The 118,577-nt window shown below is 36.8% G+C and overlaps 23 protein-coding genes, 3 long non-coding RNA genes and 5 pseudogenes across 86 annotated transcripts; 11 read left to right on the top strand and 20 right to left on the bottom strand.

The window, feature by feature from the left end:
* The first annotated feature begins 4,634 nt into the window (after nucleotides 1-4,634).
* LOC147933532 (transcription factor MYB73 pseudogene) lies at nucleotides 4,635-6,070 on the top strand (annotated as a pseudogene). Its single transcript, XR_015572959.1, has one exon. The product of XR_015572959.1 is annotated as a transcription factor MYB73 pseudogene (transcript).
* A 75-nt stretch (nucleotides 6,071-6,145) lies between these two features.
* LOC147933531 (putative cadmium/zinc-transporting ATPase HMA1, chloroplastic) lies at nucleotides 6,146-10,829 on the bottom strand. 3 transcript variants are annotated; one of them, XR_015572958.1, is made up of 13 exons: nucleotides 9,999-10,637; nucleotides 9,753-9,903; nucleotides 9,484-9,668; nucleotides 9,203-9,349; nucleotides 8,920-9,115; nucleotides 8,681-8,793; nucleotides 8,083-8,347; nucleotides 7,632-7,737; nucleotides 7,354-7,518; nucleotides 6,995-7,211; nucleotides 6,725-6,912; nucleotides 6,555-6,641; nucleotides 6,146-6,472 (listed from the first exon to the last, which is right to left on the bottom strand). XR_015572958.1 is itself a non-coding variant. In XM_087476104.1 (13 exons), the coding sequence occupies exons 1-13, from the start codon at nucleotides 10,485-10,487 to the stop codon at nucleotides 6,305-6,307; spliced, it is 2,451 nt and encodes an 816-aa protein (XP_087332230.1). In that variant the 5' UTR covers nucleotides 10,488-10,829; the 3' UTR covers nucleotides 6,146-6,304. The 3 variants fall into 3 exon arrangements, 2 of the variants coding, with proteins under 2 accessions (XP_087332230.1, XP_087332231.1); XM_087476104.1 differs by having other exon boundaries at nucleotides 8,109-8,347; nucleotides 9,999-10,829; XM_087476105.1 differs by having other exon boundaries at nucleotides 8,109-8,347; nucleotides 9,489-9,668; nucleotides 9,999-10,640.
* LOC104721035 (protein MRG1) lies at nucleotides 10,741-13,842 on the bottom strand. Of its 3 annotated transcripts, none has more exons than XM_087476106.1 (11): nucleotides 13,562-13,793; nucleotides 12,966-13,019; nucleotides 12,850-12,863; nucleotides 12,614-12,759; nucleotides 12,314-12,349; nucleotides 12,117-12,157; nucleotides 11,801-11,902; nucleotides 11,554-11,633; nucleotides 11,290-11,459; nucleotides 11,096-11,180; nucleotides 10,741-10,999 (listed from the first exon to the last, which is right to left on the bottom strand). In XM_087476106.1, exons 1-11 carry the CDS (start codon nucleotides 13,700-13,702, stop codon nucleotides 10,906-10,908), a joined length of 963 nt encoding a protein of 320 aa, XP_087332232.1. In that variant the 5' UTR covers nucleotides 13,703-13,793; the 3' UTR covers nucleotides 10,741-10,905. The 3 variants fall into 3 exon arrangements, with proteins under 3 accessions (XP_087332232.1, XP_087332234.1, XP_087332233.1); XM_087476108.1 differs by having other exon boundaries at nucleotides 12,850-12,895; nucleotides 13,562-13,755; XM_087476107.1 differs by lacking the exon at nucleotides 12,850-12,863 and having other exon boundaries at nucleotides 13,562-13,842.
* Nucleotides 13,843-14,022: 180 nt separating this feature from the next.
* Nucleotides 14,023-14,574, bottom strand: LOC104721034 (PAMP-induced secreted peptide 2-like). Its single transcript, XM_087476445.1, has one exon. The coding sequence runs from the start codon at nucleotides 14,546-14,548 to the stop codon at nucleotides 14,297-14,299; it is 252 nt and encodes an 83-aa protein (XP_087332571.1). The 5' UTR covers nucleotides 14,549-14,574; the 3' UTR covers nucleotides 14,023-14,296.
* A 2,323-nt stretch (nucleotides 14,575-16,897) lies between these two features.
* Nucleotides 16,898-17,863, top strand: LOC147933530 (uncharacterized). The gene has a single exon (XM_087470816.1). It carries the CDS (start codon nucleotides 16,898-16,900, stop codon nucleotides 17,861-17,863), a length of 966 nt encoding a protein of 321 aa, XP_087326942.1.
* A 6,497-nt stretch (nucleotides 17,864-24,360) lies between these two features.
* Nucleotides 24,361-24,915, top strand: LOC109127532 (uncharacterized). The gene has a single exon (XM_019232451.2). It carries the CDS (start codon nucleotides 24,432-24,434, stop codon nucleotides 24,693-24,695), a length of 264 nt encoding a protein of 87 aa, XP_019087996.1. The 5' UTR covers nucleotides 24,361-24,431; the 3' UTR covers nucleotides 24,696-24,915.
* Nucleotides 24,916-25,465: 550 nt separating this feature from the next.
* LOC104721032 (uncharacterized) lies at nucleotides 25,466-26,675 on the top strand. Its single transcript, XM_010438938.3, has 3 exons — nucleotides 25,466-26,023; nucleotides 26,107-26,208; nucleotides 26,320-26,675. Exons 1-3 carry the CDS (start codon nucleotides 25,811-25,813, stop codon nucleotides 26,521-26,523), a joined length of 519 nt encoding a protein of 172 aa, XP_010437240.1. The 5' UTR covers nucleotides 25,466-25,810; the 3' UTR covers nucleotides 26,524-26,675.
* A 744-nt stretch (nucleotides 26,676-27,419) lies between these two features.
* LOC104721031 (cytochrome P450 81D11) lies at nucleotides 27,420-29,795 on the bottom strand. Its single transcript, XM_010438937.3, has 3 exons — nucleotides 29,144-29,795; nucleotides 28,223-28,606; nucleotides 27,420-28,140 (listed from the first exon to the last, which is right to left on the bottom strand). The coding sequence occupies exons 1-3, from the start codon at nucleotides 29,642-29,644 to the stop codon at nucleotides 27,538-27,540; spliced, it is 1,488 nt and encodes a 495-aa protein (XP_010437239.1). The 5' UTR covers nucleotides 29,645-29,795; the 3' UTR covers nucleotides 27,420-27,537.
* A 1,449-nt stretch (nucleotides 29,796-31,244) lies between these two features.
* LOC104727533 (cytochrome P450 81D11 pseudogene) lies at nucleotides 31,245-32,884 on the bottom strand (annotated as a pseudogene).
* Nucleotides 32,885-33,606: 722 nt separating this feature from the next.
* LOC104721030 (cytochrome P450 81D11-like) lies at nucleotides 33,607-35,650 on the bottom strand (annotated as a pseudogene). The gene is made up of 3 exons (XR_015572957.1): nucleotides 35,102-35,650; nucleotides 34,425-34,808; nucleotides 33,607-34,329 (listed from the first exon to the last, which is right to left on the bottom strand). The product of XR_015572957.1 is annotated as a cytochrome P450 81D11-like (transcript).
* Nucleotides 35,651-36,948: 1,298 nt separating this feature from the next.
* On the bottom strand, nucleotides 36,949-38,986 carry LOC104727531 (cytochrome P450 81D11-like). Its single transcript, XM_087476103.1, has 3 exons — nucleotides 38,370-38,986; nucleotides 37,847-38,233; nucleotides 36,949-37,734 (listed from the first exon to the last, which is right to left on the bottom strand). The coding sequence occupies exons 1-3, from the start codon at nucleotides 38,679-38,681 to the stop codon at nucleotides 37,111-37,113; spliced, it is 1,323 nt and encodes a 440-aa protein (XP_087332229.1). The 5' UTR covers nucleotides 38,682-38,986; the 3' UTR covers nucleotides 36,949-37,110.
* Nucleotides 38,987-39,409: 423 nt separating this feature from the next.
* On the bottom strand, nucleotides 39,410-40,611 carry LOC147933529 (cytochrome P450 81D11 pseudogene; annotated as a pseudogene).
* Nucleotides 40,612-40,679: 68 nt separating this feature from the next.
* On the bottom strand, nucleotides 40,680-42,816 carry LOC104721029 (cytochrome P450 81D11). The gene is made up of 3 exons (XM_010438935.3): nucleotides 42,260-42,816; nucleotides 41,724-42,107; nucleotides 40,680-41,626 (listed from the first exon to the last, which is right to left on the bottom strand). The coding sequence occupies exons 1-3, from the start codon at nucleotides 42,755-42,757 to the stop codon at nucleotides 41,012-41,014; spliced, it is 1,497 nt and encodes a 498-aa protein (XP_010437237.1). The 5' UTR covers nucleotides 42,758-42,816; the 3' UTR covers nucleotides 40,680-41,011.
* A 193-nt stretch (nucleotides 42,817-43,009) lies between these two features.
* On the bottom strand, nucleotides 43,010-45,562 carry LOC104721028 (pentatricopeptide repeat-containing protein ELI1, chloroplastic pseudogene; annotated as a pseudogene). Its single transcript, XR_015572956.1, has one exon. The product of XR_015572956.1 is annotated as a pentatricopeptide repeat-containing protein ELI1, chloroplastic pseudogene (transcript).
* A 3,760-nt stretch (nucleotides 45,563-49,322) lies between these two features.
* Nucleotides 49,323-49,766, top strand: LOC147933528 (uncharacterized). The gene is made up of 2 exons (XR_015571148.1): nucleotides 49,323-49,460; nucleotides 49,531-49,766. It is a non-coding gene; the product is annotated as an uncharacterized LOC147933528 (long non-coding RNA).
* Nucleotides 49,767-50,543: 777 nt separating this feature from the next.
* On the bottom strand, nucleotides 50,544-51,591 carry LOC104721026 (uncharacterized). The gene is made up of 2 exons (XR_756888.3): nucleotides 51,455-51,591; nucleotides 50,544-50,978 (listed from the first exon to the last, which is right to left on the bottom strand). It is a non-coding gene; the product is annotated as an uncharacterized LOC104721026 (long non-coding RNA).
* A 352-nt stretch (nucleotides 51,592-51,943) lies between these two features.
* Nucleotides 51,944-54,211, top strand: LOC104721025 (indole-3-acetic acid-amido synthetase GH3.2). Its single transcript, XM_087471696.1, has 3 exons — nucleotides 51,944-52,355; nucleotides 52,490-52,591; nucleotides 52,678-54,211. The coding sequence occupies exons 1-3, from the start codon at nucleotides 52,033-52,035 to the stop codon at nucleotides 54,062-54,064; spliced, it is 1,812 nt and encodes a 603-aa protein (XP_087327822.1). The 5' UTR covers nucleotides 51,944-52,032; the 3' UTR covers nucleotides 54,065-54,211.
* Nucleotides 54,212-57,352: 3,141 nt separating this feature from the next.
* On the top strand, nucleotides 57,353-59,485 carry LOC104721024 (cytochrome P450 81F3-like). Its single transcript, XM_010438931.3, has 2 exons — nucleotides 57,353-58,328; nucleotides 58,682-59,485. The coding sequence occupies exons 1-2, from the start codon at nucleotides 57,462-57,464 to the stop codon at nucleotides 59,300-59,302; spliced, it is 1,488 nt and encodes a 495-aa protein (XP_010437233.1). The 5' UTR covers nucleotides 57,353-57,461; the 3' UTR covers nucleotides 59,303-59,485.
* A 937-nt stretch (nucleotides 59,486-60,422) lies between these two features.
* Nucleotides 60,423-62,392, bottom strand: LOC104721023 (cytochrome P450 81F1). Its single transcript, XM_010438930.3, is given in 3 exon segments — nucleotides 60,423-61,268; nucleotides 61,271-61,340; nucleotides 61,496-62,392. Coding segments are annotated over 3 exon segments (1,536 nt in total). The 3' UTR covers nucleotides 60,423-60,699.
* Nucleotides 62,393-63,665: 1,273 nt separating this feature from the next.
* On the top strand, nucleotides 63,666-65,782 carry LOC104721021 (glycosyltransferase family 92 protein At1g27200-like). The gene has a single exon (XM_010438929.3). It carries the CDS (start codon nucleotides 63,864-63,866, stop codon nucleotides 65,631-65,633), a length of 1,770 nt encoding a protein of 589 aa, XP_010437231.2. The 5' UTR covers nucleotides 63,666-63,863; the 3' UTR covers nucleotides 65,634-65,782.
* Nucleotides 65,783-65,823: 41 nt separating this feature from the next.
* Nucleotides 65,824-67,769, bottom strand: LOC147933527 (agamous-like MADS-box protein AGL66). Of its 2 annotated transcripts, XM_087471802.1 has the most exons (8): nucleotides 67,417-67,762; nucleotides 67,257-67,310; nucleotides 67,046-67,061; nucleotides 66,880-66,941; nucleotides 66,715-66,757; nucleotides 66,530-66,591; nucleotides 66,331-66,430; nucleotides 65,824-65,971 (listed from the first exon to the last, which is right to left on the bottom strand). In XM_087471802.1, the coding sequence occupies exons 1-8, from the start codon at nucleotides 67,599-67,601 to the stop codon at nucleotides 65,909-65,911; spliced, it is 585 nt and encodes a 194-aa protein (XP_087327928.1). In that variant the 5' UTR covers nucleotides 67,602-67,762; the 3' UTR covers nucleotides 65,824-65,908. The 2 variants fall into 2 exon arrangements, with proteins under 2 accessions (XP_087327928.1, XP_087327929.1); XM_087471803.1 differs by lacking the exon at nucleotides 67,046-67,061 and having other exon boundaries at nucleotides 67,241-67,310; nucleotides 67,417-67,769.
* Nucleotides 67,770-68,117: 348 nt separating this feature from the next.
* On the top strand, nucleotides 68,118-70,938 carry LOC104721020 (uncharacterized). The gene is made up of 6 exons (XM_087474939.1): nucleotides 68,118-68,475; nucleotides 68,691-69,134; nucleotides 69,344-69,657; nucleotides 69,766-69,819; nucleotides 69,937-70,424; nucleotides 70,501-70,938. Exons 1-6 carry the CDS (start codon nucleotides 68,465-68,467, stop codon nucleotides 70,687-70,689), a joined length of 1,500 nt encoding a protein of 499 aa, XP_087331065.1. The 5' UTR covers nucleotides 68,118-68,464; the 3' UTR covers nucleotides 70,690-70,938.
* A 342-nt stretch (nucleotides 70,939-71,280) lies between these two features.
* Nucleotides 71,281-72,289, bottom strand: LOC104721019 (uncharacterized). The gene is made up of 4 exons (XM_010438927.3): nucleotides 72,140-72,289; nucleotides 71,907-72,021; nucleotides 71,690-71,750; nucleotides 71,281-71,583 (listed from the first exon to the last, which is right to left on the bottom strand). Exons 1-4 carry the CDS (start codon nucleotides 72,168-72,170, stop codon nucleotides 71,305-71,307), a joined length of 486 nt encoding a protein of 161 aa, XP_010437229.1. The 5' UTR covers nucleotides 72,171-72,289; the 3' UTR covers nucleotides 71,281-71,304.
* Nucleotides 72,290-73,509: 1,220 nt separating this feature from the next.
* On the bottom strand, nucleotides 73,510-74,825 carry LOC104721018 (lysine-rich arabinogalactan protein 18-like). The gene is made up of 2 exons (XM_010438926.2): nucleotides 74,003-74,825; nucleotides 73,510-73,769 (listed from the first exon to the last, which is right to left on the bottom strand). The coding sequence occupies exons 1-2, from the start codon at nucleotides 74,576-74,578 to the stop codon at nucleotides 73,683-73,685; spliced, it is 663 nt and encodes a 220-aa protein (XP_010437228.1). The 5' UTR covers nucleotides 74,579-74,825; the 3' UTR covers nucleotides 73,510-73,682.
* Nucleotides 74,826-76,302: 1,477 nt separating this feature from the next.
* LOC104721014 (suppressor of RPS4-RLD 1) lies at nucleotides 76,303-83,607 on the bottom strand. The gene is made up of 23 exons (XM_087471863.1): nucleotides 83,049-83,607; nucleotides 82,843-82,952; nucleotides 81,783-82,549; nucleotides 81,635-81,679; nucleotides 81,386-81,487; nucleotides 81,227-81,307; nucleotides 80,931-80,997; nucleotides 80,704-80,804; nucleotides 80,508-80,615; nucleotides 80,073-80,143; nucleotides 79,930-79,986; nucleotides 79,566-79,671; nucleotides 79,404-79,484; nucleotides 79,085-79,171; nucleotides 78,446-78,652; nucleotides 77,883-78,205; nucleotides 77,686-77,772; nucleotides 77,495-77,594; nucleotides 77,328-77,419; nucleotides 77,184-77,225; nucleotides 77,010-77,100; nucleotides 76,831-76,928; nucleotides 76,303-76,754 (listed from the first exon to the last, which is right to left on the bottom strand). The coding sequence occupies exons 1-23, from the start codon at nucleotides 83,177-83,179 to the stop codon at nucleotides 76,466-76,468; spliced, it is 3,243 nt and encodes a 1,080-aa protein (XP_087327989.1). The 5' UTR covers nucleotides 83,180-83,607; the 3' UTR covers nucleotides 76,303-76,465.
* A 1,022-nt stretch (nucleotides 83,608-84,629) lies between these two features.
* On the bottom strand, nucleotides 84,630-86,426 carry LOC104721015 (putative esterase KAI2). The gene is made up of 2 exons (XM_010438920.3): nucleotides 85,768-86,426; nucleotides 84,630-85,266 (listed from the first exon to the last, which is right to left on the bottom strand). The coding sequence occupies exons 1-2, from the start codon at nucleotides 86,136-86,138 to the stop codon at nucleotides 84,822-84,824; spliced, it is 816 nt and encodes a 271-aa protein (XP_010437222.1). The 5' UTR covers nucleotides 86,139-86,426; the 3' UTR covers nucleotides 84,630-84,821.
* Nucleotides 86,427-87,098: 672 nt separating this feature from the next.
* On the top strand, nucleotides 87,099-90,097 carry LOC104727528 (uncharacterized). Of its 3 annotated transcripts, none has more exons than XM_087476554.1 (5): nucleotides 87,099-87,580; nucleotides 87,673-88,560; nucleotides 88,723-88,808; nucleotides 89,065-89,205; nucleotides 89,485-90,097. In XM_087476554.1, exons 1-5 carry the CDS (start codon nucleotides 87,272-87,274, stop codon nucleotides 89,648-89,650), a joined length of 1,590 nt encoding a protein of 529 aa, XP_087332680.1. In that variant the 5' UTR covers nucleotides 87,099-87,271; the 3' UTR covers nucleotides 89,651-90,097. The 3 variants fall into 3 exon arrangements, 2 of the variants coding, with proteins under 2 accessions (XP_087332680.1, XP_087332681.1); XR_015573163.1 differs by having other exon boundaries at nucleotides 87,135-87,580; nucleotides 89,065-89,287; XM_087476555.1 differs by having other exon boundaries at nucleotides 87,164-87,580; nucleotides 87,683-88,560.
* On the bottom strand, nucleotides 89,965-102,378 carry LOC104721017 (cyclin-B1-1-like). Of its 50 annotated transcripts, none has more exons than XM_087476589.1 (44): nucleotides 102,198-102,378; nucleotides 102,003-102,085; nucleotides 101,363-101,441; nucleotides 101,198-101,267; nucleotides 101,022-101,074; nucleotides 100,860-100,932; nucleotides 100,636-100,689; nucleotides 100,521-100,560; nucleotides 100,343-100,409; nucleotides 99,943-100,055; nucleotides 99,789-99,853; nucleotides 99,603-99,688; nucleotides 99,433-99,511; nucleotides 99,260-99,330; nucleotides 99,128-99,180; nucleotides 98,994-99,044; nucleotides 98,825-98,878; nucleotides 98,427-98,542; nucleotides 98,150-98,214; nucleotides 97,967-98,050; nucleotides 97,710-97,875; nucleotides 97,348-97,629; nucleotides 97,230-97,253; nucleotides 97,004-97,127; nucleotides 96,833-96,894; nucleotides 96,679-96,740; nucleotides 95,886-96,072; nucleotides 95,742-95,812; nucleotides 95,494-95,538; nucleotides 95,298-95,380; nucleotides 95,165-95,214; nucleotides 94,981-95,056; nucleotides 94,595-94,737; nucleotides 94,397-94,510; nucleotides 94,168-94,248; nucleotides 94,010-94,069; nucleotides 92,237-92,383; nucleotides 91,779-91,963; nucleotides 91,493-91,678; nucleotides 91,261-91,386; nucleotides 90,919-91,167; nucleotides 90,666-90,824; nucleotides 90,397-90,578; nucleotides 89,965-90,318 (listed from the first exon to the last, which is right to left on the bottom strand). In XM_087476589.1, the coding sequence occupies exons 37-44, from the start codon at nucleotides 92,274-92,276 to the stop codon at nucleotides 90,159-90,161; spliced, it is 1,287 nt and encodes a 428-aa protein (XP_087332715.1). In that variant the 5' UTR covers nucleotides 92,277-92,383; nucleotides 94,010-94,069; nucleotides 94,168-94,248; nucleotides 94,397-94,510; nucleotides 94,595-94,737; nucleotides 94,981-95,056; nucleotides 95,165-95,214; nucleotides 95,298-95,380; nucleotides 95,494-95,538; nucleotides 95,742-95,812; nucleotides 95,886-96,072; nucleotides 96,679-96,740; nucleotides 96,833-96,894; nucleotides 97,004-97,127; nucleotides 97,230-97,253; nucleotides 97,348-97,629; nucleotides 97,710-97,875; nucleotides 97,967-98,050; nucleotides 98,150-98,214; nucleotides 98,427-98,542; nucleotides 98,825-98,878; nucleotides 98,994-99,044; nucleotides 99,128-99,180; nucleotides 99,260-99,330; nucleotides 99,433-99,511; nucleotides 99,603-99,688; nucleotides 99,789-99,853; nucleotides 99,943-100,055; nucleotides 100,343-100,409; nucleotides 100,521-100,560; nucleotides 100,636-100,689; nucleotides 100,860-100,932; nucleotides 101,022-101,074; nucleotides 101,198-101,267; nucleotides 101,363-101,441; nucleotides 102,003-102,085; nucleotides 102,198-102,378; the 3' UTR covers nucleotides 89,965-90,158. The 50 variants fall into 50 exon arrangements, with proteins under 50 accessions (XP_087332715.1, XP_087332686.1, XP_087332711.1 ...); XM_087476560.1 differs by having other exon boundaries at nucleotides 92,237-92,330; XM_087476585.1 differs by having other exon boundaries at nucleotides 92,237-92,330; nucleotides 95,886-96,079; nucleotides 97,004-97,123.
* A 1,032-nt stretch (nucleotides 102,379-103,410) lies between these two features.
* On the bottom strand, nucleotides 103,411-109,520 carry LOC104721013 (uncharacterized). Of its 2 annotated transcripts, XR_015573167.1 has the most exons (21): nucleotides 109,291-109,423; nucleotides 109,025-109,090; nucleotides 108,859-108,918; nucleotides 108,695-108,771; nucleotides 108,550-108,616; nucleotides 108,329-108,407; nucleotides 108,054-108,118; nucleotides 107,872-107,954; nucleotides 107,696-107,780; nucleotides 107,555-107,593; nucleotides 107,241-107,461; nucleotides 106,773-106,950; nucleotides 106,523-106,622; nucleotides 106,291-106,388; nucleotides 105,839-105,971; nucleotides 105,612-105,706; nucleotides 105,219-105,521; nucleotides 105,054-105,115; nucleotides 103,891-104,008; nucleotides 103,733-103,819; nucleotides 103,411-103,654 (listed from the first exon to the last, which is right to left on the bottom strand). It is a non-coding gene; the product is annotated as an uncharacterized LOC104721013 (long non-coding RNA). The 2 variants fall into 2 exon arrangements; XR_015573166.1 differs by having other exon boundaries at nucleotides 105,612-105,971; nucleotides 107,241-107,468; nucleotides 109,291-109,520.
* Nucleotides 109,521-110,109: 589 nt separating this feature from the next.
* LOC104721011 (ribonuclease III domain-containing protein RNC1, chloroplastic) lies at nucleotides 110,110-112,899 on the bottom strand. The gene is made up of 5 exons (XM_010438918.2): nucleotides 111,933-112,899; nucleotides 111,132-111,336; nucleotides 110,838-111,038; nucleotides 110,665-110,751; nucleotides 110,110-110,570 (listed from the first exon to the last, which is right to left on the bottom strand). The coding sequence occupies exons 1-5, from the start codon at nucleotides 112,739-112,741 to the stop codon at nucleotides 110,253-110,255; spliced, it is 1,620 nt and encodes a 539-aa protein (XP_010437220.1). The 5' UTR covers nucleotides 112,742-112,899; the 3' UTR covers nucleotides 110,110-110,252.
* Nucleotides 112,900-115,603: 2,704 nt separating this feature from the next.
* LOC104721010 (peroxidase 50) lies at nucleotides 115,604-117,376 on the top strand. The gene is made up of 4 exons (XM_010438917.3): nucleotides 115,604-116,043; nucleotides 116,149-116,349; nucleotides 116,442-116,607; nucleotides 116,795-117,376. Exons 1-4 carry the CDS (start codon nucleotides 115,828-115,830, stop codon nucleotides 117,199-117,201), a joined length of 990 nt encoding a protein of 329 aa, XP_010437219.1. The 5' UTR covers nucleotides 115,604-115,827; the 3' UTR covers nucleotides 117,202-117,376.
* The last annotated feature ends 1,201 nt before the right edge of the window (nucleotides 117,377-118,577 follow it).

Raw genomic sequence — 118,577 nt, 5'->3', positions numbered from 1 at the left:
TATAAACGGTCACCTAAATAATATTCCATCTCTTGGAAGAAGAAGAACTCGTGGATCGGTATTGGTTAGGTCCTCATTACAAGATATTCCAGACAGTATCGTTGCAACAAATCTCTGATTTTTGGATTACTAGATTTCCGAATATTAATTATGGAACTAATAATATATGCATTGAACATTCATATGATTGGTCTCACTCAAAACATACGTTGAACCTAGAACAAAGTTGTACTAAAAGATTATAAGCTATTTTGGGAAAATTTTCATTCCATTCCAAGGAACCATCTTATACGAGTCACATGCGTTTTCTTCCCCGAAAAAGTAGAGACTACGTTTCAGTGGATGGAACAGTATTTCTATATCCCTGGCCTTGTTTGGCATTTTTACGTTAGCTAGTTGTAAATAGTAAATACATTTCCGTTATGGATACTGATTGGATATGAGTAATTTGCTTCGTGTTTTTTTTTTTTTTTTTTTTAACTTCAAATTGTTATTTTCATGTGATATATACCTATACTATGTACTCTTCTTTACACTTTGAAGCTATATAGTTTTTAATACAGTATGCCGTGCTACGGTGCTTGAATATATTATTTAGCGCACTAATTAATTAACTCTTTCGTGAACCACAACCATCAGTTTTATTTGTTAACACTTTGTCAATATCGAAATAAATTGCTTTCAGTTATCTCAACTAAAACCCACGCAAAAAGGATGTTTCTTATCATTAAGAAACTTTGAGTTGAATTGGTTTGGTTATAAACTAGTCACCATTACATTTTGTAACCTTTTTGTCTACGATTGGATTAGTAGTATGTTAGAGCTATAAATTATTCAACAAATTAAGTGATTGATAGGAAGAGCTAAAACTAATGTACGTAATAGAATAAAATTAGGTAACAGGTACGATGTACCTAAAAGGGAAGATCTCTTATTACGTACCCGTATCTCCATTAATTACACAGTTTTGTCCATCGGTCTCCCTTGGTTCACTCAATGAATTATATCGGCCTAATACTATATAGTTAACACTAATTAAACAATTAATTGTGTGACCGAATCTTATCCTTCTTTTTTTTTTTTTTTTTTCTTTCCTCTTTCCGCTTTCTCAATGCTAGCTTGAATCATTAAAAATAAAAAATACGAGAGTGACAAGAAGAGTAGGAAGGTCGCAAGAAACTTCCCTTGGCATCGGAGCATGTGCCTCGTGCTCTGCAGTACACGGCTGGATTAGTTGTTTACCGGTGCCGTACACCTTGACAGATCCGATCCGACCCCCCCCCCCCCCAGTTTTAATTATTATTCTAAAGTTTCTAACATTCACTGTAGATTTGTTTATTCCCTGCGGTTCAAACGTAACTTTGGTCATTTTTTGGCTGAAACAAATGCGATGGATTTGGAATTGGTTAAAAGTTATCTACATAAATCATTGGCTAATGTATAAGAGATCTCGATTAGTTGACATCTCGAATAATTTAACGCAAAATAGCATTAAACTGTTTTATTTTTACACTGCATGAAAGATCATATTCAATATATATATATACATATATAGGCGTGTATTTAATATTTACAGTTTTTTTATACGGTGGTGGTTGGTTGATATGTATTCGTTGAATGCATATCATATCAAATTGGCGACAACATAAATAAAATAAATCTGATGGTTAAAAATTGACTTGTGAAGTGTGAACCGTTGGTTGGTTACATAATCCATTTTGGAGAAAACTAAAAAATAATAAGTGAGAATGCAATTAATATCTTTATTCGAATACAATTCTTTGGCTCTCAAATAAACCAACATAGTTGACTACGATTTATTCAACTCAACACGACCCTCCTATCCTATGTACTTATATAAGTTTCCTCACATATATGATATTATTGAACATACTAAACTACTATACACATCTTTTACGTTTATTATTTTTAAAGTACCGAAACGTAAGTAAAATTTTGTTATTTATTCCAAGTTTTTAACACAAGTTTTAAAAAGAATGGTAGTAATTACTAAAATAGCGAAGTAATTAATTTTTTTAAAAAAAAAAAAAAAAAAAAGAGAGAGAGGGGGTGGGTGACCGGCAGGTGGGGGAGTGGCCGTTAAAGGGAGGCACAGAGATTTACAGCCTGTCTTCTTTTTTTTATTGATTAAACAAAAAATATATATATTTAAAAAAGTGGTAACGATCAGCACTTCCGATCTATCTTTGTCGTTTTCCGCCACGTATGCAAACTGTCTCTTTTTATTTTATTTTTTCTTTTAAGAGATCGGCAAAATATCCAAAAAATAAATGATAACTATTTTTTATTTGACAAAAAAAAAAACTATTTTTTATTTGTTGAAAAGAAAAGAAATATGAATGAATGGCAAACAGGCTGGCTTCCTCAGTCAAAAAAGTCACCCCGAATCGAACCAAAAAAAAAAAAAAAACCTCATACCTAACCGTTGTTTACTTCATCCTTATCTTCTTCTCCTTCTTGATTCTTTTTTCTTCTTTCTTTTCGTTTTAAATATTATACTATGGTAACTACACACACATTCTTCTTTTTTACCATTTTACTTCAATTTTTGTTGTTTAGATCCACGAGTTTATCAAACGGCTTTGCCAATAGGGTTGAGTTTTAAAAAAAAATATTATTTACGAAAACAAAAAAACATTGAAGGCAAGTTAGATATTTTGCATGTTCGTTTCTTATCTTCGTGAAAAAAATAATCTACGAATCTCATCTCATGTGTACATAGGCAAATTAGATATTTGCATAAAGAGGGCTTGTTTTTTTAGATATTTTTGAATCTTTTTAGATATTTCTTCGTATCTTTATCTCAGTTTGTTAGTGTTTTTTTTACTTTCTCTGCCAATTACACTTTTGTGTAAGTGAAAAAAAAGTTACTACACTACAAAATCACATATCCTGAAAAAGTATTTATTATCCCATCCCACACGCTCAAATTCAATTACCTACCTAGGCGTACCATTTTGATTTCTGGTTTAATGAGCTCAACCCGTTTTTTTTTTAATATCTTGTTCGTTTCCTGTAAATGGATCATGACATTAGGTTTTTAAACTTTAACACCATTGTAAAACTATCACATATTCACTTGTGATTTCTAGTTACATGTATGTTGTAGGTAGAGCTAGAAGCCTAGAAGCTTTGCTGTCTACGACTACAACGTCTAACATTATTTTCACCGACACATTTTACATCTTAAGCAAAATTTTGGATATTTGGAACATCGTTTATATATATAACCACACACAAAGAGATAGACAATGACATGTAACAAACAGTGTGCGTAAAATATTGAAAAATACATATCAAAAAGACTTCTATTCTGTCCATAAACTAAAAAACTTTCGGCTATTTTTTATTGACTTCTTTGTAGTCTTTTTTTTTTTGGTTGTACTTACTATTTTTATTTTAAAAGCAATATTTTTATTTTAAAGCAATATTTTTATTTTTACTTTTTTGGTATCAAGCAATTTGAAGCTGTTGGATTACAACACTTACAAGCTTTCCCTTGGTTTGGTTTTATGTTTCCAGGAATTTATGTTTGTTGGTCGATTTAGTATTCTTCTTTTAGGTTTTAGACTCCGTGGATATTTTATTTTCTGCCGGCTAAGTTATAATTCACGTTGTATCCTTTTTAAAATTTATAATATCAGTTGACAAAAAAAAAATTACAACACTTACAAGCTTTTCACCAAATTTTGTATTTGATATATACAAAAAAAAAAACATTTCGTATACAATGCCATTCTTGAATTCACTTTTTCTACTATAATAGTAACAATGTTTTACAAAATAAATTTTTGTCATAAACGTATGAAAATTGCAAACTTTCATAAAAGTTAAGAATTAATATAAAAAAAGGAAATATGATTTTTTTTTTTTTTTCCTAAACGTAGAAGTTAACTACTTTGTGAGTGTCACTGATTTTGCTTTTAAGAAGGAAAATGAAATGATTGGGTTAAAAACGCTCCACCTGTTAAACGGAGAGTGGAACTAACGCTCCTTTTGTACAATTCAAGCGTACTCTCTTATTTTTATTACTATTATAAACAAAAAAAGCAAATCTCACAAACTCAATTTGACACGTGTCAATATACAGCTGTATCCCAAGTCCCCAACCGTTTTTCCTGGAAGATTCTCTCTCTCCTCTGCTCTCGACCCCTCACACAATCAATCATAAACGCTGATCGCCCTAAACGCTTTTTCTAATCGCCGATAAAATAAAATATCTTCTGTTTATGATGATGATAAAAAACGCAACAAACGTTCATTTAAAACTTTGTAGACCGCTGCTTATTAGGGTAGGGTGTGTAAGACCAATTTATGACTATTCTATAAACACAGAAAATTGTTTTTTTTTTTTCTTCTTGGAATATTTGACTTAGGAAAACAAGTATATATGGATATATAAGATAACTGCCTTATAAAAATTGAATTATTCAACGTTTTTAAATCAATAACTCCTAACAATATATTTTTTTTTGACTGAATTAGTCAAAATCGTTAATGAGTAACGACCATAGTTATTCGTTTAACACTGATCAAATCTCTTTTATATTTATAGTCAAAACGTTTTTTTTGTTTTAATTTTTTTTCCTAACAAACAAATTATAAAATTCGTTTCCAAGAACATTTATGCAGTTAAGAAATAGTTACAGAGTGCAGAGTTTTCTCAACTAAAATAACTTAAAAAATATAGTTTCTGTTTAAAAAGCAAATAAGAAAGATTAACCGGTTGAACCGGTGACCCTTTTTGCCCACTCCCTTGTCGTATAAATACTCTCTCTTCTTGCTCTTATCCTCTTAAAAACCTTTTCTTTCCAACACATTAAAAAAGAAAAAAAAAAACTCCTAACGACCAAAAAAAAAAAAAAAACAGAACAGAACAGTCCGATAAAAAAGATCCGGCGGCGATGTCAAACCCGACGACCCGAAAGAATATGGAGAGGATTAAAGGTCCATGGAGTCCAGAAGAAGACGATCTGTTGCAGAGGCTGGTTCAAAAGCACGGTCCGAGGAACTGGTCTTTGATTAGCAAATCAATCCCTGGACGTTCCGGCAAATCTTGTCGTCTCCGTTGGTGTAACCAGCTTTCTCCCGAGGTTGAGCACCGTGCTTTCTCTCAGGAAGAAGACGATACCATTATTCGAGCTCACGCTCGGTTCGGTAACAAGTGGGCTACCATCTCTCGTCTCCTCAATGGACGAACCGACAACGCGATCAAGAACCATTGGAACTCGACGCTGAAGCGAAAATGCAGTGGAGGGTACGATGGTAATTTAGGAGAGGAACAGCCGTTGAAACGTACGGCGAGTGGTGGTGTGTCCACTGGGCTGTACATGAGTCCCGGGAGTCCATCGGGATCTGACGTCAGCGAGCAATCTAGTGGCCAAGGCCAACAACACGTGTTTAATAAACCGACGGTTAGATCTGAGGTGACTGCGTCATCGTCCGGTGAAGATCCGCCGACATATCTTAGCTTGTCTCTCCCTTGGACTGAGGAGACGGTTCGAGTCAACGAGGCACCGCAACTAAACCAGAATACGGTTATGGACGGTGGTTACACGGCGGAGCTGTTCCCCGTTAGAAAGGAAGAGGATGTAGAAGTAGAAGAAGATCCCAAAGGGATATCTGGTGGATTTGGTGGTGAATTCATGACGGTGGTTCAAGATATGATCAGGACGGAGGTCAGGAGTTACATGGCGGATTTACAGCGAGGGAACATCGGTGGTTCCGGCGGAGGAAGTAGTGGTGGTGGCGGTGGCTCGTGTATGCCGCAAAGTGTAAACAGCCGTCGTGTCGGGTTTAGAGAGTTTATAGTGAACCAAATCGGGATTGGGAAGATGGAGTAGTAGTACTAGTGAGTGATAAAAGAACCAAGTTTGAAGTTTTTTTTCCCTCTGTTTCTCGGGAAAATAAAAAAAAAAAGTTTCAAGCTTTTCAATGTATAGAGAGCCAGCCAGTAGTAGAGACGAAAGAAGGAAAGCGAATCAAAAAATCTTTTGTATGGGTCTTTCGTGATTCAATTGAAACCAAAGCAAAGATCATTTAACAACAATATTGCCAGTTTTTTTTTTCTTACAAAACAAAAGTCAAACTTATTCTATGGGTTTGTTACTAGGAGACAAACACAAACCAAAAGAAGTAAATTTTATTCACGTGACATAAAATCACCTGAAGAAACCAGTCGAAACGTAACATATATATACGAATGATGATGTTTCATATAAGCGGATCATACAATACAGTTTCTTGCTTCTGCATAATTAGACAAAAGGACAACAAGTTACCCCTAATGTGAAGGCTCTGCAGAGCTTAAACTGTTGCTACTGGTAGGATCTTGTGAGCTTAACTTGCTGATTAGATGAGATATGTCTTGTTTCCACGACCATGATGGATCGTTCAGACCTCGTACTGAGTTTAGGCACACCAAAAGAGTCCCGCCTTCATGTAGAAGTACCTATGATCAAAATCCCGCAGGTTATATAGGTCTCAGGTAAATGATGGAATACAAAGCTTTTAGTGGGTATTAATTTGCTTACCGTCAACCACAACGGAACAAACCCTAAAACTGAGGGGAGAGCGGCTAAGAATATCGATGTTAACGCAAGAGCTACGTTTTGCTTGACCTGCAACATGATAAACACTTGATAAATTTGACAAACTTACATCTGATATTGGTTACGAACAAAGAATTTTTTCTTTCATCTACCAATGATGTTGTCTGGCGGGATTTAGCGACACAGAACGGAACACCGGTGATGTTGTCCCGAAGAAGTAAGATGTCGGCAACAGCAATCGCAGTGGCACTTGCACGTTGAGCAAGAACAATCCCGACGGTTGCAGCAGCTAGAGCTGGAGCATCATTAATCCCTTCTCCTACCATAATTAAACCTCCACCTAACAAAAATCATAACACTCTGAATTCTCAGCTTATTGATAGATGTTTTTGATTGGTGACTACGGCGAGAGTAATGATTACCTGCTTCCCGAGCGAAATTCTTTATGTGATTTAGCTTATCCTCTGGCTTTAGGTTGCAGTAGACTTCGGTAATACCAACTGTGTTTGCAACTCTCCAAGCACTTGAATCATGATCCCCAGTTAACATCATTACTCGGAGTCTGGCCCAGCTTTTAAGTTCTGCTATAACTCCTGACACCCCTGGACGAGGCTGATCTTCGAGGTGAATCAATGTTACCTGGATAAATTTAGTTGCAAGGCTCATAAATTTCAGTGATACAGAGTCATATGTGGACAAATACATGGTCAGATTTTGAAATTACTGACTGTGATGTAGGAAAGTGTTTTTTGGACCACCAAACCTTTTTGTCGTAACATACCTTTTGATCAACAGAAAGAGCGGCATGAACAAAGTCTTTTCCATACAAAGAGGCGTTTACAGCATCCTTGATCTGTTTAGACTCATCTTCAGATTTGAAAAGCGAGGTAATGAACTCTATAGAACCAAGTGATGCTTGTTGTAATCTACTCTCTTCAGCTACTGACTATTACAAAGCCAAAAATGCAATGAGAGACGACATCAGATACTTGAGAATAAAAGCCAGAAATATACACACATCACACATACTATAAAAACTAGTAAATAACTGTCTTGCACCTTAACACCATTTACAGTAGCAGTAAGGCCTCTGCCAGGAAAATATTCGAAGCTTTCAACAAAAACAGAAGGAAGGTCTTTACCTACACTGTGGTTTACCACAGCTCTGCAGTAAGATCAAATGTGTCAGAAACACCAGAAAATAGCTACAGTACTCATAGGTCTCTAACTCATACCAGACCCAACATCATTTATTTCAACGAACCAGTCTAAAAACCACAGAGAGAGAGAGCTTCATAGCGTTAAAAGTTACTTCATGCCCCTTCTGTTCGTGGTGATCGAATAGAAATAAGAAAACGTTCTAGATGTAGGACTAAATTTTTTAACATCAACATATTACCCAAAATGAGTGTACCATCCAAAAATGAGATCTAGAACTTTGCAATGTGAATGATAGGAGGACAAGTAAAACTTGAATAGTTCTAGAGTTTGAGATAAATAAGTTGCATACTAGCAATTGATGTCTAACAAGCAAACCTTCCAATAGGATGCGTGGTTCCCTTTTCCATGGCAGCCGCTACTGCAAGAGCTTCTTTTTCACAAGTTGGAACACAGCAACTTGTTACACTTGAATTATTTCTTCCTTGGTGCCCATAAATGGGTTCAATTGCTTTGCAAGTAAGGCCGCCAGTTGTTAAGGTCCCTGTTTTGTCAAAAGCAACAGTATGACAAGACGCGAGGGCATCTAGAACCTGTGCACCTTTCAGCAATATTCCCTATAAAAGTTACACACAGTAGGGTTACACACTTACAATAAGATTTGGAAAAAAGGAACTAAATACTAATGATATCAAACAGTTGGTTGAACTAAAAGAAATATAGTAGTCTACACTGATGAGACGATGTTATTGCCTATGTACCATTAGGCACCATTCAGTCCTAACTATCGTCAGATCACATAAGATTCTTTGGCTTATATAGCTTAATCTGCTACAAGAGAGCATATACAAACCACTCAAAATTGCATTTCTGCACAGTGCAAGAAAGCTAAGATACACATTATACGTTCAGTAACTAAGCAGTGGTCACATAGAGTACTTGAACAATACCTTTCTTGCACAGGAACTAATAGCAGTAGCGTAAGCCAATGGAGCTACGGCCAGGGCACATGGTGATGCGGCTACCATAAGTCCCAATGCTCTGTAAACAGATCCTCTGCACGCTGTATAATGAAAGTGATATATCTTATTAAATAATAAGAATAGTTTGTTAATCAACGAAGATTCAGTTTGTGATTCACCAAGGAATTGGTTATGTTAAAAAGGGTGAACATGACCCTGACATCTACCTGCAGTGCTGAGAAAAGGCCACTTGAACAAAAATGGACCAAGGAAGGCTATAGCAAGTGACAAAACAACCACCACCTTGCTGTAATTCTCGCCAAATTCATCTAGCCATCTTTGAAGTTTGGGTTTGTTAGAATGTGCTTCCTCGGTCAACTGTACAATCTTGTAAAGCGTCGAATCATTCCATGCTTTCGTAGCCTGATTTAGAAATTTCATGGAATAAGTAAAGATTGAGGTTTCCACATAAGAGGCATGCCAAAGCAATGAGAATATGATTAAAAATACCTTCACAATCATTCTGCCATCCAAATTTCTTGTACCACCAGGCACTCTATCTCCAGCTTTTGCCTCCAACGGCTTGACTTCCCCAGTCAAGTGCTCAATTGTTATGGTAGCACTACCTTGATAGACTTCGCAATCTACAGGCACAATCTACATAAGAAAAAAATTCCATTACTTAACAGCCGTGATTATAACACCAGTAAACATATCTATAGCAATGATATTAAAGTTCACATATCTAAAATATTTAAAGTAATGAAAGCAAATAGAAAAGTTTCACAGACCTCACCAGTTCCAACCAAAATATAAGATCCAACTTCTACACTGTGCACAGGAACGCTTTTGTAGGAAAAATCAGAAATATTTGGAACATTGCCATTTTTCACTTCGATCAACAGTGCAGAATCCGGATTACTCTCCTTCAACTCTTTAACATCCACCATAGACCGACTTGTGAAGAACTCCTCGGCTGAAGAAAAACAACAAGACAAAGGCTCAAAAATCTCTGGCGTCATGATAACATTAACAATGGAAAAATCCCTACAGTTCTGACCAATGTGAGCAAGATTAAACATGGCTAGAAGCAATCCTCCTTCCAAAGCGTTCCCCATAAACACAGATGCAAAAGCCGCAAGTGCCATCAAGACATGGATGTTCACTTTTCCTCCTGCTATATCCATAAGTGCGTCGAGAGATGCTGAAACCTAAGAAAACCATTAAACCAAAAATTGCTTAAATCGTCTGGGTAAACTAAAAGATCTAACGACAAGCTTCATAGTAGAGAGAGGGTAACCCTTACTCCAACAAGAGGGAAACCAACAATCATGAATGCGTTCTGAAGAGATTTAATGTAAGGTTTAGGAACAAGGTAAGGACACGCGGCAGCAGCTAGGAACATTACGGCGGAGGAGCAACAAAGATGAAGATGCTCCCTGAGGAAATTGGCCAATCGAACCCATCCGATTGCTTTAGCGAATCCGAACAACACCTTCTGTGGTTTGCTCTCCGCTTTCAATTCCACAGAACAGCATCCGTGTTGATTGTGATGGTGGTGATGATTTTGCTCGTCGTCGTGATGATGATGATCGTGATGGTAGTCTTCGACAGCACGTAGACGAATCGACCGTGGTGGAAGACTAAGGGAGGCAGAGATACGAAGAGGGAGAGGTTTTTGACGGAGAAGAGGAATTGAGAACGAGTTCACTTGAGCGAGTCGGAGAGTAGATAAACCGCGACGATAAGGGAATCTTGTAAGAGAAGAAGAACGAGTAAGAGCAACAGGTTCCATAGTCGACAAAAATTTGAGCTCAACCGTCTTTGTTCATGCCACCATTGATACTGATCTCGCCAGCTCCGTATTAGAGTCGTCTTTTGGTGAAAAGGAAGAAAGAAGTATAACAGAGAAAGTAGGGAACCAATATATATAATTTATTCCGATAATATTAGCCACATAAATAATCTCTCATCTTATACATTTTTTTTTTTTTTTTTTTTTTTCATGTATTATTGAATAGTACTAGTACAAAAAAAAAATACTAGGATTAAAAAAAAACGAATCAAATTGTTCACTTGAACGGCCTATAAAGATGTTCATATTCGGCAACAAATCTCCGAAAAATGTTACAATTGTGGTTTCATCAGAAAAATGTAGGTATTTATAACAATTACAACATCTCCATACAGACATTATTTTCTTCCTGCAGCTCTCACTCGTCTTTTCCTTTGCCTTTACTATCTACCACCTTATCAGAATCATATGCTGTTGGTAGCAAGAAAGTACTATGATTCTTCTGAACGAACCTGTAATCGTTTTTATAGAGCAATTCTATATTACACCGCCGTTGAAAAAGAGAGATATCAAAATGGTGGTGAAAAGGAAAGACTAAGTAGGCTTACTTGAGGAAGTCTGATAATGTTTGTTGCATACGACTCCATGTTTCTTCTTCCATGTTTACATATGAAAGAAGCTCCGGCAATTTCACTGCAGTTTTTTTTTTTTTTTTTTTTTTTTTGGTTAAAAGCTAAAAGTAAAGATTCAGAAGAACATCAGATTTTACTATCAGAAATACAACTTTCTGGGACATTATTACCAAAGAGACGAAGCAAATGCTCGGCGCCATACACAGTTGAAGGTGAAATATCATCCACAATTACTTCTTGGTATTGCCGTCGCTCTTTCTTATATAAGAGCATCACTGGTAAGGCCTTATCGAAGTAACTCCTTATGCCTTTCAAAATTTCAGCGACTGAATCTGTTATCCTGCACCAAAACAGACACACACAATTTGCTACATTGCTTTCTGAAGGTTACTAATTAATATCTATCAAACTATGAGTACGACTAGAAGACTCACATTCCTTCCTTCTTGATTCTGAATTCAAGATACTTGGACAATATCTCATCAACATTAGGTGCGCGCGGAAGTTTCACAACCTATATAATTATTAAAAGACATGGTATCAAACATAAGTCTAGTCACTTTTTATTTGTTTAAACGTGCATTCGACTACAACATACACACTTCTGTCTCTTAACTCTCAGGTATGGCATTTTCAATAACGTTTATAACCGTGCCACAAATTAGATTTAATTGATGATACCTTGTCCTTCTGCGCAATATACTCCCAGTCGTCAGTGAGCAGCTTTTTAAGTGTTGCGGGCATTTGGATCTTCATTAACTTCTCTGACGATGCGTTTTCCTTCTTTAGAAAACAAAATCATACAAAACCAACCTTGTCAATTTTAGATGATCTGAAAAATTGACCCTGTTTGTATATATCTTCATATGCATAACAACTCTTAACAAATACCTAATAGGTATGCAAAAGCATTTATTGGTTTTATCAATATGTGGCATTTTTAGCACAAAATCTAGAGATAAGTACAAATGCAATCTAGTACATATATAAGCCTAACCTCATTGCCTGCCTCGTTCTTTCGCTTCTTTCCTCTTGCAGCTGCAACAGAAAATGTAATCATCTAAACACCGGCTTATCTCAGTTGAAAGCAATCTCATTTTTCCCCCGCGATTAACTGATATCAAACCTTTTTCCTTGGAAATTGTTGGGGGAACCTTCAAATAAAAGGGAGGAAAAAACTAATCTGTTGCTTACCATTGGTCTTGGTATCATCTTTATCAGCCTTTGTGTCTGCAACATAAGAAAAAACATGATTGAAAGAAAAGTTAGTTTCATAGCATGGATGACCAAATATGCATCATGTTTCATGAACCCTCAACAGGATTAATGTGGGCAAAATATCAACTCAGTTATCTACATACAATCAATCCTCTGACTCAGAAATTATAATATCAACCAACCATCTGGAAAAGAACTCTTCTATAAGCATTAACAAATTCACGCCATTGTTTCCCCAACTTAAAAAGCATTATAATACCATAGGTTAAGACTCACCCGCAGAGCTTCTAGTTCTAGTCTGAGCCGAACGCCCAGACTTGGTACCCTTTTCTGCTACTCGCTTCTTCTCTAGAGCTTTCTGTTTCACAAGATTCTCCTCCGTATGTTTCAACAATCTATCGGTACTAACCCATTCATCCCAACTGTTGGCAAGACATTCATGTCATGGGGTTCCAATCTACTGAATTTGCTACATAAACCAGAATAGACATTGAGAGCATAGAGATACTCACTTTTTGTTCCAACCCTGCAGACAAAGATCCGCTGTATCACTTATTACTGCAAACCAAAAGCTCTGAAATCAAACAAGATAATGAAACTATAGATGCTCAGAAGAAGGAAGCCTCACAAGATAATGAACGAAGTACTTCCACTCCTTTTTGCGAAGCTCCACTTTTTGAATCTGTAAAAGAATGTAAACAATAATGAATGACATCTCACGTCTATCCACACTGAAACACAATGCAATAACACTCAGTGCATAAGAAGACCCAATCCAGTGCCAGTGGGCATGTTGCTATCGTAGATGTATTAATTAATCATGAAAAATTAGCTTTGCCCTATTTCCCCAAATTTTACTGAATTCAATGTTACAACGAAAGTAAATTGACCTTTCAAGAACACATTCCAATTCCAAATCTTAAATAAAAGCCACATGAATGAATCCACCAATTACGCCAAACAATTAAATTTTGAAATCCACCAAGAAATCATAAAACCCTAACCCGACCAAATCTAGCAGAGATATATCCCAATTCCAATCCCGATAAATCCGAACAGTAAATTCCACTACCACGTGAAAAATACAAGAATTGCAAAATCAACGGGGAAGGAACAAGTTAATCTCCAGAATTCAAATTATGCAAACAACCCAAGGCGCTCAATGAGAGAGAGAGAGAGAGAGAGAGAGAGAGAGAGAGAGAGAGGGAGAGTTTTGGAATTTGCCTTGGCACCGTAGACGCGAGGACCATGGTAGGCGAGAACACGCTCGCCCTCCGAGAAGAGACTGCCGTCGTTAGTCGGTGAGGCGCCACCGCTCGCCGTATCTCCATCACTCGCTGTCCCTTCCTTCGACGAGCTTCCCATTGTCACCGAGAGCGAGAGGCAGAGATCTTCTCATCATCTCACAAAGGTGTGTCATCTTTTAATATGAATCTATACGACGCATACTGCCGCCGGTTCGACGAGATTAAGGCTAATGTTATAATTTTAATACAATAAAGGCTAATGTTGTAATAAAATATGTTTTCAATTGAACCCTTCAACTTTCACAATAGTTCCGTTAATCCTATTTTAACTTTTTCTTTATCTATTCGTCGTCCATTTAGAAAGTATTGTCCTTTATGCTTTATCGTTGGGCTGAGCAATTGAACTCGTTTCTCTGACTACTATAAGAAGTTTGTACATTGATGTTAATAGTTAGTTATATTCAAATAATTAAATAACTTTTTATTCATTACATTGTGTGTACTTTTAAATAACTTTATTTAACTAACAAAACTATAATCGTAAATATAGATGAAAAAAATAACATGAGAAACGAACGCTTGATTTTTCGCATTCTTCTTCCTATGTCTTTTTTGACTAATATAACTGAAAAAAAAAAAATGAAATAATTTGTTCGACCTAAAAAAGGTGTGGGAGCTTGAACCGGTCCAGTTTGATCTAAAGATTGAAACATTAGTGGCCCGGACCGCTTGGGCTTGGACCAGAGTGCTTATCAAATCGAAACGTATCTTTCCGGTCCACGAACTTATGACCCTCGCCTGGGCTAGGACCTGAGTCTTTGATCGAACCAAGTGCTAAGGCATCGAAGAAACCAGCCATGAACTTCTCCTCGGTCTTTGTTAGACCAAGCGGACGACTCTCAACAAGAACCAAACCGATCATCATGAAGACCAAAATTGAACTCACAACGGCTTTGTTCATCATTATATTTGAGATATAGCAACTGAACTCTCTGTCTATACAAAAATAATATATATATATATATATATATATTTTTTTTTTCTTTTACTCTTGAAGAGATAATGAAATTTGTTGTGGGTGTTATGTGGATTGGGTATATGATTATATATAGTAGTGTTCGAGGAGATGCAAAGTTTGAATTGTTATACTTGACTAAGTTTGAATTTCAAAAGAATGTGATCATTGGAATTGCTTATGCGCTGCTTCCTGGGAAGATACCCAATTTGTCTCCTAAGCGTTCAATTTTGTGTGTATTTATTGAACAAAATAATAATGAAAGCCATCAATGAGGAAAGGATAAGTTACAAATAAAAGAATTTTACTTTATCATCATTTTAACATTGTAGACCAAAAACAAAGTTTGATTGTTTGGAGCAGAGGGCAGCTAAAAAATAAAAGTAGATTTTTTAGTTGTAGACCAAAAATAATGTTTGAACTTCAAACTCGTCAAAGTCACACATATGATAGGTAGCCGGTTTAGTTTTTGGTTTTAGTAGATTTATCAACCGAATGAAGTTTGGTTCGATATATACTCGGTTTTAATATTGTTTTTCTTAGACACAAAATACACAAAAAGAAAAAGCTCCCAGACACGTTTCCCGAGATAACCTTATTTTCTCATTTCTTTTTCTCTCCGCCGCTGTTCCTCTCCCTCCTTTTTCGTCGGTGCCTCGCCGACCCGTAGCTTTCTCTAATGGGGAAGCGGAAGAAGCCTCGTCCTCTAGTCCCCTCTCTCCAGCAAGCTCGTCGCTCGGTTGCCAGCACCTCTTCTTTGAAATTGGCTAGGATTCTGTCTGTGCCAGTTAAAAAGACTTCGACCTCTCTCGGCTATCCGGTCATCAAAAGCTCCCCCCCTCTCCCTGCAGTTCCGGATCTTAGACCAGAGGCTCAGGAGGCTGTCTCTCCGCAGAAGAGTCATTCGAAACCTCTCTCTGGGTCTGGTTCTCCGGCTCAGGCCCTTGCCCCGTCTTCAGGAGCCTGGGAAGGCCCTGGACCTTCTTCCGCGGAGTCGAAGTCTAGCGCAGCGGCTTCTGCACCGTTACCAGTGGTGAAAGATCCGAATCTCCAATCGCAGGCTGGATCTCCTTCCTCCGAGTCGATGGCCAGTGCAGCGGCTTCTTCGCCTTTGCCAGTTGAGCGAGATCCGATTGCCAAATCTCAGGCTGGTCTAACTTCCGGGTTGCCGACTTCCCAGTATGTTGTGCCGCCTAGGTCTTATGCCAGTATCGCTAAGCCCAAGGGAGGACTGGAGCGCATTGGTAATCCTACAACTCATGCCTCTAGTGTTCCTTTCATCTTGATTCCGGATGAGAGCATAGCAACTGCTAAGGAGGAATTTAAGGATTTCGTCTATGCCCAGTTTCATGGTCCTCCGCCAGATATGGGCCGTATTATTGGTGTGGTGAATGCACTTTGGGCTCGCTCTGGTCCCCGGATATTCGTTCACCGTATTGGACATGGCACCTTCCTTCTCCATGTCTCAAGCCCCGATCTCGAGAAATCCTCCTTAGTCGCAACTTATGGAATATTGCTGGACATCCTATGTTTGTGGCTCCTTGGTCTCCGGAGTTCACGCCCGAGAAACCTCCTCTTTCGAAAGCTCAGGTGCTAGTTGAGTTTCGTGGTATCCCCTACTACTTGTTCAATGATGAGAGTCTTGCAAGAATTGCCTCTGGTGTTGGGGAACCAAAATCGCTTCACCCTGAAACTGCACGGAAGGAATCGTTTGAGGTTGCCAAGATAGTAGTTGAAGTTAATTTACTTGAGGAGTTGCCTTCCAAATTAGTTTCTGGCTTTAGAGATGGCAGGGAGTTTGTAGTCGATGTCTCCTATCCCTGGCTTCCCCCTAAGTGTTCCTCCTGCAAGGAGTTTGGTCATGTTGACTCTCGATGCCCTAAGGCACCACCACCAGAGGCTCTAATGCCTGTATCTCAATCGCAGGAGTCTAATGGGGAGGACCATACCTCTGCGTCTAGTCAAGCTGGGCTTTCTTTACGCTCAAAGAGTCCTGTAAAGAAACACTTTGTCTTCAAGAATAAGTCTGATAGGACCCAGCCTGACCTACAGGTGACTGCAGGATCTCCTATGGATACTGGTCATGATAGTCATATCTTGATCCCACCCCTTTCGGCTCAGGATGGGGTAGCTCTTTGCGGTGCTGACACGAGAGGTGACATTGGTGAACGTGAGGTGCCTTTTATTCCAGTTCGGCGTAAGAAGAGCAGCCGCAAGGCTGCGAGTAACTAATTAACTATAGTATATATGTTTTTTGGGTGGAACACGAGAGGCCTAAATAGCCATAGAAGGCAATCAATGACAAAATCATGGATTAATATCCATAAGCCTCTTTTTGGAGCTTTTTTGGAAACTAAGATACAACTAAGGAATGCAAGGAGAGTGTTGAATGCAATTCCCCGAGGTTGGAGATGTTTTGGTAACTTTGATACTTATAACACGGCAAGGATTGTGGTGGTGTGGGATCCTCGAGTTAGAATGGTGGTGTATAAGGTGTCTGCTCAAGTGATCACCTGTGGGTTCTTTCTTCCTGCGGAGAATATTAATATCACTGTCTCATTCGTTTATGGGTTTAATCTGCCTTCGGAGAGATTGGCCTTATGGGAGGAGCTTGCTTTTCTTTATTCTTCTACGCCTTTGGCTCGCAGTCCTTGGGCGGTTATTGGTGACTTCAACCAGATACTTCGTAGTGAGCACCATTCTGCTTTTCCATCTGGAGACATTGATCTTACTGGCATAGGGGACTTTCAGTTAGCACTCCAGGATGCTAATTTGTTCGAAGCCCCGTCTAAGGGTCTTCCTTTTACCTGGTGGAACAGGCAGGACACCAACCCAGTAGCTAAGCGAATCGATCATGCGCTCATCAACGACCACTGGGCTAGGCTCTATCCGGCGGCCTTCTCGGAGTTCCTAGATCCTGCCCAATCTGATCATTCTACGTGTCTCTTCTCCATGCCACTCTCTCAACGGGTGGTCAACAGGCCATTTAAGTTTTTCTCTCATGTAGTAGAGCACCCTGACTTTTCCCCAATGATTGCTGAACAATGGTCCACTAGCTCTATTATTGGGTCTTGCCAATACAAGCTAGTGCGTGCGTTGAAGCTCCTTAAGCCATGTCTCCGTGAGCTGAACAGAACTCATTTTAGTGGCATCTCGATGCGGGTCAAGGAGAAAGCAGAGGAGGTGGCAGAGATCCAAGCTCGCCTTTTAACCTCTCCTTCTCAGGATCTTGCTAGGGAGGCTAAACTAGCGTCTGAGGCCTAGCACCTTCTGATGGCGGCAGAGGAGAGGTTCTACTTACAAAAGTCTCGAGTCCAATGGCTCTCTCTAGGTGATAAGAACACAGCATTTTTTCATAAGATGGTTTTACAGAGGAACTCCCAAAACCACATACATTTCTTCGTGGACGAGGCTGGGAACCGCATTACCTCCCCGGAGGAAATGAACAGACACGCGGTTGACTACTTCAAGTCGATACTTGGACATACTGATCTCCACTCCTCTCCTATCCCTATTGAAAAGCTTCAAGAGTTAATCCCTTTCAGATGCACGGATGAGCAGTCTCGGGGGCTGGTAAAGGATGTCTCTGCTGAGGAGATCAGGAGTATTCTTTTTGCAATGCCTTCAAACAAGTCTCCCGGGCCTGATGGCTATCCGGTGGAGTTTTATAAGTCATCCTGGTCGACAGTTGGTCCTGATCTAGTAAATGCCATTCAAGAGTTCTTTCGTAATGGTCGTCTCCTCAAGGACATGAACACTACGATCATTTGCCTCATTCCAAAAACGCCTGAGGCATCTGCTCTCTCAGACTTCAGACCAATCAGTTGCTGTAATCTAGCCTACAAGGTTATCTCAAAGATTCTAGCTAACCGCTTGAAGCCTTTGCTTTTGGATTTTATTTCTCCAAACCAGGCAGCTTTTCTGAGTGGAAGAGGTCTGGGGGAAAATGTTCTCTTGGCGTCTGAGCTTATCCGCAATTATGAAGGGATCTCTTGTCAAAAAAGCTCGATGCTGAAGGTGGATATCAAGAAGGCATTTGACTCTGTATGCTGGGACTTTGTGTTTAAGGTCCTAGAAGCGCTTAATTTCCCTCCTCTGTTCAGGTCATGGATTCGGGAATGTGTCTCAACTCCTAGGTTCTCCATAGCCATTAATGGGGAGCTGGCGGGTTTCTTTGAAGGGAAGAAAGGGTTAAGGCAAGGAGACTGTCTCTCGCCATACCTGTTTATTCTGGCCATGGAGGTTCTCTCGCGTATGCTAAATAAAGGGTTGAATGACAGGGTTTTTGCTCTGCATCCACGGTGTAATTCTCCTCAGCTCACTCATCTGGCCTTTGCGGATGACTTATTGGTTTTCTCGGATGGCTCCTCCAGCTCGCTGCTTGGCATAACAAGGATTCTTCACCAATTTCGATCGTTCTCTGGCCTGGACATGAACCCGGCAAAGTCAGACCTTTTCCTAGGAGGCTTTGATGACCAGGAAGCCTTAGACTTGTCTTCGCTTATTGGTGTCAGACTTGGCGCATTCCCCACTCGTTATTTGGGGCTCCCTCTAAGCCCGACTAAGCTCACAATGGCATCTCTCCAGCCATTCCTTCAGAAAATTACAGATCATCTTCACTCCTGGACTTCGAAGTATCTTTCGTATGCTGGGAAAGTTCAACTTATTATCTCGGTCATCTATGGGAAAGTCAACTTTTGGAGCCAAGTTTTTGTCCTTCCAAAAGGTTTCTACAGGAAAGTCGATTCTCTATGTTCTGCATTTTTGTGGAAGAATGCTACTGACTCAGCAAAAGGGACTAGAGTGGCTTGGAAGGATATATGCCAACCAAAGCAGGAAGGCGGTCTTGGAATCCGATCTCTTGAGGACTTTGCTATGGTGTTCAGGTTGAAGCAGGTCTGGTTGCTCTTCTCTAAACCAAGCTCTCTTTGGGTTCAGTGGTTGGATCATAATGTCTTTGGCAGGAGGAATTATTGGCTAATGGATAGCTCCCCTAGGCTATCTTGGACCATTAGGAAGATGCTTGAGCTTAAGCACTTTGTCAAGAGATTCATGAGATGCAGGTTGGGTAATGGTTTAAAGGCCTTGTTTTGGTATGATTCTTGGTCCCCGCTTGGGCCATTAATCGATCTCTTTGGTGAGGTAGGCCCCCGTGAGTTGCGAATTAGCAAAGGGGCAACTGTCGCAGAAGCAACCAGGGAAGGTCTTTGGTTTTTTCCCAATGCACGATCAGCGCAAGCCGAGCAGCTTCAGACCTGTCTGTCGGCTATCTCTCCTCCTTCCTCTGTAAGTGGGTCAGATGGGTTCCAATGGAGGCTGCCTTCGGGCATTTGGTCAGACAAGTTCTCCTCCAAAGCTACATGGCTTCAAATCCGCCAACCCTCGCCCGCTGTGCCATGGTTTAGATCAGTATGGTTTAAGAAAGCGGTTCCACGGTACTCCTTCATTCACTGGCTAACTGTTCGAGGTCGTCTCCTCACTCGGGATAGGCTACGTCGATGGGGACTGACGGTTCCAGAGGCTTGCGTACTTTGTGCAAAAGGTCTCGATACACACTCTCATCTGTTCTTTGAATGTGAGTTCTCCCGTTCTATCTGGTCCCACATGGCCAGTAAAATCTCGCAGAACCCCCTGGCTTCACTCCAGTTAGCGTCGGACTGGGCTTTAACGCTCCAATCGTCTCCTGCTCACTATGCAAGCAAGGTCGCAAAGCTTCTCCTTCAGGTGTCAGTCTACATGATATGGAGGGAGAGGAATCATCGGATATTCTCTGGGCAAGTATCAACCCCTTCAGCTATACGAACTCTCATCGATCGGATCCTGCATAATCGCCTCATCTCCATCTCGCGGGAAGATCCTTCAACACTCTCTCTCCTTGGATTTTATTTTGGATGTTTCTCAGAGCCACTTTTATAGTGGCTAAAGCTCATTACCTATTGTATTTGTTCCACTGCTCTCTCTGTTTTGAGCTGGGTATTTGTTTTTTTTTGGGTTTCATTGTAAAAATGTGAACCTTTTTTTATTGGTATAAATTTAACATTTCACCAAAAAAAAAAAAATATTGTTTTTCTTTTTTTTGCTTTATTTATAATGTACATATATTTAGCTTTGGTTTCGTTTCAACTACATTTTTTTAAAAAATAAATTTTAAACAAATATCTGAAATTTAAACAAAAATCGAATAGGGTTTTTCGGTTTTGTGAAACCAGCTGATTTGGAAACTAAGGAGTGACATAAGCTAGGTCTGACTTATAAACGGATCCTGTGTAGTAGTGTTAGTTTAAAAGTTTAAATGATGTTTTATACTCCCTCTGTCTCACATAGTTTGATGTTTTAGAGAATAATTTTTGTCTTTCAAAGATTGATGTTCTGAATATTTTTAATATATTTTTGTTTTAATAATTACTGATGTTGTAGAGTATATGGAGTGGGAAAGTGGGAAAGTGAACAAGTATCAGAAAAATAAATCATGAAAAGTCATAAATAAAATAAAAAAATTATGAGAAAATAAAATTAATCATATATTTCCTCTGTTTTAATATGTGTGTAAAATCCTAAACATCTAACTATGTGAGATAGAGGGTGTATTAATATTGTTGATAGATACACCAACCTAATAATAATCAATGCTTCAAAAGTTCAAACACTTTGGTGTTTATATTTTTCTTGCACGACCAAAAATAGTTCTTCTCACGTGGTTATTATTTCAAAAACATTGAACAACCACATTTTACAATAAAATTCAACATCCATAATTTGATTTCGGTTAGGTAAAGATTTATCCTATGAAAAGACAAAACCATTGGTCTTTCTGTCAACTCTTTCTGCTATATGGTGTTGAATTATGACCACTTTTCCCATCTTTACTACATATTCAACGGAGTTGTGATGTGTTTTTTTTTCCAAAAGAAATGAAATAGTTTTAGAGTAAAAACTATTAATGGCAGCCAATTTTTTTGTAGGGATAAATTGTGTTCATTAAAACAAATCGGTTCCCTTTCATATAAAACAATGTTCCTTTATTTCCGCAGGGGTTAAGAGTAAGACAAAGAAACCATATTGCATAGCATCAGGCAACTCTTTCTCACATTAATATAAAGGTGAAATCACTATCATTCAAATTATTATAACTTTTTAACCAATTATTTAATCAACTTATTACAAGCAAATTACTTAAAACCTGGTCCACTGTTTCATTTCTTGGAATACGGTGAAAACAATTAAATCTTATTTTTTTTCGTGAATTTAAAAAAAAAAATTTGTTTGGCCAAAACGATATAGTTTATTAATTAGTGGCGTAAGACCACACCAGAATATAATAGGTAGAAAAAATGTTAACTATATACATATAGTTCGGACATGGTAGTCCATTAATATTGGAATCAAATTCTGCCTTAATAAATTCATTATCTAGATTCCAGTCTTTTCTATTCCATCCAATTACTTGAAATATATGTAGTTCTTTAAACAATATATTTGACAAAAGAATTCCAAGTAGCATCTTGATTTACTTAAATCCATACCCCAAAAAAAGTAAATCTTCGCTTAGCATCTTGATTTACATAAATCCATTCAAATAGCAAATTAATAATAACATACATATGTATATAGTAGCAACACACAAATTTCTTATGTTGATGCACATTTATAAGAGATAAACTGTATTTGGTTAGGCTAACTACATTATCACCCATTCCAAACGTCTATATCTGAATCCTACCGCCGTGACGTACGCTTTAAATTGCATACTCGCATGCCTAAGAAGATATTATGAGAAAATATTGGGATATTTCATGAAACTGTAGCGGTGGTTAGATAAGGGATTTCGATCATAAAAGAGTAACAGTAATAAGAATATGTTGAAATGATGATATGTGTCTTGATGTATAATTAAATTATAAACGATTTATGTATTTTTTGTTCTAATTAATCAAGTGTAAATAAAATTATACCTGTATATATAACTCTAAGAATTAAGGTAAATATATAGTACAGCTATAACATCTCAAAAGAATCAAACTGTGAATGAACAATAAAAGATCATAATTAGTATATCGAAAATATGTCATGTTTCACATGGTTCGTCCATGAATACTATATTCATACGTGACCACTATAATACTCACATAATGACTACAAGAAGTTAAAATAAAATATGGATTTTAGTTCTGCAACTCGATTATATAAAAAGAAAGAAAAAGAAACAAAAAAAATTAAAAATTAAAAATAGATTCGAAGATGCAAGATTGATAACGAAATAAAATGGAGGGTACATGTGGGGAAGTGACGTTTAAAAACAAAAAGGGAAAAAGAGGAAGAAGATAGATAGATGCTTATATTGTTATCATGACAACTATGAAGCAAAGTTAGAGTCCGTCCATACAAGTATTTTGTGTGTGTACCACCGAATTTGTCTGTCTATGTTAATCGTCTCCCTTCTTTTTTCTCAATCCCCACGAGCCACGATGACAATTATGTTTTGTTCGTTTTTTTTTATTTCTAGAGTTATCATCGAGTTATAATTATGATTCACATTTTTAGTGAACTAATGATTCAAACAGTAGGTGAACAATAATTAATATCTAATTTTGGTGAAAACAGTTTAACAGGGAAAAAAAAAGATATGGCACGAACTCATTAGTTTTTTTTGGATGTTTTGCTAGACAATTATTCTATCAATCAAACAATTTATGACCGTTAATTGGATCATGCATTATAAATAAATCATTAATATTTGTCTTACAAAACGAAACAATTATAAAACTGAATTTTGGGGCTATACAAGGAAAACGTCCTGCACAGCAGAACAACTCTCGAGGATTCGTATAGTCAAATTTATTCCGATCAAATTATTCGCGAAAGTGTGTGATAAAATACGTATTTTCATCTCTCTCTTGCCTCCTCCTACGTCACATCCACGCATTGGTGCCCTAGCTTCATCAGTACTCTTCCAATTTCTAAAGTTTAAAACCGAGTCGATGGATCCACGGCCGTAGATTTTATATCAAGTAATTAACTTATAAAGCCATTGTAATAACTGGATCCTTCGCTCAAATTTTATCGACAATATTAGCTCAATATAAAATTTTAAAATAATAAAATATGTAATATTCCAATAGTTGTGGCAGTAGTCTAGTACGTCCACTTAGTTCACTCTGCTATCGCTAAACTTGCATGGTGATCACTAGCCTTCCTGTCGGTATAAATGTTTTTAGATCATGTAACCCAAAATATTGATATTGTATAGTTTTCTGGCCTAACTCCACTACAAAAATATTATAATATTTTAATTACCAACGACAACTTGAATTGTCATTCGGGAGATCGATTCATAATCGTGTGTGTCTTTAGCACTAATTAAACAAATACCATTGAAAAAAAAAAATTCTGGACAAGAAATCCCATAACTTAATATTCTACCCTAATTTCATATTCATATATATTAAGCACAAAAAAAGAAATAATAATTAAAATTAGCTGGTCAAAAAAAACAATTTACACTTTTTGAAAGGTCCATTTCCAAGGAAGCTAGAGACCGTCCTTTTTAACTAATTCGCCTACACCATCCCCTTATATCGAGGGTCTAATACTACACCTTATTCCATTTTATATTCCCTAACAAATTTTTTTTCAAGTTTTTTGTATTATTTTATTTCATGAAAACTCCTATCTTCCTTCCTCTCCATCCTTTTTCCATCTACCTTTGAATCTTTTGACACTTGTATATAAAGCTTTACTTCCTCCTTTGTTACTCCTTTTCTATCAATCACCAAAACGCATTCATTGTCTTAAACCCTAAACCCCCAAGAACCGAACTACCACACCAAAAAAAATGAGACCCTTTGGCTTGATCTTTACGGTCATGTTCTTGGTCTCGGCCTTTTCGGAATCAAGAACAGCCGATTGCAGAGTTCTCCTTGGTGGTTCGAAGACTGAGGCAATCGTTCAATCTAAAAATCATGGGGTCGATTTGCGAAGCGAAGACTTATTTGGGGTCGTGATACATGGTTATAGGAAGTTAAGGTGGCTCTCTTCGGCTGGAGAGAGGATGCATACAATGGCTTCAGGACCGAGCAGGAGAGGTGCTGGTCACTAAAACACTAACACAGAACAATACATTATTCAATATTTATTTAGCTCAGGTTATACGACTATATTTTCATTTGTTATAGATCATTATATTTATTCAGTCGTTAAAGATCAATGTAAAGTTTAGAAGGGAAATATTCTTTGATCATCATACAGTCGTCTGGTTTCCTTCTCATAAACACCCATGTATAGTATACGCGTCAATAAATTGATTTTTATCCCGGAAACTTAAAAGTAATTAATTTTGAGATCTACGTCAAGCCATCAACACCATGTTTATTGGACATGAATCACTTATATGGATTCAGGAACGTTATCGGCCATTCTGGTGCAACACAAATAATGCAACGTTATCTTATAAGGAACACACTGGCTGGTTGATGTCATTCAAAAAAATAAAAATAATAATTCAGGTGTTCCTACTACATATGTTTGGAATTGGAATAAACGTTGGTCGCAAATTATATATTGTGATTCGATTTTATGAGATGCAAACGTTTTTTTTTTGGAGTACCTTTTAATTCTTTTTTTTTTCTTGTGTTGGTTCGAAGTGTTGGCCTTTGGGGAATTAAAAGGACATTTTTAAAAATAATATATTGTCCTTCCATAGGAGCCGGAAATGGAAACTGGAAAAGCTTCAAGCTTCATGTACACTACGTGTTCTGAGTGGGGGCTCAATTTCGACAATTACCATATTGCCATCCAGCTTTCGAAGGATCGAATCCTAAAAAGTCCGGTTATTACAAAAATAAATAAGATACAATTGATCGAATCTACAACGATAAAATAATAATGTAAAAATTCATTTGACATATCAAAAAAAATACATAATTAAATCACCAAGTGTATGCAAAACAAAAATCATATATACCTATACCTCGATTGTTTTTTTTTTTTTTTTTTTTTTGATAACTATACCTCGATTGTTATTGCCATGTAATGCGCAAATTCACGTCTATAATATAAAGTAAATATGAAATTAAGTAAACAAAAAGCCCACCAAAGGCCCATTTCATTGTCTTTAATTAGTTAGTAGTACACAACAAAAAAGACAGTGAGCAAATAATATCCATTCTCTCGTTTGCATGTAAAAGCAGTGGACAGAGAGTGAGAGAGACGACGATGAAGCCAAGCCGGAGCGAAGAAGTATCCGACCCGGAACAGCAGATCAAGAACTGTAACCAGATCAGAGCTGATTTCGATTCCTTAGCCCCAAAACGACCCACTAAACCCACTCGTAGCGAACCTGGATCTCCTGGATCTTTCACTACCTCAGACGAAGCCACGGACCATCCTGAAGCTGACAAATTCCGATCTCTCCAGTCACAAACTCATGTTCGGTTCTCACTAAAACTCACTCTTTTCTCTTCACATAAAAAAACTATAATATTGTCGTTAAATTTGAGTTTCTGGTACAGGGTAAAGTACTAGGTGAGGGAGATTCATCTGCAGTTCAAGATGAGTTCTTGGAAACAGAGTATTACACAAATCTCACCGCCACTGATAAGCAACATCACACGGTTCTCATTCTCTCATTCTCTCTCTATCTCTCTATATCTTTTTTTTTTTTTTTTAAAGTCCCATCAGAAGAAGTCTCTTATATAAATATTGTGTTCTGTTTTCTGATTTAGACTGGAAGTGGGTTTATCAATGTGGTGAAGGAAGACGGTGGTGGAGAGACAACCGAGGCCGTTACCGCCGTCGCAATCGGAGACGGAGGAGAAAAAGCTGTTTACAGAAGCAATCCGGCAACGAACGAATGGATCCCTGCGGCGGCGGAGGAAGATCTCGTTTCTGAATTTTCATCTAAACCGACACGGAGCGAGAGTTCTTGAATGGATCTTTGAAACAATGTGTTATCTACTTGTTCTCCAGATGTTCTGTTTCTTGAAATTATGGTGAATCAAATTTTAATTATTAATTAATATATATATTTGTTTGTATTCAGTATTCAATAATCAGAAACAATAATTTTTATTTGTGATAAGAACAACAACTCTTTTAACTTTCAAAGTATCCATATGATAAGAACAAATTTATGTGGACTGTATTGTAGCAACGGTTGAGACATCAGATATTTTTCTTCTCCTACTCATAACTTTGTTTTCTTTCTTTTTGGTTAAAGATAAAATGTCAATAAATGGTTATCTCAATTCTCAACCAACAAAAATGCATATAGTTGACGTTACAATAATAACCACATGAGCCCCATGCATGCCTGTTGTTTGGCCAAAAAAAAAAAAAAAACCAAAGTGTCCCCAGCCATTTTTTTCCTGTAAAACAAATTAATCAGATGCATACAATGTATCAACTTAAAATTTACTAAAATCCAATCTAGACACTCTAATTTCATGACTCCGATCCAAAGAACCAAAAATTCATGCCTGTTGTTGGCCAAAACAAAAACAAAGTGTCCCCAGCCAAACAAGAACAACAATTCAGAAGCCATCTCACGCGGTCTGCACGTGATAACCAATGGTTTAGGCACACTTAAAAGTCCCGGACCTTCAGTCATATCAACCGAGCCGTTTCCCCATTCAAAACACAGAATCATCAAAACCAATAACAAACCCACAACCTGATTAGCCATAGGTTTAGCGAGTAGCAGAACATTCTTGGTGATGAGGATTGTAATAAGAATGGTGAGAAGAAGTAAAATAATTAATCTAATCCTTGACTCTTTTACTTTTGTGTAATTTGTTTTTTTCCTCCGTATACGCCATGAATGAAGTAGTACAAAACACTGGTTTATTCATTTCATGATTTATAACACTCATATTTCTAAGAATCGACACGTGGCATGTAAAAGACTTTATTTCACGTGTTTGAACAAAACATCTATTTTATTTTTATATCATTTTACTGACAGCGACACGTGTCTTGCACATAGCTCGCAGCGGAATAGCTTTAGGCATAGTGATGCCTTCGGCTTCAGTCATGTCCAAGAGTTCTTCACCGACTCTCTCCCACTCAAAACACTGAATCAAACTCCCAAGAGCAAGGGTTACTAACCGCTTCCCAAGCTCGGCTCCAGGACAAGCTCGTCGTCCCATCCCAAATGGGATTAGCTTTTGAGCCTCTCCTTCTTTCTCGAATCTCTCCGGCTTAAACCTTTCTGGCTCTTCCCATAGACCTGGATCTCTGTGCATAGCCCATGCGTTTGTTAATAAAATCGTGTCACGTGGCATATCATATCCCGCCACTTTACATTCATCCGATGAGAGATGAGGGAGTAGTAGCGGAACCGCAGGATATAAACGTAACGTTTCCGACACAGTGTTTTGCAGATAAGGAAGATTCACAATGTCTGATTCCTCGATTAACCGGTCCGAACCGATCTTATCATTGATCTCCGCTCTCACTTTCTCGAGTATCTCTGGATGGTTCAACAAATTTGACATTGCCCATTCTAGCGTCACTTCTGACGTCTCTGTCCCTGCAACTACAAGAGCCTGTGCGGTACATCTCTAATTATTTAGTAAACACTCTCCAAATACATATGTAGAATAGTATTACTAGTTAATCTGAACTTACGAGTATGATTCCTTTGATGATGACATCAGTGTAATACTCAGGTTGGGTTTCTTGGAAAGAAAGCAAGTGATTGATCAAAGTTTGACCCTTTTCTTTCTCCGCACGTTTCTCATCAACCAATTTTTGCAGAAACTTATCGAGTCGATTCCCCAAACTTATGGTTCGTTGCTCAAACTTTGTGACCCAATTTATGATCGGAAGATAATCAGCCAAATTTCCAGCACTGGCCCCGGCCACAATCTCCGATAAAAGTTCCCTCACGAGCTTGGCTTCATCGTTGTCTTCTGTACCGCTCCCATAATATCGCTTCCCTGCTACCATCATGATGATGCTGTTGAATACCAAGTTGGCTAATAATGATTTCAACTCCACTTCAACAAACCCCTGTGAAATTGACACTTATCAAATTGTATATTAGATTATCTAATTATTTGAATATGTATATACAAAAAGCTACCTATATCAGCAAATAATATTCAACCGAACCGCATATTTATTGTACTTTTATCGTCTTCATTTTACAATTACAGTTTCATATCCTTTTACTTATAAGTTTTAACACTAAGTAATACTTATTCCTTTATAAGTAAATCATTAATTCAGTAATATGAATTAGTTTTCTCTGCTTTTGGAAAAATAAATAAATATTTATAACTAAGTACAGTTGACATCTATGTACTTTACTATAAAAAGGATATAGTTTCGTTCCATCCATACGACTGAAAATTTTATGTCGGTCCATAACGGAATATAATTAAATATACGTATTTGATATGTAGGATGATATATTAAATAAGAACGGCCGGAAAATTACTCCTATGGACAAATTCAACCGCATTAGTAGTACGTCAATAATTTGCTTTACTTACGCCAAGAAAATAAAAGATGAATAGCGAATTTAATAAATAATAGAAACGTTACGTGTAAGGAGACTCTAGAGAGAAGTGTAATGAGCCGTCCGATCTCGTCTTTACGGATAGACATAAACGTACTGATCCTATGAGAAGAAAATATCTCGACGGCGGCGATGCGGCGGAGATTCCTCCAGTGGTCCCCGTAAGGAGCTGCAATCATATTGGTGGAGTTGTAACCGACGTGTTTGGACATGATTATTTCAGGACGGTTTGCAAGAACGATGTCGTTTCTGGTGAAGCATTCTTCAGCGACAGAACGTGAGGAGATGACGTAAACGAGGCGGTTTCCGAGGCGGAGGTGGAAGATAGGAGCATTTCCAAGAGACTGAGAGATGGATAGGAATGTTCGGTGGACAGGTTGCTTGAGGAGGTGGAGGTGGCCAATAACCGGTAGAGGATAAGCCGGAGAACGAGGAAGATTAAGGTTCCGGTTTGATTTTATGAGCAAGAGTTTGATAGAGATAACGAGAAAGAGAAAGGAGAGAAGTAGGCTTTGCGTGATATCCATTTTCTTGTTGATTGATTCTTTGTGTTTGTTCTTTGTATGTATATAGTTGTGTTGTCGTGTGTGGAAGAGGGACCAGATGTTACTTTTGTGGTCTTGAAAGCAAGAAAATTAAATAGACAGTGGTATATATAATTATAGCTGTCAATTCGGCGGCAGTCCATGGACATGCCCGTGTTTATATACATATGGACTGACCATGGTCAGACCAAAAAATAAATGGTCTATTTGGGCATTTGACCATTTTTGTCCATTGACCATATGGGCTTAACCAAATGGACAATGAGTTGCCCACTTACCAAAATGAGAAATTCCATTTATAACTAAATAATTTTAAATTATTATATTTTACATTTATAAATTTTTATTTTCATAAAATACATTTATAATTTTTTTTTTATAAAACAGATAAATTATTGTATTTACGGAAAAGTGATTTTACGATTTTAGCGGGAAAACACAGTTTTACGGTTTTGGCAGGAAAACGTAATTTTACGGTTTTGGCGGGAATACACAGTTTTACGGTTTTGGCGGGAAAACGTAATTTTACGGTTTTGGCGGAAAAACGTAATTTTACGGTTTTGGCGGAAAAACACAATTTTACGATTTTGGCGGGAAAACACAATTTTACGATTTTGGCGGGAAAACGTAATTTTACGGTTTTGGCGGGAAAACGTAATTTTACGGTTTTGGCGGAAAAACACAATTTTACGATTTTGGCGGGAAAACACAATTTTACGATTTTGGCGGGAAAACGTAATTTTACGGTTTTGGCGGAAAAATACAGTTTTACGGTTTTGGCGGGAAAACGTAATTTTACGGTTTTGGCGGAAAAACATAATTTTACGGTTTTGACGGGAAAACGTAATTTTACGTTTTTGGCGTTTTGGCGGGAAAACGTAATTTTACGGTTTTAGCGGGAAAACACAGTTTTACGGTTTTGGCAAAAAATGTGGATACTCTAATTTTGGGTTTGAGGAGAAACTGTAATTACGTAATTTTCCACCAAACTCATAATTTTAGAAGAGAAATAACAAAAAATAATTAGATTTTATAAAAGAAACAACAAAATAAAATTCAGATTTTATAAAAGAAAATAACAAAAATAATACTCAGATTTTATAAGTGAATAACAACAAAAATAAATTCAGATTTTATAAAAGAAAATAACAAAAATAAAACTCAGATTTTATAAGTGAATAGCAAAAAAAAATAACAAAAATAAAATTCAGATTTTATAAGTGAATGACAATAGAAAAAAAAATGGGCTGTCCATGGTCATGACCATTTGGAAATGGTCTTAATAGGCATGAACACTTTATGGACCATTGTCCATTTGGGACTGTCCAACTTTAGCCCATGCAAAAGAACGTCGAGATGGACTCGTCCAAATGGTCCATGGACGGACCATTTGACAGCTCTTTATATAATGCCTAATGCCTAGTAGTTTGTGTTATTATCGTTATTGACTTAAGAGTATTGTATTACACACAGCTGTGACGATCCAAATATCTTTGACTGGCGAGAATATATAATTACAGGCTTACAACACTCAGTGGACTATTATTGGAGTAATTAGAAAATAAGTAACAAATAGGAAACATTACAGAGAATAATTTTCATTCGCCACAAGAAGTTTACTAGCGAGAAAGCGTGTTTTGCACATGGCTCGCAATGGCTTCTGTTTGGGCATAGAACTCCTTTCCCTTCCTTCATATCAATAAGTTCGACACCAACTCTCTCCCACTCGAAACATTGGACCAACGACCCAAGAGCCAAGCCCACAAACCGATGAGCAAGTCCAACTCCAGGACAAGCCCGTCGTCCGAGCCCAAACGCCATAACCTTTTGAGCTTCCCCTTCCTTGTCAAACCTCTCCGGCTTGAACTGCTTTGGATCTTTCCATAACTCCGGATCTCTGTGCATTGCCCACACAATCATCAATAGCATTGTACCACGTGGCATATCGTAGCCTCCTACTTCACAGTCTTCCGATGACAAGTGAGGGAGTAGCAACGGAGCTGGAGGATACAAACGGAGTGTTTCGAACATAATGTTTTGGAGATAGGGGAGATTCACAATATCCGGTTCATCCACTAACCGGTCTAAACCGATTTTATCATCAATTTCCATTCTTGCTTTCATTAGTACCTCTTGTTGATGGTTCAACATATTAGACAATGCCCATTCTAACGTTATCGATATCGTGTCCGTTCCCGCAACTATCAAGTCCTGCACATAATTAATGATATTACGATATTCATCTATATATAGATATTTTAAAATATATGCTTACCAGGATGATTTGTTTGATGATAACATCCGTGTAGTGACTAGGTTGAGTTTCTTGGAGAGAAAACAAGTGATGAATCATCGTCTGACTTGTTTCTTTCTCTGCACGTTTCTCATCTATCAGTTTCTGCAAGAACACGTCGAAACGATGAGCAACGTCTTTGATCCGTGGTTCGGTATCTGTGAACCAACCCAAAAACGAGAGATAATCACCGTAGTTTCTTCCACCATCGCCGGCCACAACCTCAGACACCAACTGCCTCGTGAGTTTTGCTTCCTCGTCGTCCTCTGTATAATCGCCGTAGTATTGCTTCCCAGCTATTATCCTGATGATGTTGTTGAAGACCAAGTTTGTAAATAGTGATTTCATCTCCACCTCCACAAAGCCCTGATTTTGTAACTTTATAGTTTTCTGATTTTCTAACATTACAGAACCTGATTGAAAAAGGTATATAGTGAGTTATAGACATACGTGTAATGAGTCTTGGGAGAGACGTAATATAAGCCGTCGGATCTCGTCTTTACGGATATGCAAAAACGTAGAGAGCCTATGGGACGAAAATAGCTCAGAGGCGGTGATTCTGCGGAGGTTCCGCCAGTGGTCGCCGTAAGATGCTCCGATCATATGTTTAGCATTATACCCTAAATGCTTGTTCATCATCATCACTGGCCGGTTCGCCAAAACGATGTCGTTTTTGGTGAAACATTCCTCGGCAACGGTACGTGACGGTGTCCGAGACGGAGATGGATGATTGGAGCATTTCCCAAGGACTGAGAGAATGAAAGAAATTTCCGATGGAACGGTCGCTTCATGAGGTGAAGGTGGCCGATCACCGGCAATGAGTTTGCCGGAGTCGGTGGAAATTTCTGCTTAGCCTTTGATGTTGTGTATAAAAATGTGATAGAGAAAAAAAGAAATATTGATAGAAGTGAAACTTGGAGATAGTCCATTCTTTTTTCGTTTGTTGTTGTTGAATGCTTGAATTTGTTACATCGTATCTCTTATATATTGTGGCCTACGCAACGCGTGTGTGAGAGTCTGAGAGATGTCACATGGAGTCCAGATGTGTGAAACGTGTTTGCGAGGTAATTATATATATTATGTTTGAATATGATCTTGCTTAGGAAAAAAAAAACTATATGATTTGTAATCTTTTACAACTTTGTTCTTCTTATTAAGGTTACTGATTAAGCTGACAATAATATCAATTTGGTAGTACTTAACTGGTAAAATTGGCATGAAAATGAATTAATGAGAAGATAATAAAAAAAAAAAAAAAAAAAACCGCGTTTGTGCTCCTGTATTTCTCAAAGGTTTGCTTGAAACGATGTTAATTTAGAGTGGTTAATTATGTGGCTTCATGATGAATCTTTGATTTTTTTTTTCTTCCCGTTATTATGATGAAAGATGATCAAAAACAGGACAGATGATTCTAATAAACGAGAATATATAACGTAATAGTTTCAATCTACGTAAAAAACATGTGCATATTTCGTTTACACACAACTCTCTGTATAGGCTCGCAATATTGCTCGAAAGCAAAACGATGAAAGCCGAAGCCCACTATGGCACTATCTATGTTTCCGTGGGATTTGCGAACCCGGGACCCCAAAATATATATTTGATTTTATAACCAATATATATTTGATGTTGATATAAAATTACAACTAAATGTAAAACCATATATTTTATTTTTAATAAAAACACAACAGAGATTATTATTATTTTACTTGATACTTATAGATTAAACAAGCTTCAAATACTTGACGAAACACGACAAGATAGATTTAAGATTTCACATCACTTTACTGTTTACTCACAATGTTACGGGCTCTGCACATAGCTCGTAACAGAAGCATTTTAGGCAACGTAACTCCATCATCTTCGGTCATGTCCACAAGCTCCTCACCAACCCTTTCCCACGAAACACTGAACTAAAGCTCCGAGAGTCAGTCCCACCAACCGCTGAGCAAGCCCGGCTCCAGGGCAAGCTCGTCTTCCTATCCCAAACGGCATCATCAGCTTATGAATGTCCCCTTCCTTTTCAAATCTCTCTGGCTTAAACCTCTCAGGTTCCTCCCATAACTTCGAATCTCTCTGCATTGACCAACAATATCGTGCCACATGGCATATCGTATCCCGCAACTTTACAATCATCCGACGACATGTGAGGGAGTAGTAACGGGACGGCTGGATACAAACGTAGTGTTTCCGAGACTGTGTTTTGAAGATGAGGAAGATTCACAATGTCCGATTCGTCTATTAACCGATCTAAACCGACTTTTTCATCGATTTCAGATCTCACTTTCATGAGTATCTCTGGATGGTTCAACAAACTTGACATTGCCCATTCTAGTGTTGTTGATGACGTGTCTGTCCCTGCACTTATCATAGACTGTACATTTTTCTTATTAAAAAACTTTCTTATATCTATAAAAAAAATTACAAAATAATATTTGCTTATACTAATTATCAATTATTGATACTTACGAGGATCATCCCTTTGATGGTGACATCGCTGTAGTACTCAGGTTGGGTTTCTTGGAGAGAAAGCAAATGATCGATCATAGTATGACCTCTCTCTTTCTCTGCACGTTTCTCATCAACTAATCCCTGTAAAAACGCATCAAATTGTTTCCCTAGATTTTTGATATTTTTCTCGAAATTTGTTACCCATTGTACGATTGAAATGTAGTCAGCTGGATTCCCGGCACTAGCACCACCGGTCAACCCTGACACAAGTTTTCTCACACGCTTGGCTTCATCGTTGTCCTCGGTGCCGTCGTCATAGTATCGCTTTCCGGCCACCATTCTGATGATATTGTTGGATGCCAAATTCCCTAATAATGATTTCATTTCCACCTCCACAAATTTCTGGAAGACAATTACCGATCAAAATTTTAGACTTAGGACGTAGATAAAAAAAAAATGGTTATATCTTTTAGCATTTATGTTTGTTTTAAACTTTTAATGTTCACAATTCGTAAATTGGTCTTTTAGTTTATTTTATTTTTCTGGTCAAAATGGAAAAATTATTGCATGCATGGATGGTTTCAGCCTTCAGGGTCAAACTAGACGTTACGAGAATTATTAAAATTAAGAAAAATGTACATGCATGGCACGAGTAAATGAATATAAAGAAAATAATTGAGGAGATCGTATAGTACGTGTAAGGAGTCGCGGGAGAGACGTGAGATGAGCCGTCGGATCTAGTCCTTACGGATATACAGAAACGTATTGAGTCTCTGAGACGAAAATATCTCGACTGCGGCGATTCTGCGGAGGTTCTTCCAGTGCTCGCCGTAGGGTGCTGCTACCATATGAGTGGCGTTATAGCCGATGTGCTTGCTGACGGTGAACACGGGTCTGTCCGCGAGAACGACATCGTTTTTGGTGAAGCACTCTTCGGCGATGGAACGTGAGGAAACGACGTAAACGAGGCGGTTTCCGAGGCGGAGGTGGAAGATAGGAGCATTTTCGAGGGACTGGGAGAAGGAAAGTAATAGCCGGTGGAGCCGTGGCTTGAGGAGATGGAGGTGGCCGATCACAGGCAAAGATGTAGCTGGAGACGGTGGAAGGTTAAGCTTTCGATTTGATCTTGTGAGCCAGAATGTAATAGTGATAAAGATGAAGAGCAAATAGACAAGTGAAATCGGAGTAAATTCCATATTTTCTTAATATTTTTCTCGACTCATTCTGTTCTCTCGCTTGTGTAGGGTAAAGAGATATATATAGATTATTAATATATTAACAAAAAAGGAAAAAAATAAAATATGTTGTGATTTTTTTTTCTCTGTATATGACATATATAAAAAATTGTTGGGTGTGGAAGATTTCACACATCGATCTCTTCACTCATCCTTGCAACTATATTATGTTTGTCATACCGAGAATAAATTTTGTTTACAACCAAAAATCACAAAAATTGATAGCAAGCTTGTGGAGACCAAAAAGCTATAACCCTGAAATATTTATCGAACTTAGATTTTTTTTTTTGGATCAAAGAACAATTTTTGATCAATTCCTAATTTTATTAAAATTTGATATAATTTCTTTTTCAATCAACGACCAACACCGGTAAAACAAATCGCGGAAAATTAGCAAAAGTTCCGTTGCAACTACTTTTACAGATGTTGTCGGAATCGTTTTTGTCGTTAGAACAAATAGCAACCGTTATAATTGTCTCTATATACTTAACACACAAATATTTCATCCGTTTTTAAATTTGTTGTCGTTTAATATTTTTCACACATATTAAAAAAATAACTAAATTCTTTATTTTAGCCTTTTTATATACATTTTTTAATTTTTTTTATTGGTCAAGACATTAAAACAGTTAAAATAAAATTGGTATTTTTTATCAAACATATTTATTGAAAATCTAAAACAACAACTATTATAAAACAAAAATATTATTCTAGAAGACAACTAAAAAACGAGAGGGACTAAGTTATAATTTTGTGTAGCTGATTGTTGATGGAGCAATCACAAAAAAAAAAAAGAGCTTTTTGACACAAAAAATCTAAAATAAAAAATAAAGAAAATTAAAGATATGAATAATCTTTTGAACATAAGAATCATATTTGATACATCAAGTCTCTTCTATTTTTACGATGAGAGAATGTAATAGTGTGACACATGCTTTAGCTAAATTTGGTCGTATTGATAAATTATTGAAGCCTGTTTGGCTCCTTGACACTCTTTGTAACGATGTTCTTTAATCAGTATATTTCATCTGTGGAAGAAAAAAATCATATTTGATACGTAAACCCCTAATTAAAACCGCAACAATTTCTGAAACACAAAAGTCTAAAGATGTTTGACATAGCAAAAGCCTTTTCAAATTTGATTGTTGGACTCTAATCAGATTTCACTAAAAACAGATAAAATAAAATTCTAGATTTTCTAAAAATTGATAAATGGTTTTATAATTCAAGATTTTCACTCCAAGTGTCTTTTTTAAAAATTAAAATTATAGTATTGTATTACTCTTAAAAAGATCCCCTTGTCTCTATCGTCATGACTCACTCGTACGTTACATAATACCAATAACCAAAGTTTCTATCGTCATGACTCGTACGTTACATAATACCAATTACCAAAGTAGCAATAACTCCAATCAACATACCGACATAACCGTCGCCTAAACACATAAATTAGCATTTAGTACAAAAGTCTAAACCCAAGCGGACTCCTCGAGGAGTTTACCAACAAAGGCACGTGCTCTACACATGGCTACCAACGGTATAGCTTTAGGCATTATGACTCCTCCTCCACCTTCAGTCATATCCACCTCTTCTTCTCCTATCCTCTCCCACTCAAAACATTGAATTAAAGACCCGATAGCCAAGCTTGCTAACCGTTGAGCCAGACCGGACCCAGGACACGCCCTTCTTCCTAGCCCAAACCCCATTAGCTTATGAGCCTCTCCTTCTTTCTCGAACCTCTCTGGTTTGAAGCTTGTTGGATCATCCCATATCTGAGGATCCCTATGTATAGCCCATACATTAGTCAACAGCATGGTACCACGCGGCATATCGCAATCCCCTACTTTGCAGTCTTCTGATGCGACGTGAGGGACCAACAAGGGACTTGCAGGATACAAGCGCAACGACTCAGACACAATGTTCTGAAGATAAGGAAGATGTGAGAGGTTTGATTCATCCAAAAGCCTGTTGAAGCCAACCTTATTGTCGATTTCATCTCTAGCCTTGCTCAATATCTCTGGATGGTTCAACAAACTTGACAACGTCCATTCTAATGTTACTGCCGATGTGTCAGTCCCCGCCAGTATAAGAGACTACAACACATTGGACACATACACCAAAATAACTGAACTAATTATTTCCGTATATACCAAATGTGACAATTGAAAAAAAATAGACTAATCATGAACTTAAAATGTTACTTACGAGCATGATTCCTTTGATGATAATGTCCGTGTAGTACGCAGGTTGGGTTTCTTGCAAACCAAGCAAGTGATCAACCATAGTGTTCTCCCTCTGCTCCTTCCTTGCTCGTTTCTCATCGACCAATCCCTGCAAGAACTCATCAAGCCTACATGCGATATTCTTTATCCGTTTCTCGGAATCTGTGATCCAATTCAGGATCGGTAAATAATCAGCAGTGTTTCCAGCACCAAAACACCCCATCCCCTCTGCGATAAGCTCTCGCACACGTTTAGCCTCGGGGTCATCCTCTGCACCGTCTCCGTAGTAACATTTTCCAGCCAACATTCTAATGATGTTGTTGAATGTTAAGTTAGAAAACATTGATTTCATCTCAACCTTGGCATATTCCTGCAAAATTTATTATATACCCTATGTTAAATCATTAACTAGAGACTAAAGATGATCATATATTTATCCTAAATATTAGTAATTGAGATATTATAATCTAGTTCAAATATGGTAATTTTGGTGGAGAAAAACTTACGAGTGAAGAAGAGTTCCGTGAGAGACAAGCTATAAGCCGCCTGATCTCGTCTCGGCGGATAGAGGAAAAGCTATTGAGCCGGTGAGCCGAGAATATCTCGACGGCACCAATGCGGCGGAGATTTCTCCAGTGGTCACTGTACGAAGCTGTAACCACGGTTGTGCAGCCATATGAGATGTGTTTTGAAGCAAGGGAGTTAAATCTGTTCGCGAGTACGACGTCGTTCTTCGTAAAGCATTTCTCAGCGATCGACTGAGAAGAGACAACGAAAACGAGTCGGTTGCCGAGTACGGAGGGAGATGATCGGAGCATCTCCTAGGGATTGAGAGACGGAGAGGAAAACTCTGTGGAGCGGCGGTTTGAGAAGGCGGAGGTGACCGATCACCGGTAACGACCATGCCGGACTCGGAGGAAGGTTAGGCTTTCGCTTGATTCTTCCGATGATGAGTGTGAGAGATAGAATTAGGAAAAGGAATGTGAAAATTAGGGTTTGACCTTCCATATCTGATTTCTTCTTCCTCAAGGATTTAGGATTTGTAACAGAGGATAGAGTCTGCTTGAACTACTCGATAGACGTTGACTTAGAAAACATCATACAATTTGAAAACGGAATCTTTATTATCTGTATAATTAAATCGTCTCAGCCCCAAAGAGGCAAAATTACATGTGCCCATTAATCATCTTTTATACCTAATCATTATTCTAATACTCAGTGGCTATTTCAATCGTCAATCTTTATTTTTGATACCTAATCATAATTCTAACACTAGGTGGCTATTTCAATCGTCAATCTTTATTTAGTATATACGCTACTAAATATCCAAATATACTAAACGATTTTTTGTTTTGGAGAAAATACTTTGTGTCATGTTTAAAGGGTTTTAAGGGAAGCGTTTTTCTGATGACTGATCGATGTATATATGGTTGAAAATGTTTTATGGATTTTTTTTTTTTTTTTTTTTTTTGTTTGAAAAGGGTTTAATTCCTTATGTATTACATAATATTGAACATTGGACCATTTGTTCAAAAAAAAAAAAACATTGGACCATAACAAAATTTTCGTTTAAAAAAAAAAAAAAAATACATTAGTACGAATAACACAAGACACTCATAACACAAATATAACCGTTGCTTAAGCATGTTTGCAATTTACACGAGTCTTCACTGAAGTGGACTCGGGTAGGATTTTAACAACAACGGCACGTGCCTGCACATGGCCACCAACGGTCTAGCTTTAGGCATTGTGAGTCCTGGACCTTCATCGACCAATCCCTGCAAGAACTCATCAAGTCAACGTGTTCTTCCTCTTCTCTTTTCCTTCTCGTCTCTCATCGACCAATCCCTGCAAGAACTCATCAAGTCTATTGGCGAACTTCTTTATCCGTTTCTCGGAAATATGTGATCCAACTCAGGATAGGTATATAATCAGCAATGTTTCCAGGACCAGAAGAACTCATCGCATCTGCGATAAGCTGCCGCACGCGCTTGGCCTGGGGGCCATCTTCTACACCGTCACCGTAGTAAGATTTTCCAGCCAGCATTCTAATGATGTTGCTGAATGTTAAGTCAGAGACGAACTATAAGCCGTCACCTCACTTACGTATGAAGAGTTCCGTAAGAGACGAACTATAAGCCGCCTGATCTCATCACGGCGAATAACAGAAAATCTATTGAGTCTATGAGCCGAGAATATCTCTAAGGCGCCGATGCGGCGGAGATTTCTTCAGTGCTCGCTGTACGAAGCTGAGACCAAGGTTGAGTTGCCGTACGAGATGTGTTTTGTGGAAATTGTGGTTTGTCGGTTCGCGAGTATGACGTCGTTCTTCGTGAAGCATTCCTCGGCGTCTGAACGTGAAGAGACAACGAAAATGAGTCGGTTGCCGAGACGTAGGGAAAAGATGGGAGCGTCGCCTAGAGATTGAGAGACGGAGAGGAAAACACGGTGGAGCGGGGGCTTGAGAAGGCGGAGGTGACCGATCACGGGTAACGCCCATGCAGGACTAGGAGGAAGGTTAGGCTTTCGCTTGATTCTTCCGAAGAGGAAATGAGAGAGAGAGAATTAAGAAAAGAACGTGAAAATTAGAGTTACAGCTTCCATATTTGATCTTCTTCTTCCCGATGGATTTTGGTGAGTGACGATGTTACGTTAGTTGACATATTAGTAGCCTTAAATAGAGTGAGTGGTGGTGAGTGTTTTAACAGATAACCAAATTGATTCTAACAAATGGACTCATTTGATGTAGCCGTTACATGAATTTCATGAGTCAAATTAATTGTTAGTAGATATGTTAATTTGACTATTTTACTCAATGCAAAGTAAAACGTTAGTAGATTTCTAGAGTTTTCTAGAGCTTTCTAGAGAAAGCAAATCTAGCAACACTTTTTTTTTGGTAAGAACACGGGGAAATCCCCATATTATTAAAAGAAAAATAAAAACATTACACAGAAACTAAACTAGCAACACTTTTTATACAATGTTAGACTTAAACAAACATTTTATTTTAAATTAAATACAGTAAGTGTTGATTTATCACTGACTTTATGTATATGTGTTCCCATTTAACATACAGACATAATAAACTAGTAATAATCTTTTAAGTATGCGTAGACATTACTAATGGCATTACCTAAAAGTCTAGAAGTCAAGCGGACTCGTGGAAGAATTTACCAACAAAGGCACGTGATCTGCACATGGCTTCCAGAGGTTTGGCTTTAGGCATTGTGCCTCCTTTGCTTTCACTCATATCCACTTCTTCTTCTCCAATCCTCTTCCATTCCAAACACTGAATCAGTGTTCCAAGAGTCAGGCTTACTAGCCGAAGAGCCAGTACGGAACCAGGGCACGCCCTTCTTCCTAACCCAAACGGCATTAGCTTATGAGCCTCTCCTTCTTTCTCGAACCTCTCTGGCTTGAAGCTTGTAGGATCATCCCATAGCTGAGGATCTCTGTGTATAGCCCACGCATTGGTCAATAGTATCGTACCCTGCGGCATATCGTATCCCCCAACTTTACAGTCTTCTGACGCAACGTGAGGAAGCAGCATCGGGACAGCAGGGTAAAGGCGTAACGTTTCAGACACAATGTTCTGAAGATAAGGCAGATTTGAGATGTCTGATTCGTCCATAAGCCTGTCTAAACCGATCGTTCTATCGATTTCATCTCTCGCCTTGTTCAATACCTCAGGATGGTTCAACAGGTTCGACAACGCCCATTCCAACGTAACCGCTGATGTGTCGGTCCCTGCCAGTATCAAGGCCTGCAGAGTTGAACACATACACGAAACTAAACCAACACGTTCCACACCAAAATGTAACCAAACTAAGCTAACACGTTCCAAGATTTCGGCTACTTACAAGCATGTTTCCTTTGATGATACGATCAGTGAAGTAATCGGGTTGAGATTCTTGCAGAGTTAGCAAATGATCGATCATGGTATTGCCCTTCTCTTTAGCTGCTCGTTTCTCATCAACCAATCCTTGCAAGAACTCATCTAGCCTACCCGCCAACTTCTTCACCCGCGTCTCGTAGTCGGAAACGAACCGCAAAACCGGTAAATAATCAACAGCGTTTCCAGCACCAGCACATGCCACCACATCCGCAATAAGTTGCCGAACTCGCTTAGCCTCCGCATCGTCCTCTACACCGTCTCCATAGTAACGTTTTCCAGCAACCATTCTGATGATGTTGTTGAATGTTAAGTCAGATAACATCGACTTCATCTCCACCTTGGCAAACTCCTACAGATGATGTCATGATTAACACAAAACAGAGTCCACAAAACAGAGTATAGTTAGAGAAACAATAAACAAAATCATATCATTTAATTAACCACTAATTAAATCCAAATTCGTGAGCAAGATCTAATTAATTAAGTTTAAAGCTCTCTTACTTGTGAAAAGTTCTTGGAGAGACGTAACACAAGTCGCTTGATCTCGTCTTTACGAATAGACAAAAAGCTGTTAATACGGTGATTGGAGAATAACTCGATGGAGGCGATACGGCGGAGGTTTCGCCAGTGGTCACCATAAGAAGCTGCGATCATGGTTGTGTAATCGTACGCGATGTGTTTAGCGAGGATGAATTTTGGCCTGCTCGCGAGAACGACGTCGTTCTTGGTGAAGCACTCTTCTGCGATCGAGTGTGACGAGTTCACGAAAACGAGTCGGTTTCCGAGTCGGAGGGAGAAGATCGGAGCATTGTTTAGGGATTGAGAGAGTGAGAGGAAAGTTCGATGAATCGGTGGTTTGAGGAGACGAAGGTGACCTATCACCGGTAACGACCATGCCGGACTCGGAGGAAGGTTTGGCTTTCGCTTGAGTTTCCCGATCAAGAACTTGAGCGTGAGGAGAATGAAGAGGATTGATAAAATTAGGGTTTTGGTTTCCATATTTAGATCTTCTTCTGTTATTTGGGTTAGTGATGAAAGCAATTTTGTGGAGTTAAATAGATTTGGACAAATATTATAAAAACAAAAACCAATTTTGATTTTAGTATTGACTATGTGACTTCATTGTCTTTGACCCGTATATATTTCTTCAATGTTCTAGAAAAACAAAACACAGTAACGGGGAGAATTAAAAAAGTCAAATTATTGGATTGTCAAAAAAAAAAAAAAAAAAAAAAGTCATTCTTCAAGAAATTTTGAAAAGTTATTACTCGTAAATTTGTTCACTAAAAAATCAGTTTTCATGTACAAAGTATAATGTGTAAGCGGTTTGGTTCGTTTTTACCAGAAATCGCCACAAGAACAGGAACCATCCGTGAAATGGTGAAACCTATTCCGATCTCTCATGACGATTTTACGTCCCGTGATTTTGGATATCAGTTTCGTCACTGTATGACAATCTGAACACACTCGTAGGTTCTTGAATATCTTTAAGGGACTTCCCGGTTTGGTACAGATCAGACCATAAGCAATCGCGAGCCTCTCGCTATGAACTTGTAGAGATTGCTCTTTCTCTATTTCTCCAAGATCCTGCAAGACCGTGTTTGTATTTGGAACGTAACCATGAGACTTGATCCGCTCGCTCATCTTTCTTAGCATTGTGTAGATTTCCTTGCTTTCCATGTGTTCTCTGTCTCCAGCTCGGAATTCATGAACTTTGTTATCGATTTCTATTGTGCTTATACCAGGCTCCTTCACGATTCCTTTCTCCTTCATCAAGTTTCTCACTTTTGCAACACCTTCGTAATCACCCGCTGATGCATATATGTTTGAAAGCAGAACATAGATTCCTGAGTTTGTGATGTTTTGTCCAATGAGATACTCTGCAATTTCCTTGCCTACCACAAAATCTCCATGAAGTTTACAGCTTCCAAGAACAGAACTCCATAAGACAGAATCAGCTTCAATTTTCATGTTTTTAATGATTTCGTAAGCTCGTTTCAGCTGACCAGCACGACCAAGCAGACTGATCAAGCATCCGTAATGCTCGATCTTGGGTTTAATCCCATACTCTTGTCCCATTGACTCAAACAGTCTCACCCCTTCGTTTACTAATCCACCATGAGCACAAGCCTGAAGTGTTCCGATGAAAGTTATATCAGTTGGCTGCAACCCTGTAACAAACCGCATCTCATCAAACAATTTCAACGCTTCTTGGCTATAACCGTGCATTGCATAACCAGCAATCATCGCATTCCACGCCACGATATCCTTCCTCGGAGTCTCCTTAAACACTAAACTTGCTTCTTCCAAGCTCCCACATTTGCTATACATATCAATCAGAGCCGTGGATACTTTAACATTGAGCCTAATACGATTGTTCTTGATAAAAACATGGATCCAACGCCCAGTTTCAAGCGCTCCAATCTGCGAACAAGCCGAGAGAGTAGCTACAACGGTTATTTCATCAGGCTTCGATGTTCCATCCGCCAACAGTTTCTGAAAAAGCATCAGAGCGTCACTAGGGAACCCATGTTGAGCGTATCCATCAATCATCACGTTCCAAGAAACAATGTCTCTCTCACACATTCTATCGAACAAAGCTCTCGCAGCCTCAACGTTCCCCTGCTTTACGTAGCAAGTGATCATAGCTGTAGACGAAACAAGACTTCTCTCAGGCATTCTATCGAACATTTTCTGGGCAGATGTTACATCTCCTCCTTTCGCATAAACGTCGATGAGACCAGTCGACACGTACGGATCCATCCACAACCCGAGTTTAAGAACATGGGTATGGATAGCTTTTCCGGACTCAGTGGAGCATGATTTCAAAATCGACGAGAAAGTGAACTCATTGGGGGCAATTTCAGAAGAAAGCAATCGAATATAAAGCGAGAAAGCTTGATCATGGAGGCCGTTAACAGAGGCAGTGTTGATTGCGGCGGTGAAGATGAACAAATCTGGATCGATCGTCTGGTGAAATAAAGCCAACGCGTGGCGAATTTTGCCGTGAGAAGCGTATCCACGGTGGAGCTTGAGGTTTAAAACCGGGTAACGAGGGTGGAGGAGGAGGTTATGACGGAGAATAGCTGCGTGGATTTGGAGCAATTCATCTACTGATTTCGATTTTTCGATTAGAACTGCAAGTTTCTCTGGCGGCGGAAGGCGGTATCTACCGGCGGTTACGGTGGCGGTGGTGGTTAACTGATTATGCGGTAGTGACGTGGCGAGAAGTGGTGACGAAGCCATCGGTTCGGCGATGGATATTTCTTTGAATAAAATAATGAATGTTACCTTGAGGAAATTTAGGCCCATATGTAAATGGAATAGGCCCATTACGTTTTTGATATGTACTATGAGCCCAGCCTGTTATGAAAAATGAAGCCTACAAGTTACATCATCACAGATAGCATACAGTAAACTAAAGGGATTAAAAGATTTTGGTTGGGGCAAAGAGATCAAGGAAAGATTTTTGGTCGAACAAAGAGATCAAATAAAATTTACTATACATGAATGTTCCTACAATTAAAGTAATGGTCAAGAAATTTAAATTTGAATTGTGATTAAAAGAAAGAAAAAGTCGAAGAGAGACTAAACCTAGAGGGAAGTGAAAAGAGGGGAAAGAGACAAAAGGTGTTAGAAGAAGAAACATATTAATTGTGTCTACAGAAACTAAAGCTATGTTCTGTTCCGACCTTGGTCATGTGACGTTCCCGTCAACTTCTGTTTTAAATTCTTTATATAATTGCTATAAATTACGTGAAGAAATTAGGAACAAGGGAAATTTCCATAAGAAACTATATATTCGGGTGCAATTTCAAATATTAATGTTCGAATCTAGTATATAAAACTACACGGTCTAGAAATTAAAACGTATGGTTTTGTTATAACCATACATTTTATTTATAACACGAGTGTAAAAAGACAACGACCAAGACTATAACAAATTTTGTTATAGGTTATTTAGATTTTTTTTTTAAGTAGAGAATATAAGAAAGAAATGAACACTGAAACTGGACGTGTCCCGGACACGAAAGCGACTCATGAATAGAAACTGTTCGGTAGTTGGATTGCTACGGCGTAGTTTGTCATAATACTATACCATACTCGGTCCATTCTTTCTTGGTGGTATAATAAACGTATATGTTACGTATACGTTTATTATTTAAGTTTTAATATCTCACAAGCCCTCTGACCTCGAAACCTATACAATTGTTTTTAGCTTTATTATACATATTGGCGAACCCATCACCTAGATATATTTATAACAAACTACGCATGTAAACTAGTCACTTATATATAAATACTTTTCTGCGTGGCCGTTTTGAATAAAAAAACATGCATGTCACGGACTGATATTAATCTCTCTCCTTGTTTGAAAAATTAAATCGTGGATTATTTGATAGATCATAGATAGATAGATTTGTTAAATTGGAGGCGGTTTCGTATACGAGTAACATTTCCTGATCATAGTCAACTGGAATATTTTGAAATAACTTGTTTTGTTTTTCTTTCTTTCTTTTGGTCAGAAAGTATATAAGTTTATTCAAACATTTTGAAGTTTATAAAAACGGATTAAAGTATCATTGTTTTAATTGGCCTGTATTTCAACGTCTTTGATAAACCGATGCTATAGAAAGGTTGGTTTCTTATATATAGACGATTTGTTTTTCTTTTGTGAGCAAAAGACGAATTTATTTTGGAACATATATAATAATGTATGATTTGCACTATATATTTAACTTTACAGCAAAAAATTATCCAAAAATGTAAGAAAGAAAAGAAAAATAAAAACAGAAATGACAGGACAATTGTAAAGATTAAACAACGACAGTGTTTGCCCATAAACTTATGCTTTTGTCCTTACGATATCTTTGATCCCGACCCGAAACATGTACAATTGTCGAAAGAAAAGAAGAAGAAAAAACTCATGCTTTTGCCTTTTTAAAATGCATTGTATGTTCGCTCATTGAAAGCTCGATCATTATGGTTTAGAAAGAAAGAAAGAAAAAAAAAATCAAATTATTTCAAAACAATATTATTCCTAGATGGTGAAAATAATAGTGACATATCAACGTAAAGTGTGTCTACTTCTTTAAACAGGGATATGTACACATCCATGCAGTAAAGATATATACATATATATAGACAGATTGAATTAATGGGACCTAAGTATGGCGACGTGCATGCATGTGCCTATTTATCTTTTCACAATGCACCAATTATTTTCAGGATTAGCACTTCTGTTAAGCTATGATTATGGCATATAACTAAATATAAGGATAGAGTCGTGTTTGATTCAAAAGCAATCTCAATTGCATGTAATTAATAATACAAATACCCTTACTCCTTTAGATTCGTCAAGTATTTCTCTTGTTCTACCTAGTTGTTGGCTTCTTTCTTTCCACGATCATGTGCATTACGTAAACATGTAAAAGACTTGGGTTGTTATAACATTGTAAATAATTGGTGAGTTTCGTATCATCTCACCTCGCGTGCGGTATATTTTGTTTGTGTGTTGATAAGTTTGAATTAAAAAAAAAAAAAAACAAAACAAAACTTGTCGTATATATATACGTACAGGAAAACGTAAAGTTGTCGAAATTATAGCGGAATGGTTGATGTCAAAAAGGGTCCCAAGTCTATATTATCCAAAGATATCTTCTTAATTATCGTCAGCAACGAAAAAAAGAGAAGAAAAAAAATATATCGTCAGCAATGTAACGCCATGCCTTCTTTGGATATCGACATCCCTCTCTTTGACATAGAATCGTGTTCCTTTTCTTTTGTCATTTTGAGCAAGAATTTGAATTGGTCAAATTTTGTTTTCTTGTACAAAATTAAACACAGTTTAGTATTCGATGATTTTAACTAATAATCAAGGAAATCACGAAAATTGAATTAATATTTAATATACAGATTTTTAAAAAAGTTGCATCATTTAATATGGAGGAATTCTTCAAAATGCCACTAAAAAAATGTTTCTTCAAAAAACTGTCTTTAGTTTTTTTCCAAAAATACCACAAATTTCTTTTTTTTTTTCAAAAAATACTACAAACACAAAAAAAAAAAATTCTTGAAGGTGTAAAATTTCCTTTTTTAAGTTTGGGTTGACAAATTTATTTTAGAGTATAGTTTTTAGGAGGTAGCATTTAGTATTTAGGATTTAGGAATTAATTTTGAATATTAAAATTTTAAATTAATTGTGTGGTAATTTACAAAAAAATGTATTTTAGTTATATTTTTGGGAAAAAAACTAAAGTGTGATATTTTTGGTAAAAATATATTTTAATGGTATTTATGAGAATTGCCTTTTAGTATGTTAATAGATGCATACAAAAAACTTATTATTCTATATTTGTTTTTGCTGTTTGAACTTTTTTCTATAAAATTTCCTGGTTATCGCCAAAACTAATCCAATGATCATGACATTATCACTCATTCAACAATGGCGTCCTGTAAATGGATAAGTTGCACTAAACGTGCGAGCTCTAAATTTTGATTAATTGTCAAATTTAACAAATTAATTTTAGGATATTAAAATGGCATCGTGGAATATTATCATTTAGTAGTACTATTGCCTACCTAATTCAAGGGTCTGTTAACCATAGTCAATATGCGTACTGTATAGTATTGACTATTGAACGTGTACGTACCTAAGAATACCGACTAAGGTTTTGTTATGTTATATAGTTAAATTTTATAGGTTTTGTTATGTTATATAGTTAAAATTTTATAACTCCGTTTGTATATTCAGATTTGAAATCGTATTATTCATTTACCATTTATTTTTGATAAAATACTATTCTTTATGTACTTTGTTCTTACCATTATATATATTAGTTTAAATCATGCGAAGTCAATTTAAAGTAAAATAAGTACATGTTAATTAATTAAAGTTTAATATCAATATAGGGGACAAGAATATTATTAAGTGAGTAAATAATCAGCCTTCAAAAAGAAAATATGAGCCTTCGAATAGTTTATTATACCTACTAGGCTACTACTCATATTAAAAAAAATCCTAATGCCGTCAAAGAAAATCCTAACATCACTATATAAGTGAGATAGGTGAAGTGACTATTCTAATGAACAATTTGTTCTACAGAAGAAAAGTTGTTCCCGAAATGTCTAATCAAAGATAATGTGCGATTAGCCTCTTCCTATAATAGTGACCATCTTCTTTTCATTTCGTTAAGTTATTCATAATTATTGATCCCTTCGGCTTTTCAATCACACTATTATTGTTAGTATTAGTACTATTTAGTCAAGCCCCACATGTCAAGCAATCCAACGCCATGACCGAAATCATATTATAATATCACATATATGCATTATTATTATTTTTTTTTGTCAAAACATAAATCTATATATACAGCTGATGCATTAATTTTTAAAAATATTTACAGTGATTTAGCAAAAAAAATGACAGTGTCCTATATATGGTAAACAAATAGACTATTAATGAAGAAAACTAGTGTTGTATGTATTGACTTTCAGTTTTAGTCTATTTCATTTTGTTAACTCATTATTCGAAAAATCTTTTTCTACTAATTAATCATATTTACAACGTAGTTCAATCTGCATTGTGGAATACCATTTATAATCGGGATGATTAAACTTTAGACCTTTGTAATTCTTGTTGGGCAGATGGAAGTAGAAGATTAAAAAGTCTCGAAACCAAATTTCAAAGGAGAATGGTGACGTAAGTGCTCTATAATTACCATTGTTATTTATATAGAACAAATAACAAATTTTCGTGAAAAAAATGACAGACAAAACCAAGGAATTTAATGGAGCAAGTTGGGGAGGGTACAGCACGAGCGACGATCATGAATTCAAATGAAACGTCCATACAGACCATTCTTTGCTTTTACGGTGCTGATATTTATAAAAGTTGGGTTGTCATTGTTTTATATTATTATGTTTTGCCTGTTAACTTCGATGAACACTTTAACAATGTTCTAGTAAAACAATTGCTTAAGCTATATAATTCTAAAATTAATTTAATTTATTTACCTTTTAGCTAAGATATATTGATCGCACCAATACTGTTTAAAATTAATGTTAAAGAGTATTAGCTTTTTCAAATCAATAATAGATTGAAGTTAGATGACTAAAAAATCTCAAGTTTGTAGTTGTTATATTTTAACTAAAAAAAATGCACACCGTTCACACTATAAAATAATTAACTACAATAACAATACTTAGTAAAAAAAATTAGCAGTCTAATTGGGACTGTGTTATATGTTTCTCTGTCTTTCACGGACCATTAACTTTTAGTTCATTGCAATTTTCTTTAAATTTTATTTTCAGATCATACACGTGAATCTGTACATCTTTTCATAGGATTTGAAATTCCGGATTCTCCTCCGTCCTAGGAGGTTGTATGTGTGATATTTATAACTAGAGTATTAAACAATTTTAACACTAAGTACGATGATATTATACTTATATATATATATGCTATAGATTGATATGTAAGACAAACTAGTAGAGAGATGATGAATGTGAACTGAACCAGCTGTTAATAATGGTGTATTAGGCTTGTAGTTAACAGTCAACTACAACATATATGTTTAATATTGAAAACAATAACACCATATAAAAATACTAATCAAAATCATAATCAGCGTGGTGTTTAGACGATTTGATATCTCTATAGAATAATAATATTCACACTAAATAACATATTTTTAAATATGTCATAGACTTGCCTCCAAAACTAACAACATTATCCCCTAACCTACAATTTATTCTACTAATTAAAGAAAAGCTTAAATCACAATTAGTTTTAAAGTCACTCCGTTATTAGCGTTATAAGCAAACCTTATAAGTATTTGACCGTCGTTATCGACGACCGAACAAAGAACGAGTCACAAGAAATAGAGCCACGTAAGTCCAGAACGACGCCTATGACCAATATAAGACAAAAACCAAAACATTGCCAAACGCTTACGTGGCAGAGACATGTGGGTCAAATAAGATGTTAAAATGGGTGACCCGGACCCGTTTAGGCCCTGTCCGTTTAGACCCTGCCCCTTTAATTGAATGCCCATTTAAACCCGTTTAAATTTGATACCCGTTTATCTAAAACCCGTTTTAATTACTTAGGCCCGTATATGCCCGTTAGGCCCGTTTACACTATATGTGTTTTTTTTTTTCTTTGAGAAGAGTGTTTCTCCTCCACCTCCTTCACGTCTTGGTGTTTCTCCTCCACCTCCTTCACCAAACCCAAATATGAAAAACACAACATTACACAAACCTGGATATCAAAAACTCAATAACCCACAAATCCAATTAAACAAACTAATTAACACAAAAAGGATTTGCTCATTTGCTCAAAGTAAAAGTCAGGAGGATTAATTAACAATATATGATCTCTATCTGGTAAAATAAGCATGAATCCAAAATCGTAAAAACAAAATTGGGACATCTTAGAGCTAGCGATTATCATTTAGGTGAAGAACGAAGCATTAACAAGTAATAAGAAGAGAGATTTTACAATGTTCTTATGTCTCATGTCTAAACCTGAAATAAGTTTATAGAAATCTACCAAATCGATAACTTCAATTGAAAAAAAAAAACTAATCGTGCTAGCTAGGTTTGGTTTTAGCATCGATCAATTCGAAATTTTGAACACGACCCACGAATTTAAGAATCGAACTGAGCAAAGATTTTGAAGACAATTGAACTAACCTTTCCGACTTCATACAACGACGGAGCCTTAAAACTGAACCCTAATCTAAAGTGACGAAGTTTCGGAGAAAAGAAGAAGATGAGAATGGAGAGACGACATCGTTTGGAAAAATAAATCAGGAGAAAAAATATTAAACGGGCTACCCGTTTAATATTCACCTGACCCGTTACGCCCGCGGGTTTAAACGGGTTAACCCGTTAAATACCCTTTTATTTTACAGTATTATTAAACGGGTCACGGGCCTAAATTCCTATAACAGGCCCGTTTATGCCCGCGGGCTTTGAGCCCATTTTAACATCTCGTATGTCTCCATAAACTGGCATTAGCTTATTTGTCGACTGTACCTTTTGTCCCCCGTCTCGGCTACAACCCTGTGACAAACAAAGATCAAGTCAAATATCTAACCAAAAATACTCTCGTCCACGTGGACATCGCTGACGTGGAACTCCCCCCTTCTATAAATACAGCCTTCCCTTCGCCGAGTTATACTCATCAAAACGAGTAAAGCATTTGCTAATATTAAACACAACACTTTGCTTTTTGAGAAAGAAAGAAAGAAAGAAACATTCGATCAATCATGGCTGTTGATTCGCCTCTTCAATCTCGGATGTCTTCACCTACGACCTCTGAGAAAGACGTCAAGGCTCTCAAGTTCATTGAGGAGATGACTCGGAACCCTGACTCCGTTCAAGAGAAGGTTCTTGGAGAGATACTAAGTCGTAACTCGGACACCGAATATCTCAAACGGTTCGGTCTTAACGGCTCCGTTGATCGGAAAACGTTTAAGAGCAAAGTTCCGGTGGTTACGTATGAAGATTTGAAGACGGAGATTCAACGTATATCCAATGGTGATCGTTCTCCGATCTTGTCTTCTCACCCCATCACCGAGTTTCTCACAAGGTATATTAAATTAGGTCAACTTTATCAGTAATTTACATCAGCATAATACAAAAAAAAAAAAAAAAAAAAAAAAAAAAAAAAAAAAAACAATTATAGTTGACCCGTAATTTCTAATTTTGTACGTATATGCGCAGCTCTGGGACATCTGCTGGTGAGAGGAAATTAATGCCGACTATTGAAGAAGACTTAGACCGACGTCAGCTTTTATACAGTCTTCTCATGCCCGTCATGAATCTGTTAGTATAAATACTTTTTAAACATCTTTTTTCCTGTATAATTTGTAACTATTTTATTAAATTAACCAAAAATGTTTTGACGACAGCTATGTGCCGGGACTAGACAAAGGCAAAGGCTTATACTTCTTGTTTGTGAAGTCGGAGTCTAAGACGTCTGGTGGGTTACCGGCTCGTCCGGTTCTCACGAGTTACTACAAAAGCGACCACTTCAAGAGACGACCGTACGACCCGTACAATGTCTACACTAGTCCTAACGAAGCCATCCTCTGCCCCGACTCGTCTCAAAGCATGTATGCTCAAATGCTTTGTGGTCTCTTAATGCGCCACGATGTTCTCCGCCTCGGTGCGGTCTTTGCTTCCGGTCTCCTCCGTGCCATAAGCTTCCTCCAGAACAATTGGAAGGAGCTTGCTCGGGATATCTCAACCGGAACCCTAAGTTCAAGAATCTTTGATCCTGCCATTAAAAACCGCATGTCAAAGATTTTGACAAAACCTGATCAAGAACTTGCTGAGTTTTTGACAGAGGTCTGTTCACAAGAGAACTGGGAAGGGATAATCACAAAGATATGGCCTAACACGAAGTACCTCGATGTAATTGTTACTGGAGCGATGGCTCAGTATATCCCGACGTTGGAGTACTATAGCGGCGGGTTACCGATGGCTTGCACGATGTATGCTTCTTCCGAAAGTTACTTCGGGATTAACCTAAAGCCGATGTGTAAACCCTCGGAGGTTTCTTACACAATCATGCCCAACATGGCATACTTCGAATTCCTCCCACATAATCACGATGGAGATGGAGCAGCAGAAGCATCATTAGAAGAAACCTCACTTGTGGAGTTAGCTGACGTTGAGGTAGGCAAAGAGTATGAACTCGTGATCACTACTTATGCAGGGCTTTGCCGTTACAGAGTAGGTGACATTCTCCGTGTCACGGGGTTCCACAATTCCGCTCCACAATTCAAATTCATACGAAGAAAGAATGTTTTGCTAAGCATCGAGTCCGATAAAACCGACGAGGCTGAGTTGCAGAAGGCAGTGGAGAATGCGTCGAGGTTGTTTGCAGAGCAAGGAACACGCGTGATCGAGTACACGAGCTACGCAGAAACGAAGACTATACCGGGTCATTACGTAATCTACTGGGAGCTACTTTGTAGAGACCAAACCAATGCTCTTCCAAGCGACGACGTCATGGCGAAGTGCTGTTTGGAGATGGAGGAATCCCTAAACTCGGTTTATAGACAAAGCAGAGTCGCTGATAAATCGATTGGTCCGTTGGAGATACGTGTGGTGCAGAACGGTACCTTTGAGGAGCTCATGGACTATGCCATCTCGAGAGGTGCATCGATTAATCAGTATAAGGTCCCTAGGTGCGTAAGATTCACACCGATCATGGAACTGCTTGACTCTAGAGTTGTGTCTACTCATTTCAGCCCTTCGTTGCCGCATTGGTCACCTGAACGACGTCGTTAGATGAAAGTGTTAAAAAACCTATGCTGTACGCAGTTCTAGAATATAAAGCTCTGTTTCTGATTCCAAGACTCGTTTAGATTACCTATTATGCTGTTCTGTTTAGGGTTCTTGAATCGTATAATAAATTTGAAGAAACGTACTGATGTTTTTTTCCTCTCTTTTGTCGGAAATTTGGAATCAGCTAATTAATTGCTTAATTAGTGTGTAGATCTCACATAATTGGCGAGATTATTTTCTGCTATAGTCCAAAAACTCATCGTAGTTTACAATGAATAACCATGTCAACATAAATATCTTCATCGTAGTTTCACGCTCTGCTCTTTTTCACACTCTGAAATAATTGGCTGATTCGAATAATCGACGAAATATTTCACTCTCAATAGTAATACCAACAAACACTCAAAAAAAAAAAAAAAATTAGTTGATTAAAAAATAATTGCGGCGAATTTGCGGAAATTCAACGAAACCCAAAATGTTGTATTGGAAGCTTAAAGTAGGTTCGGTCAAGCAACCAGCCCATTTCAAGTTGAAGCCCAATCTTAACTAGACTAAAGTTTTAAATGGGAATTTCAGGGTCCAAACTTGATAACTTGAAATGTTATAACTTATTTTGATTTCGGATACTTATTTTGGTAAAAACAAAAGGTTTTCAGCAAACTAGCCTTTCAATTAATTACTAAGACAAAAGTCGTTGTTTTTTTTTTTTTTTACTTTACTAAATGAAACTTGCAGTTGACAAAAAAAAAATAAAAAAAAATAAATAAATGAAACTTGCAAATTGCGTTGAATACTATCGAGATTTAGTAATGATTCAGGACAAAAGGTCTAGTGTGAGTAGTCGGAATAGATTATTTTTATACACAACGGGTATTTATACATTAGAATATGTCAATTTGCCCATTACTATTGCAAAATGTTTGTAGTAGATATATACATTCTTTTATAATTACTTCCACACCCGATGCGTGGATTTATTTGATATATTTTGATAAAAAAATTATATATAATTGATTACGGTGATAAAATATTATTTTATAAAAAAATTAAATTAGTACTAACGAAAAAAAATTCAGATACACAATACTTTAAAATATAAAAATCAGCTGTGTTATAAAATCAAATCTGATAAAAAAAATCATAAATTTAATTTGACGTCCATGAGAGGCAAATCAAACTGATGACCTCATATATCCTAAACCATTTTCTTTGACCACCAGAAAAACGATTCTGGTTAAGATTACAAAAATTTCTAACTATAACCGATGGTTAATAAACCTTAACCGTGACAACTGTAACCCTGGTCATACATGTATATAGCTAATAAAATATGTGTGTTTGTCGTCCATCTTTCTTCTTTAAACCTCAAAATTTGACTCAAACATCAAATTAAGGTCTTGCGATGTCAATCCTTCTTTCTTAGACCCAAAAATAAAAAATTAATGAAAGAATATCAACTCATCTATAAAATCATACACAAAAATATGTTTTACACCTCATAAGAAATAAAAAGCACAAATGTAGATAAATAAGATAATTTATATTTTTTATCAATATTTATAATATTTTAAACTTTTAAAAGGTTTCGAAATATACAATTTTGAACCTTTTAAAAGTTTTAAATATTTATAATATTTTAAACTTTTAAAATTTAAAACTTATAATATTTAAAAACTTTTTAAAAAGCTAAGAACTTTTAAAAGTTTCAATATTTATAATATTTAAACTTTTAAATTTTTTAAATATTATAATATTTTTTTGAAACTGTTTAAAGTTTTAATTTGATCAAATAAAAAACCAGATCAAACCAAATAAAACTTTTAAACTTGGACGTCTGATAAATCATGATTTCCTGTTCATTCGTTGTTGGAAGCATATTAATCTTATTTATATTGGTTCTGAACTATTGTCTAAAAAAATTTTAGCCGATGTGGGATATTGTGCTTAGTTCTTTGATTTCTATAAATTTAAAATTTTCCTTTTTCTAAAAAAATATGTAAATTTAAAAAATGTTAATGAATGATATGTCCAATCATAATAGGTTGTTTAAAATAATTTTTAATATAGAAAATTCTGGAAATTGTATAAAATGTTAATAAGTGATATGTTAAATTTCTATTGGTTGTTTAAAATCCTATGTGGATGATCTTAGGAACTTATAACTCCTACTTTAATAGCATAGATTTAATTTAACAGTCAAATTTTTAACGTGTAGATAATGATAAACCTAATATTTTTTTCCATATATTTATTCTTTCACCAACCGAATGTTAAAAATCATGGTGAATTTTCTGATTGATTCAATGTTATATACTTTTTGGAGTTACCATGCAGTGATTGTCGACTGGTGACTTGTATATTATCATCGAATGTTCCAAAAAGATTAAATAATACGATGACAGTACCATAATTTAAATCAACAGTCAAAAATTTCTCCACTAACTTCCAAGTGGACTCATATGTAAATGTAATAATAATTTTTTTGTTGTTGAAAGCTACTAAGCATTTTGTTATCTATATACACATTCGTAGAGTGGGAACACTTGCAATTAGTGTAGATGAAACGTTTTAAAAAGAAAGGAATTAAAATTTAAAAGCGAGATCTGCCGTTGGGAATACGATAATTATACATTTAGGTGCCGTTAGGTACTTAGGTAGTAGCATAATATGAAGATTCTGAAAAGGATAAAAATAATTTAGAGGCTTGTAATTGTAACATGTAAAAAACCTGATTTAAAATGATGATTAAACTAACTGACATAAAAAATTAATAAACGAGTAACTTATTTAAAAACTGAACCGCACACGCGAAACTTGGTCCCTCTCCAATTCCGTGAAGTTCTTAACCACAGTTCAAGACTTCAAGTGACCCTTTTCAAGCATATATATCAAGACTTATGTGTGCAGTGTGCTTACTCGCACTTGGTCGAGAGCATAAAAACAAGGTAAAAAAATAGATTTTGAACATGTGAAATCTCAACGTGATCTCTGCTTTTTTAAACGTAACTAAAACTGGTATTTCTTCTTTACTCGTTCCATAATTCTTAATTCAAGATATTGTCTTGATTAATTCATGGTTGTCAGCTTTGTGTCAATTTTGACTTACATGACGATCGTTTCGAGCATTTCGAGTAACAAAACAACATTATCCTCTGAAAACTTCATGCTCACACTCACAATAATAAAATATATATCGTGGAAAAGTAAAAATACTTGTTTATATATATAATTGCTAATATGATAATTAATTTCTCACACTCACAATAAATAAATTAAATATCGTGGAAAAGGTTAAAATACTTGTTTATATATAAATTGCTAGGGTCCCTAATTGCTAATATGATCATTTCCTCGACGCCATTACTACTAAACTCCTTACAGAAAAAAAGGAAGGTCAAGGATGTTTTACTACTACGTGATCCCTTTAGCTATCTTTCTCTTGGCTTACAAATTCTTCTTCACCTCCAAAACGAAATGTTTCAACCTCCCTCCTTCTCCGCCTTACTCTCTGCCAATCCTCGGCCACCACCGCCTCCTCAAACCACCGGTCCACCGTCTCTTCCAACGTCTATCCAAAACCCACGGCCCAATCTTCTCCCTCAAATTCGGCTCCCGTAGCGCCGTCGTGATCTCCTCCTCCTCACTCGTAACAGAATGCTTCACAGGCCAAAACGACATCATTCTATCAAACCGACCTTGTTTCCTAACCGCTAAATACGTCGCTTACAACTACACAACGGTCGGAACCGCTCCTTACGGCGACCACTGGCGTAACCTCCGCCGCATTTGCTCCCTCGAAATCCTCTCCTCGAACCGTCTCACCAACTTCCTCCACATCCGCAAAGACGAAATCCGACGCATGCTCACGAGGCTCTCACGTGACGTCAACAAAGATATCGAGCTCGAGCCGCTCTTGTCTGATCTAACGTTCAATAACATCGTGAGGATGGTTACAGGGAAGAGATACTACGGAGACGAAGTCCATAACGAGGAAGAAGCGAATGTTTTCAAGAAACTCGTCGCCGATATCAACGACAGTAGCGGAGCGAGGCATCCCGGAGATTACTTGCCCTTCATGAAGATATTCGGAGGGAGCTTTGAGAAGAAAGTGAAAGCTGTTGCGAAAGGCATGGATGAGATCTTGCAGCGTCTCCTTGAAGAGTGCAAGAGAGATAAAGACGGTAACACAATGGTTAATCACTTGCTCTCGCTGCAACAGCATGAGCAAGACTATTACACTGACGTCACTATCAAAGGCCTAATGCTGGTAACGAATCGCTAACACACTCATATATGTGTTTATGCTAATTAATTAATGTTGACAGATTTGTTAGCTAGGTTTCATTCAGTTTTTTTTTTTTTTTTTTTTTCATTCACAAATATAGAAACTGGTAGTTATTGTATACTTTGGATTTGAAGTTTTTAGCAAAATATATCTTAATTAATCTAAACGACTATATTAGTTAAGTTTAGGTACAGCTTTAGCGTGGTTTAGAGTTTAATTGAATACATTAATCGAATAGGTTTATTTCACTATATATGTTCGATTTTTTTAGGCGTAGTATTTAAAATCCGTTACACAGAATTGGGACTATGCGTTGCTAATTATGGAAGAAACAGGGCATGATGATCGCCGGAACAGACACCTCCGCCGTGACGTTGGAATGGGCGATGTCGAGTTTGCTAAACCATCCAGAGTCGTTAGAAAAAGCAAAACTAGAGATTGACGAGAAAATCGGACAAGAACGTTTGATCGACGAACCAGACATTGCGGAACTGCCTTACCTCCAAAACGTAGTGTCGGAAACATTCCGGCTATACCCGACGGCGCCGCTTCTGGTACCAAGATCGCCGATGGAGGATATCAAAGTAGGAGGATACGACTTGCCACGTGGCACGATGGTGATGGTGAACGCGTGGGCTATACACAGAGATCCAAGTCTTTGGAACGAGCCGGAGGAGTTTAAACCGGAGAGGTTTGACGGCGGAGAAGAAGACGTTCATAAGCTGATGCCGTTTGGGAATGGACGGAGATCGTGTCCCGGCGCCGCATTAGGGCAGAGGATCGTGACATTGGCGTTAGGTTCGTTGATTCAGTGCTTTGACTGGGAAAAAGTCAACGGCGAAGAGATTGATATGACGGAGACTCCTGGGATGGCGATGCGTAAGAAAGTGCCATTACGGGCTTTGTGTCGATCTCGGCCCATTATGAATAACCTTCAGGCCCATTTACGGGCTTAGTTTTTTAGTTGTCAAACATTTTTTTGTTTCTCGTTATCTATTTTCCACGCTGCAAAGTGCAAACTTGTTTACAGATGTGAGATTTTTGGCTGCGTTTGTCAGTTTGTGTACCAAGGCTGTGTGTGTGTGTAATTCAAACTAAAACATAATTAGACAATAATAAATACTAAATAGTTTGGTTAAGTTTTGTTTTTGATTCGTAATTGAGATTAGTTAGATATATTTTTAAAAAAATCAAAGAATATAATCTTAAATTAGTTTTTCTTTTTGGATTCGGTTTGATTTTGGTATCAAAACCATTATTGTAATGTATAGGTAACTTTTCAAATGTTGATGCCCATTGTTGTCCACTCCACTAACTGGGAAATACAATTCGAAAATATTAAATAATAGTTAAAGATAAAACTAAACTATTAGTAAATTAGTGGATCGGAGCACAAAGATGGAAAATAAGGAAGAGGACGAAAATTTAGGAACAATTAATTATCCTGGCTAGACGTCAGAAATTCACCATTTACTTAGTAGTAATGAACTAAGGAATAAGGATCTTAGTAAACTAAACATACTCTGGAAGTTTCCCCTCCTGGTATGTATGTCTATATATATATATATATTCTTCCCATTTTTTTATTGTCTCAAATTTTGGTCTTCTTTAAAATATGAAGAAGAAAAAAAAGAAGGAAGAAGAAAAAAAAGAAGGAATGATCCTTCTTTTCCTAGTCAGCTTTAAAAGAAAAGATAGCTGTCACTAAAAAGAAGAAAGGGACAGAGGTCGACATTATTGACATTATTGAGAATTGATAGTGGAAGAGTACTGAAAGCTACAGACGAGAAACGTGATCGAGAACGGACTGATACAGATAAAACAAATAAACATGCAACCGAGAAAATTGTAAGTTTCTATACACGTGTTACGAAAAAATAAAATTGTAACACATGGATCTTAAAGTATAGAAAAACTTAGACGACCAAAAAAAAAAACTATAAATTTTTTTTTATATGTAAAAATATTATTAAAAACAAACGCATTTTTTATTGGAACATATAATATTATTACTTGAGGACAAAAACAGATAAAACAAATTAACATGCAATCGACAAAATTGTAAGCTTACACGTGTTAGGAAAAAAGGAATTTGTAGCACATGGATCTTACATTATACATGAATGTTACAAAATAAACTAAAACCCGTTATTTATTGGAACATAAGATATTTGGTTTGATATCATATTTGGTAAGTACTACTGTATAAAAGAAAGTTTTTTTTTTTTTTTTTTTTTTTTTTTTTTTACTTTGCTTTGGCGAAATCATCAACCTTGGTCAGAACTTCACATTATTATTTGTTGGCAATTGGTTTATCGTCGCATAGATGATAGAACTGCCGTCAAACTCTGATTTAAGAAGTTGCCTCAACAACAAGTTTAGAAATAATTGGTCGAGGTCGGATCATAGCTCGTATTGGCTTAAGATTTCGCATCACAATCCCACGAGATTCCTCCATATCCACCTTTTCACCATTCACAGTCTCCCAATCGAAGCATTGGACCATTGCTCCTACTGTCCACATCACAGTCTTCAGCCCGAGTCCAGCCCCAGGACACAATCTCCGACCGTTCCCAAACGGCATCAGAGTTTGAACACTGTCAACGGATCCATCAATTTTGATTTTGTTCCCATTAAATCTTTCAGGATAAAACTCTTCTGGATTGTGCCAGAGCTCCGGGTCTCTGTGTATGGCCCATGCGTTGACCAAGACTGTTGTGCCACCTGGTATGTCATATCCACCGGCTTTAATGTCCTTGGAAGCTTCCCTACCGAGCAAGACCGGAGACACCGGGTTTAACCGGAATGTCTCAGACACAATATTTTGAAGGTAAGGGAGGTCGGAGATGTCTTCTTCGTCAATGACACGGTCTTGTCCGATCTTTTCATCTATCTCCGCCCTTGTTTGTTCAACACGTTCCGATGGTTCAACAAGTTTGCCATAACCCATCCGATCGTAACTGAAGTAGTATCTGATCCAGGGATTATCATAGCCTGCATGCAGTTGATTCATGAAAAGGATGGTATAGTTAACTAAGTTAAATTATGTTACGTATAATATAAAGGTTATGTAACCAATTATAATCACTTAGCTTAGAGAAATATAATGAATAACTAGTATAAGTAAATTTTATATAATTACGTATTACCATCATTAACCCTTTAATGGTTACGTCGTTGTAATACTCAGGGTCTTGATCCTGCAAAGACATCAAGTGATTAATCATACTATTTCCTTCCCTGTCTTTCCGACACTCGTCGAGGAGACGCTGCAAAGTCTTGTCTACTGATTTGCCGATACGTTTCACCTGCTTCTCGTACTTGCTCCCCAAGAATCTCAAGAAGGGCAAATAATTGCTAGGGTTATTAGCAGCGCTGTTTTCGAAAATATCTATGATGAGATTCTTGAATATCTCCGCCTCTTCCTTGTCCTGAACATCATCGCCGTAGTATCTTTTCCCCGTCACCATCCTCACGATATTGTTGAGTGCTAAATCCGACAAGGGTGGTTCGAGTTCAACCTTCTTGAAAGAATCGAGTTTACCGTTGGTGGTGTGGTCACGTGCGAGTCTTTTGAGCATCCGACGGAGCTCGTCTCTCCTGATATCTAGGAAGCTTGCGAGGCGGTGAGAGGAGAGGATCTCCACGGAGCTGATGCGCCGGAGGTTTCTCCAATGTTCGTTGTAGGGGGAGGTTCCGATGGTGGTGTGATTGTAAGCAATGTATTTGTTAGTCATGGAAAGAGGCCGGTTTGACAAAATTATATCGTTTGAGCCGCTGAAACATTCCTTAACTAGAGGGTAAGACGATATAACGACGACACGACGATAGCCGAAGCGTAGGGTGAATATGGGACCGTACTTTTTGGTGTAGCCATGAAAGAAACGGTGGAGGAGTGGTTTTGTTATGAGATAGAGATGTCCGACAACAGGGAGACCCGGAGGACCAGGTGGAATGTTGTAACGTTGCCTTTTAGAACTAAAATTGTATGCTAGGTAAAGTAATGGGAAGATGACAATCATCAGGAGAAAGTAAAACTGAAACATCTTTCTTTTGCGTCTCTTTCTTCTATGTTTTTTCTTGATTGTGGTGAGATAGAATCTTAGCTTATATAACAGAGGCCGAAGGGTTTAATAGTCAATACAAATACGAAAGGTTAATTCGACTTTCATTTTCATAATGTGGGATCAAATATGTGCGGAAGACACGACAAACAAAAAAATTACAAAAGATGTGGGTCAAGAAATTAGCTCCACCACCTCTGTCGTATATATGCCTTAAAAAAAAGCATAGACTGCTTTTGCGACAAAACATTATTCCTTAATCTTAATTATATTATGACAAAATTAGGTAAAGAGTCTATGTATTTAAAAAACCATACATGTTTAATTCGTGCATGTGAGGCTATCTCCATCAATGTAACTTTATCTTTTAACCTCTACATAAACGAAAGATTCGTCGTTCAATATTGTATTATATTATGATAGTGGCGTGCTTTTATTTCACTAAAGTTAACTATATATTAATCGAATTTATGGGAAACAGGAGTTTATGAGATTAAAAATTAAGGATAATATTCGCGAATCGTAGTAATCATATCTTCAACTTTTTTTTTTTGGTAAAATCATGTCACCATTGATTTCGATGGCTCCTAGTTCTTTTATGTTTAGCTCATTATAGGACTAGGACCACCCAGGGTAGATTTTTTTTTTTGGTATATATTTCAAATCAGAGTTCTAATCAATAATGCTAGATTTCTTATCATTCTGATTGTTTTCCAATTTAGCCATGCAAAAACCCTAAATATATGGTTTATAAATGCGTCTCTTGTCTTAGTCATGTATACGGTGAGGAACCGATGCACGATTTTCCGGTTCATGTCCAAATCCAGTGATTGAACTACATGTACTTGCACGTATGTGAGCATAGTTCGGCCCTTAAAACCATGCATGTTACAAGTTATTTCTACCACAGGAATTGTGAAAAAAGGATGGAATTATAATTGAACCGGCTCTAAATATACGAAGATCCGGTTAAATAAAAGACCCAAACCGCATAAGTCCGATTAGAGATCAACAATCATGTGTATTGTGTACTATTATTGCGTGAAGAATAAACAGCTAGACTCATGTATCTTGTATTGTACATTCGTATATCCTTATATATGCAAATTCATAGATTATGCTGCGTTTGTGTAACCAAAAGACAACGTGTGTACGTGCGGATAAATTGTAAAAGCTATGTTTAGCAATAGAAACCACAAACAGAAGCCTTTTTATCCGTCTCTTTAAATCTTCAGATTTTGTAATTTCTGTTATTGAGTTCATTAAAATCATTATTTTCCTGCTATTTTCATGGCTTTAGAATTTTTCTTTCTTCATCCAATCTTTTTGGTAATTGAATTTATGTTTCTGGAACTCAAAAACAGTAAATATTTTTTTAAAATAATAGTAATAATTTTATTGATGGATTTTTTAATTTGGCTACAAAACAAGTCTGTTGGATACGTAATCGACAATGACGCTATCCTTGAAGACTTGTTCTTCTCCTCGATCAACACCAAAATCAATCGCCGGAGCCGGATCAGACGACGCTGCTGCTTCTCAATTCTTCCATCACAAAACGAGTTACAGAGCACACACAACCACACTCTTCTTCATCCTCGTTCCTCTTTCTCTCTTTGGTTTGTTCTCTCTACATTGTTCCCCAAACACGATTTATCGAGCTACCTTCTTTGTCACGGCACTCCCTGCTAAATCAAGAATCGTCAGTTACGTGACAAACACTCAAGATTCAAACCCATATCAATCTAACGGTTCTCGTAGGATCAGAGCTGACGCTGTTCTTTGGCCAGGATGGGACATTCTTGTGATCGTTTCACCGGAGGAGAAAGTTATGCCACCGCAGCTTCCAGGGGAGAACTACACATGTTTTTACCCTAACGGCGAGAAAGCCACGGCGAGGTTCGTCGCGACACTCCCTTTCACGAACCGTACAACATTCAGATGCGGTCTTCCCGGTATATACCGCCACCACCATCCGATTCCTACTCCGGTCCTTGCCTCTTCGAAAACGTTCGAGCTCTCGCCGGAAACACGTTGGCCTGATCTCCCTCTATGGAACTTCGTCATTTTCGAAGCCATATCAACGGAAAATGACGTCGTTCTCTTCGTCAAAGGGCCGAATCGTGGATTAGGGTCCAACAAACCGCCGGAGTCGTTTCGTTGTGTGTTCGGTGAGGAATCTGATACCGCCATTAGAACCCCCGTGACGAGCTCTGTTCAAGAGGTGTTCCGATGTTCGTTTCCTAACAAACCGATCGACACGCCGGTCAAAGTCTACCTCGAGGCGGTGGCGACCGATAAGGAAGAGACAAAGACCGTACCCTCTGTTGCGTACTTTAGCCCTAAGCGCACGTTAACAGAACCACGTAAGAAATCGCTACTGCGCGCGACGACGATGGTGTACAATGTAGCGAAGTATCTGAGAGAGTGGGTGATGTATCACGCGGCGATCGGAATACAAAGATTCATCATATACGATAACGGTAGCGACGACGAGTTAAACGACGTCGTTGAGGTTCTCAAGAGTGAAAAGTATGACGTCACCATAGTTTTATGGATCTGGCCCAAGACGCAAGAGGCTGGGTTCTCCCACGCGGCGGTGTACGGAAGCGACACGTCCACATGGATGATATACCTTGATGTGGACGAGTTTCTCTTCTCTCCGTCTTGGGATAATAAATCACAGCCGTCGGATCAGATGATTAGGTCTCTTCTACCGTCCGATCATGAGAGCATAATCGGACAAGTGTCGTTTAAATCGCACGAGTTCGGGCCGTCGAATCAGACGAAGCATCCACGTGGAGGTGTGACGCAAGGTTACACGTGTCGGCGAGAGGAAGATCAACGGCACAAGTCGATCGTGCTGCTGAGCGCGGTTGAGCATTCGCTGTACACGGCGATCCACCATTTCGGTTTAAAGGGAGAGTACGAATGGCGCGTGGCGGACACGGAGGAGGGAGTGGTGAACCATTACAAGTACCAGGCGTGGCAGGAGTTCAAGGCCAAGTTTAAACGGCGTGTGTCGGCCTACGTGGTGGATTGGACCAGAGTCTCTAATCCTAAGTCGAGAGATAGAACTCCTGGGTTGGGCTTTAGGCCCATTGAACCGGAAGGATGGGGCCAGAGGTTCTGCGAAGTCAAAGACCTGAGGTTGAAGAGGTTAACCAGAAAATGGTTCGGACACCCGGTTAAAGACGGTTATAAAATGGCATGGCAGAGATGAAACAATTTATAAATTAGAGTACGGATGGGTTATTGTGTTAATAGCATAGTTGTTTTGGTTGGTGACAGATTTTTTTCTTCTGTTTTTGTAAACTGGATTTGAATTTTTGGTTAGGTGAAAGCATGGAAAATTGGAAACTTAACTTTAAAGATGCAAGATTTTTTTTTTTTTGTCGGCTAAAGATGCAAGATTTTGGATACAAATGATATCAAAATTATTTTATTTAGCTTAAAATCCACAATAAAATTCCATTGTACATAACAATTTTAATTTATTTATTCCACTGACGAGAGCTCCAAGCCAGTATCAGCGTGTTTAGGTTTAGATTCCAATTCTTTCTGAAATGAAAATAGAATTTAGTGATAAGCAAATAATCAATTATAAATAGAAATAATTAAATAATACTCTTTTATTATATATCCTTTATTAAAAAAAAAAAAAAAAAAAAACACGAACATGCTATTAAACTAACTTATATTTTCTGTAAGATACTAATGCTAAGATGCTAGCAATTTAGTTTTTAGTAAATGAATAAAATTTACGTTTTAACTAGTTATGTGTAAAGTTATATAACATGAGAATTTCGTTTTATCGTGAAACCCTATAAACCATATACACATACTGTATGTTATCAAAATACTCGTTGTTGTTCTTTCACTGTAATTTCCAAAAGGAACTATTATTTATATAAATTTACCTTCCGAGATTGCACTTTAGTCAGCGTCGTCTCGAGTAGTTCCACTCGATCTTTGAGTTCAGCTAGTGATTCCCACTGATTCGGACTTTTCAAATAACGTCTTTAAAATAAAAACACATTATTCATGTATACCATATATATATATATATATATATATTGTTCTGCTAGTATAAGAATATCTATAAAATTAGATACTTACCCCAGTTCCCGTTCCACTTCAGCCAATTTGATATGGCATTTATCGATTTCATCTTCGATTTTCTAATTTTTGGAAAACTGAATGGTTAGATAAACAACAGAAAAGGCTATGCAGAGAGTAATTTAACAATTTTATAGACATAAATATTTCCAAATCAGGAGAAGAAAATTTATCTATCCACATGCCTTTTGTTGAATTTGATAACGAACCCCATCGTCACGAATTTCTCTGCACATAATTTTTTTTTTTTTTTTTTAAACTTAAACTAAACTACAATATATTTATAAGAAGCAAATTAACAATGGCATAATTTATACGATTTGAACTTTGAAATGTTGAAATTTATTAACCTCAAGTTCGGTCCGCTACGCATCGAGTCCTTACGCATCTGATCGATAAGCTTTTTTATAGCCTAGATTGCCCATAACAATGAAAAAAAAAGAAAGAAGAATTGATTTACCATAAAGAAACAAAAGTAAACTATCTAAAAATCATCACGTTTGATTTTTACCGTACATCAGTATCTGAGAGCCTGTTAGTGTATACGAACAGATGGACCGACCAGTGACAATATGAGGAAGTCATGCATATGTGTAAATCAAAGAAAAAGTAAGTCTATTAGTTTATGCTCTTAGATGGATAAACAAGTTTGCCCCAAAAAGAAAAGGATGGATTAACACATTTGATCCCAAAATAGAAGATGCATTTAACACAATATTGAATTCACCTTGCGATTATATATGTAGGCTGAGATATATACTTTTCTATAATATCTTCGATGCTATAATCATTAACAATAACGATGAAAATGATATCAGATTACTGACCAAAAGAACAATTTAATAGCAATATATGATGAAACAATAAAGTATTGGGAATTAGAATACCTTAGCTTGGCATCAAAGATGAAGAGTTTACCCGAAGGAGAGAAAAAAAGGAGACCAACGGCGACATCGCATAGAAGTGAGAGTTCATAAGCTTTCTTTAGAAGCCCATTTTTCCTTTTCGCAAATGCTATGTTTCTTTGTTGTCTATCTTCTATTTTCATAATCTGTATTTTTACTCTACCCATTTTTTTTGTCTTCCTTTCACAATGTTTGTTTTTCACTTAAGGTCTCAAACCTCAACATTCCTTAATTGCGTTTATATAGTTGTATCTACTTGTAGATTTTCCATTAAATCGCCATTTACGAATTTTTATTACAATTGATTAATTAAAAAAAATCATCAACACATGAAATTTCTAAGCTCATATTTTTTTTCACCACATGTCATAAATGGTTTAGGGGTGATTGGTTAATAATACTTAATACACAATTGGAGATTTTTTTATGTTATATAATTTGATTGTACATGTGTTAACTATATCATTATATTATTTGGATTATGTATTACTTTAAAATTAATGTATGAATGGTAAATATCAATTTATAAAAGAAAAGATCCTTATTTAAATTAGAAAATATATATTAAAATTAAAGAATTAATTAATATGATATCCTATAATAAATTATAGATAAAATTTGTTTCCATACACATTATATCATAAGATACATATAAGGTATGTGTAATAAAAAAATCTATCTTCGAACCATGAGATGAATCAAAAATATGTTTTTGCATTAATTTTTTCAGTTTAAAAACAAAAAAAAGGAAAAACATTTTGGGTCAAATAAACAGAAATAAATCTCGTGTGGACCCCCCAACCACCTCTTGTAATAAGATTATAAAGAATAGGATAGACAGTAAAGTGTGTCTTTCTCTTTCTCTCTCTCTCTCTCTTATTTTTTTTACTCAATAATAAAAAAAAAGCTTCGACCACAGAACGATAATGGTGGCTATGAGATCTCCGTCTTTTTTTCTCCGTCGTGTTTCTCACCGCCGATTATAAAATCATTCTTTCTACTGGCATCTCCTTGCGGGACATGGAAATCTATGTCGATTAGGTGTTTCTTTCGTAAATGTTTTGCTTTTAGGGTTTTCGGTTTTTGTTGTTTTGCATCTGTGATTTTGATCTCAAGTTTTGAAATTTCGATTAGGGTTTTGTGTCAATTCAACGCCTTTTGAGTTTTATCTGATGAAAAATTGTTGAGATATTTTTTGCTCAATTTCAAGTTTTAATCTTTATGGAGAAAAGTGATGGTTTCGGAATTTTTTGTAGGGTTTATGTAAGAAGAAATAAAAAGGGTATGGAGGTGAAGGAATCGAAGGTAGATATGGATAAGGCGGAGGAGATAGTGGCATTATCCAAAGATATGCCTTGTACTAGTAACTATGAGGACCATAGTTTTCATACTTCTGATGAAGATCATCTCACTGAGGATCCTTGTGCTGTTGCTGTTGGTGTTGCTGCTAGTGATGATAGTGGTGATGCTTCTATTAGAAAAGAGGTGGCAGATGAAGACGATGTTGATGTATTGGGATGCTATGATGATGACGATGAGGTTGAAGCCTCGGGATGCTATGATGATGGGACTGATGATGGGTATTCTTCGAGCTCGTTTAGTGGTACTGATTCTGAGCATGAAGGTGATGAAACTTCTTTGAATGATCAAGAAGCTGATTCTATCATTTGTAATGATACTTCTCTTCCACTCTGGGTTAGGTAAGCAGCTCCTTCATTGGTTTGGTTGCTATTACTAATAATTGAACATGATCAGTTCCATCTTTGTGTTACTTGTTTCTGAAAGGACTGAAATTTCTAGGAGTTACTTTACTACAACTTAGCTGCGTCTCTGATTTATCTCTTTTTAAGGAAGTCTGGATGAGATTTGGTCTATATCGTGAATGGTAATGCGGTAATTATTATGGCAGAAAGAGGAAGTTGACTGATCATTGGAGGAGGTTTGTACAGCCTATAATGTGGCGTTGCAAATGGATTGAACTTAAAATCAAAGAGTTTCAGAACCAAGCACAAAAGTACGACAAAGAACTGGAAGAATCTTTCCAAGCCAAGAAACTGGAGTTAGAAAATCACAAATCAGAGGAAATTGGTGTAAAGGCATTGCCTTCTCTTCCATGTTATACTCAGAAAACCCGACTCAGGAAGAGGAAAAAGAGAAAGCTAGTTGAAGAGACCTCAGATGTTCCAGCCTATGCATCAAACCATAACCTCTTCTCTTATTACGGTATGGAACAAGTTTTGGGTTCTTGCTTTTTCTGGTTGTGTTTAATGCTCATCTGCCATTACTTGTCTAATTCCTTTTTTTTTGGTTCTGTTTATGATCCTTTTATAGATTGCCGGAAGTCTTTGCCCGATATTGCTCTTAATGACAACTCCCGCAACATAGGTATGTTGTTCTGAATCTCAACTTTGGTATGATATTAATAGTTCTGAAAACTTTGAATCTTACGAAATCCTTTTTTGTGTGTGTGTGTCTGTGTGTCTGTGTGTCATGAATCATCAGATAAACGGAGTAAGAGCGCCAAGGATGAGACACTTTTCTCTGAAGAGACACCACCTCTCGAGTTTCGAGAAGGGGATGCATACTTGGAACAGATACTTTTGAAGATTGAAGCAGCAAAGTCAGAAGCCCGTAACTTGAAGAACCGAGTAGACAAGGTTGTGAGTGAAAACCCCAGTAGGTTCTCTCCGGCTAACACAGTGAATCTACTTGGATCTGCTGATGTAATCACCACCACCTCAGAACAACAAAAGCCCCTGTTGGTTATCAAAACAGAAGATGAGAAATCGATCATATCTGAAGAAAAGCCAGTGAAATCTGCTTCAGTTTCATCTCATCACGACACACCTGAAGACGACGAAACAACAGATATATTGCTCTCTGAAATCTTAGCATCAAAACGAAGAGAAGGGAAAGCGACTGTTCCTGATAAGAAGCTACAGAAGCCGGAACAAACTTCAGTTGAGGAAGGTCCATCAAATTCAAGACCTGTAAGTTTCCGCAAACTCGGTGGAACTTTGCAAAACCCTTTCAGTCTCATTCATATGCCTTTTTAACGTAATACAGGTAAGGAAAAGAATTCCCCGCAATCTTGATGGGGTGACGAAGGAAGAGACTAACCCAAAGAGAAATCGAGTTCCAAAAGAGAAGCCAAAGTCTAATGTGACGGTGGCTTCTAGGTTTAAGCTTCCCAACAGGAAGAGAAAGCGAGGTAAACGAAGGTCAGGCTCTGCTGGATTACGAAGAAGATCCTAAGATAAGGTTTGGAACATTTCAAGAAACAAATCGGATCTTGTGTTAAAAAGGTAAAGTGTGTTCATTCTAAGTTATATCCTTAAGCCTCTTAAAGTACAGAGAGATATATAGAGTGGCTATCTTTTGATTCTTCATGTAAACAATTTATTCAAACTGCATGAAGTTTTATGTATTTGTGACTTAAACTAAAATCAACTTTTGAACTTTGCTTCGAAAATTATATATATAATATAGTGTAGATATTTCTGACATCATCATCTACAATTTTATCTTACCAACCATGTTTTAAATATTGTCGGTGGGCTTAATCCAAAAGTTAACGTTTTACTGTTTTGTTTTCGGTTCAAGACAAAGTAGGTTCGTTTTCTTACAAAAAGAAATTAAAATTTACAACCTAAATTTTTACCAAATAAACTCTACATTTCGAAGCCTAAATCTACAAATTTAACATTTAAACCAATCATGCACTATACTATTTAGTATTTTTGCACTATTTCCTAAAATCATAAATGATAATATCTTCGTTAATATGTTCTCCATTGCTATTTTCCGGTGATGAGATCTTGTTCTAGAAAAAAAAAGAGAAGAGAATTAAGAATGCAAACTTTAAAACGTTTATTTCAAATACATTCTTCTTGAGAGTTTGGCAGAGACAATGGCTAAAATGGTGACCGTAGGGACGAATATAACATCAGGTATGAGTTTGATTAATTTCAACTGAGGAACATTCTCTCCTGCTCTCTTAGCTGCCATAGCCGCCGGTGGAGATACTATTCCGGTGAGCAGAGTTACGTCATCGAGTTTACTCGGCTTCACGCTCTTTGACATGAACTCTATGAACACTTTTTTCTTCTCTTCTTCGTCTTTCGCTTCCTTCCACCGCGTGAAACAAGCCTTGTTTTATATCATCATCATTTAAAACTGTGTTAAATATTTTAGAGAAAACAATATTAAGGTTCTTTGTGTGATTTTCATAGATTGAAAGGGAGAGGGGACTCACCTTTATTTGGTCCGGGGTCGGGAAATCGAAGTGTCTGCCTGGCAAAGCCGAGTTGAAGTTGCTGTACTCATCAGCAGATCAAAATTAGTTATGTTATGACTTATAAGAGCCACTTAAGACTTATTCCGGAGTTTGTAACGATTTTTTCTAAAAACTGACCCATTATTTGGACAAAAAGTATGTGACTAGAAAGTTGAGATTTTATGAGTATCCTTACTTAAAGATGTCTAAAACAGCAACGTGGAAATCGTCGAAGTTGTTGATAGCTTTTTGGGTGAATTGTTTGTAGAGTGAACCCATTACCATATTCATCATCTGCGTCGGTGGTACCCCTATACGTCAACATATCGAAATCGAATTAGAAAAAGAATACGACGAAAGCGGTATTATTGTTAGGTTAAAGAATACAAATTAAGTCGTCAATTGTTTAGGTTAAAGAATTGCAAAAACCTTTTCCGAGAAATCCCATTGAACCACCCATATTGTCTAGAAGTTAGTCTTTGGAAAAGAAAGAAAATGCTATGTATATATTTGTATTGATATGTAGAATCATAGGCTTGGTTTGGTGGGTTTTGGATCTTTGCAAAGCCAAGAATATCGAAAATTTTACACAAGACATTGGTTTAAGTATAACTTGTGTGCTTAACTTAAGTTGACAAAATCTTAGCCTTTGATTTATGCATCTCTTTTTGGATTTTAGTCCAGTATATATTTAGATCACTTTTTAGTTTTGTATTGATTAGCTGTCAGAACTATTAGAAAACCTTAGTAATCTGAAAATTAAGCTTTTGTTTAGATTCCACAAAAGCTTCCAACCGTGTAATGAAATGTATCCCATGGCTAGCTTTTGTTCTTTGTAGAGTCATTTCTTGACAATGGAGTAAGGTTCTCTTTTCATTAAAGCACGGAGAATGACTTGTCCTCCTTACCCTACTACTCTCTTTCGATGAGTGTCCTGAGTGTCCTTTTAGGTGTCACTCTTGCTATTGGTAAATAGTCTCTTCTCTGTTTTTTTCTTTTTGGTAGTATAGTAACATTCTATGATTTTTTTTTTTTTGAAATAAACTTGATTAAAGGGGCTTAGAAGATAATCTTATTTTTTATTTTAAAGATGATTAAAAACATTCTAGTGTGTAATCAAAATTTCTAATATTAGATGATGATTCTTGTAAATTGTATGGCTAAACGGTAACTCTCTATATTCCTTCTCTTCTCCCTGCTCTTTTGCTTACCACTTTCTATGGAATTGTTATTTTTTCAAATCTAGCTAGTTCTCTAAGAAAGAAGACAAAAATATGAATCTAGCTATTTGAAAGGTACAATAGGAAAACATTGTATTATATAATTGGATCCATAACATGTCCAGTAATAAATTTTAGACAGTTCATTTATATAACAACTTGGCCACTTGAGTTAAATTACGTAACAGGTATGGATCCAATTAATATTACCAACTTCACCTTAAAAAAAAAAACTAAGATCCAACTAAGTAGCTGACACTTTCATTTTCGCATAAATTATATTTGTAGTAGCTGACACTAACACATTAACATACTCAAGTGTAACATACCATATACACTATACAGTATTAGTAGCGACATAACATAGTACATTGTTTATTACATACACGTCCATAACACTAACATTTAGCAGTAGTGGTATATTTATATTCACTAAGAAAAACATTATTTAGAGTAGATGTGCATATTAAATTGAGTGTGTCATTTTCAATAAAGAACTTGGACCCATCACTAAAGACTGGTCTGCTAAAAGAAAAGAACAAGCAATGGTGTTGTAGTAATAGTATTACTATTCATCACTGACAGATATAAATTTCTTATTATTTCCATAATAAATTAAAATAAAAGTAATACAAACTGTATAATCAATTAAATAATACTCTCAATACCACAAATTCGTAAAAGAAACAGACAATGGTAGGGTCCAAAAGGATAAAAACTAAAAAAATTTAGGGGTGAAAAGATAAATAATTTTAGAATGCCATGACGAGAACGGCCCACGCGGTTGCAACCGCTCCCACCGCTACATTCCTCAATGCCCTTGTGCTCTCTGCTCCGCTCTGCATTATTAATTCAATTGTCCACTTTAATATTGTTCGAATATTATAAAGTTTTCAAAATATTTGTTTCCTAATGAAAACTGAATTCGATAAATATCTCTATAATTGTTGATTTAGATATCCTAATACTGATAAGTTTATAACATTTAGCCCATAATCTTAGTTTCTGGTAACAAAGACCAAACAACTTATAGCGGTAGATAAATCAACAATGTTAATTTACGGCAATGTACCTGATCATCGGCAGACGTGGAAGGACCGGGAGAAAATGCGTCGGAGTTAGGTCCGGGAGCTCCCGCCGGTGGTGCAGGAGGACCGAGAAGTTCTGGAGCCGGAGCAGGTGCGTTTTGGTGCTTTTTAGACTTCTTGGCAGTCTTCTTGTGCTTGCTTGGAGCAGGAGCCGGTACATCAGCAGCTACTGGAGCAGCTACCGGAGCCGGAGGAGAATCAGCCACTGGAGCGGCTACCGGGGCTGGAGGAGAATCAGCTACTGGTGCTGGAACGGGTGGAGAGCTCACCGGAGAAGAAGCTTTTGGTGCAGGAGCCGGAGGAGAGCTCTCGGGAACAGGTGTCGGTGGCGGAGATGAGCTTACGGGAGCAGGAGATTTCGGTGCTTCGACTGGTAAAGAAGACGGAGTTTTAGCCGGAGCAGCCGTGGGAGAAGTAACGGCGGGGGATTTAGTAGGGGAAGTAGTAGGAGCAGAAGGAGTGGTGGGAGATTTGGTCGGAGATGAGATCGGAGATTGGCCACCGACGCCGACGAAGGCAATGCAGATCAATGTAACTGTTAGGACGAAACTGCGATCCATATTTATTTTATTTTTGTTAAATTTGGATCCGAAAAAAAAAAAAAGTCTCGTAAGAAACGATCTTAGAGAGAGTTTGAAGTGAAGATGTAATGTACTGATGATGAATTTAACTCAAGCGTGTTGTTTGATGTAAGAGAAGTGAGTTTTTATATATATAGACGATGTGAAGAGATCTGGACCGTTGGATCAAGAAAAGGACCACATACAGATGTAGCCGTTGAGGAACAGAACACAATATCTTGTATCTAATAATAATGTAGGGCTCAATAGCTTTATTTATTTTGACATGGTAGCTCTTTTTTTCCTTTTCCAATTAGATAAATTTAAATGTTCTTGGCATTTTTTTTTCTGTTTTTTATGCCATAAATTTATTCGTTTGGAGCATGTGTTTTGTTTAACGTAGTGCAGTTACATATATATGATCGGATAAAAAAACTAATCTATAGTAATTTTAACGTTAGACTCAATTTGTCATCATAATAATAGGCTTTGAAATTGATTTACCAATATCGCTCACACGTTTATCATTGTCTAATATTTATGATATCTTTATTAGAGAGTAGTACTGTATCACGGTATAGAAATTTCCAGCTACTAAATTGTCGGCCTTTATAAAGAAAAAACTACTGAATTTGTCGGGAAATATAAGTAGTTTAGGAAATAACCAAAAAAAAAAAGGCACGTTACAATTGAGATAAGATTTTTGGGTACATTGGATTACTCATTATGTGGAGGGGATCACTAATTCACTACGGATGTAATGATTATGACTTTGAAGGATTAATAATGAAAATAGTTAAACTCGAGTTCAAAGTAATAACATAATGCAATCCAAATAAGACAACGAGAAAGAGATGAAAATGAAAACGTAAACAAAAAGTGTCTTTGGTCGGAAGTTAGAAGTAGAGAGACAGCTGGTTGATTGATTTTGCCACTTTGGATTGGTGCCCACACGGATTTTACTTTAGCTGTTTAAGACTTAGCGCAATTATTGGCCCTTTCGTTAATATAAAATTGTTTTTGCTCGTTTAGTCTCTGTGATTATATTCATAATTACGACTTAGTTTGTTGCCACCGTCACCGTGACTGATATAAGTTCTAATTTCTAAACCTCCACCCACACTCTTATCGAATTTTTATATCCGAGTCGAGATGGAATCAAAATCCTCGAGCCAATGAAGAAATGTATTGCTTATGACTTATGAGCTAAGATTTTTGATTTCTTTGTTGCTTCTCACTTTTGTTCTATCTTTCTTTAAATGGCTCTATATAGAATATGAAAAAGTATTCACAACGTTGTCTTATAGTTTTCTATTTTATTTTCCCGGACTAGGAAGAAAACAAGACACGTTTCGGTCTAGATATTCTTAAAATTTATCATACGTTACGTTATTTTTCTTTATGAGTCCCAAAATAAAGACAAAGGACAAGTAGAAATTTCGAGAGCGGCGCGTCGGTGCAGAAAACTCAAGGTTTTGACTTTTCTAAAGGTTTTGACGAGTGTCGTAACGATAGTAAATGTGGCTGGAATCTTATAAACATTTTATACAGAGCAAACTATTTTGGATTAATTAATTTCAGAGCATACAACGGTTATATATATGCTCACGGTATTAATGGTGCCAATCAGAACAATCAGAAAATTAGCACTAATGGTTGGGATACTAATTAGCAAACAAAAGCAGATCCAAGACAAACACAACTTCGAGAGAGCTGACTTGTGATTTGAAACGAGAAAGACCATACTTAGATACATTATTATATTTGTAAAATAAAGTTAATTATGAGAGTTTAAATTTTTTGGAAATCCTAACAAAGCTTTTTTTGTTTTTGTTTTTAGACAGAAGCATATCATAAGCTGTATATTTTTGACTGAAACACAAGTTGTCAATCATTGTAAGAGCTAAGCGCCGCGACAACTGATCCCGTTGTTGAAAAAGCCGAGGAAATATCCGGGTGGTCTCTCCACGATGTGTTAATTTTCAGGGATGGGTATAACCAAGACTTAACCGAACCAACAAAGGAACTTGGTTCAACATTAAGTATAGCCTCCCAATCGACCTGTAACCCTAGCGGGATAGTCTCAGTGAATTCCATATTAGCAGCAAGCAGAAGTCCAAGTAAAACTACAAATCCCGTTACCGCAGTCCCTCGAGCTAACGGCATAAAATTGTACCTGAGGAAAACCCATGCTTGCAATTAAATACCAAAGCTTGTGAGTAATCAATCATACGTTATGTTGTCACATTTACCAGTAATATGTCATCCGTAAGATAGCATCTCTAACAGTTTCTAGAGCATCGAACTCAGTAGAACCGTAATTCTCCCCACAATAGGCATTGCATAAAGCCTGCGGATTCAGTTGGACTTTTGTTAATATTTCTCAGAAAACGAGAAGGAAAAAATGTTTGCGATATGCTTTAGGTCTTACCTCCCAAGCTGAGGCCATTTCTTCATCAAAGTCGCTCCACCTTGCAGGTGTACATGGAGTTCGAATTGAAAAATCATGCCCAAGCCTACCCCTGGATAATAACGAGATAAATTTATTGAAGAAAGTGGCAGATAGGATTTGTGTAAAATCACATGTTAAAGAGTAAAAGTTTACGGTTTTTGAAGGCAGGTGATTCTAGTTCCTTCGAGGCGTTTCCTGAAGATATTAACAAAAGCAAGACGCAAAATCAAGATAAAAGAGAATGTTCAGTGAAGATAAAGCTTGTGGGTTTACGGTACTAAACAACAACGAACCCACCCTTCGGTTGCCGTACTATTGCACCAAGTAGCCACCCAGAAATCCTCACCAACAGTTTTGTGTAGCTCATCGCACGTTTCAGCACGCATAATCTGCATCGTGGGGAAACACAGTAAGAGAACAATGCAGCAACGAGAATTATTCACACAAGAAGAATGAAAACTGACTTCCTTTATCTTCTCATCTTTAGATAGATCAATAACTTTATCTTTTTTGCTGCGTACAGAAAGTTTCTCCTTGATGATGCTCTTTGCAAGAGTCAGGCTTCTGAAGTAACATATTAGAAATTGATCAGTCCATGCAATGAGAAAGTCATAATTGATACACGAACAAATCTCAACTTCTATATATACTTAACCTTTCATAATTTGGGAAATAGCGTACAACTTTGGCTTGTCCGAGTAACATCGGTGTATGAGAACCAAACCCAGAATTAAACTCTTCACTGCAATTGGGATAAACAATTTCAACCACCCAAGTCACTCAAGTAAGCAAATGAAACTAAGTTCGGGAAATTGAAGTCTAGATAAACATAGACTAGAAATGGAACGTTACCTAAGTTTGTTAACCCACACAACTGGGTCACAAGGCTCTGAAATTTGCCTCCATCTGACAGCAGAGGAATATACATCTTGCCAAGACAACATAGAGCGGCCAGATGATTCTAGTGAGGCATACCCAGTTGTTGAAGTTTCACTAGAACTGCTAGTACTACACCCAGCACCACCTCTATTTTGGCTAAGCATGTTCATTCTCTCTCTCCTCCGGTTCTTTTTCCCATTTTTTGCGGTGCCTTTGTTTGAATTCCTCCACTCTATGCGCCAAGCTTTTGAAACTTTTTGAGCAATCTCTATCACAGCCAATCCTGCCATACGATGCTGGAAAATCATTGAACCACAAATAATTAATGAAGGAGTGGCTAGTTTTTAGGCACAAATAAAACAGCATATGGATTTCCGTGTTTAGATATCTAGTGATTAGATGCAACAGGGACTTTCTGCGGCAAGAAATAAAGAAAGCTGCTATGAAGTTTAAATGAACTCTAGAAAAGAAGAAAATAACCAAAAAAAAAAGAATGGTGAAAAGGTAGATAATCCAAATATTTGCATAAAAGTCACCTGGCGTTTGTTTGGTAAGAATCCGGGACAATCATATTGGATCCTCTTGCCTATTAAATCAGCAAAACGAAGAACATTCGCCTTCTGTTTGGTTATTGCCAGATCTTGCTTTTTCAGTTTACCCTTCTTAAGGGATTCACGTAGGGGAGGTTGTCTGTAAACCTTTTCACATACATTTTTTGGGTGTAACCGTTTGCACCAGTACTCCTGAAAACTCACAGGAAAGAAAAGGCACATTCACTACATATACGATTGAGGAAAGAAAAGTATGATAGCATAAGAAACTCTAAGATATGCTTTCGCATAAACACGAAACTTGAAGGCACTAAAGATCATCTCATACCTCAAAACCAACTAATGATCAATTCAGACTTGAGATTGGTTAACCTAATTCATACTTAATAGTGAAGTTACACTTAGAAGACATTTAAATTGTTAATTCCAGCACATTGAAACCCAATATGTTCCAATATATCAAACATCAAGTATACTTCTTGGACGTTGTTGGTTTTCATGGCTCATTTTTGAGCCTACGTTAATTCTAATTGAAATAAACTAATCAGAAAGAGTACAGACACGCAAACAAAGCAAAAATCTGACTTTGTAGCAACATCAGAAATATCAGGAGAGATATCTTACCTTGAACATTGGATCTATGTCACCATCAATATCAAAGCAGAGAAATTCACTACTAACTTTGGAAGCCGTGTACAAGGCAATCTCCTTCTGCGGAATGAAAACGGATAACTTAAAAAGTTATTGTGAAAGGAAAAAAAATTATAAGATAGGGGGAGGTTTTTCATTGCTCAGTATGCTAATTACTATCAGATAAATGATTACATTATTTTCTACAATACTAATGGAATAGCCTATAATTACAGGTTGCTACAAAAAGCAGTGTACCAAGAAAGTAATCTTGCATATAACATTTCAACGTTGAGCTTTCAGTCCAGCCAACCTGATAAAATGCCAAGCATTGAAGAACAAATTTTTCAACTGCATCAAGTTCCACGTCCACAGTAGCATCGTAGTCCTTCACCTGTGAGCATATTCAAGGCAAGCAATAAGAGAGAGTCTCCTTGAAAAAATGCAGCCATAAAGTTAACAAACAAATATTTACCGCATCTCTATATTCTCCTACAGCATGGTAGCAGGAACCTCGTAGGTACAAGCACTCTATTGTGTTCTCAATGCTTAAGCCGATAGATAATTCTTGGATAGCCTTCCTGAAAAATACAAGTAACCAAAAATAATTACAGGTGAATAACATCACTGATTCAAAGACCAGCCTTGTACATAAACTTATCAGCTTCCTTAGAACATCCTTTTGCTCAAACGTGGATATCATATTTTAAATTACACCTTGAGGTATACTTAGATCACTCATGGACGTATTAGGTAACATGCACATCAACGAAGTCATAACTTTCCCCTTTACACCAAATTCAGTTTCCAGTAATCTTATTTACACTGATGGTATATACCTGTGTTCGCCTAAACCATGAAATACTAATCCACGCAAGTGATATGCCTTCCAAACCCTGGCCAAGACAGGAAAATTGCCATGACTGCGATGGCAAAACCAGAGATATAGTTTTACATGTAGTTCATCCCAAATAAGAGCTACCTGTTGTCGACTTGTAGAACCTTCTCAATGCATTCCAAAGCCTTGCTGTGGTCGGCCAACTCTTGATAGAACTGCCAGAATTCAACCATCCGAGTACAGTAAACAAAAAAAGTGTGCAGTATCATATACTCAATCGATTCAAGCAAGAAACTAAGATGAGCAACCTAAATTAAAGAGGTTGAGGAAACCAAATAATCAAGTAAAAAAGGTCCTTCACGAAACCTTAATTAAATTACTCCAAAAGTCAAAATGTAAGCTTTCTTCTGTTAAAGTCTCATTAGCTCTACAGAAAACTAACTTCACCATCACATGCATGAAAACCAAGATATATGTAAAACAAGCAATGCCAAAAATCCTATCTTCATCACAGTTCAGGTTAAGTTGAAAATTCAATATCGAAGCATAATCGTACATATTTTAGTATTTGCCTATTACCTGGGCGAGATGAAGCCAGGCTTCAAGATAATTACTATCCAGCTGGATGGACTTCAAATGCGCATCTTCAGCTTTTTTATATTCACCAAGTGAAGCAAATGCTAGTCCCTGGAAAGATCAAGAATTTTTTTCTAAGAAAACATTTGCATCCATGGTTACTTTGGAAACCAAGAATTAAAAAAAACAATAGTCTTACCAAATAAGTATATGCGGACTTGTTATCATTCTCTTGCTTCAGACATATAGATAGGTCTTTTACAGCAGCAGTGAAGTCCTTAGATTTGAAATTAACAATACCTGAATTGACTGTGAATGTCAGTGGTACTTTATGGTTTTTCACCAAAGAATTTACGTTATCAGAAAGGAAAACTGAAATAGGGAGCCCGATATAGCAGGGAAAAAAAAGAGAAAAAAGACACTTACCCCTTTCGTGCAATACATCAGGTGAGTTTGGCTCAAAAACCAGTGCTTTAGTCAAATCTTCAACCGCCTATAACCAAAGGATAGCTTAAAAGTATTGTACAAGAAACGTTTCTCGATATACACCCATAAAAATGCAAGCACTAAACAGGCTTAAAGACAGACATCAATCAGAGGCTTATCCAATTTCTTGGATAAATGTGTAGACCGAACAGGTAAGAGCTCCATAAACACATTTATTGTTTATGCTTTTAGCTCTAATTAAATAACAGAATCAGAGAAAACGTGGAACCACTAACCTCAACATATTCCCCAAGGGCAGCACGAGCCTGTCCTCTCCGCTTCCAGGCTTCAGCTGCTGCTGGGTTAGATTGAATAGCCTGACCATAATCATCATAGAAGAAGAATTGGTGAGCTTAACCCACAGTGGTAACAACTTTTGTCAAATATCTGAATACCTTAGTAAAATCAGCTATAGCACTTTCAAGCTCTCGTTGGAATGCATAAGCTGTCCCTCTTCCTATAAGTGCCTCAGGGTAAGTTGGTTCTTCTTTCAGCACCTGCACAAAGATAAGCTAAATGGTAAAAAATTTGACCCAGTCATTTTTGCCAAACAACCTCCGAATAGAATGTAAAACAGGGAAACGAAAAACAAAAGACACTCGCCAGATATTAAGATCACCAAACAGGAGTACATGAAAAATCACCTTATCAAAAATAGATATAGCTTTTGTATAGTTTCCTTCGTTCACCTGTTGACAACAGAAGCTCAGTGATCAAGAATATGGAAGCAATCTCAACACCACTAAGATACAACATAAAGTAACCTTTTCTTATTATTTTGCATTGCTATACCTGTGCAATGCCTCTAGAAAGTCGAAAATCCACACTTATAGACTGGTTTCCTGATATTCTTGCTATGGTGTACTTCTTGTTTATCTTGATTTCAGTGCCAACTCCGCAACGTACCTCAGCTTTATGGCTTGAATTGCTAGTAAATCCAGACGTACTGCTCATTTTTTTTCCACTAATCGTCAGATCCCCTAACCGATCAGAACTTTCAGCTAAATTATCATGCAAATCAGAACCATTACATGGTTTACATGTTTCATAAGAACCATTGATTTGGCTGCCACACTTTCCATTCTCTTTTTCCTTGTACGATGATCCATTACATAAGTCGGAACTACCACCAGATTGCTTACTTGCCTTGGATGCATCCTTTGAAAAGCTATTGACCTTTAATGGCTCGCCTAATTCCCTGGATGCCTCGTGGGAGTTCCCATTGCTGCTACATGCTCCTGATTCAGAAACTGCAATACTTGCTAATTTGCAGGCACTATCGCTTGTTCCAAAATCAGAGTCATGCTTGTCCCGCTTATCAATTTTTTCATCAGACTTCTCACTAGCACATGACCCTAGATGCGAGGCAGGGGTCTCTTGCCGGGACTCGGTGGCATGGTTTTCGAAAGTACAATCAATCTCTCGTCTTGCATCTTTTAAGAGCTCTTCTAATTCAAGTAACTGCTTCACATCTGCTGTCTGCTGAAAAGCATTTTTATATCCTTGCTCCAAAACAAGAACAGCTTCCTGTTTTCTCCCCAACGCCAAAAGAGCGCGTCCTGTTTTTTCCACCACACCATGATTCAGTAACAATTTTCAAATCTCATCCCCACTTATTGATAACTTAACAGAAATCTTCACCCTAGGTTACCAAAAACAGTACTATTCATAGCTTATACTAAGATTACCGATATTCTTAAGCAACCATTATATCATCAATTCATAACTAGCAGGCTAAACCCCTAACAATAGCTCTGAAGGTATCGCAAGAATAAGACTCAATCCTCAGAGATATTATTACACTTGATACTCTGAAAGCACTACTTCAAAAAAAGCTTGGTAGTGAACTAACCTTTGAGTATATAAGCTTGAATGGCACAAGACTCAAGCTGAAGTGCTTTATCACAGTCCTTAATCACATGCTTGTGAAGCTCCAATTGATTATAGCAAAACGCTCTATTGCTGAAACCAAAATTTCCCAATCAAAAACAAAATTGAGATTAATGATTTTACCGATCCGGAGAAATTGATGAGAGAAGAAAGATCGCGAAACCAAACCATATATCCAAAATTGAACACTGCTTAGCAAGTAGCGAATCGAGAACTCGGATCGCTTTGGACCAGTTCCGTGAACTGCAGTGCTTGGCTAACTCTTCTCGTTCCGATGTCGTCGTCGTCGCCGTCGCCATTTCCCCTGAACAACGAGCGGCGTCTCCGATGGGACAAAATCAATCAATCGCCTCTTTTCTCTATATTATTCCCTCTTCTTCTTCTTCGTGGCCGCCGTGTCTCAGGGGGGAACGAACGATGGGTTTAAGGGTAAAAAGGGAATTTACAGTGGAGAAAAAAATAAAAGCAAAAGAGTGAGAAGACTTTGACGGAGAGCGAAACGGGGAAGAAAAGTAAAAAAAGTTACAGAGGAAGAGAGAGAAGAAGAGACGACGACGACGACGACGATGACGATGATGGTGATTGGTGATTGGTGATTGGTGATTGGTGATGGTGAAATGTGCTACTGGCTGGAGGTGGATGGTGGATGCTGCTGCTTCTCTTCGCTGTGGTGGTAATCAATTTTTTTGGGGTAAGAGTGACACACGTGTGAACTTTCTCGTCACGTGAGTTTTTCTAAAGTTGTTTTTTTTTGTGTGTGTGTGTATAAATGGGCCTAGCCCACTTATCAAACCCTTTTACAATGGGCTAGTTCGTTCAGTTAATTGTTTTGCCAAAAAGAGTTCAAGTCTGGTCTGTGTATTCAAACTTCATGGCATTGCATAGGGAAGAAAATTGAATAGATGTTCTAGAATCTCTCATGACTTATGTAAACAATTCAACTGTATCAATGAAATGAATTTAAAAAGAATAGAAGTTTAATTATACTTTGGCTAGTAAGAAGAAATAATGTGTTATATATAGCAAACACATATCTAAACTTATAGAAAATATAAATTTTTAGAAAAATAACTAGAAATTTTAAATTTTGTTCTTATCGTCTCAAAATGATAGATGTACAACATCACCAATTCTGTTTTTGTATCACAAACTCTTAAAAGTTATATTTTCTTTATAGATAAATCATTAATTTCATAAACAAACAAACCAAATAAAATCTGAACAGACTACGGCGCCCATTGTAAATTTTGAAGTTTGTTAATGAGAAATGAACACAAGATAATATTTTTGGCATGATGACACTATAAATACATCAAACAAGTCCACAATTTGCATAAACAAACAAACCGAACAAAATTTGAATTAATTCCACCTAACTGAAAAACCCCTAAATTTTTATCATTTAGTATAAAATTTAGTTGATTTATATTTTCATAAACAGACAAACAAACTTCAAACCATCAGTCCATCACATAATTTTATCATGTTATGATTCGGCTAAACTATGTCCTCACCGAACAAGCTAACAGCTAGATAACCCAAATCCGCAAAAACTCGTTGCTATCCCTATGGCTATGTGTAGCGGATGGGAGCTTTGAGGTGTAATCGAAAATAACTGAAAAATAATCGGAAATAAATTTATTCTTCACACGTTGTATGGAGTGGACTATCGACGACACTTGAAATAATTCGCTATGCTCATATGGACCATCAATTATATAGATCGAGCAATGATGGGTCTAGCAAAGCTGGACAAAAGACAGAGACTTTTCCTTTAACAAAAAGATAAGAACAACAACGATCAACTACTCAAAGACAAACGAATCAGAACCAAACCACAACGAAACAATGTTCTCAATAGGTAGACATATCACATCAAAAGTTTATTTCCAAATTTTTGACATCGTTAATTAATTAATTAATTAAATAAATCTCCCACAATCAGAAATCAATGTCATTACGAATGTGACGGAGGACGACGGGAACAACAGAATCCGGCGAGCTAAGCTGAGGAAGATGACCATCAGAAGGAATAACCTCAACGACGGATTCACTTCCAAGATTGGTGTGAAGATACTCTGAAACACTAACTGGTACGGCTAAGTCCCTAACACTTTGGAGGATGTGACAAGGGACAGAGACAAAAGGTAAGATGTGTCTCATGTCGCTTTGGAAAATGGTCTGACCGAGGGAGAGAGCAATGTCGGGACGCATGTTGAAGAGTGTCCTGCTGAATTCTTGAACGGCGATTGAGTCTAAGTCACCACCGACGGCTAGTGGAGCGAAACCTGAGCACCAAGCTTTGTAATTGCTTCGCATCGCTTCGAAGAGTTGGTTTAAGTCGTCTTGTTCGAATCCACCTTGGTAATCAACAGCGTTCACGTATCTTATAGACGCACCAAAAACAAAATAATTTGCCTATGTTAACAAAAAAGTATATGGATATTTCTAGGGTTTTCTTGTGTCAGAAGAAGATTAAATTAATATGTAAGCACCGCTCTCAATTAAAAAAATTCAATATCAAACTTAAGGATTTTATGATGATGTCACAAAAAAAAAAAGTTACGGATTTTATTGAAAAATAAACATGAAATTTTTATTGATTTTGAGAAAATAGGATAATTCAGACAAGAGAACTAGAGAAGGAACAGAGAGGCCCTTTGTCGAAAATATATATGTAAGAATGAGATTAAAATAAGCAAAAAAGCTCTATGAATCTTCTTCACCAAATAACAGATTTGAAGAATTCAGTAAATTTACGAACTTTAGATTTTTCAAAAAAAAATTATATGTCAGAAAGAAATAAAGAAATAAACATAAAGAGCAAAAAATGATCTTATGAATCAAGAAAAAGAGATAATAAATCTTTAAATGATATGTTATATACCTTGGAGAAGCAGAAATCATAACGATTTTGGAGAAGAGATCAGGACGGTTAAGAGAAGCCAAGACACCGACCATGGCGGAAACAGAGTGGCCAACAAAGATACAAGACTCAATCTGGAGATCTTCCAAGATTGCAATCAAATCAAAGGAGAAGCCTTCGAGAGTTGAGTAACGATCGAAGTCGAAATATTCCGGGTTTGTCGTACCAGCTCCCATGTTGTCGTAAAGCACGACGCGGTAATCATCGACCAGATGTGGTACCAGGTGTTTCCACACTGACTGGTCCGTGCCGAACCCGTGACCTAACACGATCGTAGCTTGATTTCCTGAACCAATCACCTTCACGTTGTGAGCTTCCTCTACCACACCCATCTTCTCTTCTTTATTTTTTCTCTCTCTCTCTAAAGATTCGTCTTCTTGTTATATCTCTCTCTCTTGATATATAATCAGCTAATATAATGGAAGTGTTTGGTAAATAGTTTAAAGTTTCTTTGGTAGTATATATTTTTAAGAATAAAATCTCATATTGTGGAAGAGGTAATAAATTCTACGATCTTTCTTTTAAAATATCAAGATTTATAGGTGACTGGAACCATATTTGTTAGATTGTCAAACTCAAACATCGCGATTCGTGATAATTTGGTTTTAGTTTTTTGGAATGAAGCCCAAAATATTTTGGAACTTTGAATGAGGTGGAACGGTTTTAGGTCGAGGTGGGTCAGAATAATTTAATGTCTGATTGTTAATTTACTAAACCTAAACGTAACAGTTAAGTAATTACATGCATTCAAAATAGTTTTTTTTTTAAAAAAATTCTGTCAAAAAAACTGAGTCAATGTTTTTTTGATAGAGGTTCTTGTTATATAGTCAATGTTAAAATTTGGCATGTATACAAAATTTTGATTAACGAGGTAGGTATCTAAAAACCAGATACGTATACACATTATAGATATGAAATATAAAGTCAATTCTGACATAAAGAACTTATACTTATTAGATCTAATAAGTATTTCTACCATATATAGAAGAATGAAATCCATTCCACGAAATAATTTGATCTAAGTTATTCTGCATATTTTGATTCTTATATATCCACTTGTGGTATTTCTATCGTATAAGATTAGGAATAGGCGAAATCTGACCTACCTTCGAATTAAAGGGTTTACTTTCTATACAGTAAAATTTTTGTATTTATAAAAAAATTCGAATTTATATTTATAATCATAAACAAATTTATATTCATGGAAAGCCATGGTGAATATGCGACCACGTATCACATCCACACTTCCTTCATCATTTAAGTTGTCTGTATCTGTGAAAGGAACAAGGCCCATTATAAAAAATCTAAGGCCCATTTAGGTTAAATTTGTGTCATCTCTTACATAAAGACCGTTTTTACTGTTGACCAAACCAAAACTAGTGTTAGCTCTAGTGATGACGTGGCGGGAAACCGATAAACCCACGTGCTGTCGGCGTGCCGTTACTCTTCTCCGTTCCCACCTGAGATGACGACGACTCTCGCCGGATTGATACGTCGGCGTTTTGGCAGATCGGTTCCGGTTCATCTGAATTACGGATGCGTCGGGCCGTCGCGACAAGGAACTCGATTGCTGAGCGGCGAGGCTGAGTCGAATCGGGATGAGTTTCCGGTGGAGAACGCATACGTTATCTTGAATGTCTCCGAGACAAGTTCAATCGCAGAGATCAAAGCTTCATTTCGCAGACTCGCCAAGGAGACTCATCCTGACCTTGTCGATTCGAAGAAAGATCCTTCCAATTCGTTACGTTTCGTTCAGATTCTCGCCGCTTATGAGGTACATAGAGATTTGTTTCTCTGATTGAAATCTTTTGTGATAGTTGTAGAGGTTTTGATGATGAATGATATGAATTGTGGTGATGATGCCAGATTCTTTCAGATTCTGAAAAGAGGGCACACTATGATAGATACTTACTATCTAGGAGAGTGGTGATGACGAAACATTCTACACAAGGGTATACGCTTCACAGGTATGAGAAAAGATTGACATTGAGTCAAGAGATGGAAGTGGTTGAGTGGCTAAAGTGGTATAGAGAAGCAATACATGATATTGTATTGGAGAAGAGAGTAGCTAATGGTACTACAGGGTACTTGGATGAACTGGAAGAAGATTTTTATTCAGCTATCAGAGCAGCGTACTTTGGGCCTGATGTAGAGTCTGTGGAGCTTCTTCCTGATTGTTTTGAAGCTGAGGAAAGGTCTGCGTATGACACACGAGAGGTTTTGCACTTGGTGTCCGGACGTGATCTTTTTGGCATGGTTTGCTTGGTAGATAACTTCCTTGAGCTTTCTTCTGCTTGCTCCAAGAAGTTGGCTTTGTCATCGTTTATGGATTCGGACCTGGGTGAAGAAGTTGAGAAAGGCAATAGTGATATGAAATCTGATGAAAGGATTGGTCTTCAGATATCTCATATACAGTCCTCAAGAAATAGAAACCATGTTTCGGATGCTTATAAAGATATTCAGCTGCATGTATCTGGAAGAGTTGTTGCTACAGCCATTAGGGTTCCCCCGAAAGGGTATTACGAAGAGAATAAAATTGAGGGTGATCACGATCTCATACACGTTTTCCTCAATTCAGATGAAGGATCTAATCATGGCACTGAATCTGGATCATCTCCGGGAAATGAAAGTGGAGCCAGACTACTTGTTGGAACTATAAGTGGTCTTGGAACAATCCCAGATGAAGGCTCATGTTGTGTCTACGATGGGAATGGTGCTAAGACTCATGTGATAATGAAACATAGGACATTTCTGGTTTGTGTGGTTTATATGATCTAGCATTTATTTTAGTTACCTTTTGCAATGCACAACATGTACTCTTTCCAAGGAATTGTACTGTGATGCATATACAGATTAGTTCTGTTAGTCATTTGATGAAATAACCATGTATGAGAATTCGTCATCCACATTCTACAGGTGAGACATTTGCATTGGTACAAAATTGGGGAAAAGGTTTCCATCTGCGAATGTAGATGCAGTAGAGCGAAATTACCACCAAGCAGGTAAGCCAAGTATTCTTTTTGTTTTATTTCAGTTCTGGTTCACATTTAACTCGATCGCATAAACAACAAGGATCGGACATCCTTGTCTCTGTTTTATCTGGAACACAGAAATGTAGTTGTTTTGTTGAAATCCTGAAGTAGTCAGTGATCTTTGGTATTGAAGATGTTATGAACTTATGACACTGATCTTTAACGTAACTTTATCCCTTCTTACCTCCAGTGACATGAAACAATAATTGCATGGATGTGAAAACAGGTTTTGGTTGTTTGAGCCTCGTTGTGGTTTGCATGATGTCGGAGGATGGTATATTGAAACTTATGGGAAAGATAAAAAGAGTCGAACGGTCCTGGCACAAAGATTCTGGGATGGACTGGAAGAGGGGAGTACACTGGATGGGTAAGCTTATTATATATGAAGAGAAAGCAACGTAAGATGCACTGCTGGCTATAGCTTAAAGGATGAGTGCTAGAACTTGTTGGTAGAAATCACTTCCGATCAACAACTTTTTGCATCTTTGTATCTGCTTTGACCACATTGTTCCTCAGTCATTTTGAGTCTGCTTACATCTCTTACCAAAGTAATTAAAAGGCATGATGGGGAAAGGGGGTCAAGTCTCTATATTAGTTGTTATTTGTGAAGTAACCTGACTTATTTTTTACTTTTTGCCTTCTCCAGGAGACTGCACCCTGGTATCTACTTGCTCACACTAGCATACCGAACTCTCGATCTTGAAGATGAGAAGAGAAGTAAACGGTCAGTGTTGGAGATCATCCAGGCACAGCTATCTAAAACATTGGATTGGTGTAAAAAATTGGTTAGAAGTAAGGGCCTTGGAGGTTAACCGTTCTCACTTTCCGAGTGAAGATCCAAAATTGATTGGATTTACAATCTCTGCATGGATACGAGCAATTCTAGGCACGAGGTTGTGGTAAACAAATGTTTCTTCAAATGTTGGTAAACTTTCTTTGGTGTGCTCTTCCATGATCCACAACCGCAGTATCTGTAAATTTCAAGCACAGAGTCAAGCTTACACAAAAGATGGAGCGTTTAGTGGTTTCAATTTTCAAGGGGGATCTTGGAAAGTGTCTCAGACCAGAAGGTGGTTTTAAAAGCCAGAATGGGCGGGCCCAGAAGAAACTGGCTTCTCACAAGAAATAGTGAAACAAATGCTTTTTGTTGAGGAATGAATCATGTGTACTAAAGAACTTGGTTTCAAAGTGACTCATTAGACTTGTATAAAATATTTTATCTAATGAAACTAGACTTGATTTTCAAAAGGAAAATAAAACTAGACTTGGTTCTTCAGCTTCTTTGTCCTCTTAAAAGGTCTTAAAGGGGGTTCCAAACTCCTAGGCAGATTCAGTTCCGGTCAACAAAGCTTTGGCCGGAGGAATCATAGCAACACCAAAGCGTTCATCCTTGGAGTACTTCTTTCGTAACGCTCCCTTACTCTCACTCCCTTCTTGTTGTTGCTTCCATTGCTGATACGCCAATAGCTTTGCACAGTCCCTGTTTCATATAAAATAATCAATATCCAGCCAAATAAACAAAACCCATATGAAGAAATTAACAGAGGTTCTATTTTACATGAGCTGAGTCTCGGAATAGCCAGTGTGATGCTTGAGAGTGTTGGTCCAAATGGGAATTTGGTGAAGAGCAGATCTTGCTGCGTAGATTGCAGAAGCAGCTACCATAGATGGACTGAACATTATCGTTGTATCGTAATGCATCACACTTAACTCCGCCAAATAGTGCACCATATTCACCATCTGAAGACAAAACAAGACCAATTGAAATGTTATAAATAATGTAAAAGTAAAAAACCATTGGAAGGAACTGTTAAAAAACTGTCTTACCTGTTGGTCTGCAATGGAAGCTTTGATGAAGCGAGCAAGGAAGACATAATGGGTTGGAACTGTCAAGTACCATTCGAGTGTAGACAGTATTGTCTTCTCCATCACCTGAATCTGTTTGTGACTGTATGCATGGTCTGCAATATCAGCTAGGTCCGCCACCTGCAAAAGAATGATAATTCAGAAGCTGAAGACAAGAAGAATCAAAAACAGAAGCTATCAATCAAATGATTTAGGAGTTCTCTGTTTTTGTCACCTGTGGTGGCCAGATCTCTTCGTATTTAGATGACATGAGAAGAGCACTAAGACCAACTAGCTGCAGTTCTTTTCTAGGTACTGGCTTAACCGACAAGAACCGATCCAGAATGTTAACAGTGAGGTAAAACGTCTCTGGGTTTAGCTCGAAGCGGACATGTACGTCAATCAACCACTCCACCAGAATCAATCTCATCTTTTCATTAATCTCAGGTTGTGAATGCATGTAATCTCGTGGTCTCCATTCACTCTGCCAATCAAAATGAGAACTTTAAATAAAACAAAATCTTACCACAATGCTCTGCAAGGAAAGATTCATGATTTATATAAATAGTATACTAACCTCAACAGACTTGTAGTAACGGTAGATCTCTTCCACGTACTCCACAGCTGCAAGGTCATTCTTAGCATCAGCAGAATCGATATCAACAATAGCTTCTTTCTGTTTCTTCTCTATACCACAAGCAGCCTGAAAAATCAAAAGAAAGAAACAAAAAGAGATTATTCAGAACAGACCAAAAACATCTTCTTACTTCGAAACCAAGAATCATCAATTCACAAAGTGAAATTTATACCTTGCTTCTAGCGGTAAGAACAGATGTGTAAGTGGTTGATTTCTTTTTAGTTGCCTTCTTCTCTCGGATAACAACTAAACTATGTTCTTCATCACTGTCTGAGCTTATCTCAATCACCTCTACAACCTTTGATTTCCCAGCTGCTTTCTTTGGCTTTGGTATTGCGACTCTCTTGACTACAGGTTTCTGCAGGTCAAAACAATATACATATAACAATGAGCACATCAAATCAAACGAAAAAAAAAACCTAATTTGTTCATCAAAAGACAGGGAAAAAGGAACAAACTTTGAGATTCTCATCCACAAGAAGTGTGGGATTCGGATTCTGAGACCGTGTACGAGGACGATGATTGACCTTCGCCGGCTCGTTCTTTGGGTAATTTCCTCGAACAACATTACCTATATCACCAAGAACTTGACGGTTTCTTCCTTTCGCAACGTTTTTGCCATCTTCCATAACAACAACATCACCTTCAAAACACAGAAAAGTTTACAACTTTATTATAATTCAATTTGCAACAAACAACCATATTATCAAATTAAGAATATTTCACTCAAAAAAGCCACGGACTTTATAATTGATTTCGCTTTCTTGTTCGTAGATATAACAAGAACAGCAAGAAACACTAAAATCGAACAAAACCCAATCAATGATCATGGATGAGTCGCTACTAAAACCAAATCAATTTTTGTTCCGCAAAACCCTAAAAAAGAATTAAATAATTAAAGAACTTTTCTTCTTACCCATGGATTGTTGAGGAACAATTGATCGAGAAGTCATCATCTTTGTTTCTCTTCTCTCTCTCTCTCTCTCTCTCTCTCTTCGTCTTCTCTCAGACTAAAATCTCAGGTTTGTAGTTGAAACAAAAAACAAGCCTTGTATAAAGGAGGCTTCTCGAGGAAGATGAGCCGTTTTGTAGAAAAAAAATAAATACCAAAATTAAACAAAATAAATGAGTATTTTCTTCCCCAACGGTCTGAAATCTGAATGTTTTTTGATTTAGACGGTTCGATGGGATCTTCATCCAACGGTGAATAGTTTAGGTCAATTTTTTTGGACCGTTAAGCTCGATTAGAGATTACGTGAGATATTAAAAATGGCTCTCGCAGAAAGCCCATAGGAAGGCCCATTAAGCTCGATTAGATAACTTAGATAGAAGCTTAATCAAATTTTTTTTTTTTTTGGGGCAAGCAAAACACTCGAATCCGACGTCGTCGCTTGCTTCCCCATCTCAAGAAGTAAAAAAGCTAAACTAAAATCACAGAGGATCCAAATGTATATTTTATGGATCCTTTTGCTTGGATCTGTAAGTTCAGCTTTTTAGTAGTAACATGAAAAAGCTTGTGTCTATCTATACTTTTATGTCTGATGTTGGGTTCTGCATAAAGTATAAAGAAAAAGAGTTTGGCCTTATCAAAGTTCCAAGGTAAATAAGTTTTAACTACAGAAATAAAATCCAAGAAGCAAACTAACAGACATCAAGACAAATGAGATAGGGACTTTGGTTTTCAGACAGCTTTAGGTTGGATTTGTTCAAAGTCGAAAACCTCAAACATGAGCCGCCGGACATCGGGTTGTCCATAGATGGTGTAGGCAAGACCATTATTAAGGGAAAAAGATAAAGATTCAAAGAGAGCAATCCCACAGTTCCATTGGAGCAGCAAGCAACGATGTGTAAAGACATATTCATCTACTGGGGTATGTTTAGTTTAATATATGACGTGAGATTTCTTCTGTATAGGGAGGTTTGTAACATTGATTTTCTTTTGTCTAGTTGAAAATTACTAACTAGTATTTCTCTGTTGTAGTAAATTGGTAATTGGTCGCTTCTATAGATTTAATCGTTTCCTTGAATGTTTTGAGTTTCCATATAAGACAAACAACATTCAAGGTTTTCTCATTAAAATCTCTTTTTCAATGTATTCTTAGATTCATCCTCTTTCTTTAAATGCTAGTTCATGGTTTATGGATGTATTTAAAGTGGGTGCTCAAACCTAGAGACTCACTAAAGCAAATCAAGAACAAGTTTTAAAGGAATCAAGAGAGCAACAGAGGAGATAAAACCTAGCTAGAGACTCACTAAACGTGAACAGAAGAAGTCAACATAAGAAATAATGTTTTCTAGATGTGTTTGGGCCTGCAGAAGTGATTTAGGCCGAAACAGAAAATGTCTAGTTGGTTTTGTTGTATCCCATTCGTAGAAGTAGTTTGATGTACTCTAAATTAGCTAACGTTAGAATAATTAAAGAAGTTGCTAGGTCTGATTCTGAACAGTGGAGAGCTGTTGAGAGTTGCTGGAGCCTAAACACAAGTGATCCTAAGTGTGACTGACGTCTAGAGTTAAGGTGAAAAGATGTATGCAAGTGTGTATACGTAGTTAGTAAAAACTCTATCAGGTATGTGTGTAAGAAGAGTTGTAAGGTTATGGATGTAATGAAATGTAACAAGTTTAGGGTAAAATCGATTTAATTTCTAAGAGAAAAGAGTGGAAAAGTAAAGAGTGAGTGAAAGCATACCTGAAGATATGAGCAAGAGTTCAACATGGTATCAGAGCTCAACTTGATCCTCCTAGGAGCCTGTTAAAGCAAGAAACAAAAAGTGTTAAGAAGTCAGAACAAGAGTTACGAAAGATAGATTCAAAGAAAAGAAAAAGAGATCAGAGATGGCGATAAACCTGCAATATATCATCTCAACTTGTTGCAGTCTTTAAAGTCTCCTTAGCCACTTCTATTCCCATAACAAGACCAATATCTGCCTGAAAATCCACTCAAAATTTTCCACACCAATGAGAAAATGAACCGCTGTCTGATGAAATACTTGGAAAGAGAACTTTTTCGATTCCGACATAATATATCAGTAAAGAATTCAATAAAAAAAATTCAACAGTTTGAGTATTTCTATACCTCGTGTAATGCAGGAGGGGCATCATTTTTCCCATCTCCACTGACAGCAACTTGTCAGAGTATAAGGCTCGGAGGCATATGCATCTCAAGATGGAAATCACCGTACGGACTGACCTGAACATCATCAACTGTTATTAACAAGCTAAACAATAAACTGTCATCTAAAATTTTCAACAGTTCTGAGTATAATTTATATACCTCGTGTAATGCAGGGGCATCTCCAGTTGCAGCAACTTCTCAGAGTATTAAGGCTCGGAGGCATCTGCATCTGAAGATAATATTCCACACTCCAAAGCAATAGCCCTGGCAGTTTGGATATTGTCACAAATCACCGTACGGACCTGAACATCAACATATATATCATGAAGGGTTATTAACAAGCTAAACAATAGATTTTCGTCGAACAAAAGCTAACTGATTCTTTGACTCCTGGTCTACATGGATCATGCGCACATATCGATAAGAGACACTACCAAGAATATTGCGGTACATGACATGCAGGTGTTGACTCATCTAAAACCATGTGTATAAAAGTGGAGTACTATGCAATGTGAGAAACCAACATAGATACAGGGGAAACCAACATAGATACAGGAGACCAGATAGTTATCTGATGCTTCTCTCTTATAGAAGTGAACAACAGGGTACATTACTGTTAACCTGCAAAAACATAGCAAAAACTCAATAACATGGCAAAAAGGCACTATCACAAGTACGATGTAACATGAGAAACCAACAGAGATATAGGGCAAGAGACCAGTTAGTAACCTGATGTTTCTCTCTTCAAACCCTCCTACACATTAATCATGGTACCTCGACTGTATGCATCAAAGATACAGAGGTATAAAATTTCAATAATATAGAAAGAAAGAAATAAATCGGTTAAGAGGAAGAACACTACCTGAAGAAGATGTAGCGCAGAGAAGACAACAATCCATCAGAACCATCACCGACCAGCAAAGCATCCTCCACAATCTCAGATAACTGATCCAAGAGGTAAGAATCAAATGAACATAAGAATATGATCAAACACTAGAAATAGGTGCAGCATGATTGATAGATACATAGAAAAAAGGGGAAAGAGACCAGTTAGTAACCTGTTTCCAAGATGATTTTGTCACCTTCTGCTAGCGCATCATTTCCTACAAGGTGCATACAAAACACAATGTGCAGGTCAAATAAATTCCTTTCAGAAAGAAATATGTGCTAAGACTGATCATATTCTATAACTCAAGTCAAGTTTAGATGTATAACTCAAGACTTGAAAACAGTAAAATGTATATCTCTGAGACAAGAGGTCATTAGTCACGACAATGATACCAATACAACGATAAGTGACACGTACCTGAACAATTTCATTAAGATCATGTTCCCTCTGTAACACCTCTCTGGCCTTTGTCCTGATCTTGATGATATCTGGATCGAAAAGTAAATATTTACATGTAATTAGAATGGAAGATAGGGAAGCAGCAATGAACAACATAATTACCTGCACATTACTAAGGGTTGCAGAAGTCACAGGATCTGAAAAGTCTCCTCCAGGAGGTGAACAACTGTAACAATTTCATCACGTTCTGGTCCACCCAAGACATTTTACTTTACCAGCATCAACATTTGTAATGATTTATTAATATACTCTTCCCCATATATAATAACCACGTCGGTCCATAAGCAAGCTGCAAACTGAAATCATCATCAGAAAACACTATTCACAGGACATATGTTAAGATAAAGTTTCTATCAGAGATCTGAAGTATGCAGCACCACCTTAAACAAATAATTGGTTTCCAAAATCAGACAGAGAACAAGTCTTAAAGGAATCAAGAGAGCAACAGAGGAGATAAAACCTAGCTAGACACTCACTAAACGTGAAATATTGTTTTGTGGTTTTTAGGTCTAGATGTGTTTGGGCCTGAAGAAGTGATTTTGGCCTAACAGAAAATGTCTAGTTGGTTTTGTTGTGGCCCATTCGTAGAAGTAGTTTGATGTACTCTTAAGTTAGCTAAGAGTACTAACGTTCGAACAATTAAAGAAGTTGCTAGGTCTGATTCTGAACAGTGGAGAGTTGCTGAGAGTTGCTGGAGCCTAAACACAAGTGATCCTAGGTGTGAGTGACATCTAGAGTTAAGGTGAAAAGATGTATGCAAGTGTGTGTGTAGTTTAGTAAAAACTCTATTAGGTATGTGTGTAAGAAGATTTTTAAGGTTATGCATGTAATGCAATGAAACAAGTTTAGGGTAAAGAGAAAAGAGTGGAAAAGTAAAGAGTGAGTGAAAGCATACCTGAAGATATGAGCAAGAGTTCAACATGGTATCAGAGCTCAACTTGATTTGATCCTAGGAGCCTGTTAAAGCATGAAACAAGAAAAAGTGTAACAAGTCAGAACAAGAGTTACCAAAGATAGAACCAGAAAAGAAAAAGAGATCAGAGATAAACCTGCAATATATCATCTCAACTTGTTGCAGTCTTCGATGGACAGAAGAATTACGAGTTCTGGTCTGCAAGAATGAAAAGTGAAAACCACACTCATGAATAAAGATCTCTGGGATGTTGCCAAAGATGAAGAACAATTTCATATGGTTTGCAAAAGCATTTCTAACTTGTTACCTGGTCGGCAACCTTGTAGCTGTGACTGTGAGTTCGCATTACTCAATTCCAATGTACAGAGTTGGCAAGAGACCAGTTAGTAACCTGATGTCTCTCTTCAAACCTTCCCACACATTAATCCTAACTTTTTATATACAAGAATTCGAGACAGTAAACCAAGACAGGTTTAAACTGAGAATATGTAAGCATACCAATTAACAGAAGGAAAATGATTTCTCTGGTATACCTTTTTGTCCAAACCCCAGAAGACCTGCAGAAGAAAAGGAAAACATAAACAATAAGGACAAGTAAACATTAACATGTAATTAGAATGGAAGATAGAGAAGCAGCAATGAATAATTTACCTGCACATTACTAAGGGTTGCAGAAGTTACCGGATCTGAAAAGTCTCCTCCAGGAGGTGAACAACTGTAACACTTCCATCACGTTCTGGTCCAACCAAGACATTTTCCTTTACCAGCATCAACAGTTGTAACGATTTAATAATGTACTCTTCCCCATATATAATAATAACCACGTCGGTCCATAAGCAAGCTGCAAATTGAAATCGGAAAGTGCTTTTCCTTGCGTGGATCCTATTTCAATGGGAACTTGATGAGTTGACCCGCCTACACGTCTTGCTTTTTCTGCTACATCAGAAAACACTATTTACAGGACATATGTTAAGATAAAGTTTCTGTCAAAGATCTCAAGTATGCAGCACCACCTTAAAACAAATAATTGGTTTCCAAAATTAGACTGAGACCTACAAAGACAAAAAAACAGAAGATGAGTAGTTGTGGTATACATATTATCATCAGGAAGACTGTTGTCGATAAGAAACTTCTGGAGCTCATCAAGAGAAATCTTTATAGCCTCTCATGATTTGGGATCTGAATTAAAAATCATCAAGATCTTAGTAACCAATTAATGTGACAATCATTCAAGTACAAAAGGTTGTGGGTGTCAAAAAATTGAACAAACCTAATAACAGATAGCAGTCTGCAAACTAGGAACCGAGACAGAGTAGTGATCTGCTGCGTTGTCTCCAATGCCATATATTATAACCTGAAAATTATTAACATGTAATTATAAGAAGGTAAAAAAACACAGAACCAAAGTAAAAATTCAGAAACAAAGAAAAGAGATGGGTTTAGAGCAAGGAACCCATGAGAACGCTAGAGGATGATCAGTCAAAGCCATCACTGATTGTTAAAAGCATCATCCAAAACCTGAAATAACAAAAACGACAAGTAAACATTAACATGTAATGAGAAGGAAAAAAACCGCAGAACCAAAGTCAAAATTCAGAAGTGAACATGTAACTTTGTTCAAACAGTTTCACTAACTAAACCTTCTAGAGTCGTATTATAGACATAATAGTACATCTAGAATGAAGTGTTATACTAGATTGGAATAAAGTTAAAAAAGAGAAATCACTTACATTAATCTCTCGGTCCTCTGCATCTTTATCAAAACCTATGACGTTAGACAATCTTTAGCATCAAGCATAGCATCACCAAGTATCAAGAGACACTGATCCTATTCCTTTCATTCCTCCTGAAAAACACAAAGAAGTTAGCCTATAAAAACCCTCTAAAACCATCCATTCAAAGCTTGACAACAAACAAGGCATCACCGATTAATCATAGCATACTCCACAAAATTTAAATCAACAAAACCAAAACGACAAGTGAATAATAATAACATGTAATTCAATTTAAAGAACCAAAAGTGAAAATTCAGAAGCTATATACAACCAGCGATCAATCATATATAGCATCATCAACTACAATCTACAAAAACAGAGGGACAAGTAAAAGTAAGATTTAGAAATCAAACCGTAGGAGAAGTGGGAGGGATGATGATCCGATCAAAAATTTGCTTCCAAAACACCTGCAAAACGAAAAATAAACTTAAATTACTCAGGGAACCAAAAAGAAAAATCAGAGATGCATTATTAAGAAGAAGAATAACAAACAGTGCGAGAGATGCGTTGAGAGCAAGTAACCTGTGGCCTGAAGACATATCAAGGAGAAGAATTAATTCGCTTCTAAAATACCTGCAAGACGAACCAATAAACTTAAGAACAAAAACGAAAACAAAAACAACAGTAAAAGAAAGTGTAAAGAGAAAGAACAAAACCCCTGAAGATGTTGGCACAGAGAAAAGCCATCACTGATCGCATCATCCAAAACCTGAAAGAACATAAGAGACAAGTAAATAGAATGAACATATATATAAAACAACGGATGCAATGCAAGTTAGAAACCAAACCCTAGATAGAAGATCTGAAGTATGCAGCACCACCTTAAACAAATAATTGGTTTCCAAAATCAGACTGAGACCTGCAAGGACAAAACAAAACAGAGTTATGTTACAAACAAACATCGAGAAAGTAAGTAAAATTGAATCGATGATAAGACAGAAGATGATTAGTTGTGGTATACGTATCAGTAAGACTGTTATCGATAAGAACCTTCTGGAGCTCATCAAGAGAAATCTTTATAGCCTCTCATGAATTGGGATCTGAATTAAAAATCATCAAGATCTTAGTAACCAATTAATGTGAGAATCATTAAAGTACAAAAGGTTTTGGGTGTCAAAAAATTGAACAAACCTTAGTAACAGATAGCATTCTGCAAACTAGGAACCGAGAGAGAGAGCGTTGTGATCTGCTGCGTTGTCTCTAAGCCATATTTTAACCTGAAAAAGATTAACATGTAATTAAAAGAAGGTAAAAAAAACACAGAACCAAAGTAAAAACTCAGAAACAAAGAAAAGAGATGGGTTTAGAGCAAGGAACCCATGAGAACGCTAGAGGATGATCAGTCAAAGCCATCACTGATTGTTAAAAGCATCATCCAAAACCTGAAATAACAAAAACGACAAGTAAACATTAATAGTACATCAAGAATGAAGTGTTATAGGAATAGAGTTAAAAAGGAGAAATCACTTACATTAATCTCTCGGTCCTCTGCATCTTTATCATAATAGACAATTACATCTTTAGCATCAAGCATAGCATCAACCCAAGCATCAAGAGACACTGATCCTATTCCTTTAATTCCTCCTGAAAAACACAGAGAAGTTAGCCAATAAAAAACCTCTAAAGCCATCCATTCAAAGCTTGACAACAAACAATCAATCAAAGGCATCACCGATTAATCATAGCATACTCCACAAATTTAAATCAACAAAACAAAAACGACAAGCAAGTAATAACATGTAAATCAATTTAGAAAACCAAAAGTGAAAATTCAGAAGTATATATAACCAGCGATCAATCATATATAGCACCATCAACTACAATCTACAAAAACAGAGGGACTAAGTAAAAGTAAGATTTAGGAATCAAACCGTAGGAGAAGTGTGGGAAATACAGAGCGATGATGATGATCGGATCAAAAATTTGATTCCAAAACACCTGCAAAACGAAGAATAAACTTAACTTACTCAGGGAAGCAAAAAGAAAAATCAGAGACGCATTATTAAGAAGAAGAATAACAGGGCGAGAGATGCGTTGAGAGCAAGTAACCTGTGGCCTGAAGACGTATCATAATTCGCTTCTGAAATACCTGCAAGACGAAGCAATAAACGTAAGAACAAAAACGAAAACATAAAGAAAAAAGTGTAAAGAGAAAGAACAAAACCCCTGAAGATGTTGGCAAAGAGAAAAGCCATAACTGATCGCATCATCCAAAAACCTGAGAGAACATTAGAGCCAACAAGTAAATAGAATGAACATATATATAAAACAACCGATGCAAGTTAGAAACCAAACCCTAGAAAAAAGACAAGAACGTAGAAGCGGAAGAAGAGTCTTCATCTAAGAAGAATAACAAACAGTGCGAGAGATGCGTTGAGAGGAAGTAACCTGTGGCCTGAAGACGTATCAACGAGAAGAATTAATACGCGATGATCTTTATCATAACTCGCTTCTGAAATACCTGTGCAAGACGAAGCAATAAACGTAAGAACAAAAACAAAAACAAAAAGAAAAAAGTGTAAAAGAAAGTGTAAAGAGAGAGAACAAAACCCCTGAAGATGTTGGCACAGAGAAAAGCCATAACTGATCGCATCATCCAAAACCTGAAACAACATAAGAGAAAAGTAAATAGCATGAACATATATATAAAACAACCGATGCCAGTTAAGTTAGAAACCAAACCCTAGAAAAAAAAAACAAGCACGTAGAAGCGGAAGAACACCTACCTGAAGATGTATGTAGTCCAGGAGAAGAGTCTTCACTCTTCATCTAAGCCATCACTGATTAATCCAAAACCTGAAATAACACAACGACAACGACAAGTAAATCACATGAGAACAGAACACATGTTAAAAAAAAAAACAACAACCGATGCAATTTAGAAACCGAACCCTAGAAGAATAACACGAATTAGAGTGACAACGATCATTCAAAGCCCATCAGCGATCAATCGTAGCATCCTCCAGAAACCTAAATCAACAAAAAAATAAAATAAGAGAAGCGTTAAAGAAGAAAAATAACAGAGCAAAGAAGATGTAAAAATCAATTGAGAGAGTCAGAGAGAGACCAAAACCCTAGAAGAATGTACGGAGATGATCGGATTTAGAAACAAAATCAGAGAGACGCGCATCGGACACCATCACTGGCACCACACAACAAATCACAGAGACGAAGACAAAAAAAAAAAAAGGAAAGAAGATGTGATGCTTAGTCTAAGTGTAGAGCGTTATATTTATAGATAAATGTTTATGACGGTCATCATTAGTATTAGGATTTGATATTTCCTTTTTTCTATTTAGTCTTTCCCTTTTTTTTCCTAATTTCCCTTTTTACTATTATTTTAGACTTTTTTATTTTAATTTGAAATCAATTTTGTGATAAATAAACAATTTAATTACGTGTTGGGCCGACTTATGGGCCTGGAACACCCTCCCACATAAACGGACGTGAAACCCAAAAAAAAGCAAGCAGTCAGTCTGCAAAGTCACTCAGATCAAAGATTCAACTGAGAGAGAGAGAGAGAGACCAAACCCTAGATGAAGAAGAATTCCACAAGTATGAATTCAGAGGCGATGATATTCAGATTATAAACTTGCTTCCAGTTCCAGTACAACCTGCAACAAGAGACGAAGAAACAAAAAAAATCAGAGACCAGAAGTAAAAAAAAACGCGACATGAACATAATAATTGGATTGAACAAGGAGAAGAAGGATAACAAAGCCAGACCCAGACGAGATGCAATTGGATTGACAGAGACCAAACACTAGAGTAGAGAAGAATTCACAACTGAGTAGGAACGAAACAAGATGATCGGTTCGGTTTTGGTTTTGAGAACCAAAATCAGAGAGCGAGAGAGACGCCTGGGATTCATAAGTCGATTAATATGTATAATATGGGCTCTAGTATTAGTGGACTGGGCTTACTACTACACTATATTCATATTTTATTTATTTTCAAAACGTTGTCGTTTATTTGTCCCTTCTTCGCCTCCGCCTCACTCTAAATCGCTGCCTTCAAAGGTGCTTGTGAATTTTTCAGTTGTAGAGAATTCGTTTTTATGAATTTTGCAAATTGTAGAACAACCACTGCTCTGTTTTTGCTTTCCCTGCTCCGATTGCGATACAACAAGGGAGAGGAGGAACTATGCAATGCAACTGATGATGCTACGGTATTATATTTTCTCTAAAAAAAACATGATTACAACAGTGCATTTTTTTATTTTGTGAAAAATGATTAAAATAGTTTTCAAATATCTCGAGGAAGGAGCATCGTTTTTGTGTGTGTGTGACTTGAGGCCGGAGGACTACAGGAGCAGCAACTATGTGTAAGAAATACATCTACTGAGTATGTTTAGTTTGATATACCGTGATATTTTTCTGTATAGGTGGTTTTTTTCGTCACATTAATTTTGTTTTTGTGTAGTTTAAAACAAAACAGTAGATGTTTGATAACACATTATTTCTTTGGTTCTATAGTTCAGTGTTAGTAGTGTAACACTGTCCCTCTAATTTGTTATTGTCTGTGTCACTGTGTGTAAATTCTATGGAGAGTACGTTTAGCTTGTTGAGTTTGTTTTGTGCAGTTAACTGCATACCCTGCACGTATACTGGAGACAAATGCTAGCTCCTGGTTTGCGATTGGTCAGATAAAATGGGCGGTACGTTCTACAGTTGTTTCACCTATTTCAAACCCGACCATATTTGAGACACATTTGCTGCTCATTTTAATCTCTTCTTGGGAACATTTGGATTTCTGAGGAGATTATTAATATCTCTTGATACACCTCGAGTTTTCTTACTTAGATTTTATTAGGTTCTGTTTGGTGGAGGGAGGAATCATAGCATGGGATTATTTGACATGATGGTGATGATAAAAGATAACCATATCTCAGCTGCAGGAGGTATAGTAATTAAATGCCATCAAAATCCGTGGACGGATATCTAAAGCAAAAGAGAATCTCGAAATGGATATAGAGGTAAACAAGCTTTCTGACCCTTTTGTTGCTGCAAGTTACAAGTGAAACATGTTTTAATCAGTATCTGTTGGAACCTCTGTTTTGCTCACAAAGTTGTGAAGACGTTTTTCTCTAAGATACCGCCCACAGAATTTGTTCATTAATAGACGTCGATGCTTCTCTTGCAACCACTTCCCTGGTGCGTCCAAGTGCTTCATCAACAAACGTTCTGCCATTGCTCTCAAAACCAGGTTAAACAAAAACACATTCTTTTGATCTTTTTTAGATGAGAGAGAGTTCTTCTCACCGGTATCTTCTGTCCTACGTATTCTAGCCGCTCAAAACAAAACCGCGGGTGTTCAAACTTGTGTTTTGAAGGATGCAAGAAGCAGAGCTGTGTGATTTCAGGTAAGTGAAACAGGGTTTAGAGAAGGAAACTAAGCCAATAAAAGCCGCTTTTTGTACCTGTAAACCGAGTCCAAGTTCGATGTTTCTTGCTTCGGTTATTTCCTTGATACTATTCATTTCAGGTTGCTCTGGGAACAACCAACCATGCACGAAGAACAGACTTGCTTCTGGTACCCTTGTTTAGCCGGTTAACATATGGTTAACACAAACCGTTCTAATTCTTAATAAATTTCACCTATACTCTAATATGATCTGTTTTTTTTATTTCTCTGCTCTTATTTGAGATACAGAAAGGGAGAGGAGGAACGATGCCACACATGATGATGCTACGGAAGCTGAGAGAGGTATTCTCTATAAACATGATAACATCAATGCATTTTGTATTTTTGTAAAATATGATTAAAATTGGTTTTTAAATCTCTGGAGAATCGTATATATGTGTGACTCTAAGCAGCAAACAACGATGTGTAAAGAGGGGGTATGTTTAGTTTAATATATGCCGTGATATTTCTTCTGTATAGTGAGGTTTGTAACATTGGTTTTGTTTTGTGTAGTTGAAAATTACTAACTAGTATTTCTCTGTTGTGGTAAATGGTAATAATTGGTCGCTTCTATAGATTTAATCTTTTCCTTGAATGTTTTGAGTTTCCATAATAATTGGTCGCTTCTATAGATTCAAGGTTTTCTCATTAAAATCTCTTTTTCAATGTATTCATATATTCATCCACTTTCTTCAAATGCTAGTTCATGGCTTATGGATGTATTTAAAGTCTAGAGACCCACTAAACGTGAACAGAAGAAGTCAACATAACAAATAATGTTTTCTAGATGTGTTTGGACCTGCAGAAGTGATTTTGGCCAAACAGAAAATGTCTAGTTGGTTTTGTTGTGGCACATTCGTCGAAGTAGTTTGATGTACTCTAAGTTAGCTAACGTTAGAATAATTATAGAAGTTGCTAGGTCTGATTCTGAACAGTGGAGAGTTGTTGAGAGTTGCTGGAGCCTAAACACAAGTCATCCTAGGTGTGAGTGACGTCTACAGTTAAGGTGAAAAGATGTATGCAAGTGTGTGTGTGTAAGTTAATAAACACTCTATTAGGTATGTGTGTAAGAAGAGTTGTAAGGTTACGGATGTAATGAAATGAAACAAGTTTAGGGTAAAATCGATTTAATTTCTAAGAGAAAAGAGTGGAAAAGTAAAAGAGTGAGTGAAAGCATACCTGAAGATATGAGCAAGAGTTCAACATGGTACCAGAGCTCAACTTGATTTTATCCTAGGAGCCTGTTAAAGCAAGAAACAAGAAAAAGTGTAAGAAGTCAGAACAAGAGTTACCAAAGATAGATAGAACCAGAAAAGAAAAAAGAGATCAGAGATGGCGATAAACCTGCAATCATCTCAACTTGTTGCAGTCATTGATGGACAGAATTACGAGTTCTGGTCTACAAGAATGAAAACCACACTCATGAATAAAGATCTCTGGGATGTTGTCAAAGATGGAGAACCAAGCCGAACCCTACAACTCCTAGAGCAGAAAAAGGAAAAGGTACTGGAAACTGGAAGGCTCTTAAAACCAAAAGACATTGCTGCTCTTCAACTCATTTAGCATGCTGTAGCAGACATCGTCTTTGATAAAATCCTCTCTGCAACTTGAGCACACGAGAGCTACGACATTGACTGTGAGCTGAAACTGGACGAATTTCTGAATGTTTACATAGACTAGACGTCCTAAAGACAAGGAAGGAATCTATAATGAGGAAAGATGAGAATTTGAGCAAACCTTAACAAAGGAAGCAAAGTTGTCATCCTGCAAAGATGATGATGTCCAAACTCTCCTTAGCCACTTCTATTCCCATAGCAAGGACCAATATCTGCCTGCAAATCCACTCAAAATTTTTCACACCAATGAGAAAATGAACGGCTGTCTGATGAAATACTTGGAAAGAGAACTTTTTCGATTCCGACATAATATATCAGTTTAGAGAATTCAATAAAAAAAAATTCAACAGTTTGAGTATTTCTATAGCTCGTGTAATGCAGGAGGGGCATCATTTTTCCCATCTCCACTGACAGCAACTTGTCAGAGTATAAGGCTCGGAGGCATATGCATCTCAAGACGGAAATCACCGTACGGACTGACCTGAACATCATCAACTGTTATTAACAAGCTAAACAATAAGCTTTCTATATGCATAAGCGAGATTGACCACAGTTGGTATCCAGGTTTCAGTTGATGCAATGGTATTTGGGACAATGTCTTTTTAAACTTAATCACCGCACAACTTTACCATACCAGCTGATACATAGTTGATGTTGTTAACTCAATTTACTGAATCGTCCCCATTTTATAGTGTAGCTTTGTGATTAATAGAATTTGGAAATTTCAGAGATAAGCAGACTGTAAAGAGAAGATGAACGCACAATTTCATATAGTTTGCAACAGCATTTATAACATTTACCTGGTCGGCAAGCTTTGTAGCTGTAGGTTCGCATATACTCCATTCCAATGTACAGAGTTGGCAATGACACCTGGAACAAGATAATATCAAGATTCAACCTGCAAAAAACACATTTTGTCAACGTTATCAGACGACTACTACAATGCTTCAGGGCTAAGAATGTATCATTATGGATACAAGCTTACAGATTTTCAGTCACTAGTTTTAAAGAGAATAAGAGTAACGTGATTACCCTGGCAATAGCCTAGCGGGAGCGAGATATGCAGCCATGGCTTGGTCACCCTCCTCTTGGGCGGCAAAATAATTACCAAAACCTATCCAAGCAAGAGAAACTGGAAACACACAATAAAACACATCAAGAGAATCTGAAAAACTCAATAAGACACATAGCAGAGGTAATTGTGGTTAGTAGATTATGTACTTTCTAAACCTTGAGACAAGAAAGGAATCTATAATGCGGAAAGATGAGAATTTGGGCAAACCTTTAACTTAGGAAGCAAAGTTGTCATCCTGCAAAGATGATTCTTAGTTTGAGTATTTCTATAGCTCGTGTAATGCAGGAGGGGCATCATTTTTCCCATCTCCACTGACAACAACTTGTCAGAGTATAAGGCTCGGAGGCATATGCATCTCAAGATGGAAATCACCGTACGGACTGACCTGAACATCATCAACTGTTATTAACAAGCTAAACAATAAACTTTCATCTAAAAATTTCAACAGTTCTGGTTATAAACAAGCTAAACAATAGATTTTCGTCGAACAAAAGCTAACTGATTCTTTGACTCCTGGTCTACATGGATCCTGTGCACATTTCGATAAGAGACACTACCAAGAATATTGCGGTACATGACATGCAGGTGTTGACTGATCTAAAGCCATGTATCTAAAAGTGGGGTACTATGCAATGTGAGAAACCAACATAGATACAGGGGAGACCAGATAGTTACCTGATGCTTCTCTCTTATAGAAGTGAACAACAGGGTACTAGGCTTGAAGCGTAGATGCTAGCTCACTAGATGCTAGATAAGTCACAGGATCTGAACAACTGTAACACTTCCATCACGTTCTGGTCCACCCAAGACATTTTACTTTACCAACATCAACAGTTGTGATGATTTAATAATGTACTCTTCCCCATATATAATAACCACGTCGATCCATAAGCAAGCTACAAACTGAAATTATCATCAGAAAACACTATTCACAGGACATATGTTAAGATAAGGTTTCTATCAAAGATCTGAAAAGTATGCAGCACCACCTTAAAACAAATAATTGGTTTCCAAAATCAGACTGAGACCTGCGAAGACAAAACAAAACAGAGTTATGTTACAAACAAACAGCGAGAAAGTAAGTTAATTTGAATTGATGATCAAACAGAAGATGAGTGGTTGTGGTATACATATGATCATCAGGAAGACTGTTGTCGATAAGAACCTTCTGGAGCTCATTAAGAGAAATCTTTATAGCCTCTCATGATTTGGGATCTGAATTAAAAATCATCAAGATCTTAGTAACCAATTAATGTGAGAATCATTCAAGAACAAAAGGTTGTGGGTGTTAAACAATTGAACAAACCTTAGTAACAGTTAGCATTCTGCAAACTAGGAACCGAGAGAGAGCAGTGATCTGCTGCGTTGTCTCCAATGCCATATTTTAACCTGAAAAATATTAACATGTAATTAGAAGAAGGTAAAAAAACACAGAACCAAAGTAAAAATTCAGAAACAAAGAAAAGAGATGGGTTTAGAGCAAGGAACCCATGAGAACGCCAGAGTATGATCAGTCAAAGCCATCACTGATTGTTAGAAGCATCATCCAAAACCTGAAATAACAAAAACGACAAGTAAACATTAACATGTAATGAGAAGGAAAAAAACCGCAGAACCAAAGTCAAAATTCAGAAGTGAACATGTAACTTTGTTCGAACAGTTTCACTAACTAAACCTTCTAGAGTCGTATTATACATAATAGTACATCTAGAATGAAGTGTTATACTAGATTGGAATAAAGTTCAAAAAGAGAAATCACTTACATTAGACAATTACATCTTTAGCATCAAGCATAGCATCACCAAGCATCAAGAGACACTGATCCTATTCCTTTCATTCCTCCTGAAAAACACACAGAAGTTAGCCAATAAAAACCCTCTAAAACCATCCATTCAAAGCTTGACAACAAACAATCAATCAAAGGCATCAACCACAATCTACAAAAACAGAGGGACTGAGTAAAAGTAAGATTTAGGAATCAAACCGTAGGAGAAGTGTGGGAAATACAGAGCGATGATGATGATCGGATCAAAAATTTGATTCCAAAACACCTGCAAAACGAAGAATAAACTTAACTTACTCAGGGAAGCAAAAAGAAAAATCAGAGAGATGCGTTGAGAGGAAGTAACCTGTGGCCTGAAGACGTATCAAGGAGAAGAACTAATACGTGCGGGATGATCTTTATCATAATTCGCTTCTGAAATACCTGCAAGACGAAGCAATAAACGTAATTAAGAACAAAAACGAAAACAAAAACAAAAGTAGAAGAAAGTGTAAAGAGAAAGAACAAAACCCCTGAAGATGTTGGCACAGCCAACAGAGAAAAGCCATAACTGATCGCATCATCCAACACCTGAAAGAACATAAGAACCAACAAGTAAATAGAATGAACATATATAAAACAACCGAACCAAACCCTAGAAAAAAAAAACAAGCACGTAGAAGCGGAAGAACACTACCCGAAGATGTAGCCCAGGAGAAGAGTCTTTACTCTTCATCTAAGCCATCACTGATTCATCCAAAACCTGAAATAACACAACGACACAACTAAATCACATGAACACATTAAAAAAAAAACAACCGATGCAATTTAGAAACCGAGAATGAATTAGAGTGACAACGATCATTCATAGCCCATCAGCGATCCTCCAGAAATATAAATCAACAAAAATAAGAGAAGAAGAATAACAGAACAAAGAAGATGTAAAAATCGGGAGAGAGAGACCAAAACCCTAGAAGAAGAATGAACGGAGATGATCGGATTAGAAACGAAATCAGAGAGACGCGCATCGGGTTTGATAGAATATCACACACACCATCACTGGCACCAGACAACAAATCACAGAGACGGTAGTAACGAAGAACCAAAAAAAAAAGGAAAGAAGATGTGATGCTTATTAGTCTAAGTATTAGAGAGTAGAGCGTTATATTTATAGATAAATGTTTATGACGGTCATCAATAGGAATTTAGGATTAGGATTTGATATTTCCTTTTTCTTTTCCTTTTTTTCTAATTTCCCTTTTTTTACTAGTCGAGTATTTTCTTCCCCAACGGTCTGAAATCTAAATGTTTTTTATCTAGACGGTTCGATGAGATCTTCATCCAACGGTGAATACTTCAGGTCAACTTTTTTGGACCTTACGTGAGATATTAAAAATGGCTCTGGCAGAAAGCCCATATACAGGCCCATTAAGCTCGATTGGATAATTCAGAATCTTAATCAATTTTTTTTTTTGGGGTAAAACAAGCTTAATCAAAAGATACAGTTCATCTGTACAAACAACATCAGAAGTCAAGTGCAGGGAACATGCAAAGGCCAAACACTCTAATCCGACGTCGTCGTTTGCTTCCCTCATCTCAAGAAGTGAAAAAAGCTAAACTAAAATCACAGGGTAAATTAACAAATAATATACAGAGGACCCAAATGTATATTTATGGATCCTTTTGCTTGGATCTGTAAGTTTAGTTTTTTAGTAGTAACACGAAAAAGCTTGTGTCTATCTATACTTTCATGTCTGAGATGTTGGGTTTTGGCATAAAGTATAAACAAAAAGAGTTTGGTATCATCATCTTATGTTTGAAGCCTTATCAAAGTTCCAAAGGTAAATAAGTTTTAACTACAGAAACAAAATCCAGAAGCAAACTAACAGACATCAAGACAAATGAGATAGGAGGACTTAAGGTTTTCAGACGGCTTTTGGTTGGATTTGTTCAAAGTCGAAAACCTCGAACATGAGCCGCCGAACATCGGGTTTTCCATAGATGGTGTAGGCAAGACCATGAATGGCTTGTTGAACAGCGGTTGTTGCCGGATTCCTTAGTCTCCGGTTATGCTCATACCGATCATGAACCTCCTCTGAGTATATTATAAAGTTGTGAAGACGTTTTTCTCTAAGATACCGCCCACAGAATTTGTTCATTAATAGACGTCGATGCTTCTCTTGCAACCACTTCCCTGGTGCGTCCAAGTGCTTCATTAACAAACGTTCTGCCATTGCTATATCCTGCATGATCATCCCATGTCGAAAAACCAGGTTAAACAAAAACAAAGAAACACTTACTTTTGATCTTTTAAGATGAGAGATCCGTTATTCTCACCTGTATCTTCTGTCCTACGTATTCTAGCCGCTCAAAACAAAACCGCGGGTGTTCAAACTTGTGTTTTGAAGGATGCAAGAAGCAGAGCTGTGTGATTTAAGGTAAGTGAAACAGGGTTTAGAGAAGGAAAGTAATATACTGCATGACAAAGCCAATAAAGCCGCTTTTTGTACCTGTAAACCGAGTCCAAGTTCGATGTTTCTTGCTTCGGTTATCTCCTTGATTCTATCATTCATCGGTAAAGGGTATCCAAGGGTCTGCATAACTTTGGGTTTGCTGTCAAAATCCCATATGTTCCCTCTGAAACGATGCATTCCCGGAGGCACACAAGCTCTGAATAGCCTCGGGTGTGCGAATAAAGCATCTTCAGGAGGCTGAAGAAACAGAAAACAAAACAAAGGAATCAATCTTCTTCAATAAAAGCAAAGAAGTAAACTGTGATTTTGTAGCTTGTTCCTCTACATTACCTTGTAAGTAGCAATATCTTGCCAAGCTAGCTTTTTGCCTTCAAATTCAACAGAAACATAATCTACATCCTCGAGCTGTCTCCTGCTTCGAGGCTGACATTCATCTGCATCTGGGTCCATCCCAAACACTTCAAAAAGTACACGATACACTTCTGGCATCCCATAGCATAGATAGATGGCACCAAACAAAGCCCAGAACACAGATCTAGCCAAGAGAACAAACAAAATTAACATGGATAAGTACATGTCATTTATGAGATATTGGGATGCTCCGACTCATCGAGTTTTCAGTCATTTAATATAATCAAATGGTAAGCCTGAGGTAGATATATAGTACCAGCTATCATCATACAGCCCATTTGAATCGAATTGTTGGAACTTCGGTTTATCATATTTTAGACTACAAGTAACTAAATGCTTTATACAAATGATGACACACTACAAACAGATACGACAGATCCTATCCACAATGAGAAATCTTTGACCAGCTAACTAAACCACTCAGTTGTTTAAGTCCCCTTTGGAGGATTCAACGCTTATACAAAGTTAAAGCTGGCAATGGCATAACAGCTAAGATATCTAACTCATGGTGAGACTTAAGGCTTATCCAAAACAAGTTCTTGAGAGGATGGGACATCATATACTAGTTCCTCCTACTACATATATATCACTATTTTAACACATTCAAGCTAAAGTCTCAGCTCAAAGCAACGAAACTAAGGAATAACTCAACTGAAATCATCATCATCATCATCCAAAGCACAGGCAATGAGAAAGAAAGAAGAGAAGAGAGAAACTTACTTAACCGGAGGCTCACGCTCTTTCCTAATCAACTTATCCATATCATCATAAGGAAAGATGAGATTTTGCAAGCTCGCAGCTTTAACCCACTTTGGAAGATACCTCTTCCCAATCAAAGCAAACACTCTCTCCCTCATAGGCCCCGGAGACTCCCTCGGATACCTCTGCAAGAAAAACTCCGTAAGAGCAAGCTCAAGCACATACTGACCCAGAAACCAAAGCCTCGAGTGCCCATTCTTCACATGCCTCGCACGTGCCCTGTCACAAGACGGATGCTGGAAAGCAAGATAGAGCAACGTATCGAAATGTTTCGCAGGGTTATCATCTCCTAAGCTCTCCGAAGGCTCCAGAGAATACCCTAACGCTTGTTTGACTTCAAGAAGGTACTCATCGATCCATGTTTTATCAGCGTTGTTAAGCTTTGAAGATGGGAGACAAGAGCTGAGTAAAGGAAACGACTTTAGAGACAATTGTGGACTATTGAGGAATCTCTCAGCTAGTTTCTTGTCGTCTAATGGTGGCCTTAAGATGAATCGTTTCGGTGGTACTTTCTTCTTCGGCCCTGTCGCTGTTTTACGCTGAGCTAGCTCCTTGAGAAGACGTTGAGGACTGTCTCGTGGGAGACCTTGATGAGTCTCCGCCGTCACGGAAGCGCAAATCCGGAGATTTTGGAATCTGGGTTTTGTGAGGTTTAGTTGGGTTTTAGATGGGAACTGAGAGATTGAAGAAGAGAATGAGATTTCAGGTGCTGAAGATGAACAAATGCGAAGGAGAGAAGAAGATGAAGAAGATGAAGAACAAAGCTCCATTGCTTTATAGAATACTATCTAACAAAAATTGAAGAGTCAAATCATCAAATTTTCGAGTTGAGAACACTTCTGCTCGCGCAAAAGACACGATTTTGGAGTAGCAGTAGAAGGATTTTGGCAATGGCAAACGAAGAAGATTGCAGAGTTCTTCCATGGATAAGGTCGTGGCGGGGAGATTTTTTTTTCTTGGATCGAGGTTTGAGGCCCATAAAGCCCATTAAAATGCCCAATAATTAAAAGCAAGACCCATGAGACACGGAGTCTGTGTTTAGTAGGATGAAGTAAGTGATCATTAGGAAATCCAAATTAAAAGTGGATTTATATTTGTTTACATTTAAAATAATTTAAAATCAATTCTTTCTTTTTTTTTTTAATCGTCACTGTTACTTACATTGGATACTTTATCTATAGCATGCAGATTGCAGTGTAACTTTAATTTGGAAGAAGGTGAAAAGTGAAAACTGATTCATGAACGATTTTTTGCACCTTTTTACCTTTGGATTATAAGGAATATGTATGTAATATGTAATCATGACAAATTGACAATAGACTATTAATGTAATCTGTGATATTTTATTTTTAAAAAATATTACACTTTGGAGGAAAAAAGATTCCTTTTGTGTATGTCTCTTTTTCTCTCAATCACGTGGCACATGATAAATCCGATTTGTATAGAAAAAAATTTAAAAACTAGAAGCCGTACGAGCCATCCTATTTTGGTCTTTTTAACAACCATATGAATTATTTAATACAACCATTGCGATATATGCGCATTTTCATGCTCTACGTTAGACACTAGAAGACGTATACATGACTACGTGTGTTTCTATTTTTCTATCCTACAAACAAAGAAACACTTCATCGAATATTTTTTTGGAAAGCCGTATGTATTTTTAATAATTTAAATCTAGATCTAATTTGATTCAGATTTTTGTATATTGTAGTAGACAAAAAAAAAATACTGGAAATGAGATGCTCTCTTTCTATCAATAGCTAAGTAAATTATTAGCGTTATAACTCTCAATCTCTCATCATATAGCATAAGCACGGGCGGATCCAGCCAAAATTTTGGATCAGGTGTAAAAAGAGCAAAAATTAATTTTAGAGGAGATTTGAACCCTTCACCTCTTGAATCATGTGGTGCATTCATTAACACTAAACCACATAACAAAACATATTGTTTGTGGCTGTAGTATAATTAATTAATGTTTTGTACGACGACACAACATGTAGATTAATTATTTAAAGACAACGTGCATGTCTTGTTTTTAATCCTTTGATGCGGGCCTTTTAGCAGAAGAACGCTACGCACATATAAATAAAGCTTTGAAAAAAATTAAATAATTAGCTAATTATGGCCTGACTTGTTTAACCTATATATCCAGAATGAACATTATATTTAAAACAGATCTTTCCACAACTATATATTATACATCTTTTGTTATTTTTTATTGTTGTTGTCTTCTGATCTGTTCCTTCTTCTTTTGTATGCATGTGTGATTACTTGTTTTTTTTTGGGTTACAGGAATATTCGTGGAAGACAATTCAACCATTTGTTTTGCATGTGAAAACAAATCAATGAATAAAAATTAGATCCTTTTAATCAAATCACAATCGATTACTAGATAACTTTTCATGTTTTCTCGATCGATAAGATAACGAATATAGCTTTCATTAGGAAAAGAAATATAAAATAAATGACAAATAACAGAAAGAAGCGTGATTGCCTTTACTTGCATGCATATGCAGTAGTAGCTATTTTTTGAATGACTGTTTTAAAGAATAATTATCCTCGTCAACGTCAACTAAAGCTCTTGTTTCTCCCCTCAACTAAAGTTTGTATCAATAACCATAGATAATAACTTTAAAAAAAAAAAAAAAAAAAAAAAAAAAAAAAAAAACCTTTACATCTATATTATTTTAAACCATTAGCTTCTGAAACAACGTAAAACAGCCCTAGATAAAACCATGATCATGTTATGTCATCAACTGATTCGGATCATTTGTAGCTTTTATTTTGTAGATTTGTAGTAAAGAATTAAATTGCTTTAGTTTAGTGGTATTGTATATTTCAAGGCAGTAGTAGTAGGTCGAGTTTTTTTTAAGGCATATGATTGTTTTATAACAATCCTCGTAAAGTATATTTTTAACTTGGTGATTAACAAGATCTAAATAAAACCTAATCAGTGTTCATAAAGATATATCTATTGAAAATAAAGAGTTTGATCGATCATCAAGATCAGTTTTTTGTAAATAAAAAGAAAAAGATGTGCGGAACAAATAACTTAACCTTTAAATGGTAAAATGTTACCTTTTTGTTAATAAAATGAGATTTTTTTTTTTTTGATGAAATAGCTTGTCACAAATTGGAATTTTGTAAAACTGAATGGTAGGTAAATCAAAAGATATATATGAAACTTGAATATATGTCGTTCTTCTATCGATCACTTATGGTTATGGGGATTGCTTGTTAGAATTAAGGTTGTCGTAGTTAATTAGACTATTTAACTAATACATGAACGGAAAAAGTATAATAGTCAGAAGTAGTAGTTGAGATATCAGAAAGATTCAAGGTGGCCATAACACAATTATTCGGAATGACAAGTGAAGCATCGTTATCAACTTATATATCCCTCTCAATCCCCACCACTCTCTATTCCCTCATATTGATTATTCTTGTGATCATATCGCACACAACATTGATAGAAACATTTAATATATAGAACGATATTTACAACAAACGGATCAGTTCATTTAAAAATCTCGTTAAAATACAACAAATAATTACATTGCAAAGGTCTTACATTCCAATACAAATCAAATATTTGAATATAACCAAAAATATAATAATACTGAGAAATCAGTCGTAAAAAACCATCAAATGATGCCAAACCTAGAAAGTATTTAGTCTTTTTCATTTTTTTTTTTTTTTTTTTTGAACTAAGTCTTTTTCATTTAAATGAAATGAATGCAAGCTGGCCGGCGCTACTTGTGCGCACCACACAAAAGCCTATATATGAAGATCCCTCTCACTTTATTCATGTATATACATATTAAGAATAAAATTATATATTTTTTTTTTAAACATGGCTGCGGTGAACAGAACGAATCTCTTGTTACTTCTTCTCTCTCTTTTTCTCGTTCTCAACCTCGCCTCCGCTCAACTCCGGCGCAACTTCTACGCCGGAAGTTGCCCTAACGTCGAACAAATCGTCAGAAACGCCGTTCAGAAAAAAGTCCAGCAAACTTTCACCACCATTCCCGCCACTCTACGCCTTTATTTCCATGATTGTTTCGTTAATGTAAAACATTTTTTTTTATTGATAACTTTCTTTTCTTGCGTGAAATTATTATTATTATTATTATTTTGTCTAATTTATGGATAAATTGATTGATTAATATCATAGGGGTGTGATGCATCAGTTATGATAGCGTCGACTAATAATAATAAGGCGGAGAAGGATCACGAGGAAAATTTATCGTTGGCCGGAGATGGATTCGACACCGTCATTAAAGCTAAAGAAGCTCTCGATGCCGTCGCAAATTGTCGTAACAAAGTTTCTTGCGCTGATATTCTCACGATGGCCACTCGTGACGTCGTTAATCTTGTTAGTAACTCATTCTTATTTTATATAATAATATCATGGTTTGTTAAATAAAAACGACGTTATTGTAAGTTAATAATTTAAATTCAATATAGGCGGGTGGACCAAAATACGACGTGGAATTGGGAAGGCTAGATGGACTATCGTCCACGGCAGCAAGCGTCGGAGGGAAGTTGCCACATCCGACGGATAATGTCAACCAACTCACTTCGCTATTCGCCAAAAACGGCCTTAGCCTTAACGATATGATCGCTCTCTCCGGTAAGTGTTAAACTACTTCTCGATCAAAAATAGTACCATTCGGACCGAACTTAATTAGCTTGTAGTGACTTGTTAGATCCTTATTCGTGTTTTGTTAAATCTCGGTTATTACGATGTGTATTTTTCAGTTTTGATTTAAAATTTGTGTAGTTCTAATTTAATTTGGTTTGATCTTAATTAAAATCAGGGGCGCACACATTAGGATTCGCGCATTGCACCAAAGTGTTCAATCGGTTATACAGTTTCAACAAGACAACTAAAGTGGATCCCACAGTTAACAAAGCCTACGTGACAGAGCTAAAAGCGTCGTGTCCTCAAAACATAGATCCAAGAGTGGCTATAAACATGGATCCAACAACACCAAGACAATTCGACAACGTTTACTACAAGAACTTGCAGCAAGGGAAAGGGTTGTTCACGTCTGATCAAGACTTATTCACCGATCGTCGGTCAAAGCCAACCGTTGACTTATGGGCTAGTAATGCACAGCTGTTTAACCAAGCTTTTGTTAACTCAATGATCAAGCTCGGTCGTGTTGGTGTTAAAACCGGTAGTAATGGTAATATCCGTCGTGATTGTGGAGCTTTCAATTGATTTAGGTATATCTGTTTTTAGATTTTGTTTACAGTTGTATTTGGGGATAGGATGGGTCTGACGAAGCTTGTTCAGCTAAATTGTAATAAATCTCGGTTCTGGGTTCCAGTTTATCGCAAAACCTAAATTGTAATAATATTAAAGTGAGAATAAATTTATATATGATTAGTCCCAATGATATAATACATCTATATTAACATTTTTGAAGTACATTTTATGTTATGCTCTTTTAGTTTTTCTTAATTACTTTGTTTTATTTACAACATTAACCCCTATCAATTTCTTAAAATAACATTTCGTAGAAACTCAATTAATGAAACTATTTAAAACGACCTAATTTGATACGTTCATTGCCATAACTATCTTCACAACATCTATTAACTCCTACAGATTTTCCTAAAATAACATTTGTAGAAAATCAATTAATGGATATATTTAAACCAACATAATTTTAAACGTTTATTGTCATACAAAGGTTGAAAATATATATACATTTTGTTTGTTCCTAGAACAACTCTATGTATTAAATGATTAATCCCATAAAAATCTCAAAATGCATTTTAATAAATATTTGGTGACTGTAGGACCTATTCCGTTTTAATGACACAACATCATTTGAGTAACAAATTTAACCTACGGTGTATTGCGGGTTAAATAACCAAATATTGTCTTGTGGTGTGTTGCGAGTTAAATAAGAGTGCGATTGGTGGGATTGGTGACACTTTTAGATGTGTATCAGGAAATAAATGTATTACTAGACTATACATATACCACACGAGTTAAAACTTTGAAAACACTATAAAAATCTATACTTTGAATACTTATATCAAATATCTGTAAAATTTTATATTTTTAAAATTAATAAAATAAAAATAAAATAACAAATAAATACAATATAAATTTAAAAATTAAAAATATTGTCCCACGGTATACCGCAGGTTAAATCCTAGTCTATATTAACATTTTTTAAGTATATTTTGTGTTATACCCTTTTAGTTTTTCTTAATTACTTTGTTTTATGTACAACATTAACCCCTATCAATTTCCTAAAATAAGAGTGGGATTGGTGACATTATTAGATGTGTACCAAGAGATAAATGTATTACTAGACTATACATATACCACACGGTTAAAACCTTGAAAACACTACAAAAATCTTTGAATACTTATATCAAATACCTGTAAAATTTTATATTTTTAAAATTAATAAAATAATAATAAAATAACAAATAAATACCATATAAATTTTAAAATTTTAAAATTAAAAATATTGTCCCCGCGGTGTACCGCGGGTTCTAGTCGTAATTTAGGCTTTCAGATATAGGTTATTTCTGCCACAAGACATGGGTTTTAGTTTCAACGTTTTTGTATATTTT

Source organism: Camelina sativa, chromosome 11, assembly GCF_030686135.1.
Source record: "Camelina sativa cultivar CO46 ecotype springtype chromosome 11, ASM3068613v1".
NCBI lineage: Eukaryota > Viridiplantae > Streptophyta > Magnoliopsida > Brassicales > Brassicaceae > Camelina > Camelina sativa.
Note: the sequence above shows the minus strand (reverse complement) of the source record. Positions and strands in the feature narration are given on the sequence as shown.

Bases quoted from the DNA above. Each gene is read 5' to 3' on its own strand.
- LOC104721034 (XM_087476445.1), bottom strand. From the start codon at position 14,548: ATGATGAACAAAGCCGTTGTGAGTTCAATTTTGGTCTTCATGATGATC.
- LOC104721015 (XM_010438920.3), bottom strand. From the start codon at position 86,138: ATGGGTGTGGTAGAGGAAGCTCACAACGTGAAGGTGATTGGTTCAGGA. The intron at 85,267-85,767 runs GTATATAACATA...TGCGTCTATAAG, and splicing joins ATGATTTCTGCTTCTCCAAG to ATACGTGAACGCTGTTGATT.
- LOC104721011 (XM_010438918.2), bottom strand. From the start codon at position 112,741: ATGGAGCTTTGTTCTTCATCTTCTTCATCTTCTTCTCTCCTTCGCATT. The intron at 111,337-111,932 runs GTAAGTTTCTCT...TCTCTTGGCTAG, and splicing joins GAGCGTGAGCCTCCGGTTAA to ATCTGTGTTCTGGGCTTTGT. The intron at 110,571-110,664 runs GTGAGAATAACG...ATGATCATGCAG, and splicing joins ACGTAGGACAGAAGATACAG to GATATAGCAATGGCAGAACG.
- LOC104721035 (XM_087476106.1), bottom strand. From the start codon at position 13,702: ATGGGAAGCTCGTCGAAGGAAGGGACAGCGAGTGATGGAGATACGGCG. The intron at 11,903-12,116 runs GTTAGGCTTATA...TGTTTTCTAAAG, and splicing joins AGAACGAGGCAGGCAATGAG to AAGGAAAACGCATCGTCAGA. The intron at 11,634-11,800 runs GTATCATCAATT...ATAATTATATAG, and splicing joins ATATTGCGCAGAAGGACAAG to GTTGTGAAACTTCCGCGCGC.
- LOC104721032 (XM_010438938.3), top strand. From the start codon at position 25,811: ATGAAGCCAAGCCGGAGCGAAGAAGTATCCGACCCGGAACAGCAGATC. The intron at 26,024-26,106 runs GTTCGGTTCTCA...TTTCTGGTACAG, and splicing joins CTCTCCAGTCACAAACTCAT to GGTAAAGTACTAGGTGAGGG. The intron at 26,209-26,319 runs GTTCTCATTCTC...TTTCTGATTTAG, and splicing joins CTGATAAGCAACATCACACG to ACTGGAAGTGGGTTTATCAA.
- LOC104721020 (XM_087474939.1), top strand. The intron at 69,658-69,765 runs GTATGGAACAAG...ATCCTTTTATAG, and splicing joins TAACCTCTTCTCTTATTACG to ATTGCCGGAAGTCTTTGCCC. The intron at 69,820-69,936 runs GTATGTTGTTCT...ATGAATCATCAG, and splicing joins TGACAACTCCCGCAACATAG to ATAAACGGAGTAAGAGCGCC.
- LOC147933530 (XM_087470816.1), top strand. From the start codon at position 16,898: ATGACAAAATCATGGATTAATATCCATAAGCCTCTTTTTGGAGCTTTT.
- LOC104721024 (XM_010438931.3), top strand. From the start codon at position 57,462: ATGTTTTACTACTACGTGATCCCTTTAGCTATCTTTCTCTTGGCTTAC. The intron at 58,329-58,681 runs GTAACGAATCGC...TGGAAGAAACAG, and splicing joins CTATCAAAGGCCTAATGCTG to GGCATGATGATCGCCGGAAC.
- LOC104727528 (XM_087476554.1), top strand. From the start codon at position 87,272: ATGACGACGACTCTCGCCGGATTGATACGTCGGCGTTTTGGCAGATCG. The intron at 88,809-89,064 runs GTAAGCCAAGTA...ATGTGAAAACAG, and splicing joins GCGAAATTACCACCAAGCAG to GTTTTGGTTGTTTGAGCCTC. The intron at 89,206-89,484 runs GTAAGCTTATTA...TGCCTTCTCCAG, and splicing joins GAGGGGAGTACACTGGATGG to GAGACTGCACCCTGGTATCT.
- LOC147933527 (XM_087471802.1), bottom strand. From the start codon at position 67,601: ATGGGTAGAGTAAAAATACAGATTATGAAAATAGAAGATAGACAACAA. The intron at 67,311-67,416 runs GTATTCTAATTC...TAATGATTATAG, and splicing joins ATCTTTGATGCCAAGCTAAG to CATCGAAGATATTATAGAAA. The intron at 66,758-66,879 runs GTTAATAAATTT...AATTATGTGCAG, and splicing joins CGTAGCGGACCGAACTTGAG to AGAAATTCGTGACGATGGGG.
- LOC104721029 (XM_010438935.3), bottom strand. From the start codon at position 42,757: ATGGAAACCAAAACCCTAATTTTATCAATCCTCTTCATTCTCCTCACG. The intron at 42,108-42,259 runs GTAAGAGAGCTT...CATCATCTGTAG, and splicing joins TCTCCAAGAACTTTTCACAA to GAGTTTGCCAAGGTGGAGAT. The intron at 41,627-41,723 runs GTAAGTAGCCGA...TCAACTCTGCAG, and splicing joins TCATCAAAGGAAACATGCTT to GCCTTGATACTGGCAGGGAC.
- LOC104721025 (XM_087471696.1), top strand. From the start codon at position 52,033: ATGGCTGTTGATTCGCCTCTTCAATCTCGGATGTCTTCACCTACGACC. The intron at 52,356-52,489 runs GTATATTAAATT...GTATATGCGCAG, and splicing joins ATCACCGAGTTTCTCACAAG to CTCTGGGACATCTGCTGGTG. The intron at 52,592-52,677 runs GTTAGTATAAAT...TTTTGACGACAG, and splicing joins CTCATGCCCGTCATGAATCT to CTATGTGCCGGGACTAGACA.
- LOC104721019 (XM_010438927.3), bottom strand. From the start codon at position 72,170: ATGGGTGGTTCAATGGGATTTCTCGGAAAAG. The intron at 72,022-72,139 runs GTTTTTGCAATT...GTTGACGTATAG, and splicing joins AATGGGATTTCTCGGAAAAG to GGGTACCACCGACGCAGATG. The intron at 71,751-71,906 runs GTAAGGATACTC...TGATGAGTACAG, and splicing joins GCTGTTTTAGACATCTTTAA to CAACTTCAACTCGGCTTTGC.
- LOC147933531 (XM_087476104.1), bottom strand. From the start codon at position 10,487: ATGGAACCTGTTGCTCTTACTCGTTCTTCTTCTCTTACAAGATTCCCT. The intron at 9,904-9,998 runs GTAAGGGTTACC...TGGTTTTCTTAG, and splicing joins TTGGTTTCCCTCTTGTTGGA to GTTTCAGCATCTCTCGACGC. The intron at 7,738-8,108 runs GTTTGCTTGTTA...ATCTTACTGCAG, and splicing joins ACCACGCATCCTATTGGAAG to AGCTGTGGTAAACCACAGTG.
- LOC104727531 (XM_087476103.1), bottom strand. From the start codon at position 38,681: ATGCTCCGATCATCTCCCTCCGTACTCGGCAACCGACTCGTTTTCGTT. The intron at 38,234-38,369 runs GTAAGTTTTTCT...TAAATTTTGCAG, and splicing joins CACGGAACTCTTCTTCACTC to GAATATGCCAAGGTTGAGAT. The intron at 37,735-37,846 runs GTAAGTAACATT...AATGTGTTGTAG, and splicing joins TCATCAAAGGAATCATGCTC to TCTCTTATACTGGCGGGGAC.
- LOC109127532 (XM_019232451.2), top strand. From the start codon at position 24,432: ATGAGACCCTTTGGCTTGATCTTTACGGTCATGTTCTTGGTCTCGGCC.
- LOC104721031 (XM_010438937.3), bottom strand. From the start codon at position 29,644: ATGGATATCACGCAAAGCCTACTTCTCTCCTTTCTCTTTCTCGTTATC. The intron at 28,607-29,143 runs GTAACGTTTCTA...TCAATTTCACAG, and splicing joins TCTCTAGAGTCTCCTTACAC to GGGTTTGTTGAAGTGGAGTT. The intron at 28,141-28,222 runs GTAAGTTCAGAT...TGTACCGCACAG, and splicing joins TCATCAAAGGAATCATACTC to GCTCTTGTAGTTGCAGGGAC.
- LOC104721018 (XM_010438926.2), bottom strand. From the start codon at position 74,578: ATGGATCGCAGTTTCGTCCTAACAGTTACATTGATCTGCATTGCCTTC. The intron at 73,770-74,002 runs GTACATTGCCGT...TTAATAATGCAG, and splicing joins CCACGTCTGCCGATGATCAG to AGCGGAGCAGAGAGCACAAG.
- LOC104721017 (XM_087476566.1), bottom strand. From the start codon at position 94,036: ATGTTGAACTCTTGCTCATATCTTCAG. The intron at 91,387-91,492 runs GTATAAATTTCA...TTGATTTTTCAG, and splicing joins TTCTTACCGCTAGAAGCAAG to GCTGCTTGTGGTATAGAGAA. The intron at 90,825-90,918 runs GTGACAAAAACA...ATTCTTTTGCAG, and splicing joins AAGAGATCTGGCCACCACAG to GTGGCGGACCTAGCTGATAT.
- LOC104721021 (XM_010438929.3), top strand. From the start codon at position 63,864: ATGACGCTATCCTTGAAGACTTGTTCTTCTCCTCGATCAACACCAAAA.
- LOC104721014 (XM_087471863.1), bottom strand. From the start codon at position 83,179: ATGGCGACGGCGACGACGACGACATCGGAACGAGAAGAGTTAGCCAAG. The intron at 79,987-80,072 runs GTAGCTCTTATT...TGTCTTGGCCAG, and splicing joins GTTCTACAAGTCGACAACAG to GGTTTGGAAGGCATATCACT. The intron at 79,672-79,929 runs GTATATACCATC...TGTATTTTTCAG, and splicing joins CATGGTTTAGGCGAACACAG to GAAGGCTATCCAAGAATTAT.
- LOC104721010 (XM_010438917.3), top strand. From the start codon at position 115,828: ATGGCTGCGGTGAACAGAACGAATCTCTTGTTACTTCTTCTCTCTCTT. The intron at 116,044-116,148 runs GTAAAACATTTT...TTAATATCATAG, and splicing joins TCCATGATTGTTTCGTTAAT to GGGTGTGATGCATCAGTTAT. The intron at 116,608-116,794 runs GTAAGTGTTAAA...AATTAAAATCAG, and splicing joins CGATATGATCGCTCTCTCCG to GGGCGCACACATTAGGATTC.